The sequence below is a fragment of the Panicum virgatum genome, chromosome 8K (assembly GCF_016808335.1).
Source record: "Panicum virgatum strain AP13 chromosome 8K, P.virgatum_v5, whole genome shotgun sequence".
In the NCBI taxonomy this organism is placed as follows: Eukaryota; Viridiplantae; Streptophyta; class Magnoliopsida; order Poales; family Poaceae; genus Panicum; species Panicum virgatum.
This window is the reverse complement of record NC_053143.1, coordinates 51,437,690-51,580,618: the sequence shown is the minus strand read 5'-3', so window position 1 is coordinate 51,580,618 and position 142,929 is coordinate 51,437,690. Positions and strand designations below refer to the sequence as shown.

Here is a 142,929-nt window from a genome sequence, read left to right as displayed (position 1 = left end):
TTTTATATGTACCCATTTTATTATAGTTCATATCCTAAAAATAGAAGAAAATTTTAAATGTTTGTATATATAAAGAGTTCAGACCATATATAAATAGATTTAATTTCCAACTCCATATCAAACAAAGGCATGCCTCAGCGGTAGGGTGCCACGGCCTTTAATCCATGTGACCCTGGTTCGAATCCTCTTTGCTCCGTGGATTCCTTTTTTTCTCCGAATTAACACTGTGTACATGTGTATAAAAATATAAATACCAGATACCAACAGATTTGTTGGAGCGTTGCATTGGTAAGGACATAAATTATTAACTTGAGGACCAGGGTTCAAACCCCTCTCCTCTTCTATTTTTCCACGTTTTGGCTCTGGAGTTTGGAGCTATCACGCAATAAAAAATATTTTGGGTGCTCTATAACTTAAGCAAACGGCTGGTGCAGGTTGGACTGCTATGGCCCTAGACTGAGGTAATTGGTTCGATTCCTGCCTGCGTTAAATATGCGTACCTCAAATCAGATACGAGATTTTTCTATAAAATCATATTTAGCTTCACGTGTTCCGTCATAACCCACCACCTTATGTTGACCATAACATTGGAAAATGTCAAGTTATATTAGCGATTATTATTCAAAAATATATTTTTTCTATCCTCTATTAAGTTGGAAGAAAACATGTTATACGGAAAAAATCAAGACATATCAATTAACATCCAAACAAACGCTACTAAATTAAATATCATGATTTTAGAAAAATTTGGAAAAAAGAACCATCAAATTTGGAGTTATTATGAGGGAGTAATACCAATTACAAAATTTACTTCCGGATTGAAAAGAAAAAGATGGATTGCATATATGTTTGTTATTGTAGAACCATGTTACAAAGTATAATTTATTGTGTTACCGAACAGCAACACAAATGAAGCGCAGCCCGGTGGTAATGCGATTAAGTTTTGTCTCTAAGGTCTGGGTTCGAATCCCCATTGCTATCTCCGTGTGTCTTTTATTTTTGAATTAAAACTTGAAAATGTTAATATATAAATACTAGTACCAAACCAGAACACAAGTTTGGGCGCAGCGTGGTGGACGGGCATCAGCTTCTGTTTGTTGAAATCTGGGTTCGATTCTCCTCCTGCCTCTCTCCCCTTTGAGATTGTTTTTTCCCCTCCGCTGGCGCATTTCCCCCCTGCGTCTGGGCTTTTGGCGCAAGACAACAAGGGGAGAGAGGGATCGGCCCACACACAATTGGCGCATGACAACAAGAGGAATTGCCACTTGTTCTACAAAAAAGTTTAGTTTTCTATTTTTTAAATAACTAATTAAGGCACGCCATGAAAGTAGCTTGCAAAATATAGCATCAATATTACACATTAATATTAAAACATAAATAACTATGACGATTTCTATGACATTAATGTAAAAACGTCATATTTTGTGGGCTCAATTGTGACGAATTCAATAAAACGTCATAAAGTTCTGGGCCTAGGGTCCATACCTTCAAATTCGTCATAGATTGTGTGCAATTAGGGGTGGTAATGGGCCATGGCCCTAATGGCCTCTTCACAGCCCAATAAAGCCCTTAAAATTTTTAGTTCAAAAATACATATGTTAAGAGCCCGGCCCTTTTAGGGCCCGATCCTTAGATTTTCTAGTTCAAAATGTTGGGCCCTTTACCACCCCTATGTGCAATTGTGACGCTCCATTTAAATATCATAAAATTTTCGTCATAGATCACCACATTTCTTGTAGTGGGACTAAAACGAGATTAAACCTAAGATACAGGGGCTAGCTTGCAAAACAACGCACTAAGGATGGCGGGTTCTATTTTGGAAAAGCTCAGGGTGTTTTCCGTAAAGATTTGGACTAAAACAGAAATAGTTTTGAACTGCGATGGACGGAGGGTTGATTTTGGAAAAACGGAGGGGTTTATTTGCAAAAATGACCACAGTTGACCGGTATTTGGTTTAGTTGTCTCGGGTCATATTAGATCCGGGCCGCTGGATCTAAATCGGACGGCGGGAGTGGATTGGGGTGGGCTAGCGGCGGCGCAGAGGCGGTGGGCGCGGGCGTGTGCGTAGGAGCGAGAAGGGAGGGGAAAAAAAGGTCGGAGAGCTCCCTTGCTACCTTGAGAATCTTCTGGGGCGGTGAACTTCTCAAGGAGAAGGCACGGGGTCGACGGCGAAATGGCGACGACTCGCGATAAGGAAGACACCGCGACGAAGAGGACGACGAGTTGAGCACTAGGGTGGTGTCGGATTTCGCCGGAGATGCACGGATGCGAAGGATGGTGGGATTCTGGGGAAAGATTATTTTAGAGATTCCCAAATAAGAAGCCTCCCTATGGGTAGTCTATATATTTGTGTGGAGTTGCCATGAGAGGTTGGTTTAATATATAGGGAGAAAAGCCTCAACATCCCACATCAACTAGCAATGTGGTACAAAACCTCCATCCCATGCTAATGGGCTTTACGTGCCTTTAGCCCATTAGGGAACACATGAATGGGCCCTTGAGGTCCATTAGATATTTATGTACTTTTGATAGACTTAGCCCATTTAAAATTCGGAATTAATTATTTTCGAAATTAAAATAATTCTAGAAAAATCTAGAATTCATATTTAAAGTCTGAAAAATATTTCAAATGGCTCGAAAATTCTAGGAAAAATCCTAGAAATATATTGGGACCTAATAAACTCAAATAAAATATTTGGAGCTCATGAGAAGATTTGGAAGAGCTTCTAAAAATTAGATTTCACTCTAGGGAAAATGGGAAAAGAATCCAGAAAAATCCGGAAAATTCCCGGGAGGAACTTTTGATGATAGAACACATTTTGAAAAATTTAAATACCCAACAACATTGTGCATGTGACATGAATGCATCACCAGAAGAACAACATCATTTAATTTGAAAAACAACCAATATTTATTTTCTTTTACACTAAATTCTCTGTGAAGAAAAATAATTGTTGAGAAAATTTTAAAATTTTGAGAAAATTGTTGTTTTATTTTTAATTTTAATCACATCCTGAAATTCAAAAATTTCAGGGTGTGACATGGGTCGAATGGGAAAACTGTCTGAGAGAAAAGAGCTATAGGGAGAGGCCAATGTGCCGAGGAACAAGAGCACGACGCGGCGAACTCAACTACGGCTCTAGGAGGCTATTTGGAGGCCGGGATGGGACGTGCGACAGCGAGAAGCAGCTCGGTTCATCGGAGCTTGCTCCGACGAGTAATGCCGCGCGGAACAGAGAGGGAAAAAGAGGGAAAAGAAAAGGTTTCAAACATTCGAATAAAATCAAACAAACTCAATTTAAACTCAAATTCAAAGAAACCACTCAATCAAACAGACTCGTATGCTACATGGTCTTGACAGTAGTAAAAAAAGGATATGATTATTTTCCGTATACTCAATCAATGTAATCTTCTTGCCTCACTATAGAGTTGATAACATATAGACCGAGACCATGCATGCTTGTTTTTTGTCAGATGGACTTCCACATGATATCGAACAATTAGCCACCTGTTAACTAGTTGATTAGCATGCTAAACTCTATCCCGTGGGGTTAAACTTCGAGCTGCCTAGCTTTTTCCACCAAATACAAATACAATATATATAGATTTTCCGAATGTAATCTAGCTTTTATTTCTAATTACTTAAAAGAGTTCATTCTGTGGTTCCTGATGCAGGCACGGAGTGAAGCAGGTTCGGAACTGTTGGGCTGATGGGGTGCCGATGGTCACCCAATGCCCTATCATGCCGAACAAAAATTTCACCTACTGGTTCAATGTTGTCGGGCAGGAAGGCACGCTATGGTGGCATTCTCACGTCCCTGGCCTACGGGCAACTCTCCATGGCGCATTCATCATCCGGCCAAGGCATGGCGCCGCGTCGTATCCATTTCCTAAGCCTCATAGGGAGATCCCAGTCATTATAGGTTTGTGTGCCATTCACAAATTGATTGCCTGCCATATATATGAGAACATAAACTTTCTTGTGGAGCAACTTTTACTCTGCCCAATTCGGGCAAAATAAAATATATATGTTATATTCTATGTGAATTGAATTGTTTTTTTTTCAGTTTTTCCATGGTTGTGCAACTTTCTAGTAGATAGATGTGAAATGATCCTGATGATTACAGGGGACTGGTGGGAGAAAGACCCTGCTGAGGTGGCCAGGAACATGACCAAGAGCATCTTTTCGTCATATGCCAGTGCCTCCACAGTCAATGGCTTGGTAGGAGATCTGTTCAATTGCTCCGGTAAGCAAGTATTCTGTTGGTCTAATAAACAGCCATTTAGCCTGTTCAAACACCATTTAGACACTGCACAATAGCAAACAGGCTCTGTTTAAATGCTCGTGTAGCCCATTTAAATGGCAGTTTAGCATGATTTATTAAACAGCTGTTCTGTCTGATAATTTGATAAAAAGACGGGAGATATCGACTGTTTACAACTGTGTTAAGTGAATACTGTATCGGATACATGTCCAGTGGAAACCGATTGCCAATATTTGTATTCTTTTTAATTGAACCAAGTGCTTCAATGCAACTCTGATCAGGTGTCGCTAAAGAAGGCTACGTTCTGGACGTGGAGCCTGGCAAGACCTACCTGCTGCGAATCATCAATGCTGGGCTCTTCTCTGAGTTCTATCTAAAGATCGCTGGGCACAAGTTCACTGTGGTTGCTGCCGATGCTAACTATGTCAGGCCCTTCACCACAGAGGTCATCGCAATCGCACCTGGCGAGACAGTGGATGCTCTGTTGATTGCTGATGCACACCCTGGAAGGTACTACATGGTCGGCCTGCCAAATCAGGCACCATTGCCTGACACCCAGACTCCGGAGTATGCCACAAGGGGGATGGTGCAGTATATGGTGAGCCAAGGCCCCTGCAGTGGCACAGAAGTAGGATGTCGGGGTCCTTCAGCTGATGTGCCGATAGTGCCTAAGATGCCTGATATACATGACACAGTTACATCCTTCTACTTCCATAGCAACCTGACCAGCCTGCAGCACCATGCGCACCTTCTGGTCCAACAAAGAGTCGATCAGCGCATGTTCGTTGTGCTTGGCCTTGGCACCATCTGCAAGCAAGGCCACAAGTTCTGTAAGAGAGGCGACAGTGACGAGGACATCCTAGTGGCTACCATGAACAATGTCTCCTTCCTGCCCCCGACGTCGAAATCACTACTAGAAGCACACTACTATCACACCGGCCGCCATGGCATGACGCAAGACCTTCCAAAGATGCCACCAAAATTATACAATTTCACTGATGAAGCCTTAATCCCATTTGGACCCAAGGAGATGCGACTAGAGCCGACCTACAAGGCGACGTTGGTCCGGCGGTTCCAACAAGGTGCCGTGGTGGAGATAGTCTTCCAGAGCACTGCAATGCTACAGGGTGACTCCAATCCAATGCACCTACACGGGCACGACATGGTTGTGCTTGCGCAAGGGCTTGGCAGTTATGATCCGGTGAAGGATGGGGCCAGGTACAACTACGTGAATCCACCAGTGAAGAACACTGTGCTCGTTCCAAATCTTGGGTGGATTGCCATACGATTCGTTGCCAATAATCCAGGTGCGTATAAGATTTAAATCCTTGTTTCATGTGCCTAGAAGGAAAATATTATGTGGAATTGCTTACCATATTTTGAAAACAAAAATGTTCAAATAGAGGAAATAAAAATTAAAAGCATCCCGCGCGTAAAGGGGTTAGATTGTAGAAAAAATGCTGCCAGATGGAAAGCTTCAGAGCCACCCAAAAACACTTATGCTCCTATATATATATATATATATATATATATGAAGTTTGACAAAATCCTACTAACAAAAAGGAGAAATATTGGCCTCACCGGCTGCAAAACATTCCATATAGAAAAGCTTCGTATAGGTTCTCCATAGATCAAAAGAGTGTAGTGAACTCTTTTGTACGAAGTTTAGTGAGAATCTTGGTAAAACTAGAAGTTTGAGCCTCATTGACAGTATAACATTATGTTAGTTCCTTTTGTTTTATTAACCATGAATGTCGTCATGACATTCAAAGTTCCTCTTGTTACTAGTTACTAGACTATCAACCCATGCTCCCACACGGACTAATTAAAATTAATATCTCTATTGCAATATATTTCATTTTGCATCGCACGTCAATATGTGTTTGAATATGTTAATTGAAGCATTTGTTTATGAATTGGTATTCTTATCTCTTCCATCATATATCAATATATGGTGACATATATCGTGGGTAGTATTTTTATATAAACAATAACATAAATAATAAATTGATAATGATAGAAATAGTAATTTAGAATTTTATATTGGTGCACTCTAATATTTTGTTGAACTTATATAATTTAGATTCAGATTTAGGGGTTGCTTTAATGATTTACTATGACATAATTTGATAATTTTTATGCAAATTTATGGGATTATTTATATTATTTTTATATTGGCATAGGTGGGTAATTTATACGAATATTAGGGGTTTACTTCAGATTTTTTTATAATGACAGAGGTGGGTAATTTAGATACATGTTTAAGGTGTTAATTTATTCTATTTTCATGATGACAGAGGTAGGTAATTTGTTAGGAAGGATAACAGATCCAATGGCTATTATGATTATAGTTGTCGGATTGAGGGCTAGATGTTTCTGATTTTTATATGAATTTCTAGAATTTCTCTATTTTTCTATAGTGTCCACCTAGGATCCTAGGTGGTTTCATGTGGAGTCTTCAAAGGAACCTCCAATTAGTAATAGTAAGATTATGCCATACAATATCACGCCTGAACTAGGTCTGGTAGGGCATGAAATCCTGAAACAAAAACAATGTGTGAATAGCTACATACATTTACACTCGGGATCTGAAGTCAACCTGATAACTTCATATAGGGATAAGATAGGAAATTTAATCAAAAAATATATCTCCAAGTTTGGACTTCTATTTGGTGCACTGTGAGAATAGCCACAAAAATTTATACTCGGGGTCTATTTGAAGTTAATTTCTAAGGAGTCAATTTCTAAGGATTCTATGACACTTCAATCAAACTAATTCTAGATTAATGATATTTTGATGTTGTCTACTTTAGATTGCCGCCCATATTTATTTATATTAGTTGGCTACCCGTGTACGAACCCAACGACTCATTATTTGTATTTATGGTATACAGGTGTATGGTTCATGCATTGTCATTACGAATTTCATTTGTCAATGGGCATGGCGGCTGTGTTCATTGTAGAGGATGGGCCAACAATGGATACATCTCTGCCTCCGCCACCCGTGAATTTTCCTACTTGTGGCCATGACATTGATCTCATGCCAAAGGATTTCTACCTCCATACTAAGAAAAGTGAAACCTAGCTCAGATCATAAACGGAGTATGTACAAAAACATCTGATCACATGTTTTCAAATAGATGAGTGTGAATAACGAACGTATGGTATGTGATAAAATATGTAGCATCTACTACTGAGAACCACTTAACCTTGTCGTCCTACATGATAGGCCAAGATACACTGGTACCAAACTTCCATATGTGGCTCGAAAACAATGATTGCACGGATGCACAATATCCATGCTGGATCTTGAAAAAGCCCGGCACAAATATTGGTGCAATTGAAGACGATTGAGTCATGGAATTATGTGTTTTTTTGTCATGATAATATATGACAATTGTAGTGTTAATAAGTTATTTGATGACAATATGTTAAGTACCATGTTATTAAAATATTTCTGGCTAACTGTGTCATTGACTGTAATGTTTAAGTTGTATTACTGTTTTCTTTCCATATCTGTGCCAAGTATTCGTGCAGTGTCGTGTGTGTGGTACAAGGACCGGTATCCGTGCCGGCGTAGTATATGGGTCGTCATTCAATAAGTAGTTATCGGTGCCGGCCAATATACGATCAGTTGCATGGATATCAATCTATGCTGTTAAGCTTCCGTGTTGGCGAAGTATAAGGCAGCTATATCATGTTACATGTCAGAACGAAACAACTGAGGGTCTGCTGTTGGATATCGACCATGACATGCGTATACCGTGTAAGGAAGTAGTAAAGCCCATTCATGAGCATGCAAGGACACTGACCTTGTTCCCACCATGGGTGGAGGACCCAGTGTATTACGAGAGGGGAGCAAGTTGGATTGATCTCTTTCCTAATAGACCCAACGGTCTATTAGGACCTTGATTTGCGCCCTGATCGGGGGCGCCCAACCTTAATGGTTGGTGGGCCCCCGCTGCACAGCGCTAAATAAAGAGGGGTGAAGGGGCCGGGGCACGGTGACCGAAGTTCATCGTGCCGCCAGTACCCTCTCCCACATTCGAAACCCTAGCCGATCTAGAGGTTGCGCTGGAGCAGCGGGAAGCTACACCACCGCCTCCATCGACGTTGATCAGCGACTCCACTGCCCCGCTCGTCGCTGCCTTAGAGCAGATCGTCATCAGCGAACCGGAGATGGCCGCCGGATCGAGCTCAAACGCTGGTGGTGATGGTCTCTCTCTCTACTCTCTCACTGCGTTCCTTCGTATATCGCTTATGCAATAGATCTAGAGTCTTTTGCTCTTGATGTAAAGAAAAGGAAAGAAATCCTACTCGGTTTATGTACTGTGTCGATCCTAGAGGTCTATCAATGGTATCAGTCGCCTACACACGTGTAGATCGAGGTCGGGATAGAAAGATTCGAGTGTGAATCGAAAGCAAATCAAAAGAAAAGATCGATTTCGAATCAAATCGAACAGCAAATCCTAACCCTAGAGCAAAGGGCGGTGGGTACTGACCTGCACCGTCCCACAGCCGGCCGCTCTCGTGCGGGACAGACCCGCGCAGCCCGCTTCGTCAGGGCGCGGGACAGGACGCTCCGCCGCTCGCCGCCGGGACGCCGGGGCGCACGCGCGCGGGCTCGAAAGCAAGGCGCCATCCATGGCGAGCTCGACGGCGGCGCGCTCACCCACTGGCGAGCGCGCACACCGGCGAGCAAGCCACGACGGTGCCGCTTCGTTCTCTCCTCCGCGGCCGCCATGGCCATCGCCTCCGCTCCGTGGCTGCCGCTGCGTCGCGTGGAGAGAGAAGGGGGAGGGAGAAAGAGTCGCTAGGGTTTCGGGAAACACCGGCGTCGTCGGTTTTGATCCGGCGAACCGCGCGGGCGACCGTCCGATCAAGATCGACGGTCGAGATCGCGCCTCGCCTCCTGGGCTGGCAGGCGGCCCATGCGGGCGGGGGAGGGGACGCCGCGGCGGGCCGATTCGGCGGCCCGGCCGTTGGCTGTCGGGCCTCGGGCCCAAAGAAAGGTGGCCGAGCAGGCCGCGGGCTGGTTTGCTTCTGGGCCGCTGAACAATGTCTAGTTTTATTGTTTTTTCTATTTTTCCAGAAGCAATTTCAATGTTTTTTGGGAAAATTCGATTCATGCCACCACAACTCCGTGAAATTGGGTGTCATGTTGAAAATCATGCCACTCAATGGCATGATTTTCAACATGAGATCCAATTTCAAGAAATTGGAGTGGCATGGATCCAACTGACCCGTAGTTTTTTGAATGGTTTTGATTATAATTTGATCTCTATTCAATTTTGCACCAACGTGTTTATTGTTTAGAGATAAAAGTTTATAGTTTTGCTTCTGGAAATAGAAATTCCTACATGTTTCCGCTGCTAAGATTACATAGTTGCTTTTATACTTTAATTCGAACCAACGAGACAATTAAAGTTTAAGAGCATGGTTAAAAGGTTATTTTTTTTAGGATTATGGTATTGTTAATTTTCTGACCAACGTTGTTAATTACAATACTGTAATTTTATAGTTCTTGTGCATTTATTTCTATTTCTGCCCAACGGTGATATATATTTAATTGCATAAACAGTTGTATGTTCTATTTTGACCAATGTTGGAATTTTACATACAATTATTATTATTATGTTCTCACTATTTTTTGAAATTTTCAGCGGGGATGAACTTGATGGGATTCATCAGTCACATCCCGACTCTAAAAGGAGACAACTATGGCGAATGGATCAAGAAGGTTGATCTTGCTTTCGTCTGTGGAGAAGTGGATGAGATTATCACCACTCCAAAACCCACTGAGCCACCGACTCCAGTGAGAGGAGATTCTGACACTGATGCTGAGTGGCAGAAAAAACAAAGGGACTATGCTCCCTTACAGATGGCTTATGATCTCGAAAAGACAAAGTGGAATAACGCCAACAAGAAATGTGTGGCAGTTATAAAGAACACAATTGATCCTAACATTTTGGGTTCAATTGGAGAGTGTGATTCAGCTGCTGAGTATCTTGCAAAGATAAAGAATCAGTTTACTGGTTCTTCAAAGACTTATGCTACACAGATCATAGAGCAGTTGATCACAAAGAGATACTATGGTAATGCCGGTACAATAAGAGATCATATCATGGGGATGTGCGCTTTGAACTCCAAGCTCAAACCAATGGACTTGGATCTTAAAGAAGAGTTTATGGTGCACTTGGTATTCGCTTCTCTGCCAAAAGAGTTTGCAACATTCATTGTAAACTATAACTCACAGCCAGAGAAGTGGAACATGGAAAAGGCAATTGCCATGTGTGCACAAGAGGAAGATAGACTCAAGAAACAGAATGGTGGGTTTGTCAATTTTGTGCATAATAACAAGAAAAGGCCTTTCCATACTGCTTCTTCCTCTAAAGCTAAAGACAAAGCCCCTATGCCACAAAAGTATCAGCAACAGCGTCAGCAACAGCGCACTCCAGCTCAAGATGAGTGCTTCCACTGCTTTGACAAGGGGCATCGTAAAGCAGATTGTCCCGCCTATTTAAAGATGATAATGGCAAAGAATGGTGAGAATGTAATTTCATTTGTTAATGAATCCCTGTATTTAAAGTTTTCTAAATCTACTTGGTGGATTGATTCTGGTGCAACTGTGCATGTTGCAAATTCTTTACAGGGATTCCGTTCGACAAGGACTACGCTAAGAAGCGAAAGACAAATTAAAGTCGCGAACGGAGTACAAGCAGATGTGGAAGCTTTTGGCGATGTCTCCCTCGAGCTAGTTAATGGTTTCATGCTTGTATTAAAAGATGTTTTATTTGTTCCTTCGCTTCAAAGAAACTTGATCAGTGTATCACGCTTAGACACAGATGGTTTTGGTTGTCATTTTGCGAATGGCAAATGTAAACTATGGTTTGATAATAATTGTATTGGTGATGCTGTTCTTTACAATGATCTTTATTTATTATCTATGCGTGATAAAGTGCATTCTGTATGTAATGTGAATGTGAATGAATCCTTGTCAGAGAAAGAAACAAAGAAAAGAAAGAGAACTCAAGATACTTCATCGAAATTATGGCACTGTCGTTTAGGCCATATTTCGAGGGGGAGAATTGAAAGATTAGTGAAAAGTGAAATTCTTCCACAGCTAGAGTTCTCTGATTTTGAACAATGCGTTGAATGCATTAAAGGAAAATTTGTAAAGCAAATTAAAAAGGGTGCCAAACGAAGTGCAGGAACGTTAGAAATAATTCACACTGATATATGTGGACCGTTTCCTGTGAAAAGTGTGGATGGCTATAATTCGTTCATAACATTCACAGACGATTACTCCCGCTATGGTTACATTTATCCAATTAAAGAAAAATCTGAAGCATTGGATAAATTTAAAATATTCAAAGCTCAGGTTGAAAATCAGCTTGACAAAAGAATTAAAATAGTAAGATCAGACCGTGGAGGGGAGTACTACGGTCGACATACCCCTTATGGACAAGTTCCTGGACCTTTTGCGAGGTTTTTACAGGAAAATGGTATAGTTGCCCAATACTCTACACCGGGGGAGCCTCAGCAAAATGGAGTAGCTGAAAGGCACAACCGTACACTAATGGATATGGTGCGCAGTATGATGAGTTATTCCTCATTGTCATTGAGTCTGTGGATGGAGGCGTTGAAAACCGCCATCCATATTCTCAACAGAGTGCCAAGCAAATCGGTGCCCAAAACGCCGTATGAGCTATGGACAGGAAGAGAACCCTCACTGACTCACCTACGGGTCTGGGGGAGCCCAGCTGAGGCTAAAGTGTTTAATCCAAATATTGGAAAACTGGATCCCAAAACTGTAAGCTGCCATTTTATAGGCTATCCTGAAAAGTCGAAAGGTTTTCGTTTCTACTGCCCAGACAGACATACAAAGTTTGTAGAAACGAGACATGCTGTCTTTCTAGAAAGTGAAATGATCAGGGGGAGCATGGTACCTAGAGAAATTGACCTTGAGGAGAAGCGGGTGTATGTGCCTACTCCTATGATTCAAGAGCCATTTTTCTCACTACCTGTTGATGCTGCACCAAAAGTTCCTGAAATAGTGACGTCAGTACCTTCTTCGGTTGTTGCTGCGCCAACTATTCCAGTTATTACGGTGTCAACACCTGTCGCGACTCCACCCATACCAACAGTGAGCGAAGGTTTGGAACCTGTCATCCAGGAACCTCCTGAACCCGCGGTTGGACATGAGGAGGAGGTGCTACAGCCCCCTATGGAAAATGTGCCAGAAGTTGAGGCACAAAATGTGCCACAAGCAGTGGCCCTTAGAAGGTCACAAAGAGAAAGAAGGCCGGCTATTTCTAGCGACTATGAAGTTTATAATACAGAAGAGGTTCATATGGAGGGTGATCCTGCTTAATATGAAGAAGCCATGAGAAGTATTCACTCATCCAAATGGCTGGAAGCTATGAAAGATGAGATGAAATCAATGAGTTCCAATGGTGTTTGGGACTTAGAGGAAATTCCTAAAGGAGCCAAAACAGTAGGTTGTAAATGGGTTTACAAGATAAAACATGACTCCAAAGGGAATGTAGAAAGGTTCAAAGCACGACTCGTGGCAAAAGGCTTTACGCAAAGAGAAGGGATAGACTATAACGAAACTTTTTCTCCGGTTTCGTGTAAAGATTCCTTCAGAATTATAATGGCATTGGTGGCACATTATGACTTAGAGTTACATCAGATGGATGTAAAGACGGCATTCCTTAACGGGGATTTGTATGAAAATGTTTACATGGTACAACCAAAAGGTTTTGTCGTGAAAGGAAAAGAACATATGGGGTGTCGCTTAAAGAAATCTATTTATGGATTAAAGCAAGCCTCTAGGCAGTGGTATTTAAAGTTTGATGAAACCATAAGAAAATTTGGTTTTAAAGAAAATGAGGAGGACAATTGCATTTATGCAAAGTTCAGAAGTGGAAAATTTATTTTCCTGATCCTATATGTGGATGACATTCTACTTGCTAGTAGTGATGTTGGTCTGCTACTGGAGACAAAGAAATTCTTGTCCTCAAATTTTGATATGAAAGATCTCGGTGAAGCTTCATTTGTTTTAGGAATTGAAATTCACCGAGATAGAACAAAGGGGGTATTAAGACTGTCACAAAAGACATACTTAGAAAAAATTCTAAAGAAATACAATATGCATATGTGCAAGCCTTCACCTGCTCCAATAGTCAAGGGCGATAGATTTGGGAAATTTCAATGTCCCAGGAACCAGTATGAGATCGATCAAATGAAAGCGGTTCCATATTCTTCAGCTGTAGGAAGCATACAGTATGCTCAAGTTTGTACACGTCCTGACTTAGCTTTTGTTACCGGGATACTTGGCAGATATCAAAGTAATCCAGGACAGGCACACTGGATTATGGTAAAGAAAGCATTACGTTATGTGCAAGGCACAAAAGGCCTCATGCTAACATACAGAAAATCCGATTCCCTAGAGATAGAAGGGTACTCAGATGCGGATTTTGCGGGGGACATCGATGACCGAAAGTCCACGTCCGGTTATGTGTTCACACTCGCAGGGGGAGCTATATCGTGGAAAAGCTCCAAACAAAGCGTCACTGCGTCATCGACGATGTACGCTGAATTTGTAGCATGTTATGAGGCCTCAGGGCAGGTTGAATGGTTAAAGAAATTTATACCCGGTTTAAGAGTGGTAGACAGCATTCAAAGACCACTCAGAATGTACTGCGACAATGAACCAGTAGTGTTTTATGCTCACAACAATAAGTCAAGTGGTGCTGCCAAACACATTGACATAAAGTTTTATGTTGTGAAGGAGAAAATCCAGAATCACTCTATTACACTCGAGCATATAAGTACAAAGAAAATGCTTGCGGATCCGCTCACTAAAGGCTTACCAACCAATGTGTTCATGGAACACATAGCCGGCATGGGTTTAAGGGAAAGCCTGTGATTTCTGGAAAACAAAAGGGCCCAAGAGATAAAGAATTTTGTTTCAAAACAGTGATGTGTATGGTAGCTGTTGAGTCCATCGGTCTTGGACCGTGACGATAAAGCATGCTCTATTCATTAATCTGTGATGGAACAACTAAAGGAAAAAGTTTCAAGTTAAAGTATAAAGTTAAAAGAACAAAGTGAGATCAAGGGGGAGAATGTTGGATTGATCTCTTTCCTAATAGACCCAATGGTCTATTAGGACCTTGATTTGCGCCCTGATCGGGGGCGCCCAACCTTAATGGTTGGTGGGCCCCCGCTGCACAGCGCTAAATAAAGAGGGGTGAAGGGGCCGGGGCACGGTGACCGAAGTTCATCGTGCCGCCAGTACCCTCTTCCACATTCGAAACCCTAGCCGATCTAGAGGTTGCGCTGGAGCAGCGGGAAGCTACACCACCGCCTCCATCGACGTTGATCAGCGACTCCACTGCCCCCGCTCGTCGCTGCCTTAGAGCAGATCGTCATCAGCGAACCGGAGATGGCCGCCGGATCGAGTTCAAACGCTGGTGGTGATGGTCTCTCTCTCTACTCTCTCACTGCGTTCCTTCATATATCGCTTATGCAATAGATCTAGAGTCTTTTGCTCTTGATGTAAAGAAAAGGAAAGAAATCCTACTCGGTTTATGTACTGTGTCGATCCTAGAGGTCTATCAGAGCATAGGTAGCTCTCCCAGTTCCACTTCAATTTGTTTTTCCTCTCTCCTCTCCTTTTTTTGGATTATGGATATATTTCCTTCATCAGACAAGGTTTTACAAGAAGTACGTAGGAGCATAATCCAAGAATATATATATATATATATATATATATATATATATATATATATATATATATATATATATATATATATATATATATATATATATATAGCCAAGACAAAAAAACCATTGATGTACACTTGAAAGAAAGAAATAAAAAGAAAAAGGAGGCAAACCAAAATTCTCAATTTGGAGCTTCGCAGCTTGTTGTGTAAGGTAAACTCCAAGTGAACCTGTTATCACAACTTGGATGAAAAGTACCCATAGATCCCCCAGGCGGCGTAGCATAGAGATCTGGCCTACACCATACCAGGGCTAGCTTCCCTTGGGTGGATCATCAGGGCTACACGGCCTTGGATCCGCAGCTGCTGCCATCGCCATCGCCATCGCCATCGCCATCACATCTCTAGGAGAAAGAAGGAGACCCGAGAGATGAGGAGAAGCACTGCTGCTGTCATCCTTGCAGACGTGGGCTTCCAGCAGCCCACTCCGGCAGCAGCGGCAGAGGGGCTGGGGTCGCCTGGGGTTGGATCCGCCTAGGAAGCTGAGCCTGGAAGGAGGTTCAGGAACAGCTGATAGAGAGGCTATGGCGTTGGGTTGATCTATACTTGCCGCTCTCTCCTCTCCTGTCTGAGAAAAAACCTAAAACCCCAACACATAACATATATTGGTTAATTATCAAATTTGTTTCTGTTCATATGCAGCTCGGCACTATTACTATACACATACTTCATGACGTACTCTTCGATCGATTGGCAATTTGGCATCCATCAGATATCATGTGGGTCCCATGTTACGAAGCAGTCTTGTTTACTTGAAGTCTATGGCCAAATAGAAAAATATATACCATGTTGAGTTAAGCAAAACACATCATTTTTTTAGATTACGCAATACAACTCAGACACTCACAACGGACGCACACTCACTCCTATGAATACACGTACGCAAACCTTACCTTTATGGGCATCTTCGAAGATTGAGCCGGCAAATCCGCCGTTAAATCGTAGAATATTCGTTCCCACAGTGAGTCGAACCCAGGACCTGAGATGCTACCGAGGCTCCTGTAACCACTAGGCTATAGTCCCTTTCGCAGCAAAACACAACGTTGGCCAAATGAAATTAAAATAAAGACAGCAGAATTGGTGGTTGGTGGACAGACACACAATTGAAGAGCTGTGATTTGCGTAGAGATGCACGCATGACTTCTTTGTCAAGGCAGCAACTTACCTACCATGATGCTAATATATATTTATTATATATTATTTATCACTGCCGCAAAAGTTAACAGCAAATGGAATAGTATACGGTTTGATAGATGTTGCTGACGAATTTTAGGGTACAATTTTCCAAATTAAACTGAATATGGGAAAATTCATTTGTGGTAATCTAACACGACACCACAAAAAAATTTCCAGGGCCGGTCCTGAAAATCAGGGGGCTCATCACCTTCAGAGCCGGTCATAAAGTGCGACCTGTACCTGTTAAAAACCATGCATAGACAAACCGTTTCCGGCATTCTTTTCTCGTAAGAATACTCTACATTGCAACAATATGGTTTTTTTCAAAATACATTTTGAATTTGTTCAATACATAAATTATGACATTTGTGGATAACATGGTCATAAAGCTATCGTACACGTTGCAAGGATCACGTGAGCGCGAGAATTGATGAAAACGGAGCTAAAACGAAGAAGTTATGGCTAAAACAAGGTTTCAAGGACTTGTTTGCGATAGCTCTAAACTTCCAGGGGCTGGCTCTAAAGAAACCAGGGACTAAAATGAGATTAAATATAAACTACGGGGGCTAGCAAGCAAAAACTAAAGCTTTGGATGGCGGGCTCGATTTTAGAAAACCTCGGGGTGTTTTCTGTAAAGATTTGGACTAAAATAGAAATAGTTTTGAACTGCGATGGACGGCGGGTTGATTTCCTCAAAACGTAGGGTCTCTTTTGCAAAAGTGTCATGGTTGATCGGTATTTGGGTTGGTTGACTTGGATTAGATTGATTCTGGGCCGATGGATCGCGATCGGACGGCTAGAACAGGTTGGGGCGGAAAGAGCGGCGGCGCGCGGCTGCGGGTCACCGGAGTTGCCGATTCGGCGCTCCGGGGCTCGGGTACAGGCACGGGTTGGCCGGGAAGCAAGAGCACGGCGTGGCGAACGCGATGACAAGGCTTGCGCGCGCTGCAGAGGCTGTGGACGGCGAGTGCGGCGGCGCAGCTGCGAGGCAGAGCTCTGGGGTGCTAAACCCGATGAAGGAGATCGAGAGGGAGGGGAAAAACGGACGGCGAACTTCCTTACCACAAAGCGAAACTCCTGAGCAGCTCGAAGTCCACCTGGAAGCGGTGGAGCGGCGGCGCGGCGGTGAGCTCCGAGAGCTCGAGCAAGGCGGCGGCTAGGGCTAGGGTTTCACGAAGCGAGGGCGACAACTGCGGTTTGGGGCTCAAGGAGGTCCAGGGGCGCTATTTATAGGGGCTGAGGAGGACGTCTTGGCGTGCGGGCCAAGAGAGGCCGCGGCGGCGCAGCGCGTGGCCGGGTCGGACTGCACCGAGAGTCTGGCTCCGTCACGAGGTCGGGGGCGACCCCGACAGGCGGGCCCCGTCTGTCGGTGGGCTGCGGGAGGGGGAGGCCGGGACGGGCTGGGCCAGAGGGAGAAGGTGGGCCGGCGGGAGAGGGGGTCTTGGGCCGCGGGAGGAAAAAGGAGAAAGGAGAAGGAAACGAAAGGAGATGGGCGGGGCTGAAAGCAAGGAAAAAGAGAAAGAGAGAGAGGAAAAGGGAAAAAAGGTTTTGAACATTTGAAATAGAATCAAACCAATTCAATTCAAATTCAAATTCAGAGAATTCAAATTCAAATTGAACAACAAGCAATAAAATAATGCAGTTCAGCATGAATGCAACACAAACAAAACAACCTCAATTATTTTAGAAGACAACCAATTATTTTGTTTTTTATTAAATTCCCTGTAAAGAAAAATAAATGTTGAGAAAATTTTAAAACTATGAGAAAATTGTTTATTTTATTTTAATTCTAATCACATCCTGAAATCCAAAAATTTCATGGTGTGACAGAACTACCCCCTTAAAAGAAATCTCGTCCCGAGATTCACAAAGCTAGCAAGAGACAAAGGTTTAGGTGGGTAGCATCCGACACACATTAACTTTCTTCTCAGTTATTCCTTCTTGCAATGTATTCTTCTTAATTCCTGATAACTCACACAAAACACTTCGCGGATACTCAATCTAATTCCTCCTTTAAGTTCCATTCTTTCCACAGCTTTGTGGACACATCTTTCAAAGAACATCCTTCGTACCTTGATAAAGTGATTTGAATAGAGCTTAGTTGCTTCTTCTGGCTTGAGTATATGGTATCACTTCTCAAGTCCACAAACACATCTCATAACCTTCGAAGATAAGCCAACCAAAAAGTTCAGATCTTTTCATACATCCTCAGGCAGCCACTGCGTTGTAGAAACATGATTTTCTTGGTTTAGTATCTTGGCGACTCGTGGTGGCATGAGAATTGGAGATTGACGGCATTCTCATTTGGCAGAGGTATCCTGATCATCCGTCTTGGCAAGGGGATCAACTGATGACGTCTGACCGAGCTTATGGCTATTGGAGCTTTGGTTCTTGGGTTGATCATCATCCTCCTTATCACCAACTCTTGGTGGTTCAAGGTGGAGAGGGGAAAGACATGGGGGTAACAGAAAGGGAAAAGAGTGCATTCTTGTCTGCAGCTTCTTTCATTTGTCGATCATTGTAGACGCTTGAAGGCTTCTACTATTGTTGTCAGTGTTGCCATGAACTTCCTTCTTGACATCCTTTAAAGGATTAGGTAGAAAGATAGAAGATAACAAGGAGGTGGGAGGTACATAAGAACCCAGCTAGACAATTGATGTCATTGTAGGTAGAAGACCCACAATACACCAACAATCATTACAAAGAAATGAATCAGACAAGATCATAAAGACAAACATCACCACGCAACCACAAAACTCCACCAGACAACAGATAGTCAAGGAGCGATGCTACACGTTGTTAATAGAGTTAGAAGGGGTCATCCTAAGCTTGATTATATCTTCCAGTTTCGTCATGGACGACACGTGCCTCCTTCAGCGTGTCCAGCGTTGACTCCACCTTCGTGATTGTAGTGGCAGTGAGAGTGTCATAACCTCGCTCAGGCCTGATTCTTTGGTGGTGCTCTGAATTCTTCGTCCAACATGAGCAGAAATGTTAGCAGGTGGTACAGTTTCCAACTGCTTCGACTTGACTCCTCATGATGAACTAGTAGCTCCATTCTTCGGGCGACTTGGACTGGCATTAGGATACGTGGTATGGATCTATCTAAATATTTTTGAGTCAGAGAGATACTTTGGAATCAAAAATCAAGGGATGAATCCAAAGCGGCATTTTCTTGGAAAGAAAGGAGAGAACTGAGAACATTGTGAATAAAGCAAAGGGGAGATAGGTCCAAAAAGCTAAGTTAAAAGAAATTCAAGGGGCAATTTCACCAGAATATCAAAAGAAGGTGAACTGGATGAAATTGGAAAATCATACATCAAGTGGGCGGTATGATCAAAATTAAGAAGTGATCAGGAAAATAAATAAATAGACAAGGATTGAGGTTACAACATTTGCACATCAATAAAGTGTAGATGAGAAGGGATCAAGCAAGAAAAAGTAAGTTATCAAGAAAGACTTAGAAAACAAAATGGTCAAGTAGGAGGAATTTCAATGGGGGGGGGTAAGGAATAAGCCGAAATAGATTCACGGAATAAGCAGGAATATATTTTATATCAATGAAACCTTAGAAAACGACCATTGCTAAATAGGCTTACGTCCTACAGTCGATACAACTCTGATACCACTTCTGTCACACCCGGTTTTAAGGACCAAACCGAATGCATAACTATGTGTATGACAGGATCAAGTTTTATACATATAGAGATATTATAAGTGAATAATCAGCAACAGTATCACGAAAAAGAGAAAATAAAACAATTAAAAGACTATCAGAGTTTTACAGCTTATCCTGGAAACGAAGGCTTCAAACTTCACCGGCAATCGACTGGGGGTTGCGTACGCCTAGAACTCAGCAACATCTTCAACAAACTTCATACATCTTTCCTTCTGAGCAGCAGTAAACAAGGGTGAGTACACTTATGGTTGGTACTCAGCAAGGCCACAAGAAATAACCAAAATGTGATTTAAATCCATCTTTAAGTTTATTAATCATGTGAGGGTCCAAGCCACTCTTGACCGTGAGCAAGGCTGATATATCAGTTTTACACTCTGCAGAGATTGTACACTTTCACCACAATTCGCGTAAAAGTTCCGAAGAACTTTGAACCCAACCACGCATATGTGCTGATCAGGCACAATACCACACTTCCGAGGTGTGATTGCATAGGGACGCTACGAGACCTTTACAAAGAATCACTATATGTACGCACTGGTCCCTTGCTTTCTGCGGTACCTCAGAAGACGAAGCTTCCTTCACCCGCTCCTCAAATATCGATAACCCAAAATCCACCAATCAAACGCCCCAGACACGACATATAGATCATCTAATTACTTAGCCAAGACCAGAGCCATGTAGTAATGTTGTTGTACGGTTTTCATGGGTGGTTCTCCATGTTCCAATTAAATCATATCATCTTGTAAATATAGCATAGATAGAAGTATGGTTAGGGTCACTTACCTTTCTCCAACGAAAAGCTACTCTTTCTGCTCTTCAGCTTTTGCTCACTTGGAACTCTTGATCTTCAATCTTCAAACAACGATCTTTCTTCTCGAAGCAATCAACGAGCAACCATACAAAGCAAACAAAAAGATACATCTAAGAACAATACACCAAAACAAAAGAAAGGCTTTAAAAGAGCGTACTAAAGGATAGGGGTCGCTGCTACGGTTACGAGAGCGCAAGAAACGCGAAAAACGGAACTAAAACGGCGATTCTATAGACTAAAAGGTGCTTCAGCGATCTAGTCGCGATTAACTATAGAGTTGAAGACTAGCGGGAACGATTTTCAAGACACAGCAAACTGTGCTCATAGAGGATAACAAGGTCATAAAGCTATCGCACACATTGCAAGGATCACGTGAGCGCGAGAATTGATGAAAACGGAGCTAAAACAAAAAAGTTATGGCTAAAACAAGGTTCCAAGGACTTGTTTGCGATAGATCTAAACTTCCAGGGGCTGGCTCTAAAGAAACAAGGGACTAAAACGAGATTAAACCTAAACTACGGGGGCTAGCAAGCAAAAACTAAAGCTTTGGATGGCGGGCTCGATTTTAGAAAACCTCAGGTTGTTTTCTGTAAAGATTTGGACTAAGATAGAAATAGTTTTGAACTGCGATGGACGGCGGGTTGATTTCCTCAAAACCTAGGGTCACTTTTGCAAAAGTGTCATGGTTGACCGGTATTTGGGTTGGTTGACTTGGATTAGATTGATTCTGGGCCGACGGATTGCATTCGGACGGCCAGAACAGGTTGGGGCAGAAAGAGCGGCGGCACACAGCGCCGGTGAGCGGCGGCACGCGGCTGCGGGTCACCGGAGTTGCCGATTCGGCGCTCCGGGGCTCGGCTACGGGAACGGGTTGGCCGGGAAGCAAGAGCACGGCGTGGCGAACGCGATGACAGGGCTCGCGCGTGCTGCAGAGGCGGCGGACGACAAGTGCGGCGGCGCAGCTGCGAGGCGGAGCTATGGGGTGCTAAACCCGGTGAAGAAGATCGATAGGGAGGGGGAAAACGGTCGGCGAGCTTCCTTACCACAAGGCGAAACTCCTGAGCAGCTCAAAGTCCATGCGGAAGCGGTGGAGCGGCGGCGCGGCGGTGAGCTCCGAGAGCTCGAGCAAGGCGGCGGCTAGGGCTAGGGTTTCGTGAAGCGAGGGCGACTGCTGCGGTTTGGGGCTCAAGGAGGTCTAGGGGACGCTATTTATAGGGGCTGAGGAGGACGTCTTGGCGTGCGGGCCAAGAGAGGCCGCGGCGGCGCAGCACGTGGCCGGGTCGGACTCCACCGAGAGTCCGGCTCCGTCACGAGGTCGGGGCGACCCTGACAAGCAGGCCCCGTCTGTCAGTGGGCTGCGGGAGGGGGAGGCCGGGACGGGCTGGGCCGGAGGGAGAAGGTGGGCCGGCGGGAGAGGGGGGTCTTGGGCCGCGGGAGGAAAAAGGAGAAAGGAGAAGGAAAACAAAGGAGATGGGCTGGGCTGAAAGCAAGGAAAAAGAGAAAGAGAGAGAGGAAAAGGGAAAAAAAAAGGCTTTGAACATTTGAAATAGAATCAAACCAATTCAATTCAAATTCAAATTCAGAGAATTCAAATTCAAATTGAACAACAAGCAATAAAACAATGCAGTTCAACATGAATGCAACACAAACAAAACAACCTCAATTATTTTAGAAGACAACCAATTATTTTGTTTTTTTACTAAATTCCCTGTAAAGAAAAATAAATGTTGAGAAAATTTTAAAACTATGAGAAAATTGTTTATTTATTTTTAATTCTAATCACATTCTGAAATACAAAAAATTCAGGGTGTGACAGGGGGCGGCACGGGCGTGGGGGTTCCCTTCGTGAAGGGTAAGTGAGGTAGGAGTAGTTTGGTCCAAATAAAATTGTTACTAAATAGTTGACACCGGGAACCCTAACGGGAGCAGACTAACAGATGTAACGGCAGGGCTATAAAAGGGACTAAAAATAAAAAAAGATAGTCATAGAAGGGAGTGTCGTTTGTTTCAGGGCCATTGGAGGAATTTTCTCTAAATTTTGGCCTGCACGGCTCTCTGGGTTTGGCAATTCGGCCCATCAAGCTTATTATAATCAGCTGAGTGACATGACCCACTTTGTTTGCCCTCCCGTTCGGGGATTATCTGAATTAGTGCTGATATATAGTTTGTGTTTAGTAGAGCTTCATAGTGGTGACAATGTTAAAAACGCAAAGTGGTGACAATGTTAAACTTCCACTTGGAACAGAGAAAAGTGTACTACTGTTCCTATGGGAATGATATTGAATGTGCAACTAGCTGCCACAGATATGAAATGGTTGGCACCAGTTTCTAATCGAGCCGAACTTTTTTTAAATTTTTTGAATGGTCCTGATGTATAATGGCAGCGGATTGGTGTGCGCTGTGTATACCTTGCATATATTGGTGGCCAGGAACACGACGGATGGTTTCTTTAATCTTTCTTCACAAGTGCATCCACAGTTGACAATGGCAACCTCGGAGATTTCTTTAATTGCTCTAGTACAAAATTACGGCATGAACGTCTATGCTGCCAACAATCCTATGAAGTTGTAATAAATGGCACGTGCCTTGGCAACTAACGGGCAGAAAAACCATAAAGATACATTGTAAAAAAAAAAAGTAAGCCTATGGATTTGCATGAACAAAAATATAAGAAACACTTGGCATGCACCTTGTCCTAAGCTAAGTCAATGCAGACGTACACATGCCACATGCAACGGCACCTTCTTCGAGGTCAGTGCAGACAAATCCCAATGTTAAGATAATTAAGATACCTACCAAGATTCAAGATCCTGATCAATGTACTACTACACAGAGGCATGTCGATCGCAGAGCAAATCAAGCCAAGCAAGCTGCCAATAATGAAGAAGCGCCGCAGCTAGCATCTCTGATGCAGCCGCAACAATTGCCGCCGCTGTCATCTTCTTCCTCACTGAAATGGTTGTACCCATGGCAAATTGCAGGCGTCGTCGAGAGCGAGAATGTATCACGCGTGAATGTATCTCCACAAGCCAGATGAATGCTGCCAATAATGAGGAGGCCCTGTTTAGTTCCCAAAAATTTTCCTACAGTGTCCATCACATCGAATCTTCGAACATATGTATAGAGCATTAAATGTAGTTAAAAAATAATTTATTACACAGTTTAACTGTAAATGACGAGACGAATCTTTTAAGTTTAATTTGTTCATGATTGGATATTAATTGTCAAATAACAATGAAAGTGCTACAGTTTCAAAACCCAAAAATTTTCACGAACTAAACAAGCCCTAAGAAAAGTGAATCCTCACACGTGAATGTATTCTAAAAGTTATGTTTGGACCACTGGCACTAGTTATTAGTGCTTATTGCTAATATAATGAATGAATGCACTTCGAGATGAAATGTACACAACTTAATTTTCACGTATCAACAATGCTTGACCCTCGGGCCGGGATTTCGCTTGGCTGTCTGGAGAGGCAGTAACTACGGAGGGTGCTTACGAGAAATTTTATTCCTCCTGCCTACGTACGCTTACTCATCAATGCACCTAGCGTTGATTCCATTTCCTTGACATGGCTTTTTCACCTTTACCTGTCCACCTTTCCTTGAAATACTCTATAAATACATGCTAGCAACAACTTGCAAGTACTCTCATGGGAGATCTAGTATTCCGTTGATGCCATGTGATCAGATCTGACTAGGTGAGACCAATTATTACATTAAAGATTTGATAACAATAGATGTATATGGATTACATTTTAATACATCAGCCTTATTTCAAGTAAGCTGTTCCCTGTCATAATCATTAATTATATTACGCCGGAGATACAACCTTATTGTCCATCAGGTACAATTCATTCGACTTGAGGCTGTGGACATGACCGCACTTTGGATGGTTAAGAGGCGGTGGAGGGAGAACAGAGTCTACTGTCGGGCCATCCTCTACAATGAACACTGCAGCCATACCCATCATCATATGAAATTCAAAGTGGCAATGCATGAACCACACCCCTGTACATAAAACAAGATGAACAATCATATCCCAAGGTGTTACATCAATAAATTTAAAGAAAACCATTAAAATTACTATAGGTACGTATGTCTAAACGAAGCCACCGAAATTATGCAAGGACTAAAAATATCTATATATATCGGCTTTTATATTGTTATGGAAAGAGGATTGGGAGCATTGGACAATTTAGGTTTAACATTCAATTAGCACAAGTATATATTGGTACTTTGTAAACAGGTAAAGTGAACCAAGATTCCTCATCCTGTAGTTTTCATTCTCAATGGTGGATTGGTGCCTAACTCTAAGAGTTTCAAATTTTGCATGCACTTTTGACACTACTGAAAAATATCATAGTCCACCTGTTCTTTTCTATCTTTTATCTAGAAAAAAAAATGAAATCTTAGCTGAAGTGTACCTAGCCTGCACGTACCTGGATTGTCCGCGACAAATCGGATGGCCACCCACCCAATCCTAGGGACGAGCACGGTGTTTTTCAATGGTGGATCCACCAAGTTGTACCTCGCCACATCCCTCGACGCATTGTAGTTCCCTCGCCCTTGCGCGAGCACGAACATGTCATGCCCATGTAGATGCATTGGGTTGGAGTCGGTCTGCAACAGCGACGTGCTTTGGAACACAATGTCCACCACGGTGCCATACCGGAACCGCCGTATCGCCGCCGCCCTTATCGTCCGCTGCAGCAGCGCCGTCGCAGCGGCATCCGGGGTCAAGGCCGGGTTGGTGAAATCATATAGTTCCGGTGGATTGTCCGGCAGCGTGTAGAACTTGATGCCATCATCACTGCTGCTTGTCGTGCTGTTGCAATGGTAGTATTCGGCTTCAAGCAGTGGCACGGCCAAATGTGTGGGAAGCTGGAAAGAGACATTGTTCATGGTCGCCGCTCCCATGGAATTCCATATCCAGCGCTCCTTGCAGGACCGGCCATGGGGGCAGAAGGAGCCCAAGCCAAGCGTGATGAACATGTGCTCATCGGCTTGCGCCGGCACCTTTGTCCGCCGATGAGGTCGATGCAGGCTGGTCAGGTTGCCGTGGAAGTAGAAGGAGGTTATAGTGTCGTGCTGGTCAGGCATCTCAGGCACCATGGGGGCATCGTTGGATGGATCACCTTCTTCTTCGCCATGGTTGTTGTCATACTTGTACCGCACGATCCCTCTGGTGACGAACACCGGGATCTGCGGGTCAGGCAATGGCGCTTGGTTTGGCAGAGCGACCATGTAGTATCTACCATGGGGCGCATCAGCTACCATGAGCGCGTCCACCGTCTCGCCTGGCGCGACGGCGATGACATCCGTGGTGTAGGGGTTGACGTAGTGGGCGTCGGCGGCAACTACAGTGAACTTGTGCCCGGCGACCTTGAGGTAGTATTCGGAGAAAAGAACAGCGTTGATTATTCTTAGAAGGTATGTCTTTCCAGGCTCCACGTCGAGCACATAGCCATCTTCCACTACCCCTACAAAGTTGAAGTAACACTAGTTAATAAGGGTACCAAAAGGAATTATATATCACCCAAACTTCCCAAAGAAAAAATCTGTACATAGAGAGATTATTATTATATACTCCCTCTGCTCAAAATTATAATTCGTTTGACTTTTTTTTTACTCCAAGTTTGACCTCTCGTCTTATTCAAAAGTTTGCGCAAAAATATCACTTCTTTTGTTGTGGCTTGCTTTATTAATACAAGTCTTTAAGAACGACTTAAATTTAACTGTTCGCATGAATTTTTTAAATAAGACGAATGGTCAAACTTAGGGTCAAAAGAAAATCGAATGAATTATAATTTGAAACAGAGAGAGTAGAAGTGGTTGAGGTTCATCATACAGAGTTACCTATGGAAAGTGAACTCTGTTTTTAGATTTAGTCATATAGCTTCCATGGACTATTGCGTTATTAGATCAATGGGATAATGCAACGTTAATTACCCGAACAATTGTAGAGATCTCCTAACTTGCCGTTTATTGTGGCTGCAACAGGAAGATCATCAACAAGTTCTTTCTCAAAGTGCTTCTCCAACAGTGCAAGATCCATGTTCCACCAATCCCCTGCCATTACCAAAACCACAACAACCACAGTTCAGGCCCAACCTTCCGCCAAATTACTCGCTAGTTGTTCAAACATGAAAAATTGAAAATAGCTCAATTCATAACATATCTTATTTCTTTCCACATTCCGATATCGATTATCAATATAATGCCAAAGAATCCACAAACCTATGATGACGGGAATCTCCTTATCGGGCTTTGGAAATGGATACGAACTAGCTCCATGTCTTGGCCGAATGATGAAGGCACCATGCACAGTTGCTCGGAAGCCGGGAACATGAGCATGCCACCACAAGGTGCCTTCTTGCCCAGTGATGTTGAGCCGGTAGGTGAAGTTGTGGTTTGGTTGGATAGGGTATTGGGTAATCATCGGCACCCCATCCGCCCAACAGTTCAGCCACTGCTTCACTCCATGCCTTCATGAGATGTCACCAAATAAGTAATTCCCAACACATGTATGTATGAAATCAAATTTACTATTTCCAAGATCTGGAAAATAAGTTTTTTTTTCAATCATGATCATTGGTTCTTGCATGAATCAACAATAGGTAAACACATAACAAACCAATTGGATCCAAAAAAATTCCCTTAAAATCATAATGTAATTGATTAGGTACGTAATCGATTATTACCAATGGATCGTTATGTTGTAGGGTGACTTGTTGACGACATGAACGACCACTGAATCCCCTTCAGTAACATCTATCACCGGCCCCGGGAGCTGCCCGTTCACAACAGTGACCGGTGTCTCCTTGCACAGGTGTGTCATCTTCATCTGGCTTACCTGCGTGCATATACATGTTCCAACAAAATCAAGCACGGTTATTGGCCCTTGATCAGATTCACTATGGATGATGATTATATACGAATTGTAAAAAAGGTCAAATAAATTAAAGCAATAGAAGGGTGTCATTCTTACAACAAAGGTATGCTCTATGACCGATGCAGCCACCGCCGGTAGTGCGGTGGCGGAGAAGAAGAAGAAGAAGACGGCCATGGTAATGGCCGTGAGAACTCTCCGAGTCTTCATTGTTTGCACCTTTGTCTGAACTACGACTTCAGTGGCATGTATATGGTTTGGGATGCCGGTCATATATGCAAGTGTTTGTTTCTTGCGTTGTCAAGGTCCGTGATATGAATGTTGCAAAGCTGCGTTGACAAACGTGCGTGATCTGATCTCAGACTGACAATTCCATTATCTTTCTTCTTGCATTGAGTATGAACGTGCATTGTCACATGTGTCTGAATGTGCCATGGATGTAACCATCCAAGGGAATCCGCTCAAGTGGAAGTAACCGTTGACTTTGAGGGCGGGGGAGAAAAATTCAGAATCGGTATCATCTTTTAGAGCTATAGAGACAGTAAAATCTCCTCAATCGACTTGACTGCAGTGTTTACTAGTACGCAGGACATAAACACTTCCTAGACATTTTGCAGTGCACGGAAATACAAAAATATACTGCAAACATGAACACAGGACAATATCAGATAGGCGCACATTCTTCAGATAACGAAAACTTAATTCATTATTAATTGGAACTGCACTGAGCTGTTAAAGATCACTATTGGAACTTAAAGAAAACTTAAACTTTGCCAAAAGCAATAATGAGAAACAATACAAGTTTAAGATTTTGATTCATAATGGACCATTGCAGAGCATATGCTCTTAATCATCTAACCATAAGCAGCAAATATCTCCATCGTACTGACGTTCAAATTATGGCACAACCAAGAAATTTATTTGTTTTTTCGAGGCCTAAACGTAAACGCAGAACAAGAAAATAATAATGATCTGAGTCATGACTACCGGAATCGAGTAGTTTGCCGTGTGCCTGGGCACACGGCAAAGCCCATATTGCACACGGCAAAAGCTTTGCCGTGTGCAACACACGGCAACGCGCACACGGCATACATGTGTCGGTAAAGTGCTCATGGCACACGGTGAAGCTTCCGGCAAAATAAATGAATAGTAAATAAAAAATTGGACCCGGCCACACCCCCGCCGCCACTCGCACCCCCGCCGCTGCTGCCCTGCCGGCCGCCGCATGCTGCTGCCACCAACAGACCGCCACCACCGCTACCACTAGAAGCCGCCGCCGCAGGAGCCATATCCCCCTCCACTGTCGACGTCGAGCACCGGAGGAAGAGTTCGTCGCCGTTGCCGTCCCCTAGTGCGCCCTCCCGGCAGAGAAGAAGGGAAGGGCCGGCACGTGGTGGCTCCAGCGGCGGGATCCTCCGGGGAAGGAGGGTCCGGGCCCACAGATCCGACAGCAGGAGAGGAGAGGAAAGGGGACGCGCGGCGGAGGAGGAGCAGGGGCCGCAGATCCGGTGGCTGGAGAGGAGAGGGAGAGGGCCGCGCGCCAGAGGAGGAGCAGGGGCCGCCGCACCGTGAGAGGGCCGCGCCGGGAGGGGGCTGCCGGACCTTGCGCCGTCCGCCGCTGCTACCGGAGCTCGTGTCATTTGCCGTCGCTGCCGGAGCTCGCGCCGCGCAGTCCGCCACCGCTGCCGAAGCTCGCGCCGCGCCTGGAGCTCGCTGCTGGCAGGGGGCGCTCCCAGTACGCCGTCGCCGCTCCTCGCCCCGCCGCTGCTCCTCACTACCGGTGAGGGGCGAGCAGAGGGGGGAGGGGAGGGGAGGGGAGGCAGAGGAGGGGCCGCCCGGCCTAGCAGGAGAGGGGAGGGGAGGGGAGGAGAAGAGAGTAGGGGAGGGGAGGCGACCAGGCAGGAGTGGAGGGCAGGAGGGGTAGCGGTGGATCTGAGGGAGGAGAGGTAGGGAGGTGGTGCCGGTTAAGTGTGTGGGTATGAAATAACTGAGATTTAAATTTTTTATACATTTATATAATAGTTTGCACACAAAACACAATTGAAACACATATAAAAAATATTTGGACTCAATATGATAAATTAAGTGCATACACATTAAATATATCAAACATAGTGGCCTAAAATACAGAAATATAATTTTGCATGGTGAAAACAACATATATTTGTATTTATAATTAATTTATTATGAATAAACAACATGTAAAACACTCACAAAGAAAAAAGAAAAGCTATTTAATTAGCTGTTTAGTACCGGGCTGAATCTTAGCCCGGTACTAAACAACTACATGAAAATTTCCCGCCAGATAGGGCAGGTTAGTACCGAGTGTATGGCCATTTAGTACCAGGCCGTGGCTACGCCCGGTACTAACCTCCTCGCCGAGCACGCGCGCGCGGGCCCTCATCTCGCCTATGCCACGCCACCGCGCCGGCCTCGTCCACGAGCGCCGCCGTCCTCGCGTCATCCGGCCCCGACCGCCGCCGTCCTCGAGCACCGCCGCCGCGTCCCTGCAGCTGTGAGCCGTGGCGTCCCCTCGCCCCCGATTCCCCCCCACCCCCCCTCTTCACACATTGCACCCGACGCCGGTAGGCAGAGGCAGGCGGCCGACCCCGGGTTTTAGGTTTTTTTATTATTTTTGTTTGTGATTGAACCTTGTTAATTTAATGAATTATAGGTTCAAATTCGAATTTAGTTTAGGGTTTAGGGTTGAAATTTAGTTTATTTGACTAGTAGGTTCAAATTCAAATTTAGTTTAAAGCAGTATTCTATTTTGTAAAAATTTGAAGAAAAGTTGTAGAAATTTTAGAAAAATTGTAGAAATTATAGATATTTTTTAAAATTATAGTAAATTTGTTGAAAATTTGTAAGAAATTGGTAGATATATACGTAGAAATAATGAAAATAGTAGGAAAATGTTAGGAATTGATACACACTAGTGAAAATTATAGAAATTTGTAGAAAATTATAGATATTTGTTCAAAATGTAGTAAATTTGTTGAATTTTGTAGAAAATGTATGGAAAATTATGGAAAATGTATGTAAAATTATGAAAAATATATGGAAAATTATGGAAAATGTAGAGAAATTATGAGAAATTAAGGAAAATGTATGGAAAATTATTGCTTAGTTATATTGTACAGAAGTATGTCTTTATATCTTGTAGTAATTGTGGAAAATGTTATGAAATGTATATGATGTAAATTTTGTCTTGTACAGCTTTATCTATTGAACTTCTAATTTTCTTTGTAAATTTTAGTTTGCTATACTATAAACAAGTGTAATTAGTAGAAAATCTTAGAAAATTCAGGGCACATTTTATAAAATTCCAGGGCACGTATATAAGATGTATATGATGTAAATTTTAGAAATTTTGTCCATGTATGCGTTGTGCGGCTTTATTGAAGGTGCACTTGTAATTTTTTTTATACATTATTAATTAGTACAAAATTGCATATCAAACATATGTGATTCACATAGGAAACAAATTGGAACCCTTTCACCGTGATGACGACGAGGCCTTTCTTGAGGACATAATTGGTACGGGCACGCACCACAACGAAGAGGATACTGCTGAGGACGATGGCAGCCAATACCTTAACGATACTGGAGATGGCGATGATAACCAGACAGAACAAACGACTGTGCAAAATGATAGCGCAGAGGTATATACAATTCGTGCTTATATATATAAACATACGCATTAATTCTGTATGTAAGTACAATGCGTACTAAATACATATTTTTAGGCATCCGGATCGACTAGGAAACCAAAACGGAAACGAGGGTCGAAGAAAATCATGGAGGGGCACACTATTATCACTTCATTGCATCCTGACGGTGAACCAAAGTCTCCGAAGGGTGTGAAGACGACGGTGGTGAATCAATGTGGATGTTATGTCAGGGACCACATTCCCATTAGCTTCAAGCTATGGAAGAAAAGTAAAGCCACAGATATCGATGTTGACGTCGTTCCCAAGACCGAGAAAGAAATGTTATGGGAAGATGTCAAATGGCACTTCACCTTTCTGGAGGACAAAGAACAGCTGTTTAAGGATTGGGTCATGAAGAAGATGGCTATTGTTTTTCAGAAGTTCAAGAAAAATTTGAACAAAGATTATGTTAAAAAGGGACTCACGCCGGACTTCGAGAAAATCTTCAAGAATCAACATCCTTATTGGGAGGCATTCGTGCAGTACAAGTCGTCCGAGGATAGCGAGAAGAAGACAGCCCAAGCCAAGGAGAATGCGAGAAAAAAGAAGCACTTCCATTATCTTGGGCAAGGAGGATATGCGTCGGTGATTCCGAAATTGCAGAAGATGGAAGATGATCTCGTTGCCAGAGGAATCGTACCGGCGACTTTCAACTGGCCGTTGCGAGCAAAACATTACTTCTACGCTCATGGAGGCTCATTGAATATGGAAGATGGGTCGTTCGTCACTAGCGATGCCATAAGGGAAGCGGCCGACAGGCTCGATGTGGCACTAAAGGCCGTGTCCGAAGGTAGCTTCAAGTCAGACAGAGAGAAAGACGAGCTGACATACGCTCTTGGCACACCGGAACACACAGGACGTGTGCGAGGCATGGGCGTAGTTCCATGGAAGCATGGCTTCAGTGGCGACATAGAGACGTATCGAAGCCGACAGAGAAGAAAGGCTGAAGTAGCAGAGAAGGTGCGTGCCCTAGAAGAACGGGTTGCTTCGATCGAAGGTGCACTTACAGCTAGCCAACAGCAGCCACCAGAAGCCAGATCAATGGCTCAGCTGGAGACTAGCCCCGTCGGCTCGCAGCGTCATAGCAGCGTCGCTTCAACGGAACACCCAGCCGCAGATCGAGAGGAAACGGTTGCGGAACATTACCCCATGGACGACATCGCCGTGAGGACCGCCTGTGAGCTTCTATTTCTGCTAAGGAAAAAATTGAAAGTAGTCGCTCACGGGGTTGCTGAAGTCCCTGTTCAAGGCGGGACAATCCATGGCATGACGATTCCAGAAGGATATGCTAGAGTCATGGTTGACCGTGTCGAGAAAGGATGGGAAGACCTCAACCTCGAGATCCCTTGAGGCGATGGAGAAGAGGAACTAGGACAGGCCCTCCACACTTGGATCTGTTGGGAAAAAACAGTACATAAAAATTGCAGCAAGGGATCCTAGCCCGTCTTCGAGGTCACCGCCAGCTGCTCAAGGGTCTCCGAGGCCTAGTGTGGATCCACCATCAACGCCCGCAGCCCAGGACCCCAGCGTTAGTCCATCGCCGTCACCGGCCGCTTCCGGGGAGCCTAGTGTTAGTCCGCCTCCGCCATCTCCTCGCCCCGCAAAGAAGAAGAAATCTACTAGTTGCCGCTCTCTCTCCTGTCTGGGAAAAACCTAAAACTCTAACACATAATATATTGGTTAATTATCAAACTTTGTTTCTGTTCATATGTAGCTAGGCACTCTTACTATACACATATTTTCATGACTATCGATTGGCAATTTGGCATCCAGCAGATATCATGTCGATCCCATGTTATGAATCGTTCTTGTTTATTTGAAGTCTATGGCCAAACAGAAAAATATATACCATGTTGAGTTAAGCAAAACACAATGTTGGCCAAATGGAATTAAAAGACAGCAGCATTGGAGGTTAGTGGACAGACACACAATGCATGAGCTGTGATTTGTGTAGAGATGCACATGATTTCTTTGTCAACGCGCGCAACAACTTACCTACCATGATGCTAATTAATATATATAATATTCAATTATCACGCCGCGCCACAAAAATTAACATTAAATGGAATAGTATACGGTTTGTTAGATGTTGCTGACGAATTTCAGGGGACAAATTTAAAAAATAAACTGAATATGGCAGAATTTGTTTGTGGTAATCTAACACAACACCACAAAAAAATTCCAGGGCCGGTCCTGAAAAGGCATTGAAGAGGGGGCTCATCACCTTCAGAGCCAGTCATAAAGTGCGACTTGTTCCTGTTAAAAACCATGCATACACAAACCGTTTCCGGCATTTTTTTTCTCGTAAGAATAGTCTACATTGCAACACTATGATTTTTTTTTCAAAAATACATTTTGAATTTGTTCAATACATAATTTGCCCACATCTGTTTATTGAAGTTGAATTGTTCAGTGCAGTTTAGGCGAGGAATAGATCTATATGTATCCCCAGCTCTAGTAAAGTTAATAAATTTATTTCCAATCATTTTTGGCAAGGTGAAATATAGAATATACAGCATTGCGATATTTGTCGGTGAATAATCAGTGGTGAAGGTACCACAATAGTATAGATTCTATTTTGATGGACTTCAGAAAGATTAGAAATGTTTTATATATGCCTTCAATAAATGTTGGTTGAAAACTAACTTAACTAAAAATAAAAAATAGTGTGTGAATTACTTATCAATTTTTAAAAAACATCTGCGACGAAAAATTGCAAATATATATACTAGATCGAAGAACCATCTAGTGTCTACACACACACATGTCTCACATAAAAATGTGGTATCCTTTTTCCTTATGTTGCCAACGTAGTACAGAGTTCAAATCTTTCCCAATCTCTCCTTTCATCACTTGGCAGCCACCAAATCTCTTCATGGACGCTAATAGCTCTCTCCAAAGTGCATTTAATGGTGGCTTGCACGTTCTCCTCCCTTACTCCAACTTGTTCTCATCTGCACCTCAAAACTCCTACATTCAATGTCCGTATATCCAGGAGATGTGGCAGCAGCCACATGATCAAGAACAGACACATGATCAAGAAGAAAGATGAGCTCAAAGCCTAGTAGAGCTCACCATGGCGCGCACGGTCCACCTGCTGGTCACCCACATCTAGTGATCTTGGCCAGCTGGATAGATCTAAAGAAGCATATATAGTGAAGATTGGCTAGCCTATCCTGCATCCTCATCTTGATCTGCACTACTTAATATTACATGTCCGAGACTAGAACTGAGGATGAGTTTTGTCTGTGTTGCACCTTTTTGATTTTGCAAATAAAACTTGTTCTCTGGTGGTCCTTGCAGATGGGTGTTGAAAGTGTCTAAATTCTACATTACATTTAATGTTTGAACAGAAAAAGATGGAGTACAAATACCAAACCTTACAAAAAAAGAATTTTGTGGTAAAGTGGTACTGCAATAATTGGTTATCAAACAAACATTAGGGGTTCTAAGTTTCCCATGGAGATTGAACAGAACAATGATGATGTGCGCTGTTTAATCGGTAGGTGCAAATTAAATCTGTCAGATAATTTAGATTATCGTAATTCTGTATGAGAACAACTATAAAATTATTTGCACATGGCAAACAGTTTGTTATAGTGAAATGGAGAGATAGCTAACAGGTTTTTTAATACTAGCTTGGTAGGTGAAGACTTTTGACTTCGGAATGCTTCTGCGAGTCAACGGGCGAGGGTTTGTATTATGTCTAGGTGCAAGAATGAAATAAAATAAGCAGTTTTGCTATTTTTCATTGCTCCATTTCAACTCTATTCTGAATCACCATCATTTATGCATTTATTAGAAAAGAGAATTTTTTGTACCTATATTAAAAGCTAATATGTGTTTTATAACCTTTACACTTGCAGTTATATCTACTTTCAGCATCCGAGCATCATTTGTAATCTCGTTCCATCATGGCCAATGATCTTAAGTTTCTTTAGGTACACCAGGTGTACGTACAAATCGGTCTTCATGTCCAATACTAAGAACATATGGACATTCGTTGTTGGGTAGGTACAGTATAATACATGTAACAATTAATTGCCTTGGAAACCCTAAAAATAAAAACTAAGATATTTTGCAGTAGGTGTGGTGAGTTAGCTTACTCGTATTTATATGACCCATATGGTGAGTGACATGCATGATGCAGTACAATAGAAATAGCCTTAGTGGGAAATGAGGATCTTGATTTGCATGGGACAGTTAACTCTTTTTGACAACCATATATATGTATAAATGGAATTTATCGTCACGAATCAAGATCTCAATTCGCTCTCATATTGGAGTTTATTTAATTATGATTCGATCAGTTACTCTATGCGTCTTGACATTCCAGATCTCTCTCTCTCTCTCTCTCTAATATATACTTAGCTTTTCCAAGACCAACTAATGCACATCTCAATAAAAGAAAGAAAAAAAGCACAACTAGCTAGGGATCTCCATCACTGTATGCTAAACAAACATGCATGTTATTGGTCCACCATAAAGTTCGTTGAGGGGAGAGTAATCTGGTCGACGCACTTTGTTTCACATGCACTTAGGTTGGACCGGGATACGTGCTTCAGTTGACTTAAGAAAACAAAACAGATGGACAAAATAAGCTTTCTGCTCGTGGCAAATAAAACTCATCTGTGCTCACGGTCTCTCCCTAAGTGCGTCAGGTAGTGTGGTGTGTGCCTGCTCTGACACCCTGTGATTCTCACAGAACCAAAAACTGTATAAAACTATATAATGCATGTGCGACTGAAGGACGAGGGAAACAGAAAACGAACTCTTGTTTAATAACAAGCTGTAAGTACAAACCTTTGTTTCTTTATATACATGTGATAATTATTCTTTCTACATGTTGTATGCTGTTGGCAAGTTGCATTGTTCTATATCTAACTCCAACTTGTTTGTGGGGTCAATGCTTCCTACACATTCTTACATGAGGCAGCACGTGCAAACCGTAGTTCCAGTTTGTAACCAGTAAATGCTTGTAGTATGAAAAGCATCCTGCAAATACTATGCTAACTAATAAGCCCCTTAAAAATCCTCAAGTGGAAGACTACAAATTTTACGAGCGACCAATAGTACCTCTAATTAAGAATATGATCGAGCCATTAAGGGCATCGTCATCAGGATGGTCTACTGTGTTACACATTGATTAGCACTTCCTATGAAGCTATACATAATATAAACAAAATTAAACATGAAAATACTCTTCAGTTAAATCCATCAACGTAGCACTAACCATATCTTTCATTGATCTATCGATTGTCAAATCCATAAGTTTGACAAGAGGGAATAATTCTTAAACGACGACCTATATTCGTCATTCATGCTATGCCACAGATCTACTTGATTATCACTAATAACTATAGACACATATCTTTCTTTACTGAAACCTGGTCGCGCTCGCGGCCAGGGAAAGGGGCCACGTCGGCTCTGAAAACATCGGCCGTCGGATCGCGATCCGACGGTCAGAAATAGATAGGGACGTAAATTTTGCAAAAAAAAATCCCGAGTTTTGTTAAAATGAACATGGAGTCCATCAATTTAACGGAAAACCCCTCGGACTTCGTGGAGCTTTACTTTAAAAAAACCCTGAACTTTTAGTAATCGTGCCGTACTCCGTGAATTTTATTAAAAAACCCTGGACTTTGTTAAAATGATTCTGAAGTCCATCAATTTTATGAAAAATCCTTTGAACTTTTCAGTAATCGACCGGTACTCCGTCGACACCAAATTTACCAAATAACCCCGCAGTCTACCAATTTTACGAAAATCCCCCGGATTTTTTGCAGTTCAATTTTTAAAAATAAACCTGAACTGGAGGGCATATTTCTGCGCGGCAACGCCGCACAATGTTCTAGTGATATACCGTACCAGTTGCGGGCTGGGGTTACCACGCCACAGCCGTTGAGAACCTATTACTGCACATAGTGTTGGCAGATCTCTGATCTGATCAATGTGCAATCGCTGAGATTATCATATATACATATCAAGTTGTACCTGTATAATATATAGTAGATATTAGGAGTTTAATTACAAGTGTTTCTGAGCTCCAGTTTATGAACGTGAATGGTAGTTGACTCAGATCCCGTGCACATCTCGACTAAAGTGTAGACGTCTTACTTCATTTAAATTAATATAGAGGTCTTAATTATTAGTTCTTATTTTCTTAATTTCATTCTCCCCGTTCATTTCTTTTCTCCTACTGGAAATTTGTTGGCAACCTCCAAGGCTGGTGCCACAATGTTTCCTAATCTTTGATGCCACAATGGTTCAGGGTGAATCCAGCCACATCAAAGCTTAAGACGCGCTTGCACCAAATAATACTAGATATCTAGAGAACAACTCATCTATCCAAAGTGCCATCTATGTGCTTGCCTAGCTCTCAATAATGACAGGCAATGATGCACAGTATCTATCCATGCCAGCTCTCAAAGAAAGCCCAGCACGGCCGCGCCCTCCATGCCGACATGGAGATACACTCTAAACGTACGTATATCTGTTTAATTTGTCGAAGCCCTAGTAGGGGTAAATACACACAGTTTTCAGGCTGTACCGTGTTGGTTTGACACATACACGGCTGCGCCCGGTGGCAGCGCACTTATTTGTTTAAGGAAGAAGGCGAAGCGCACAAAGTTATATTTTCAAAAAATATGTGTACACTTGCCTATATGTGTGTGTACTGACCGTGTTTGTCATTTGCTCAACCTTTGGACCACTTCCTCAAATTATTTTCAAACTTGTCGTAGCAAACGTTGCTCCTCTTGCGTTGCATCCTTGAGACTTATCAGATACTGCTAATAAGTTATGGTATTGACGAACACGTTAGTCCCAGTTCTTTTGTTTTCACTCACAAAGGGAACCAACTTTTTTTTATTGTTGCTATTTTCTCTGAGACGCATCGGTAGTAGTATTCGATCGCCTATACCACGGCCGTGTACATGGCGCGTAAGTGTACTCGATGAGTTGGCGTACGTGCAGTTTAAACCATAAATGGTATATTACACATTAACATTGGTACAAGGGCCAAACGGGCTACACAGCATGGGAAAAAACATTGTAAACGGGCAAGTAGCATGCTGTTTAGGATAAGTAGCATACGGTTTAGGAGAAAGAACACATCGTTCAAATGTCATGTTTAAGGATTCAATTTTAATTCATGCAAAGTGGATGCAAAACTCTCCAATAGTCACTTGAAATTATTTTTAACTTTTCATTATTATTGTTATCATTAAGCATATTACATGTTTACACGCTACATGGTCCCACACCGACTGTTTAGTGTTTGGCGTTTAGGTGAACATTGATCGGTAGTCGTATCCGGGAGTACATATGATGCCATGGTGTCCCTCTCTAGTGTGGTTCCTTCTGCTATGGCGGCGTTCTTCTAGAGTTCCATTCCGTGCTCTTCTCTAATCAAACCGGCCAGATCGAGTGCGTTAACTATGCGCTTCTGCAGAGATAAACTTCTGTATCTTTAACTCAGATCGATGACACATGCAGCAATTGCAACTTGTTGATATACTATAAGCACTAATTGACACACTACTATATGCTCCAAGCATGGTGGGATATTGAAAACAGCCAAAGGATGCTAGCCCAGTTGGTTAGTCACTCCGGCGGCACCCCTCAGGTCCTGAGTTCGACTCCCCGTGGGAGCGAATTTCAGGCTGAGGGTAAAAAAATCACCTCGTTGGCCCCGTGTGCCAAAGCACTGGTTGTGAGACAACCCAGGTCGGCCTGAGGACCCTTACATGGCCCAGGCAGGTAGTTCCCAGGGGTTACGTCTCCCAGTGTCAGGGCGGGGCCAGGGTTCGGGGATTTTCTCGGTCGGGGAAGCCGAGGCTTCTTCTTAAGCTAATACCGGTGGGGCGGTCTTTCCCCACCCGGCCGAGTTTTTTTTTTGATATTGAAAACAAAAGGGCCACATTAATGACAGATCATGCTTGCTTGCTGCATCATGATCTCAGTCAACCTATCGATCGGTTCCACTACTTGTGCAAAAACTAGGGATCCATGCCAAGCAAGCATCTATGGCAGCCGGATCCGCTTCTCAATGCAATAATCCCCACGTCTTGCTTGGCTCCATCCTACCAGCAGCTACTCCGATCGATCCTATATAAACCCCCCAACCAGTCCCCATCACACCAACACCTTCGAGCTTCCGATTCTCAGCTCATCACTCGAGAGCTTGCTGCTAGGCAACAGCTTCCTGTTGCTAGCTTGCACAGCAGCTCGATCGACATGGGAAGCCTTGACAGCAACCCTGCCTCCATCGACGCGTTCGCCGGCGACGCCGAGGGCTTCCAGCCGCTCAACGCCGACGACGTCCGCTCCTACCTCCACAAGTCCGTCGACTTCATCTACGACTACTACAAGTCGGTCGAGTCCATGCCCGTGCTCCCGGGCGTCGAGCCGGGCTACCTCAGCCGGCTGCTGCAGTCGGCGCCGCCCAGCGCCGCCGCGCCGTTCGACATCGCCATGAAGGAGCTCCGCGAGGCCGTGGTGCCGGGGATGACCCACTGGGCCAGCCCCAACTTCTTCGCCTTCTTCCCGGCCACCAACAGCGCCGCCGCCATCGCCGGGGAGCTCATCGCCTCCGCCATGAACACCGTCGGGTTCACCTGGCAGGCCAACCCCGCCGCCACCGAGATGGAGGTCCTCGCGCTCGACTGGCTCGCGCAGCTCCTGCGCCTGCCCGACAGCTTCATCATGAACCGCACCGGCGGCGGCCGGGGCACCGGCGGCGGCGTCATCCTCGGCACCACCAGCGAGGCCATGATCGTCACGCTCGTCGCCGCCCGCGACGCCGCCCTGCGCCGGATCGGCTCCGACGGCGTGGCCGGGATCACCAGGCTCACCGTGTACGCCGCCGACCAGACCCACTCCACCTTCTTCAAGGCGTGCCGCCTCGCCGGCTTCGACCCGGCCAACATCCGGTCGGTCCCCACCGGCCCGGAGACGGACTTCGCCGTCGACCCAGCCAAGCTGCTCGAGGTCATGCAGGCTGACGTGGACACCGGCCTCGTGCCGACCTACATCTGCGCCACGGTCGGCACCACCTCCTCCAATGCCGTCGACCCGGTCGGCGCCGTCGCCGACGTCGCTGCCGCGTTCAACGCGTGGGTGCACGTCGACGCCGCCTACGCCGGCAGCGCGTGCATCTGCCCGGAGTTCCGGCACCACCTCGCCGGCGTCGAGCGCGTGGACTCCATCAGCATGAGCCCGCACAAGTGGCTCATGACGTGCCTGGACTGCACCTGCTTGTGGGTGCGGGACGCGCACCGGCTCACCGGGTCCCTGGAGACCAACCCGGAGTACCTCAAGAACGACGCCAGCGACTCCGGCACCGTCACCGACCTCAAGGACATGCAGGTCGGCGTCGGCCGCCGCTTCCGGGGGCTCAAGCTCTGGATGGTCATGCGCACCTACGGCGCCGCCAGGCTCCAGGAGCACATCCGCAGCGATGTCGCCATGGCCAAGATGTTCGAGGACGCTGTTCGCACCGATGGCCGGTTCGAGGTGGTCGTGCCGAGGAACTTCGCGCTCGTGTGCTTCAGGATCAAGCCGCACGGCGGCATGACGGAGGAGGACGCGGAGAGGGCCAACCGTGAGCTCATGGAGGGGTTGAACAGGACCGGGAAGGCGTACATTGCGCACACGGTGATCGGCGGCAAGTTTGTGCTGCGGTTCGCGGTGGGGTCGTCGCTGCAGGAGGAGAGGCACGTGCGAAGCGCGTGGGAGCTCATCAGGAAGAAAACCGCTGAGATCATGAGTGGAGATAAGGTGTCTGTGTAGTGATTATTATTGCTTGTGAAGTTCTTACATATATGTTCGATTAATTCTTGCTGTCGTAGTCCCGGGAGTTGGTACTAAATAAAGAATTTTGCGGGTGTTTGCATGTATGAATAAGGGAGGTGTATTACCATGTAATAAGGAATATATATGGTGTTCAATTTTTTTTTGTTTTTTGTATGGTCTTATTGATTTCTTCTATTATTTCCATGCATGTTAGTGGTGGCGCCAGAAAAAAAAATAGGAGGGGGATTGGACTCGAGTGATAAAGTATGAACATAGAGCAAGCATATGGATCTCATTTTTATTGCAAACGCGCAAAATTAAAGTGCAACGCTAAATTGACGCCATGGAAGAATTGACATGAAACCTCTCATTTGGATGACAACTCTGCACCGTATAGCAAAGTACATTTGAAAGATAATGGATCACCCTGCTAGTAGTTTAACAAAGGGATCGATCAATTTGACTGGTAATTTGGGGTTCCAAATCGCAGGAAAGCCGAGCAGATGAACAGCCAGCCCAACCATGAATTCAGCATGGAAATAAACCAGTGAGAGCAACAAATGGAATGCTGTTAAATTTTCGAGAAAATTCCTTCTATAGGCCTGAAGCAAATGGTAGTCCTGTCTATGGCTCTGGAAAGTTGAAACTCCCTTCTATGACCATCTTTTTGTTTTCAGTCCCCTCTAGATCTCAAGTTAACTCCTAGTTAAGTGACCCCTGAAAAGATGAAAATGCCCCTGGCACAAACAACGGGTTGGGAAGGTTTTCAAATCTGCATCATAATAATGAACATATGCTACTTCAAGATAACCAGGAGGATACTATCCGTGATCTCATCGACCAAGTCCTTCAAATTTGTCGTATCACTGTCAACAACCTTCTCAAAGCAAAGACAACGGACATCCTTTCTAACTTTTTTTATATTGTCGCCGCGGGAGCAGGATCGAGCGATGGGGGCTGGCTCGAGCGTGGGGAGTGGTGTGCGGGATCGCTATGGGGGTGTCACACCCGGTTTTAAGGACAAAACCGAATGCATAACTATATGTATGCCAGGATCAAGTTTCATACATATAGAGACATTATAAGTGAATAATCGGCAACAGTATCATGAAAAAGAGAAAATAAAACAATTAAAAGACTATCAGAGTTATACAGCTTATCCTTGAAACGAAGACTTCAAACTTCACAGGCAATCGACTGGGGGTTGCGTACACCTAGAACTCAGCAACATCTTCAACAGACTTCATACATCTTTCCTTCTGAGCAGCAGTAAACAAGGGTGGGTACACTTATGGTTGGTACTCAGCAAGGCCACAAGAAATAACCAGAAAGTGATTTAAATCCATCTTTAATTTTATTAATCATGTGAGGGTCCAAGCCGCTCTTGATCGTGAGCAAGGCTGATATATCAGTTTTACACTCTGCAGAGGTTGTACACTTTCACCAAAATTAGCATAAAAGTTCCGAAGAACTTTGAACCCAACTACGCATATGTGATGATCAGGCACAATACCACACTTCCGAGGTGTGATTGCATAGGGACGCTACGAGGCCTTTACAAAGAATCACTATATGTACGCACTGGTCCCTTTGCTTTCTAAGGTACCTCAGAAGACGAAGCTTCCTTCACCCGCTCCTCAAATATCGATAACCCAAAATCCACCAATCAAACGCCCCAGGCACGACATATAGATCATCTAATTACTTAGCCAAGACCAGAGCCATGTAGTATTGTGGTTGTACGGTTTTCTTGGGTGGTTCTCCATGTTCCAATTAAATCATATCATCTTGTAAATAAAGCATAGATAGAAGTATGGTTAGGGTCACTTGCCTTTCTCCAACGAAAAGCTACTCTTACTGCTCTTCAGCTTTTGCTCACTTGGAACTCTTGATCTTCAATCTTCAAACAACGATCTTTCTTCTCGAAGCAATCAACGAGCAACCATACAAAGCAAACAAAAAGATACATCTAAGAACAATACACCAAAACAAAAGAAAGGCTTTAAAAGAGCGTGCTAAAGGATAGGGGTCGCTGCTACGGTTACGAGAGCGCAAGAAACGCGAAAAACGGAACTAAAACAGCGATTCTATAGACTAAACGGTGCTTCAGCGATCTAGTCGCGATTAACTATAGAGTTGAAGACTAGCGGGAAAGATTTGCAAGACATAGCAAACTGTGCTCATAGAGGATAACAAGATCATAAGGCTATCGCACACATTGCAAGAATCACGTGAGCGCGAGAATTGATGAAAACAGAGCTAAAACGAAGAAGTTATGGCTAAAACAAGGTTCCAAGGACTTGTTTGTGATAGATCTAAACTTCCAGGGGCTAGCTCTAAAGAAATCAGGGACTAAAACGAGATTAAACCTAAACTACGGGGGCTAGCAAGCAAAAACTAAAGCTTTGGATGGCGGGCTCGATTTTAGAAAACCTCGGGGTGTTTTCTATAAAGATTTGGACTAAAACAGAAATAGTTTTGAACTGCGATGGACGGCGGGCTGATTTCCTCAAAACCTAGGGTCTCTTTTGCAAAAGTGTCATGGTTGACCGGTATTTGGGTTGGTTGACTTGGATTAGATTGATTCTGGGCCGACGGATCGCGATCGGACGGCCAGAACAGGTTGGGGCAGAAAGAGCGGCGGCGCACAGCGCCGGTGAGCGGCGGCGCGCGGCTGCGGGTCACCGGAGTTGCCGATCCGACGCTCCAGGGCTTGGGTACGGGCACGGGTTGGCCGGGAAGCAAGAGCACGATGTGGCGAACGCGATGACAGGGCTCGCGCGCGCTGCAGAGGCGGCGGACGACGAGTGCGGCGGCGCAGCTGCGAGGCGGAGCTCTGGGGTGCTAAACCCGGTGAAGGAGATCGAGAGGGAGGGGGAAAAACGGACGGCGAGCTTCCTTACCACAAGGCGAAATTCCTGAGAAGCTCGAAGTCCCCGCGGAAGCGGTGGAGCAGCGGCGCGGCGTAGAGCTCCGAGAGCTCGAGCAAGGCGGCGGCTAGGGCTAGGGTTTCGCGAAGTGAGGGCGACAACTGCGGTTTGGGGCTCAAGGAGGTCTAGGGGACGCTATTTATAGGGGCTGAGGAGGACGTCTTGGCGTGCGGGCCAAGAGAGGCCGCAGCGGCGCAGCGCGTGGCCAGGTCGGACTCCACCGAGAGTCCGGCTCCGTCATGAGGTCGGGGGCGACCCCGACAGGCGGGCCCCATCTGTCGGTGGGCTGCGGGAGGGGGAGGCCGGGACGGGCTGGGCCGAAGGGAGAAGGTGGGCCGTTGGGAGAGGGGGTCTTGGGCCGCGGGAGGAAAAGGGAGAAAGGAGAAGGAAAAGAAAGGAGATGGGCTGGGCTGAAAGCAAGGAAAAAGAGAAAGAGAGAGAGAAAAAGGGAAAAAAGGCTTTGAATATTTGAAATAGAATCAAACCAATTCAATTCAAATGCAAATTTAGAGAATTCAATTTCAAATTGAACAACAAGCAATAAAACAATGCAGTTCAGCATGAATGCAACACAAACAAAACAACCTCAATTATTTTAGAAGACAACCAATTATTTTGTTTTTTACTAAATTCCCTGTAAAGAAAAATAAATGTTGAGAAAATTTTAAAACTATGAGAAAATTGTTTATTTATTTTTAATTCTAATCACATCCTGAATCCAAAAAATTCAGGGTGTGACAGAACTACCCCCTTAAAAGGAATCTCGTCCCGAGATTCACAAAGCTAGCAAGAGACAAAGGTTTAGGTGGGTAGCATCCGACACACATTAACTTTCTTCTCAGTTATTCCTTCTTGCAATGTATTCTTCTTAATTCCTGATAACTCACACAAAACACATCGCGGATACTCAATCTAATTCCTCCTTTAACTTCCATTCTTTCCACAGCTTTGTGGACACATCTTTCGAAGAACATCCTTCGTACCTTGATAAAGTTATTTGAATAGAGCTTAGTTGCTTCTTCTGGCTTTAGTATATGGTATCACTTCTCAAGTCCACAAACACATCTCATAACCTTCGAAGATAAGCCAACCATAAAGTTCAGATCTTTTCATACATCCTCAGGCAGCCACTGCGTTGTAGAAACATGATTTTCTTGGTTTAGTATCTTGGCGACTCATGGTGACATGAGAATTGGAGATTGATGGCATTCTCATTTGGCAAAGGTATCCTGATCATCCGTCTTGGCAAGGGGATCAACTGATGACATCTGACCGAGCGTATGGCTATTGGAGCTTTGGTTCTTGGGTTGATCATCATCCTCCTTTTCACCAACTCTTGGTGGTTCAAGGTGGAGGGGGCAAAGACATGGGGGTAACAGAAAGGGAAAAGAGTGCATTCTTGTCTGCAGCTTCTTTCATTTGTCGATCATTGTAGACGCTTGAAGGCTTCTACTATTGTTGTCAGTGTTGCCATGAACTTCCTTCTTGATATCCTTTAAAGGATTAGGTAGAAAGATAGAAGATAACAAGGAGGTGGGAGGTACATAAGAACCCAGCTAGACAACTGATGCCATTGTAGGTAGAAGACCCACAATACACCAATAATCATTACAAAGAAATGAATCAGACAAGATCATAAAGACAAACATCACCACGCAACCACAAAACTCCACCAGACAACACATAGTCAAGGAGCGATGCTACACGTTGTTAATAGAGTTAGAAGGGGTCATCCTAAGCTTGATTATATCTTCCAGTTTCGTCATGGATGACACGTGCCTCCTTCAGCGTATCAGCGTTGACTCCACCTTCGTGATTGTAGTGGTAGTGAGAGTGTCATAACCTCGCTCAGGCCTGATTCTTTGGTGGTGCTCTGAATTCTTCGTCCAACATGAGCAGAAATGTTAGCAGGTGGTACAGTTTCCAACTGCTTCGACTTGACTCCTCATGATGAACTAGTAGCTCCATTCTTCGGGCGACTTGGACTGGCATTAGGATACGTGGTATGGATCTATCTAAATATTTTTGAGTCAGAAAGATACTTTGGAATCAAAAATCAAGGGATGAATCCAAAGCGGCATTTTCTTGGAAAGAAAGGAGAGAACTGAGCACATTGTGAATAAAGCAAAGGGGAGATAGGTCCAAAAAGGTAAGTTAAAAGAAATTCAAGGGGCAATTTCACCAGCATATCAAAAGAAGGTGAACTGGATGAAATTGGAAAATCATACATCAAGTGGGCGGTATGATCAAAATTAAGAAGTGATCAGGAAAATAAATAAATAGACAAGGATTGAGGATCCAACATTTGCACAACAATAAAGTGTAGATGAGAAGGGATCAAGCAAGAAAAAGTAAGTTATCAAGAAAGACTTAGAAAACAAAATGGTCAAGTAGGACGAATTTCAATGGAGGGGGTAAGGAATAAGCCGGAATAGATTCACAGAATAAGCAGGAATATATTTTATATCAATGAAACCTTAGAAAACGACCATTGCTAACTAGACTTACGTCCTATAGTCGATACAGTTCTGATACCACTTCTGTCACACCCGGTTTTAAGGACAAAACCGAATCCATAACTATATGTATGTCAGGATCAAGTTTCATACATATAGAGACATTATAAGTGAATAATCAACAACAGTATCACGAAAAAGAAAAAAGAAAACAATTAAAAGACTATCAGAGTTATACAGCTTATCCTGGAAATGAAGGCTTCAAACTTCACAGGCAATCGACTGGGGGTTGCGTACGCCTAGAACTCAGCAACATTTTCAACAGACTTCATACATCTTTCCTTCTGAGCAGCAGTAAATAAGGGTGGGTACACTTATGGTTGGTACTCAGCAAGGCCACAAGAAATAACCAGAAAGTGATTTAAATCCATCTTTAATTTTATTAATCATGTGAGGGTCCAAGCTGCTCTTGATCGTGAGCAAGGCTGATATATCAGTTTTACACTCTGCAGAGGTTGTACACTTTCACCAAAATTAGCATAAAAGTTCCGAAGAACTTTGAACCCAACTACGCATATGTGCTGATCAGGCACAATACCACACTTCCGAGGTGTGATTGCATAGGGACGCTACGAGGCCTTTACAAAGAATCACTATATGTACGCACTGGTCCCTTTCTTTCTGCAGTACCTCAGAAGACGAAGCTTCCTTCACCCGCTCCTCAAATATCGATAACCCAAAATCCACCAATCAAACGCCCCAGGCACGACATATAGATCATCTAATTACTTAGCCAAGACCAGAGCCATGTAGTATTGTGGTTGTACGGTTTTCTTGGGTGGTTCTCCATGTTCCAATTAAATCATATCATCTTGTAAATAAAGCATAGATAGAAGTATGGTTAGGGTCACTTGCCTTTCTCCAACGAAAAGCTACTCTTACTGCTCTTCAGCTTTTGCTCACTTGGAACTCTTGATCTTCAATCTTCAAACAACGATCTTTCTTCTCGAAGCAATAAACGAGCAACCATACAAAGCAAACAAAAAGATACATCTAAGAACAATACACCAAAACAAAAGAAAGGCTTTAAAAGAGCGTGCTAAAGGATAGGGGTCACTGCTACGGTTACGAGAGCCCAAGAAACGCGAAAAATGGAACTAAAACGGCGATTCTATAGACTAAACGGTGCTTCAGCGATCTAGTCGCGATTAACTATAGAGTTGAAGACTAGCGGGAAAGATTTGCAAGACACAGCAAACTGTGTTCACAGAGGATAACAAGGTCATAAAGCTATCGCACACGTTGCAAGGATCACGTGAGCGCGAGAATTGATGAAAACGGAGCTAAAACGAAGAAGTTATGGCTAAAACAAGGTTCCAAGGACTTGTTTGTGATAGTTCTAAACTTCCAGGGGCTAGCTCTAAAGAAACCAGGGACTAAAATGATATTAAACATAAACTACGGGGGCTAGCAAGGAAAAACTAAAGCTTTGGATGGCGGGCTCGATTTTAGAAAACCTCGGGTGTTTTCTGTAAAGATTTGGACTAAAACAGAAATAGTTTTGAACTGCGATGGACGGCAGGTTGATTTCCTCAAAACCTAGGGTCTCTTTTGCAAAAGTGTCATGGTTGACCGGTATTTGGGTTGGTTGACTTGGATTAGATTGATTCTGGGCCGACGGATCGCAATCGGACGGCCAGAACAGGTTGGGGCAGAAAGAGCGGCGGCGCACAGCGCCGGTGAGCGGCGGCGCGTGGCTGCGGGTCACCGGAGTTGCCGATTCGGCGCTCCGGGGCTCGGGTACGGGCACGGGTTGGCCGGGGAGCAAGAGCACGGCGTGGCGAACGCGATGACAGGGCTCGCGCGTGCTGCAGAGGCGGCGGACGACAAGTGCGGCGGCGCAGCTGCGAGGCGGAGCTCTGGGGTGCTAAACCCGGTGAAGGAGATCGATAGGGAGGGGGAAAACGGACGGCGAGCTTCCTTACCACAAGGCGAAACTCCTGAGCAGCTCGAAGTCCACGCGGAAGCGGTGGAGCGGCGGCGCGGCGGTGAGCTCCGAGAGCTCGAGCAAGGCGGCGGCTAGGGCTAGGGTTTCGTGAAGCGAGGGCGACAGCTGCGGTTTGGGGCTCAAGGAGGTCTAGCGGACGCTATTTATAGGAGCTGAGGAGGACGTCTTGGCGTGCGGGCCAAGAGAGGCCGCGGCGGCGCAGCACGTGGCCGGGTCGGACTCCACCGAGAGTCCGGCTCCGTCACGAGGTCGGGGGCGACCCCGACAAGCAGGCCCCGTCTGTCAGTGGGCTGCGGGAGGGGGAGGCTGGGACGGGCTGGGCCGGAGGGAGAAGGTGGGCCGACGGGAGAGGGGGTCTTGGGCCGCGTGAGGAAAAAGTAGAAAGGAGAATGAAAAGAAAGGAGATGGGCTGGGCTGAAAGCAAGGAAAAAGAGAAAGAGAGAGAGGAAAAGGGAAAAAAGGCTTTGAACTTTTGAAATAGAATCAAACCAATTCAATTCAAATTCAAATTCAGAGAATTGAAATTCAAATTGAACAACAAGCAATAAAACAATGTAGTTCAGCATGAATGCAACACAAACAAAACAACCTCAATTATTTTAGAAGACAACCAATTATTTTGTTTTTTTACTAAATTCCCTGTAAAAATAATAAATGTTGAGAAAATTTTAAAACTATGAGAAAATTGTTTATTTGTTTTTAATTCTAATCACATCCTGAAATCCAAAAAATTCAGGGTGTGACAGGGGGCGGCTCGGGCGTGGGGGTTCCCTTCAGTAACATCTATCACCGGCCCCGGGAGCTGCCCGTTCACAACAGTGACCGGTGTCTCCTTGCACAGGTGTGTCATCTTCATCTGGCTTACCTGCGTGCATATACATGTTCCAACAAAATCAAGCACGGTTATTGGCCCTTGATCAGATTCACTATGGATGATGATTATATACGAATTGTAAAAAAGGTCAAATAAATTAAAGCAATAGAAGGGTGTCATTCTTACAACAAAGGTATGCTCTATGACCGATGCAGCCACCGCCGGTAGTGCGGTGGCGGAGAAGAAGAAGAAGACGGCCATGGTAATGGCCGTGAGAACTCTCCGAGTCTTCATTGTTTGCACCTTTGTCTGAACTACGACTTCAGTGGCATGTATATGGTTTGGGATGCCGGTCATATATGCAAGTGTTTGTTTCTTGCGTTGTCAAGGTCTGTGATATGAAGGTTGCAAAGCTGCGTTGACAAACGTGCGTGATCTGATCTCAGACTGACAATTCCATTATCTTTCTTCTTGCATTGAGTATGAACGTGCATTGTCACATGTGTCTGAATGTGCCATGGATGTAACCATCCAAGGGAATCCGCTCAAGTGGAAGTAACCGTTGACTTTGAGGGCGGGGGAGAAAAATTCAGAATCGGTATCATCTTTTAGAGCTATAGAGACAGTAAAATCTCCTCAATCGACTTGACTGCAGTGTTTACTAGTACCGCAGGACATAAACACTTCCTAGACATTTTGCAGTGCACGGAAATACAAAAATATACTGCAAACATGAACACAGGACAATATCAGATAGGCGCACATTCTTCAGATAACGAAAACTTAATTCGTTATTAATTGGAACTGCACTGAGCTGTTAAAGATCACTATTGGAACTTAAAGAAAACTTAAACTTTGCCAAAAGCAATAATGACAAACAATACAAGTTTAAGATTTTGATTCATAATGGACCATTGCAGAGCATATGCTCTTAATCATGTAACCATAAGAAGCAAATATCTCCATCGTACTGACGTTCAAATTATGGCACAACCAAGAAATTTATTTGTTTTTTCGAGGCCTAAACGTAAACGCAGAACAAGAAAATAATAATGATCTGAGTCATGTGCGTCTATTCTTGGTAGCATTGACCGATATCGCGCAATTAATTGTGTGTCACCCTAAACCCTACCAACCCACAATTCTTAATTTTATTTCTCATCTCGTCTATTCTTTGTTTTCTATTGTGTGTCATCTATTGGCATATCTCGGATCCAGCCAGCAGCACATGATGTTTATTTTTCCAACTCTTTACATAAATCAACAAAGTGCTCCGTCTCATGGCCAGGGACACATGACTAAGAAATGATGTGGTTAGCATTACTAATCAGATCAGATATGATCTTACTATTGCTTGATGAGTTAATCATAAACTATTATTTAAATTAAACCTGCATTAGAATGTGCACTATATGCTCGCACTTACACATGTATCTTTTTTAATACAAGCAGGTCAGACACACGCACGCGGATCTGCCCTATTACACATCTATAAACCAAAGAAATGTAATTTTTGCAAACTATAAAGGCATTCTAAATTAGCTGCATTGCCAGCCACCACAGTATATATTTTTCTGATTTAGGGTAGTGATGATGACGATTATCTAGGGCTTTCTGGCTGTTACTTTGGTAGGTACGGTATTTGAACGTTTATTCTTGTATGTGACTGTTGAAGAGAGAACAAGATCGGACCTGACTGATGAGTAACTCTGAGTGCTGAGTAACAAGATCGGATCTGAACGTCACAAGACCACAATGCTTTTTGCATGATGCCAAGTGGTCCATTTATTTCCCTGTGCAACTCCCAAGGGGAATATGTTGAAGTATAATTAAGTAACAAACTTTGAGGGCAACCAAAGATTTCAGAATATAATGCATGTGTCTCGAGGACCCAGTGACACAAAATGAAGGCAGGGGGGAAGCTATAACATCAATTCATTATCTTTTTCTTGAAAACTCACAGCATGATTTATTCTACCCGCTTGTTGTTCTTTTATTTCACCATCTAACAAGCATTGTCACACCCCAAAATTTTCAATTTGCGATAGATGTGAGTATCTTCTAGAAGTCCTTTACTCATCGTTTAGGGTTCTTCAAGAATTATCCAGTTGTTTCCTGAAATTTGTCCTCAATTTATAGAGATTAATTATATGGGCGCAGCTAATTTACGGCCGCCATATTATAAACCATGGGCATGACCGAATTTTTCATTTCTTTTTCTATTGCAGATGATGCTTTGAATGCATGTGAGGGGCAGTGTCATACCCCGTCTGCACTCCCAGCCATTCTATTGGACGGGCTCATATACACATATCACTCTGCTTACACTTTCATCCTCCACTAGTACATAAAAAAGTTTTTAGGGCGGTAAAAATGTATTTTTAGTGAAGGGTGCAATACCCGATTCTGGTACTCACAGTTAAAAATGTTATTTTTAGGCGCGGGTAATATGCCCGCTGCAGCAGAAGTCAACTGTGGCCACCATCTTCGCAGCCCATCGATGGAACAGAGGGCGAGTTGCACTAGCGCCACCGCTTCGCGCCAAGAATCCCAGAGGAGATCCCCTCCATGCCATTTGGAGTGGGAGAAGAGAGACCGAGAGAGATAGTAGAGGTGAAAAGAAAACAAGGAGACAGGAGATGCGAGCCCCGCCCATGTGCTGCTGAGAGTACAAGCACGATGGGAATTGACGGAAGAAGGATGGGAAGTCACGGTCGACTGCAGAATTAGTATCGGGCAAAAATAGCCTTCTGTGTTGGCTGAATGCCTGGTGTGTGCCTGACCAAATCATGGGTCGTTTAACTTGATGAACCTAGCCAATCTGACCCACCTGAAAAAAATTACGACCCAACCAACATGCTAGGTGGGCTTGGTCCCTAATTTTCAGGTGAACCAAATCTCAGGTCAGGCGTGGGCCAAAATTTTAACCTGTGGACCGGCCCGATAACCTGACTAGAAAATGAAAAAAAAACACAAGCGAATTAAGATGCAACCCAACAGCAGGGAGCAGCAACGTACACATATCCTTGTCGTTTTTGCAGCAGGGGAGATAGTTGCAAACTTGGGCTGGTAAGGCCGTGAGCTTGCAGATTTCCTATATATCTTCTGGTAGAACTTAATTAGCTCTCTAGCTAATGTGTGTTGTGTGTGGAGGACTGGACTCGTAGAAGCACTCCTTAATTGAGTGCCATCAGGCGAGGTGTGTATGGGCGCTGCAGAGTGAAGAGATAGTTGATTTCATTAGCTCTACACAGCAACAAGATGCTTGAGGATGGCTTCATAAAGCGATGAATTCACTGAGCCATGATGTGCTAGTGAAGATGGTGGTTATAATGTGGGCGATCTGGTATGCTAAGCGGAAGATCATCCATGAGAATAATTATCAGAGCCCATTATCGACACATTGTTTTGTGAAAAGATTCTTGGCTGATCTGGCCATGAACAAACCGGTGTAGAAAGAGTGGAAACCGGCCCAAGCCAAGCAACTTGGTTGGATTCCACCACCGCCCGGGTTCGGGAAGATCAATGTTGATGCGGCTCTCGCGAAGAACACAACCAAGTTCACGATGCCGGCTGTGGCTCGTGACGAGGCTGGCAATTTTCTGGGAGCCTTGGCACTGGTGATGGAAGGTATAACTAACCCGGAGATGGCAGAGGCGATGGCATGCTGTGAAGGGATGGCGCTAGCTAGCGATCTGGTGCTCCATAAATTCAAGCTGACGTCGGATTGTCTGAACGTGGTTCGGAATTTGCAAGGAACCGCAATGGGAGCTTATGGACATATTATTCGCGAAATCAAGACAAGAGCGGAGAACTTCACTGAGGTCAGGTTTACTCATGAAGATAGGAAAGCTAATAGAGAAGCTCATAGACTAGCTAAAGAGTCGGTGCATGAGAGTTTTGGTAGATGTGTGGTTTATCACTCCACCAGATGGAATTTGTACTGCTGTAAACGCTCTTTAATATAAGCAGTACGCCTTTCCCTAAAAAAAATCAACTCTCCAGCGTTTGAAATTCGTGCAAACAACTATATCCGTTGGATCTATATCTAAACCCTTTGCTTCTCTCTCCTTGTAGTGTGCACCGCTTGAGCCGCTGCCGCCGCCGCCTCCTGCACCCGCCGCCGCCACGCGCCCAGCTCACCGGAGAAGAAACGCACATCTCGCCAGAGAAGAAGCACCTATTCAACATTTCGATTTTTGTATTTTCAACATTTAATGCTTTCAATTTCAACATCTCGTCTTTCCAGTTTCAACATTTTGAAAGTCAAATGTTGAATATGTTTAAAAATATTGAGTTAATTTTATCGTAATGTTGAATATGTTTGCGACAGCTAATTGTGTCAAAATAGGGCTTTAAAAATGAATGACTTATCTATTTTTCACGAGATAGAGTCCCCGTGAGCTTGTTATTTGTAATTTTTGAACCCACGGTTGATTTTAGAACGAGTGTTGTAACTTGTCACCGGAGCATAGATTCCATCACCATAATCCAAAAACCCTCTCACCACGGTTTGAGGAGGCGTTGGATTTGGATCATGGTGATAGCATCGATTATCACCGCCGGTTCGAAAAATTTATAATGATAGTAGCTGAAAATTTTATATACCCAATGAAAACAATCACTGCCATAGGATCATTTGTTGATCCATCCAAATCTGACGATAGATACTTCGTTACATCTATTCACAGTTTTGATTAGGATATCGAAGTCCTTCCATTGGACACATCGTCCAAACACACACAAACATAATGATCATCGTTGACACGCACACACTCGATGAGAGATCGAGCATTACGGGCATTGCATCGCCGATCGGTGCTCCGGCCAGATCGTTCACTTGTCCAGCGCCGGCTTGCTGCCGCGGCCGCCGAAGCTCCTCCTGCGCTCCTCGATGAAGGTGGAGGAGCGCTCGTTGATGTTGGACGGCACCCGCAGCACCGGCGGCATCCGCGGCCGGAGCCCGCTCCGCCTCGGCGGCGCCCGCTGCTCGTCTCCTCCTACCGCGCCCGCCGACGACACCTGCCGCTTCTTGAACAGCGACGACCTCTTCCGCTCCAGCGTCGCCGCCTCCTGCTCGGGCCGGTCCTCCTTGATCGTCACCGTCTTCCTCACCTTCGTGGCCTCCTCCTCCACCGCCACCGCCGGCGGTGCTGCCACCGGACCACCGTCGTCGGCCGCGGCTCCCGCCCTCTGCTCAGCAGGAACGTCCCTTGCCGTCGTCGTCGTTGCCACGGCGGTCTCTTCCAGGACGGTCGCGGCGCTGCCGTCGCCATGGCCGCCGAACTCGCAGTCGAACTCGGCCCTCTCGATCGGGATGGCGAACTCGTCTTCCTCCTCACCTTCCTCTTCTCCCCCCTCCGTCTGACGGTGGCCGCTGCCGCCGTCGCCGTTCTTAGGGCCGTCGGCGATGCTCTTCGCCCTGCTCATCGTCAGGTTCTTGGCCAGGAACGTCAGGAACCGGTCACACATGCCACCGGCCGCGCTCGTCGCCGGCTCGCTGCCGCCGCCGCCTTTCTCCATTGCTGCTGCTTGTGGTCTACCACCTGATGATTCTTGATGCCAAGATGGAGGACGCACACGTACACTTTATAGATATCTCGACATGGATGCATTCGGATAAGGAGCAACAAAGTAGCCGACAGCGTGGGGACGAAGCAGGCAGCGAGCACCAAAGAATCCATGCGTTCCTTGCAGCTGCAAGAGACGCCTGATGTTACCTGACGAACAAGTCTTTGGGAGACGAAAGACAGCAGGCGATTCCAGATTCTGCAGACGGCAATCCGTTTGGAATAATCACATGCCGAAGCGATGCAAAGCAGGAAGGTATCTCGTCGGCCACTGGAATAAGGAAAGTTGGCAAGTAGCCCCTCTGGTGAAAAGCACTTGGCATTGTAAAAAAAATCACATCAACGCTTCAAAACTTCCATTTAACTATCAGTGTACAATGGAGGCTATACCAGTTTGTTTATTCATCTGATTTTATCATCTGAGTAATCACTTTTGGGTAAATAGTCGGTACAACATTTTATTCTGTGCAACACTTGGAAGTAAATAGGTCATAAATAGTTCATACAACAACACTTTTTGAGCAACACAACACAATTAAAACTTTTTTGGGTAGGGTGTTGATACTGCACACAGATTTATTTGATTATTACCATTCTGAACTTAAAGCCCGGTAGAGAGGAAGGATAAGACGGGTCCTGCTCTCCGCCGGGACCTCTCGCTCACCTTCCACTCCTCGACAAGGAGCTTCTTCAGCCTGGAGCAGCACGAGATGATGGTCGCCACACCGGCGCTGGTGATATGCCGGCAGTAGACCATCTGGCATGACTCCACCTGCTGGCACCCTCTGACTAGATGGCCCAGACCGACGTCAGTCACCTCAGGGCAGTGGGAGAGCGCGATTTCTTTGAGCTTGGGGCAGCCTTCGCCTATCTCGGCAAGTGCTATGTCACCTATGACCTGCATGTTGAAGCAAGACAACGAGTCTATCAGACAAGAGGATGGAATAAGGATGCTCATGTTGCTAAATGTATGAACATAGAACTGTTTATGAACACGTTGCTATATCAGGGCAAACAAAGTATGTATCCTATTTCGCTAACTGTGGTTGGTTAACAAAGAACTGTCTATCAAAGAAACTTAAGAATTGAGATAATTCAAGAAAAATTTAAGGGGAATGTATCATGAGGTAAACATGTTCTTTCAAAATGAATGGGTTCAGTTAGAAGCTACAAGTTTTAAACACCTAGACACTGATGACACTGCTGATCCTTTGCATGAAAGCAACTAGTCCAAGGCAAGATGTGCTTGTTGGGTGATGCAGTGTTGGCACTCCCTCACACACACACAACACCCTCTTGCTTGCAGGTGGAGGAAGAAGATGAGAGGAAGGACTCAGGAAGAGCACACAAAGTGGAGCTGCTTTATCTCGTGAGCTGCAGCTGCTCTCCTCTTTATAGACAAACGGTCAAGGTGAGAATTTACAAGGTATGGCTCTATAGTACATTGTAGCCCCTACCTCCTCTTGCTACAGCTATCTACTATTACTAGTCACTGCTGCCATATAGTAACTTGCAGCCACTAGGAAGGACTCAGGAAGAGCACACAAAGTGGAGCTGCTTTATCTCGTGAGCTGCAGCTGCTCTCCTCTTTATAGACAAACGGTCAAGGTGAGAATTTACAAGGTATGGCTCTATAGTACATTGTAGCCCCTACCTCCTCTTGCTACAGCTATCTACTATTACTAGTCACTGCTGCCATATAGTAACTTGCAGCCACTATTATTTGCTACAGCCATCTGCCGCCCAAGTCAAAGGACCAGGCATGGCAAAACACAGGAGCAGGAGCTCCCACTACTGTACAAACATTGATGACAAGCAAGAGCAAGGGTAATTATCTAACATGCAGAAGAAATCATTTCTTGACAAACTTTTTATTGGCATAGCTGCTATATTTCTTGTATTTTACAGGGACAAAAATCCTTTTGTGTTTCCGTAATCTTTATATTCATTATGGATCCCTTATAGATATAAAGGTAACTATTCAAATTCTATATTTGTGGTTTACTGTATACCAGAGCAAACTTGTGGGTTGTGCCAGGTCTAGTACAGTGAAATGTGCTTCAAGTATTCTTTGGGGCAAAATGGAGGTAGCTTTCTAATTTGAAATCCAAAGAGCTTATTTGGTTGCGCATAGACAGCTTACTCAGAGTAAGGTGAAGGAGCATTATTTCTTTTTACACAAAGTTTGGATAATTTTCAAATAAGGAACGCAGTGACATAGATAAAACACATACCCGGAGAACACTTATATCCAGGAAGACTAAATCAGGGCATCCTCTGGCAATTGCAGTCAGCCCACTATCAGTAATTAGCGCGCACCCACACAAGTTTAACTTGTGCAGAGAGCAGTTTTCCGCGATTGCAGACAGCCCTGCATCAGATACCCTGAAAAGGGAGTTGAATATTCAAAACTAAAATAAAGTGGACAACATGGGAATGCCTAATAAATGTGACATGATATGGCACATCATAAATTCATGATTATATTTACCTCTCACAAAATTGGAGTGTTAACTCTCTAAGAGATTTACAATTCTCGGCAACAGATATCAATGTTTTGTCTCCTATCTGCATACCAAATGCATAAACTATAAGAATACGAACACAAAATCATTTATAATTCCAAACTGAACAGAACCAAACATAGAATGTAGTGAAAATATTGATATTTATCACCATGTTTTCTGAGCTTGCATCATTCATTGCAAGCTTGGAAAAGTACCTCATAACCACGCCGAATAGAAAGTTCTGTTAAGTTCTTACAGCCTTGAGCTATGTGGCACAAGGCATTGTCACTTATTCTTGAACAGTCAACCAAATAAAGACTCCTGAGAAGGGAGCAGCCTCTACCAATCTCCAGAAATGCAGTATCTTGGATTCTTGGGCAAAAAATTAGAGAGAGCTCCAAAAGGCCCCTGTTTGCGTTGGACTTTGAATCAATCATATATCATTATTGCAACAAAAAATTTCAACATTGATGAAAAAAATGAAGCTAAACAAATGAAAGAACTGTAGAAGCACAACAATTACATTTTCACTCACATTCAAAAATGTATGATAGCTTGTGTAGTTTTAAACTTGATAGGAAGCCAAACTGTGGGGATTCATTCTTTTAACATATTTGTTTAGTCCGTCCCTTCTTCCCAAAATACAGTTCCACTTACTTTAACTACAGCACATCCTGTTAATATAGGAGGAACTGTTCCAGAATAGGAGAATCAGAGAATGAATGCCTATTGAGTGTTAAGTAAAGTAAGGAAATTCCAATATATCAAGTTATCACCAAGGCAATTGCAGACCACCTACTTCAACTAAAGCAAATATATTAATATAGAATAACTGTTCCAGAAAACTGAAGTAAGGAAATTTCATTATTTCAATATATCGAATTATCACCAAGGAACTTACGGACACCATCGCCCAATGTGCTCCAGTGCAGCAGTTTCCATGTTCTGGCAACCATTGATCTTCAACCGTGCTAACTTTTTGCAGCTACGAGCTACATATTCAAGGCTGCTGTCAGTTAGTAACTGGCAGTCATTGAGAACAAGATCTGTTAGATTCTTGCACCCTTTCGCAATGGAAGAAAGACTCCTACAATTGAAAAAGTTGGTCAGCAAATCATTCAGAGAACCCAGAAATTAGTTGAAGCACAAGGTACAAGAAAGAAGTTTTAATGCATCATCAACACCTCCAGCTGCAGAGTACTTGATTAAATGAGAAGCATTAACTAGGGATACCTAACATCCTAGTTGCTTTAGATCAGTTCTACTACCATGGTTCACATTGTCTTGGTCTCACTCATCTTGTAATTCTGGTGTGTGTGTGTTTTGTAGCCTTGTTGGCTCTTGTGTAGTTATCCTTGAGGTTTGCTACTAGCCCTAGTAAAACTGGTTTTGCATACTTTCAAATATTAAGTAAACCTATTAATTCATTTAGTAGGATAAGCCAAGCTTAAATGTGATATACATCAAGATGAGAAACTATATATACGAATTTCTGTACCATAGCATATAGAGCTCAGTAAAAGTTGATACAGAAAAAACGAAAAAAGGACTTCAGGCATCTATAAATCATAACATTAGATTTGAGAGTGCAACTAAAATTGACTACCTGTCTGTAAATCGTTCAAAGTTGTTGAGTGACAAGCTTTCTAAAAGCGAACAAAATAAGCCAACAGCATCTAGGGCCTCATCCCCAGCACCAATACATTGTAGCTTTAACGTTTTTAACTGTCGGCAACCTTTAGCAACAGATATTACTCCATCATCTTGAATACGATCTGAGTCCACTGACAGGATTTTTAGGTTAGGGCAATGGGATCCAACAGCACGCAACGATGCATCAGTCAACCAAATACAAGTTGCAACAGAAAGAGAGACCAACGATTGCCCACAGCTCTTTACTAATCCAATCAAGCCTTCATCTGTGGTGCCTTCAACAAATCGCATGTTTAAATTCTTAAGTAGCTTGCATCCTTCCCCAATAGCAATGAGTCCTGGATCTCCAATATAGCAAGCCTGCAGTTAAAGTTTTCCTCAAGTTTCATCTAAAATATATTATAGGTCTACTTAAGAAGAATTATACGGATTAAGATTTGAGATGAATAGCAAATTGTGGATGGAACTAGACAAAAGGACCTTTCATAGCAGACTGCAAATGCTGTCATGCAAATAACTCTTTTGATTTAAATAATAAATAAAGAAAAACAATAATCGCCATGTCACCAGGAACAAAGTCTCCAATCAAATGTTTCAAGATAATGGTCCATCATATACCATATTACATGGACACACTACAATAGATATTGTAGATATTAATCCTTCATTCATAGTAATTACTTTTGTTGTCCCTAGAATAAACAAAAAAAAAAGGACCTGAACTTCCTGACACAGCAGAAGCTGTAGAATAGATAATACTGAATTACCTGAAGATCCAAAGAAGTCAAATTCTTGCAGTTCTCCGCTATGCTCACCAATCCTGTTGAGGATATGGCAGAACACCATATTAAACTTAATTTCTCAAGCCCTCTGCAACCCCTTGCGAGATGCGTCAAACCAACATCAGTCAAACAGCTGCGCTCTGATCCATCATCAACGGCTGGCTGGTCCAAAGGGAATCGGGCTATATGAATAGCATTTGATGCGAGGGGCAGTCTCCTCCGGCGCCGAAATGGGCTTGTACTATGCACCTGCATTCAAGACAAGTACTGAACGTATCATAACAAGGAACTTGAATAGCTTTGACAAAGACTATTAAAATTCTAAAAATTGGACACCTTTCGAAGAAGAAAAAATAATTGTACTAAAAACAAGGCCAGTAAATTAAGGTAGTATGTCCCTATCTTCAGCAGCAAAGTCGTTTTTACTGTAGAATTATTGGCAATTTTTCCAACACCCAAGGTGCATTCAAGCTAGTTAGTGAACAGAGACCGACAAAGTGCATTACTCTTACACTAGAAAATTCCCCTGCCGAATCATTGAAGATCCGAAGTCATCGAAAGAAATACTACGATATTTGGGGAAATGGTGCCAATTTCTGGCAAAATCCACTACACTCGCCAAGTTTCTCTCAAATATGACGCAGCAACAGCTCAAAATTCAGAGGTTCCTAAGGATCCCGATCCATATCACTACGTCATCGCCGGAAAGACGCGACATTTCTCACGCCCCGCGCGCGGCAGCACCAGCGGCGAGCCGGCAGCCAGGAGGATCCAGTGGGGGGAGGGAGGAACTGACCGGGCGTGCCCGGCGCGGCCGGGGCGCGGCGCCGCCGGCGCCCGCGGCGGTGAGGCGCTCGTCCACCGACACGTCGGCGAGCGCCGGGAAGCGCTCGGCGACGAGGCGGAGCACCTCGTCGGCGCGCTCTCCGGACGCCGCGAGGCGCGCGGTGCGGCGGGAGGCGCGCTCGAGGCGGCGCCAGCGGCGGCAGACGAGGGCGCAGGCGTCGAGGTCGCGCTTGCCGCCGCCGGGCCCCGCGCCGACGCGGCGGATCACGTCGTCGAGGAGCTCGTCGGGGAGCGCCGCGTTGATGAGGTCGGCGCCCCGCATCGTCGGCGGCCGGAGACGAGGGGTGGTGGCCGTGGTGGATCAGGGGGGGGGGGAGGAATGGGAAGCGGTGGGCGCGGGCGTGGAGTGAGATTTCGAGGAGTTGGAGGGGGCGGAGTGGAAGAGTCGCGCGGGAGGCGTGCGCGCGCGGTAACGTACTTTGTGGTTTCGTCCTCAAGGTATGCGGAAAACCCCCATCTGGGCTGGTCGGAAGACTCGGTGAGGGCACGAATGGAATATAGGTAAACATGTGCGGCTGGAATGCAACGTAGTAATAACTTGCGTACGGGGAATTATTCAGTTGTTAATTTTGTTTGGAGATCCAAATTCAACGCTGCTGGTTTGCCCGAGTGGTTAAGGGGGAAGACTTAAGATCTTCTGCACAATAAGTGCGCGTGGGTTCGAACCCCACAGCCAGCATTTCATTCTTTTTTTATAAACCTTTTTTTTTGCGAGGAATATAAACCTGTTTTTTTTGCGAGGAATATAAACCTGTTTTTATGCGTGCCATTTTAAAAATCTGAATGAATTTTAATCCTTTTTTCATAACATTTTTTCACCAAGTCTTTTGGTTTTCCAAAACTTTTTTAAACTCCTTATGACTTTATAAAACTTGCAACGTTTAAAAAATATTTAAAAATACACATTGACGCCTCCAGGTCGCCATGCCGATCGAGCAGACACAAGGCAAGTACAGGCCTCCATGCTATATCCTCAATGTCCTTTCATTCGAAATTATTTTCTGCTAATCTTTTTTTTAACGATCAAAATTGGCAATGACATGGAGAGACCGGTCTGATCGGTGCCTCGAAGCGGTCTGACCGGTTGAGACATCTGTAGCGGGTCTGACACGACCGACCGGTCTGATAGGTTGGTCTGACCGGTCTGCATAAGTTCGAGTATAACTAGAGTTTGTCATAGATTTAGATCTGTAAAATGATTCTTTGCGGGGCAAGACCTCCCCACCTTATAAATATAAAGGGCCACGGCCGATTGAGGGTATCTACTCGACCAAAAAATACAGATTTTATCTTTTCGCTTTTGTCCTATCTTTTTCAATATATTATTTGTTGTTCCTCCTTTGTTTCTACATCGATTGAGGGTGTTCTGGATGGCATGCCGACTCTAGAATAACCCTGCGTGCGCCGTCCCGACGGATCCTTCCGGGCAACGTTCGTTGGTTCATCACCGGTATGTCCGGTGACAACCAGTCTGACCGGTCTGCACAGGAGGCGCTGCAGCGAGCTTCTCCACGCGCCGCACGTTTGAGAGAGTTCGTGTGTTGGCTCTAGATTTGCATCAACACTTTTCATAGGACAGTTTGGTCATGCTGCGGTCACCCTACGCCCCTGCTTTTCATGGGACAACTTGGTCACGCTGCGGTCACCCTACGTCCCTGCTGGCTCACGTTTAAGTGTGTTCGTGTGTTGATTTTAGATTTGTGTCAACACTTTTCATGGGACAGCTTGGTCATGCTGCGGTCACCCTACGACCCCTGCTGGCTTCTTGTAAACAAAAATGCAGTGTCCCGAATGCTGAGGAGCACTGCAGCTCTGCCAATAACACTCATTGGGCCCTCACGCATGTTTTGCGTTTTAATTTCCATATAGCACTAAGCATTTGCGAGCCTCATGATTTTACCTGAGAGAGAGGCATAAGAAGAATTAGGCAGTAGTATATGACTGGGTTTAGCACACTGTGACGATACTTATTCAGTTAGACCGATGTGTGATACACTGTGACTGGCAACTCGCACGATGAGAAAGGGGAACTAAAATTAGGCCCAGAAAAGCTTACAACTTGGAGTTGGGCTTTGTCGTCCCCATGGGGCCAAACCTCCCTCTTTAGTCACCGGCTTACATTGCAAACTACTCTCTCCGTCTCAAAATAGGCTTACATTGCAAACTACTCTCTCCGTCTCAAAATAAATATAACTATAGAGTTCAAAATTTATTCCAAAAAAAATACTAACTTTGACTCACCACAAAAGACAATGCAATTTTTGGAATATTTTTGCAAAAGACAATGCAGCGGCTAATAACCCCTGGTTAGTCCAAACGAGATTTCCTGTGATGTATCCGAAGCGTTGATCGGCCGCCACCGTCCGATCCCTTTCGTCTCCAATATAATTTTGTCGTCGATCGGGTCAACCATTGCAGACGCCCGCGCAGTTCAGGTGTACTGTATCCCCGGCCGCCCAGCTAGCATCATCAGATCAACTAACTTATTACCGCAGGTCTGATCGTATATATAGGCGGCTGCGGCGACATGAGGAACAAGATCCAAGCTCATCTCCGATCCATGGCGGCCTCCATCCTCTGCGCGGCGGCCCTTGTCGCCATGGCTGCGGTGGCTGCCGGCGCCGTCGTCGAGCACACCTTTGTTGTAAGCCTACATGCATGCATGTTTGGTAGTAATTTTTCAGAAAGATTGTCATCAGAGAATTGGCCGCAGCCGTGAACTGAATCGTATTCATACATGTAGGTGAGCGAGGTGAAGATGGCGCACCTGTGCAGCGAGACGCTGGTCACCGTGGCCAACGGCCAGCTCCCTGGGCCGGCGGTCGAGGTCACCGAGGGAGACGCCGTCGCCGTCCATGTCGTCAACAAGTCGCCCCACAACATCACCATCCATTGGCACGGACTGAAGCAGCGGCTCAACTGCTGGGCGGATGGGGTGCCGTCGGTGACGCAGTGCCCCATCCGGCCGGGCCGCAGCTTCACCTACCACCTCAACGTCAGCGGGCAGGAAGGCACCCTGTGGTGGCACGCTCACGTCTCCTGCCTCCGGGCGAGCCTGCACGGCGCCTTGGTCATCCGGCCGCGGCACGCCTACCCGTTCCCCAAGCCTGACAAGGAGATCCCCATCGTTATAGGTTCTCTTGTTTTCTTTTTTTTTTACGAAACTGGTTCTTGTCTGCAAATTTGGAATCCGGCCAAGAGCACAAGTGTGAGTGATCACCTTGATGATGCCATGGCAGGTGAGTGGTGGAACCTGAACCTCGCGCAGTTGGCCAAGAACATGGAGGATGGGTACTACGACGACAGCTCCAACGCGACCACGATCAATGGCAAGCTCGGAGATCTCTACAACTGCTCCGGTAATCATCTCGATCTTCCTAATTAGTGATAACATTATTCTCTAGAGAAAAAAGTTACCTTTTCTCTTTATTTACTTCCTTCACCATGAAATTAAAGGTGTCGTGGAAGATGGCTTGGTGCTGGACGTGGAGCCCGGCAAGACCTACCTGCTGCGGCTAGTCAACGCCGCGCTCTACTCCGAGTACTACGTCAAGATCGCTGGGCACAGGTTCACGGTGGTCGGCGCCGACGCCAACTACGTCCGCCCCTTCACCACGGACGTCGTGGCCATCGGGCCCGGTGAGACGGTGGACGCGCTGGTGGTCGCCGACGCGGCGCCCGGCCGGTACTACATGGTCGCCGTCGGCGGCCAGGCGCCCAAGCCTGACATCCAGATCCCCGAGACCCGCTCCAGAGCGACGGTGCGGTACACGAGCAGCGGCGGCGAAGCACCGCCGGTGGAGCCGGAGATGCCTGACCAGCACGACTACATGGTCTCCTTCAACTTCCACGGCAACATGCGCAGCCTGCGCCACCCGCGTCTCCCGCCGGTGCCGGCGCGCCCCGACGAGAGCCTCTTCGTCGCGCTTCGCATGGGCTCCATCTGCCGGCGAGGCCGGTCGTCGTGCAAGAGGAGCGGGAGCAAGGAGTCCGTCATCGTGGAGACCATGAACAACGTCTCCTTCCAGCTCCCCGCCGCGTCGGCCGCTACGCCGCTGCTGGAGGCGCACTACCACCACCACCACCGCAATAACGGGACGACGGCGACGGCCGGCGGTCTGGACCAGCTGTACACGCTGCCAGACCGGCCGGCGAGGCCGTTCAACTTCACCGACCGCGCCCTGATCCCGTGGGGGCCCAACGAGGCGTGGCTGGAGCCAACGGAGAAGGCGGCGGTGGCGCGGCGGTTCCGGCACGGCGCGGTGGTGGACATCGTGTTCCAGAACTCGGCGGTGATGGACACCGACAACCACCCGATGCACCTGCACGGGCACGACATGTTTGCGCTCGCGCAGGGGCACGACAACTTCGACGCCGGGAGAGACGCGGCGAAGTACAACCTGGTGGATCCGCCGCTCAAGAACACGGTGCTCGTCCCCAGGCTTGGGTGGGCAGCCGTCCGGTTCGTCGCCGACAATCCAGGTGGGTAGGCAGGGCACATTGCATGGTTTCTTCACCCAACCACTCTAGTAGTACGTGTCAAACTTGAAACTCTTTTGGTTTAGAATTCAGAGCAACATTAGAAAACTGGAAAGATAGAACCAAAAAAGTCCATCTTACAATCCCAACAATTCAATTTGAGCGTCAAAAAGTTTGACTTGTATGGTTTTCTTTTAGTATATGTGCATACTCATTGTTTTAGAGGCGAAGTCTTATGCTTGTTCTCTTCTTTTTTTTAGGGGTGTGGTACATGCATTGCCACTACGAGCTGCATGTGTCTATTGGCATGGCTGCCGTGTTCATCATAGAGGATGGGCCCACGGTGGACTCAGCGCTTCCACCACCGCCTGTGGATTTTCCAAAGTGCGATCAATAGTCTAGGGTAATATCAGGGGCGAAGCTAGAGCTAAATCGGGGGAAGCTCTTTGATTTATAAGGTGAAAATTTGATAGTTAACACTGAGTTTTCGTTTCGGCGTGGGTGCCCGGGCACCCACCCGCCCCTGGGTAATATGGATATTGTGATGTCTCAGCATGTGCACTTATATTATTATGTTGAAAAGAGGTTAGTCCTTTTTTCATATCGTTGATAACTTGTACCAGAGGTGCGTGATGTGGTCAGGCACACTGCAGGGCTGCAACTGTTTCAAACATGCATGTAACCAGCAGTTCAAGTACTTTTTGGCCCATGATCGTGTTGAATCCCGTTACAGTTACATGTCAGCCGACTACCCAGAAAGTGATGCGAAAATGAAACAGCACATAATTACAGACAGCGCGCCTACATTGACTTGTAGTCAAAGCGTATCAAGGGTTGGATTTGCAAAGACTCGATACTCCATTACTAATGGCTTTGTTGCAAGATCCGTGTTTTTTTTTCCTTCCAAAGAGCATGGAAGAGCCTTTTTTTTCTAGTCACTAAAGATGATCAGATCATGGGAACATGCCTTCGAGGAACTCCTCGAAACCTTCATCGTTGTTTCCTGAACTCCTTGAAGAAGCTCCCGTCCGATCTGCAGAATTTTGGCAAGAGTTAGTTTCACGACACTGGAATTTATGGCATCCCTAAATCAATAGAAACAGACAATATACATTCAGGAGCACAGAATAATCGACAAAGCCCAAGGCTATCACAGGTTCTGGTGAGCCCACCTCCAGGCATATGTTCTACCGAGCCCAACACCAAACATTTGACTACATGAACAACCACAAAGATCTGATGTTCCCATTAGACCCTGTTAGCAAGGCTTGGGATCAACCATGATCTGGGCCCATTCCAAGGTGGAAACCACACACAAAGTTACTCTGAATCAAGTGAACTCAATATTTCGGCCAAAAATCGAAAAGGTGCTGTTTGGATTTCAGGAAAAGGATGGAGGGAATGGGATATGGCTGCTAGTCCTATGTTTGGATTTGGGGCATGTTATCAGAGGAAGGTTTGCGAATGGGATATGAAGTGCTCCTATCCCATTAACTGAAACCCAGTGGGAGGGGTGTGTTTCAATTGGGATAGGGAGAATAATAGAATATTAAGATCAGGTTAGTCCTTAATTCTAGAGATTATTTTCTTAATTGTCAAGTCTCCTCATCTATATAAGGACAGCATTTTATCTCCTTTCAAGCAATCAAAGAAGAACTAATACCAAGTCCCTCAACTCAATAGTCTGGTCTCCCTCTAAGCTGAATTCGCCCGGCTATCTTTCCGTCGAGGTCTGCAGTCTACCCCTTTGGCATGTGACCCTTTCTCTTAACCAAACCTAACAAATCCTAACTTGACAAGGTGTCTAACAGTGCATGTTAGTTTGTACACTCCAGATATATGGCACCTTTGCTACCACGATTGGGCACCAGACACCACAGCCATGCCATTTTTTATAATTTTAACTTTTCTATTTTTTTCTTGACCAACATTGTATATTGTTTTGTTTTCAGTGTAGTGATTTTCGGTCAACAGTGTAGTGATTTTTGGTCAAGGGCATCTGCGCCCAAGACGGCAGGGCCCCGGCTACGAAGTTCGTAGCCTTGATCGGTAGCAGCGCTAGGGATTTCACCTGAGCGCTCAATGGTGAAGGGGATGACATTAAGAGGAGAAGAGGGAGACTAGGAATGGGTTTTCTTTCTTGATTCCAAACAGTACTGATTACATCAAGATATAGGCACTTGGCCTGCTAAACGAAGGTAACAAACCCCTTGATTCTAGCTTTCCTTGCATGCCGATCTGCATGGCTTCTTTCCTAAACTCCCACCTAGCCACTCGGCGCTGGCGGCTTGCGTCAAGATCGCCGTTGTTGGCCACTAGAACACAGGTCCGGCGCCGGTAGTGTCGGCCTCACATGACATTTTCACACCCACAACTCCAAAATGATCAAAAGGAACATTCTCCCATGTGGTTGATTAGGCCACAAGGATGTTAATAAAACCCCGTTTTGAGGTTTATATGCCTGAGGAATTTTTACTCTGGTAGCCAAACAAGCACCACTGCCCCCCAAACCCAGCAATGTGCTTGACCACACAAAAAGGTGACTGCAATCATATGTACCTTTTTTCTTTCTTCTATCTTTCTCAGCCTCATCATCTGAGGTATCGTCACTTTCCTCATGTTCTCTGCAGTTTGAACAACCAACTCAAAGAATGTAGGTAGGGTAAAAAATAGTGCGGTAGTGAGGGTGGACAAAAACTAGAGGTACCTCTTTCTCTTGTCCCTGTCTTTTAATTCGATTTCCTTTTCACCAGAAAATTCTTTTTCCTTCTCTTTCTCTTTATCCCTTTGCCTTTTATAAGCAAGCTTTTCTGCACATCTTTCATAATGTACTATAATCAGGCTAAATAACCAATTTGGCACTTGCTTGAACAAAAAGAAAGCATAATAGACACAGCAAGATTCAGTGATCCAAGGAATAGTTCAAGAAATACAAATATCATGATAAGCACAGAAGTGCCAATGAAAAACTGGTTCAAAGAAATGTTATAATGGAACAGTGGATTGACTAACCTTTTGCAAGCTACCAACTTCACTAGTGCTTGTTTCTGCTCCCCTGCTTCAACATAAGAAAAATTCACCTGAAGAAGAGAGAAGGAAAAAAAAAGGTAAGGGCTATCGCTACAGTTGAAACTGCTAATAAAATGTATTTTACACATTATAGGATCAGCAGCTAGATACTAGCAAAGAACATGCCTCATAACTACCTAGCCCTTGTTTTTCATCACAATGCCTATTGCCACAGACAAATTGCCCTGCAAAAGAGCATATTCTGGTCATCCCTGAAGATTTTTATATTGATTCAGATCAAAGGAATAACTGATCTTGTTTAACAGATTACACAATTTCAAGAAAATACCTGCATTCTCTGATATCTTACTATAATATGAGGAGAGAACTATAATAATGACTTTCAAAAACAGGAAATTCAGTTCTGATCTGTTTTGGAGTTTGGTGGTTGTTTGGTGCAAGCACCCCACCTTGCACTGAAAGATATACAGCTAAATAAAAAAAGACAAGTATGCCTAATAATGTAAACAAATGAAGCTTTAAGCTCTGTAACCTCTAATTGCATTTTCTCTAAATACCTTTTTATGTTCTAGATTTCCAATTGAAAGGCCTGTTGCTAGCAAAACAATATACTTTTCAGGGAAATCATTTTAGATGGAATTTAACAGACAGGGTTACTGGAGAATACCTTTGCCAGATATCACTTCGTTTTCTGTTCTCCACCTCAATCCAATCTGTACAGAAGATACCCTTATTAGATGCAATTCAAATCCAGTACTACAACTGATGACTGCCATATCCAGTACTACCCTTATTAGATGAAATCAGTTGTAATACTGGATTTGAATTGCATCTAATAAGGTTCGGGGGGGGGGGGGGGGGGGGGTGGGGGGGGGGGGGGGGGGGGGGTAGTTGGACATCCACTCATCGTCCTATCAAGAGTACGCATGACTGCCATATCATTAATACTTGTTCACTTCTGAACTACAAGGATAATCAGCATTTGTGCATGCCTGCCAGAACTTAATAAGTTGATATAAAAAATGGGTGTGTGGGCAAGCATGGTTCTTGCATATGCACGTTGACGCAAATCCCCAACCAAGAAGAACAATCATCTTGTTATTCCTTCCCAAGCATTAATTTATGAAATGTAAAATCAAGGTCACAAAAGAATCAATTGGCAGGATACCATTATTGCCTTTAGATGAATGTCCCTCTAAAAGTCCTGCTACAAGCACTCTTCCTTTTCTATAGCATTCAAGTGCAAAGGAGAAACCACATGTTTCCATCACGAAATCATATTCATTGACGCAGGGTTCAAGTACCATACCTTTCCTTTTTTGTACTGGGTCATGTCAGCTATGCAATACCTGCCTCAAGTTAAGGGCCCTAAGCACAGTTGTGTTAAGTCTTAAAAAAATTACAAAGTATAATAGTACAGAGCCCATGACATACAGCTCCCTTTTATACGGGCACTGATCAATCCTGGTTGACACTTGACAGAAAGCATGAAGTGCTCAAGTCTTAACACAGGCGAGCGTACTAATGCAGAGGACACCAACAGATATATGCCCTTTATAGTCGTAAGATCACATTCACATGCCCAATGCCTATTTATATTACCAAACTATTAAAAAACTTCATGTAATATTAGCTTCAGCATAAATGAACCTTTTACTTCACAAAATTTTCTGAAACAAATGTCATGTACTGACATATCATCATAGAAAGAACAGTGCAATAAAAAATTTACCAAAACAGGATACTCTTTAAAAAGCTTGTCATAGTAACGTTTGACCAGCCTCTTCTCCCAAGTTGAATCCATGTCATCCTCCTCAGAAAGAATGAATCTTTCGCATAATAGAAGAAGAAGATAGGTGAGGCTTTTGTGAGTTTCACAAAAAAACACAGGCACATGTTAACAGCACATGGTTCTGACCTGTATCCTTCTCTCAGTGTATCTTTATCAGTTTTGATGGGTAAACTGTTATCCCTATTTTTCTCATGGCCATAAAACTGAACTGTTGAAAGGCAGGACATGTATCAGTGGCAACATACAGATACACTATACAGAAAAGGAAGAATGGATACCATCTATGTAAAGGTTAAAAAAACCATAAGGTACAGTGTCTGATCTCCAATATTCTGGGAGACTAAGAATAGGAGACAAATTGCCTGGTTGGAAGGCTAATATGATGAATATGTCGGGTCGTGCAACTTGGGTGCGCTTCGTTCTCTCAGCTCTTCCGATACATGTATTGATTGCGCTTAATGTTCCCAAATGGTTCATTAAGGCAATTAATAAGATTCGAAGAGCTTTCTTGTGGAAAAGAAGAAAAGAGGCACAAGGGGACTGCTGCTTGGTGGCTTGGGAGAAGGTGCAAAGACCTCTAGAACTTGGTGGTTTGGGAATTCCTAACTTGGAAATCATGGGCTGGGCTTTACAAGTGCGGTGGCTGTGGCTGCGGAAAACAGATTCTGGCAAGCCATGGCTGTCCCTTGATATCCCCATCCACGCCAATGTGTTGGCACTTTTCCAGGTTGGAATGCAGACATCTATTGGGAATGGAACTTCAACTAAATTTTGGAAGGATAAATGGATTAATGGCAGCTCAGTCAGAGACATTGCACCATTAGTGGTGGCTGCAGTCCCGACACGTATCAGAAACATGAGTCTGGTTGCAGAGGCCATGGTTGATAACAGATGGGCGCAAGACATACAAGGAGGTTTATCTATGATTGGGATATATGAGCTGTTCCAACTATCCAACATTCTTTCTGAGTTTGTTCTCACTCAGGAAGAAGATGTTCACACTTGGCGGTTTGAGGCCTCGGGACAATACACAGCTAAATCAGCTTATTTGGCCTTCTTCAATGGTGCAATTAACTTTGAGCCCTGGCGAAGAATTTGGAAATCCTGGGCACCAGCTAAGTGCAAAATATTTCTATGGTTGGCAGTAAGGAACAGGTGTTGGACAGCAGATCGTTTGGAAGGGAGGAATCTTCCACATCCCGAACATTGTTTGCTGTGTGATCAAGAACCTGAAAATATACAACACATACTCACCACATGTGTCTTTGCAAGAGAGTTTTGGTTTCGAATTCTAGCAAAGTTTGACTGGCAGGTCTGCACTCCATTAAGGGATGAACTCTCCTTCTCAGAATGGTGGAGGACGAGTGTTAAAAAGATTCAGAAAGATAAACGGAAAGGTTTTAATACTTTGGTTATTTTGGGTGCTTGGCTTCTTTGGAAACACCGAAACGCTTGTGTGTTTGAAGGAGACCGCCCAAATTTGGACAGGTTACTGCAGGCGTTCAAGGATGAACACCACTTGTGGTGTCTGGCAGGGGCTCGATGCCTCAGCTCCTTGAGTGCTGGTCAAGTGTTCGGACTAGGCTAATTCCTAGTCCTTGTTAGTGGTCTCGGGTCAAGCTTTTGTTTTTCTTAGGCTACAACAACATCATAGTGTATCACAGCCCCTCACAGCTCGGCTCGGAGTGAGGTGTGCTAGTTTGCAAGGGGCCGGTTTATTCTCTCTATTAATACAAAGATACGCAGCTCTCCTGCGTATTCGAGAAAAAGTATACCAGCCAAACCGGTGCTAAATAAAACCAACAAAATCCAAGCAACCCGAATTAAGACTCTACTTTTTAGGCCTTTCCCAAAAGATTTATACTTCAACTAAAAAAATGAACTTTTAGTCAACTCTGATCAATGTATGGATGAAGGTAGCCCCCAATTCTTTCTACAGTAGAGGGGACTGTTCATCATCCCCTTGCTTTTGGAAACAAAGAGTAAGCAAATAAATAGCTCATTATATGCCACTATCTCAGTTTCCTTTTCAGAATGAAAGGATCATTCTGTGCTCTATTAATGTGTTGACATTGGGCAAAAGAAGTACCATTGCACCAGGATTGGGTATCAATATACTAAAACTGGAGACCAGGACATAAACTATATGTTAAAAAATCCATATTAGAATGTTATCTATATTAAGCTAGGTGACAAGTTGCACAAGGAACTCCGCCTATGTTGACTGGAAGACTCTCTCTCCTGAGTCGTCTCATCATAGCCGGTCCCAAGCCCAGGTAAAGGAGGAGGGTTGCGTTAGTTTTTGGCAAACCAGCATCAAAAATAGCCACTCTAATGGATTTGAAACCCATAAAAAACTCGTTGGGGCGTAACCCTCTTAGCGACGCGCTACATCGGAACCCGGGTGTGGTGATAAATGGGCAAGGGCCGGGTCACCATCCCCCCAATGGCGCGTCGTATCGTGACCTGGGTACGATGATAAGTGAGCAAGGGTCGGGTCGTCACAACCTGAGTGGCGCGCTACATCTACGCCCAGGTGTAGTGAAAAATGAGCAAGGGTCTTCGCACTTCCCTTGACGGTGCGAAGGGTAAGGAAGTTAGCCGAGCCAATTATAATTCGTATAGGTAGCTGGAACGTAGGGTCCCTAACGGGTAAGTTGCGAGAGCTAGTTGATGCAGCAATTAGGAGGCGTGTAAATATTCTATGCGTTCAGGAGACTAAATGGAAGGACCAGAAGGCGAAGGAGGTTGAAGATACTGGTTTCAAGCTTTGATACACGGGGGCAACACCGGGTAGGAATGGTGTAGGTATCTTGATTGATAGGAGCCTTAAGGATGGAGTCGTAGAGGTTAGAAGGCAAGGCAACCGGATTATCCTAATCCGGATGGTAGTTGGAGATTCGGCTTTGAATGTGATCAGTGCCTATGCCCCTCAGGTAGGCTTTAGTGAGAGCACCAAGATGCAGTTCTAGGAAGATCTAGATAGCATGGTTAGTACCGTGCCTACCAGCGAGAAACTCTTCATAGGAGGAGAACTCAACGGCCATGTGGGTGCGACTAATGTAGGGTTCGAGCGAGTGCACGGGGGTTTTGGGTATGGTAGCAGGAGTCAAGAGGGGGAGGATGTGTTGAACTTCGTGTTGGCCTACGACTTGTTGATAGCGAATACCGTTTTCAAGAAGAGGGAATCCCATCTTGTGACGTTTCGTAGTGAACAACACTTGTCGTGGCTCTAAAAAGGGGGGCCACAGCCGGGTGGCGTAGAGCACCCGCCTAATCCCAGAGGGTGGTTACTCGGGGATACGCAAGTAATTCGTCAGATCTACTCACGAAGCAAGAACACATGAACACTCGGGGATTTTAGAGTGGTTCGGGCCGGCGGAGCGTAATACCCTACGTCCACTGAGAGTAGTATTGCTCTAGTGTCTGTGGATGAGTCTATCCTCTGGCTCTCAGTCCTCTTTTTGGGACCTGAGTTCTTTTCTAACGGGCATCTCTCTTTTATAGAGCAAGGGGAACGCGTACACAGGTGTTGGGCCCCGACAGGTGGGCCAAACGAGGATGCATAGGATACCATGAAAAAGACATTAATTGTGCTTTGCAAATCTCTTCCCGGATATGCTTCATCGCCCTGTAGACTCTCTGACCGAGGGGGGTCTTCACTTGTCCCATCGGCGAGGCGCCCGTTGAGGCAGTGTAGGTTGCGGCGTAGACTGTTGGATCTACCGCGTAGGCGTTATGATACTCCGTCGCCGAGCTGTCGTGTCTAGCTGGTGTAGCAGACTGACGCACGTGGCGTGTGCAGCGCCAACGGCTGCATCGGTGCGCCTTGGTAATGCGCGATCAACAGTACAGCCATGGCAAAAGCACGCCTCGGGCTCTGCCGTGGCAGAGCGCACTTAACGTCTCCCGCATTGAACGCGGTAGGTGGGCAAGCCTTCCCGAGGAAGCTTGGTGGCCGCGCGCGTGCCTGTGCCTGCGGACACGTGGCGGCTCCGGACCCCCTTAGGCGGGGTGTCTGTTTCCTCCCCGCTGAGGGGTCCGGATAGTATGTGGGGGTCCGGGACCTCGCCGGAGGTCCAGGGTCCCCGGCTGTTGAGCTGAGCGGTCCTTCTCCGGGACACGTGGTGACACCGGACCCGTCCCGAGTGGGAAGCGGGTCCGGGACTGTTGGCCCGGGGTGATGGAGTCGGACCCCAGGGGTCCGGCTGCTCAGCTCCTTAGGGCGTAGTTACGGATAACTACGCGAGTCTTGACATAGCAAGAGGGGGTACCCTAGTCCAGAGGTACCGACAACACTCGAGCCAGATCGACTTTATCCTTGCTAGGAAGGAGGATAGACGTGATTGCTTAGATTGTAAGGTGATACCTGGGGAGTATGTTGTCCCTCAACACAAGCTTGTGGTGGCGGACTTTCGTCTTCGGGTAACCGGGACAAACGTGCCAAGATTGTGAGAACAAAGTGCTGGAAGCTTAGAGGGGAAGCGGCACAAGCGTTTAAGGAGAGGATGCTAGGTGAGGGGCCTTGGGAAGAAGGAGAAGATGCAGATGACATGTGGCTAAAGATGGTAATATGTATTCGGAAGGTGGCCTCAGAGGTGTTTGGCGTGAGTAGGGGAGGCAAACAAGAGGGGAAAGACACCTGATGGTGGAACGACGAGGTGCAAAGGGCTATTAAGGAGGAGTGTTTCAAGTGCCTCCACCTTGACAAGAGTGCAGCCAACATCGAGAGCTATAAATTAGCGAAGAGGGTTGCAAAGCGAGCTGTGAGTGTAGCAAAGGGTAAGGCATATGACGACCTGTATCAGCGGCTAGGCACGAAAGAAGGGGAGAAGAACATTTATAGGATGGCTAGGATCCGCGAGCGGAAGACAAGGGACATCAACCAAATCAAATGCATCAAGGATGGGACAGATCGACTGCTAGTGAAGGATGAGGAGATCAGGGATAGATGGAGAGAGTACTTCGACAAGTTGTTTAATGGGGAGAGTGAGGGCCCTACCCTTGAGTTAGATGACTCTTTTGACGAAACCAACAGACGCTTTGTGAGGAGAATTCAAGAGGTAGAGATCGGGGAGGCTTTGAAGAGGATGAAGGAAGGTAAAGTGATGGGCCCTGATGGTATCCCCATTGAGGTGTGGAGATGACTAGGTGACAGAGCAATAGTATGGTTAACTAAGCTTTTTAACCTCATTTTTCGGTCAAACAAGATGCCGGAAGAATGAAGGAGAAGTATATTAGTACCTATATTCAATAACAAGGGCGATGTTCAAAGTTGTACTAACTACCGTGGGATTAATCTGATGAGCCATACGATGAAGCTCTGGGAGAGGGTTATCGAGCATCGCCTAAGAAGAGTGACAAGTGTGACCCAAAACCAGTTTGAATTCATGCCTGGAAGGTCAACCATGGAGGCGATTTTCTTAATACGACAATTGATGGAGAGATATAGGGAGCAAAAGAAGGACTTGCACATGGTCTTTATTGCCCTCAAAAAGGCGTATGCAAAGTACCGAGAAATATCATGTGGTGGCCCTTGGAGAAGCACAAAGTCCCAACTAAGTACATTACCCTCATCAAGGATATGTACAAGGATGCGACGACGTTTGTCCGGACATGTGATGGTAACACCACTGACTTTTCTATTAACATAGGCCTACACCAGGGGTCAGCATTGAGCCCTTATTTATTTGCTTTAGTGATGGATGAGGTCACAAGGGATATACAAGGTGAGATCTCTTGGTGTATGCTCTTTGCTGATGATGTGGTGCTAGTTGACGAGAGTAGGGCAAGGGTTAATAGGAAGTTAGAGCTGTGGAGACGCACGTTAGAGTCGAAAGGGTTCAGACTTAGTAGGACCAAGACCGAGTACATGATGTGTGATTTCAGCGTGACTAGGCATGAGGGGGGAGACGTTACTCTAGATGGGCAAGTGGTGGTCCAGAAGGATACTTTTCGGTATTTAGAATCGGTGCGATAAAAGGATGGCGACATTGATGAAGATGTTAGGCATAGAATTTCAGCTGGCTGGTTGAAATGACATCAAGCTTCTAGCATCCTTTGTGACAAAAGGGTGCCACAAAAGCTAAAAGGCAAGTTCTATAGGACAGCAATTCGCCCGGCGATGTTATACGGTGCTGAATGTTGGCCTACAAAAAGGCGACATGTCCAGCAACTGAATGTAGCAGAGATGCGGATGTTGCGGTAGTTTTGCGGGCACACAAGGAGGGATAGAGTCCGAAACGAAACTATTCGGAATAGGGTCGGGGTGGCACCAATTGAGAAGAAACTTACTCAACATCGGCTGAGATGGTTTGGACATGTCCAACGGAGGCCTCCTGAGGCGCCGGTGCGTAGTGGGGTTCTTGAGCGGGTCGATAATATAAAGAGGGGTAGAGGTAGACCTAAACTGACTTGGGATGAGTCAGTTAAGAGAGACCTTAAGGATTGGAATATCTCTAAAGAAATAGCTTTGGATAGGAGCGCTTGGAGACTAGCTATCAATGTGCCTGAATCATGACCTTTATTTCTTTTGGGTTTCATCTCTAGCCTACCCCAACTTGCTTGGGAAAAAAAGCTATGTTGTTGTTGTTGTTGTTGACAAGTTGCACAAGGAAAAATATATAATCCATGTATGGATGAAGGTAGCCCCCAATTATTTCTTAAGTAGAGGGGACTGTTCATCATTCCATTTCTTTTGGAAACCAAGGCCAAGCAAATAAATGATTCATCATGTGCCAGTGCTCCAGTTTCCTTTTAAGGATGAAAGGGAAACTCAATCATCTATCCACATGTTTGCATTGGGACACGGTACCAATATATCAGACTTAAAGCTATTATTAAAGCAGGCTAACCAGCACACTGTATGAATTGTGATCCACTACAAAGACAGAGGAGTACACAGGTAACCAGATCTTGGTGTGTTTATTGCTCAACTCCATACAGAATTCAGCACTTGAACTAATTAGTAATAACAGAAGTGTAAGAAAGTTCGCAAGATCATTTTGGAGCATCATACTTAGTATGTTTGTCTGTGTGTGGCTATAGCAGAGTTGCAAGTCTTTTAGTGGACATGCAATTGCAAGCTACAAGACTACAAGTATCCCCTGTTCTTTGAACCCCATTAGTGCGACCAAGTATAATTTGGTTTGCCTAACTCAAGATTTCATTACCATGATATTTCATTCCACAACCATTATGGTCAACCATAAATAATACCTTAACCAACACAATCCTGAATCAATCAGGAAAAAAGTGGGGGCAAAGGTAAATAATTGCATGCTTTTTCAAGAAACAAAGGCAGCAACAGATCATACCATAGTCCTTCATGAACTTCTTATGGCGATCGTACGCATTGAGCCCCCGGATATGCGACTGGTACTGCCTGCATCCATCAATCAACTATTCAGAGTTGTGAGGCGACAATTCAGCCTAAGAACCGCAACCAAACTAACAAAAGGCAGCCCGCAAGGCCGCAACTCATTGCCTTCAATTAGTATACTAGCCAACTCTAGCTACTTTTACGAGGCACTCATGGGCCGAGAGGTAAATCAGGGTTCACAGGTATGATAATTTTCATATCCCAAAGAACTAAAAAGTAGTAAAACCATGCGGAACATTGTAGAACCCAGCATACTTCGACCAGGCAGGGCAATTAATTTGCATATCCCCAGTCAATCAAGAACAAAAAGGTGCTAGCTAAACCATGTGAAACATTTTGTTACCCCCGCTCTCAATATAAGCAGGACCGAAGAGGTCTCTAGTCTAGAACCATGTGAAGCACTGGTCGTTAACAGTTATCCCAGCAAGGGATTTGGAGATAAAAAGCTAGGGTTTTTACAGCCGATTCGATCCGCAGAAATCCAAAAATATAAGACACCAAAACGACGGGTATTAAATAAATCGAAGAAAGAGGAGAGAGACGCGAAGGAACGGGGGCGATTCCCCCGCGAGAGAGGCTTACATCTTCCTCTCCTCCCTATCGAAGATGGCGGACTTGAGCCGTCCCAGCGACGCCATCGCGCTCCCTCGCCCCCGCTCCGCCCTCGCCTCGCCTCGTCTGAAACCCTCGGCAGCCGCGGCGGGCGCTCGAGCACCAGCTCGCCGTTAGGATCCGCACCAGGTTTCGGGGCCGGCAGGGTTGCGGCGGCGGCGGTCACCGCAGAGCGCTGGAGCCTTGGTTCCTCGATCGAGAGGTGGGAGAACGGAGAAGGGAACCATGATGAGGTGGGCCGCGCGTGGACCACCTTGCCGGTTGCCGAGTCCGCTATGGCCTCAGTACGTGGGCTGAACCCAAATCGATAGATGCAGGGGAAAGTGAAGAGTGTCTCAAGGGCCGGCCGGCAAAGACGGGCCTCCTCTCGAAGCGTCCCGTTCCTCCACACAGTTGAGAAAGGGCGACTCCGGGGCGATTCTCGTTACCTCCGCCGGATCCGCCGGCTTCCACCGTGTTTGGCTGGTGCACCAGCCTCCAGCTCTAGCCTGCCGAACGCGTGCTTCCTCATCTCCGGTTGCCTCTTTTGACGCCGGTAGGCTTGGGGAGTTGTGGATTCGGTGGAGGGTGTATATATTCTCTACTACTATACTAGTTTCAGGGTTAGGGTTGGAGTCTTTTTCGAGCTTCTCCGGCGTCATCCATGTCGACGACGAATGGGTTCTTCATGTGGTCCGTGGGCAGGAGGTTCACAGCGACAATTTCTTATGCAGGAAGTTTGGCTTCGGCGATTTAGTCTTTGTTTCCATCTTCTGCGTCGAGTCTCGAACTTTCTGTGTGCTTATTTGCGTTGTCTGTGAATTTTTCGTCAATGGCATCGCCGAATCCGTGCTCCACGACTTGGCTGTTGTTCGAAGGAGACTTGATGCTTGTACTGGTGGTGTGTTCACTGGGATTTTGTCCCTCCTAGGAGTTTTTCCTTAGACGTTAAGGTTCCACTTGCCCCTGTACGCGGGTAGATGTTCTTGGATCCCCTTTGTGGGATTGTCGCTTGGTGACCGGAGCTTGCCGGTGTTGCGACTAGCATCTGTTTCCGGTAAAAATGGGATTTGCCCGGGGTGTTCAACGGTCGAACAGTACTTTGTGCTGCTGATGGGCTTCAATTTTGACTCTTTGTCGAATCGGGAATCAGCTGGAAGCTTCATTCTAGATCTTCTTCATTGCCGGAGATGGAGGACCAGGCTGCGGCAACGAAGGTCGGTGACGGCGAAGGACACTGGATGCTCCTGTAATGGATGTATATGTAATTTTATTTTCTTTCAGAGATACCCGGTTAGGAGCTTGGTTGTAAGAATTCTGTATCAATAAAAAACAACACTTTCTCAAAAAAATGAAGAGTATCTCAAAAAAGAGAGAGGAGAAAGTGAAGAAAACAAGTTTTTATGTGTGATAGCAAAATAAAAAGCTGCTGGGCCTATGTAACTTTTCTGCCTCACCTACTAGAAAGGGATAGCAAAATAAAATACTTTATCTCTTTTATCTAGAGGAACATGGTTCGTTTGATCTTCACTTATTAACACCTATGTAACTGTACTTCTTAAAATGGTTAATGGCATATAGAGGATAGAGTTGAATTTACAGTGGCACTAAAATGATGATATAAATTTTGATGGCATATCATCAGGGATGAGTTAAATTTCCAGTGATATACAGAGAATTTTCTCCACCGAAAGTCTCCCTAGCACTTCCTCGGGGAAGCCTAGTGCTCAGTTGCTTGAGAATGAACCAAACCCCTCTAGGGATCGCTGCATGGTCCCCGCCGACTACATGCTCCCGATCATATGACTGAACCGAGAACATCTCTTATATATTACTGGTCTCTTAGGTGTCACAGTGTTACTAAACACGTAGCACCTAAGTCGGTACATATAAAATTATACAAAAATATGGATAAATAGAGAAAGCAATTATCCATGTTCATGTATAATTTGAGGTCAAAAAGAATTCTTGTTCTATGAGGAAAAAAGAAAGAGAGAATTCAGCATCTTAATAGTTACAGGAGGAACTGTTCATGTCTAATCCACAACCTGCAACTATTAAGGTGCTGGTGAATTGTTCATGTCTAATCCAGGACCCACAACTATTCAAATGCTGGTTTCTTTTTTTTTTCTCCTTGCACAAATTTTTATTTAGGATCAATTCTACGCGCAAATAGATGATGTATGCTCTATTAATCCATATTTTTTACAATTTTATATGCACCGATTTAGAAACTATCATGTTTGATACTAATATGATATCATCCAACTCGCGCTTAACATATGAGAGAGTTTTGTGACGGAACCCCGTCGTACGGATAGGACCCATGATGCGCTCCCACTGATAGTCAGCATGTTCGGCTGCTTGCTGGGGCGCTGGGCTGGTTGGCTCGCTGAAACAGACAGCCAATCTTGGAGATTGCTTGATCAGCTCATCTAGACTCCACCCCATAAACTCCATAAACACAAAAAAATCGTCACATCGAATATTTTGACACATACAAGAAGTATTAAATGAAGTCTATTTCCAAAACTTTTTACATAGATAGGTTGTAAATCGCGAGACGAATCTAATGAGCTTACTTAATCCATGATTTGCAATAGTAATGCTACAGTAATCATCCGCTAATTATTGATTAATCATGGATTAATTAGCATCATTAGATTCGTCTCGCGATTTACAACCCATCTACATAAAAAATTTTGTAAATAAACTTCATCTAATAATTTAAATTAATAAAATTCCAATGCAAAAAATTTTTACGCTCGAACCAGCCCTAGCCAGCCACCCATCCGAACGGTGGACGCGCTATCTGCCATCCAGTCACGTCCCATCACGGTCGGCGCCATGTATGCAACCACTGAATAATTGTGTTAGGGGTGTTTAGTTCGAGCGTAAAGTTTTTAAAGTATACGGATACATATTTGAAATATTAAATATAAATTAATAATAAAACAAATTACAAATTCATTCCGAATTTATTAAACTTAATTAATTTGTTATTAGTAAATATTTATTGTAACACCATATTGTTAAATCATGGCGCATGTTCAAAAAAATCATCTCGCAATTTACATGCGAAATGTGCAATTGATTTCTTTGTCAACATTTAGTTTTCCATGTATGTGACCGAACATTCGATATGACTTTTTTGGCCAAAATTTTTTAAGAACTAAACACACCCTTAATAAAGCAGAAACAGAGACCATCTCTTATATCTGATCCACAACCCATGACTATTCACTATTCAGGTGCTAGTAGAATTGTTCATGTCTAATCCCCCATCCACAACTATTTTTTAGATTACACAGTACAACGCAGACACAATACAATGCAGACACTCACAACGCACGCACACTCACACTCCCCTATGAACACACGTACGCAAACTCTACTCTTATGAGCATCTTCAAAGACTGAACCGGCAAATTCTCGAAATTGACGAAGTCACCACAGACGCCTTCGCTGTCGACGAAAACGCCGCCTACCACTAAATGCATAATGCCATTAAATTTCAAAATATTCGCTCTCACGAGGAGTCGACCCAGGGTCTCAAGTACTACGGAGGTTCTTGTAACCACTGGACTACAGGCCTTTTCGCATCCACAACTATTCAGGTGTTGATTTCTCTTTTTTGTTTCTCATTGCACAAATTTTACATAGGATCAAATTCTACGTGCTAGTAGATGATTGTATTCTCTATCGATCCATATTTGATGCTACTACGATACCATCTAACTCGCTTAACATAGGCCGTGTTTGGTTTGGCCCGAAAAAAAATTCGCGAAAATTTTTTACATCTTTGACAAAAAATTTAGAGTAGTAAACGAAGTCTAATTACAAAACCACCTCCACAACCCCCCATGTAAATCGCGAGACGAATCTAATGAGGCCTTTAACAGTATGATTAGAGGATGATTACTGTAGCATCAATGTAGCAAATCATCAATTAATTATCATCATTAGATTCGTCTCGAAAAGTTACACTCATCCCTAAAAAAGTTTTGCAAATAGACTTCATTTAGTACTCTATGCATATGAGATTCTTTTTTCGGAAAATGTTTTTTCGGAAAACGTGCGCGAAAAAATCCCTGTAGAAACCAAACAATGCCATACGTGAGTCTTCTAATTCAACCCTGTCGTACGGACGGGGCCGTGATGTACTCGCACGGTTGCCCGATCGGTGACCGTGGAGGTCAAGCGTACCTGCCAACCTGTCACGTCCCATCAAGGTCGGTGCCGCGCATGCAGCCGCTGGAATAATTGTGCGCTGTTTAGTTTAAAATATTTCCTACCGTATCCGTCACATCGAATTTTTAGATATATATTTAGAGCATTAAATATAATTAAAAATAATAATTAATTACACAATCTAATTAATTAGTACGCGATGAATCTTTTAAACCTAATTAGTCTATAATTAAATATTATTTATCAAGTAATAACGAAATATATTATAGTACCAAAATCTAAATTTTTTCGCGAACTAAATACAGCCATGTGTTAAAGTGGGAAGAGACGACCGTGCAGGAGGTAGGTGCGGTGGCCGGGGACGACCTTGACTACTTTTACCCCGTCGCCAGTTCTGTTAGCCGCATCCACATGCCATGCCCGCTGAGCAGTTTCAGGAGTTGTGTACCGAAATTAAAAGGTAAAAAAACTGTGTTTAGTTTTTTGACGTAAATTTTTTGAAAGAAAATTTTACTATTTCGAAGTATTAAATAAATTTTTTTTATAAAGTTTTTTGTACGGAAAAGTTGTAAATCGCGAGATGAATCGAGTAAATCTAATTAATTTATAATTAGCGAATGATTACTGTAGTATCACTGTTGTAAATTATAGAGTAAGTAGGATCATTAGATTCATCTCGTGATTTACAACTTATTTGTGTAAAAAATTTTATAGATATATTTTATTTAATATTTCATACATGTATTTAAATATTTGATATGATGGATTTTAGATAAATTTTTTGAATCTAAATACGGCCAAAGTAGAGAGAATGCACGTACAAAACAAGGAGGGGTAGAGAAGAAGGACTGCACATGAAACAAGAAGCGCAGAGAAAGCGAGAAATATAATTATTTTAAGATAAATTTTAAATTCTTAAATTATATTTATTTTGGAACGGAGACCGCCCATATTATCTTTGATGTGGATGGGACAAGCGCACTTGCTGTGTACGTCCATCCATCGCCAGGGTTTAACTTACAGACCGGTCCAGCCAAACCGGCGAGGTTCGGTTCTGGTATACCGGTCCGGTTTGACCGGAAACCGGTCGGAACCGGTTGAATTCAAATTTGAATTCAAAAGCCGCCGTGCAATCGGTTCGGACCGGTTTACCGGCTGGTTTGGCCGGTATACCGGTAGTTTAAAGTAATTTTCCGGCGATTAAAAAATAGATTCCCGGTGTGAAATAAAAGGAAATTTTGGCATGAGCTATGCACATATATTAATTTAAATGATTACACCAAAACAAGAATTTATAATCATGCATACAAATACAATAGTAATAAGCGTGCATACAAATACCGAGTCATACACTTATACACATCAAATAAGAGTTCAACGTAGGAATGGGAAAACCCCCATTTAGGACGCGGTTTGGTATTCGGTGGTGGACATCAAAGCGATACCTCGCACTCTAAGCAGCTCAGCCTTGTAGTATTGCCAAGTTTGGCCCGTCCACGCCGATGTTGTCTGCCATTCCTGAACTAACATAGTTGCATCGCCATCCGAGATAAAAATTTTTACCGTGTTCTCATACAACATCTCTGCCTGTCATTGTCTATCTGCATACATGGACAACAAAAACATATCAATCACATAAATAAAATCCTAAATCCTACACCTAAATCTTACCTAAATCCTAATTCCTACACCTAAATCTTATCTAAAACTTAAAACATATCAGCCATACACCTAACTCTAATCTAAATCCTAAAACAAATCATCTACTATTCTAAATTATACACCTAACCAATCATTCTATTAAAAAAATTCACTTCTTACCTTCTCTCCCGGTCGCACCGGCTTACCGGCGATACCGGCCGGCTAGCCGCTCGTACCGGCCGGCTAGCCGCTCGTACCGGCCGGCCGGCTAACCGCCCCTGTGCGTCGGTTGGAGAGCAGATCCGAGACTGGGCCGGCTTACTGGACTAACCGCTGGCTAGCCTGGCTCGACGGGCGGCTTCCCGACTGCGGGCGCCGGTCGCCTTCTGGGAGCGGCGGGTAGGGGGCGGAAGGGTTCTAAGGGTCAGGCGACCATCGCACGCACTGTCATGCATGTGTGTACTGATGTTCGCTCTGCCACTGTCTTGCGGCCACCCACCCCCATTTGCCACTCAAAAAGCCACGGTGTTACTTTTCAAAAAAAAAAGCCACGGTGTTCGAGTAGCTGTCATCGATCTGCCACACTGCAAAACGCATGACTGTGGCCGTGTTTCAGTGTTTGGTTCTTTCTTTGGAAGTAGATGACACACAAGTCCAGAAACTTTGACTGTTAATTACAATGTTGAATAAAGTCAGTTTGCAAAACTAACTCCAAAACCCATGCATTAGGAATCTGAAAAATCTAATGAGGTCTTTAACCGCGTGATTAGAAGATGGTTACTGTAGCATCACTGTAGCCAATCATCGATTAATTACCGTCATTAGATTCATCGCGGAAAGTTATACCTATTTCTGAAATTTTTTTACAAATAGATTTCATTTAGTACTTCATGCATGCGAGATTTTTTTTCTCGGCTTGTGTGCACGGGAAAACCAAACAAAGCCTGTATGCCATACACAAACACACACGCTCCACTCCAAAAGGCACAAGCCAACGTTCTCGGATCCTCTGGTGTCCCGTCTTATTGCATACTGTCACGACGACCACCAAGCTCGGTAACCCCCTCTTGAGTTAGTTAAACATTAGGACTTTGTTTAGTTGTGTCAGTAAAATTTTTAAAATGGAATATTTTTAAAACTAATTACAGAGCTCGTCTATAAACTACGAGACGAATCTATTAAGACTAGTTAATCCGGCATTAGCACATGGTTACTGTATCAATCACTGTAGCAATTTAGTACCTAATCATGATCTAATTAGGCTCATTAGATTCGTCTCGTAATTTACAAACAAACTATGCAATTAGTTTTTTATTTTGTTAGATTTAATACTTCATGCATGTAAGATTCCTATTCGATGTGATAGTTTTGGAATTTTAAATTTTGCAACTAAACAAGACCTAGATCTTGTTCGGTTGGGTTAAAGCTAATTTTTAGCTAGGGCCAAACATTAGCTTGCTAAAAATTAGTTGGCTAAAATTAGCTAGGAGCTAAATCACCCAAGCGGCTGAAACACACCATAGAGTTTATGTAAAATGGAACAGGTGCATTGAGGACTGCTGTTATCGCCAACTTGTAGTCAGTGGTAGATGACGTGCCTATTGACAGCGAGACTCTCAAGAATCTGCCAGCTCAGTCTCTCGATGATGCTCAGAAGTGTAGGATTCTGTGTGTATATTTATAGGGCCATATATTATTCTACACTCTAAATGTAGGTACACCCAACTAATTACTGAATAAATTTTCAGTAATAACAGCTGCGCAATTACTGAATACCGTTTTATTGAACGTGATTCAGTAATTTGCCAATTTAGTTCAGTAATTTCTAGTCATTCCGGTCAGTATTTGGCAGCTGGGTGCAGAATAAACACTACACCTAAGAATCGACTCAATTTTTTTGTGGTGGGTTTTGCTAGTGAAAAAAGCGTTTCTATTAGCCGTGGATAACAAATTCTGCCATTAGAATAGAACCACTTAGTTCCCGAAAAATAATTTGGGCACTATTGCACTGCAATTAGAAATAGAACCCTAGTTCCCGGACACTGATTTGTGTATCATTGCGGGAAGGATTATTTAATTTGGCATCAATTTATATATATAGGATATGTCAATGTTCACAAGGATATTCTATGAGTGGAAGACTTCATAAATATCCAAACAAAACCGTAGCGTTCGGTTAGCATCTTTTGCACAATTAAAGCCTTGTTTAGTTCGCGAAATTTTTTGGAGAAATGCACTGTAGCAATTTCCAACCGAAGATTAGGACTAAATATTATCTAATTATAAAACTAATTACACGGATGGACGGGAAATCACGAGCCGAATCTATTAAGTCTAATTAATCTGTCATTAGAGATTGTTTACTGTAGCATAATTTTGTCTAATTATGGTCCGAGTAGGCTTAAAAGATTCATCTCGCAATTTCACCTAGGGTTATGAAATGAGTTTTGTCAGTTATCCACATTTAATACTCCTAATTAGTCGAAGTTACTGTAGTGCTGAAATATTTTTGGGAACTAAAAGCCTAATAGTACTGATCTACTATGTTAGTCAACGGAATACTATATGAAACTAAATGCCAAATTGATCAAATCCAACCCACTGTTCTATGAGTTGGATTTGATTAAGGTATGATTGGAAGGACGATTAAAGTTGAGTGCTAAATTTTAGCACCTATTAGCAATCATATATTTACTAAAATTTTAAATCTTAACTAAATTTTAGTCCACTTTATTAGCACTTTCATATATTAGCACACTTGGATCCAATAAAGAGGATCTAAATTGGCATCCATGCATGCGGATCAACACGAACTGGCACATTCATGCTAGCTAGCTAGCTGGACAGATCGAGGCAGTCGCAAGCACGTGTTCGGTCATCAGCTACCTACCTCGTGGTTCTGTCGGCTTATAATTTCCAAAGAAGAACGAAGATTCAAAGGCACAATGACACGACCTGGATTCAGATCGAAGTGATGACTATTTCATTCATGTTGTAGCTAATGTACTGCCAAGCTGAACCGGGGACAGTTATGGTTAGGCTGGCGGCTGTATGCTGGGCGCTCTGGAAAACTAGAAATAACCTGTGCTTTGAGAAGAAAATGATAAAATCTAAAAAAAAGAGGTCTTTGATCCGCGGTGTGCCACACCATTTCAATATAATTCAGGTGGTGGGTATGCTCTGGTACGGTGACAATCATCCCCAAAAAAAAAAGTTTGCATGGCTATTTCTTTTCTTTAATTCTTTCTGGGGCAGGACTACAAAAGGATAGCGACCGGGAGACGCTGCGAGCAGGAGCAGATAAGCTTTGAAGAACACGGCGCTGTTTTTCCACCCAGGTGTGGCACTGCTCCAACGAACAACAGCATTGTTCTGCTACACTGAAGACTGATGCAGATACCCCCCTACCGAGTCGTGCTTCTCATGCCCATGGCGTCTTTTGGGTTTTTGTTCTACCAGACTTTTTTCCATGTCAGGCAACATCCTGTGTTAGCCTTGTAATAAGAGTGTGTTTAGATCTCAATTTTTTAGTGCTACAGTAACTTCAAACGTTTGATTACTAATTAGGAGTATTAAACATGGATAACTGACAAAACTCATTCCATAACCCCCGAGTGTAATTGCGAGACGGATTTTTTAGACTTAATTGGATCATGATTAGACAATGGCGTGCTACAGTAAACAATCTATAATGATTGATTAATTAGTCTTAATAGATTTATCTCATGATTTTCCGTCCATCCGTGTAATTAGTTTTATAATTAGATCATATTTAATCCTTCTAATATTCGTTTGAAAATTGCTACAATAAATTTCGTGCAAATTTTTACGGGATCTAAACACACCCTAAGAGCAGTGCTTGGTGCCTACGGGCGAGGCCTGTCTTCCCCCCGACGTCATAAACTGTTTCCTGGATGGCTCTGCTGCCCTTTGTGCAGAGAGCACACGCATTCAGAGTAATTGCGGTCTTTCTTTTTCAAAAACATGGGAGTCGAACCTTGCTGAACTTTTGTAATTTTGTTGCTCTAAGTAATGATATTCGGGCTCGCCAGCGTTGAAAAAGAAATATTTGATCCACTCATCAATTTTTTATGCGTGCAATGTGGCATTAGAATTCTGATACATTTTATTTACCACCTTTGAAAAATTGAATTCAAATATAATGGACATTGTCAAAGAAGAAAGTTGTAATCCAATTTGTCTTCACCACGTTCATGGCTCATGTGCGATCCTGTCATTGTTGGGAGTGTGGAAAAACATAAAGCCAACCGAAGATCTAGATGAACCCAATTGAATAGTAGCTTTTGAAAACCACAATAGTTGCCCATTCCAAAATATGGATCCGTAGAAATGATTGAGAACAAACCACTACTATAGAATAGGCTTTTGTTACAGGTCATTTATCCCGGTTACATTTGGGCCCGGGACAAAAGGTGGCTTTTGTCCCGGGTCCAAAGGCTAGCCGGGCCAGCGGGGGGACAGGGGCCTTTTGTCCCGGGTGGAGCCACCAACCCGGACAAAAGGCCTCTTTTGTCCCGGTTGGTGGCTCCACCCGGGACAAAAGGTCCAACCCCTTTTATCCCGGTTGGTAACACCAACCCGGACAAAAGGGTGACCCTTTTATCCCGGTTGGTTGTACCAACCCGGACAAAAGGACCCTTTTGTCCCGGTTGGTGTTACCAACCCGGACAAAAGGCCCCTCCATGTGATAGTTCAAAAGAGAGTTATTCTTTACTGAGTCACATGTACTACTTAGTTGAGTTGACAAGAAAGCCATGCGCTAGGTAATAGGTCTTGGGTTCCAATCCGGCAGGGCGCAAATATTTTTTAGCGCGAGGGACATTTTGTCCCGGCGGCCGAATCCCGGTTCCAAAACCGGGACAAATAGCCCTTTAGAACCGGGACAAATGGCCCGATCTGTATTAGTGAACCGCAGTGGCCAAGTCCCAAGCCTGATCCAAATTACTCAACCATATCCCTCACATGTCCTTCACAAATGCCTGATGGACGTTGTTGAGATGGAGAGAGATCCTTAAGATAGTTATTACCCCATCACTTGAATAAGATAGCAGCAAATAATCATACACGTTCGGATTGGAGTTGACTTGAATACTGTAGCAGCTGGGCTTAGCTCAGCTCCGGTAAATTTTGTTGTGGTGGAACTTGCCAACCCAGGTCTGAGTCATCGACTCGGCACAGGCAGTGGCGGAGCTTCTGATATGGCAAGGTGTGGCTCTTGCCATACCTTTTTTGGCGTGCAGTGTCTCATCCTCTTATACATGCATGCGCTTTCTTCAGTATTTTTCTCTACAATGCCATCATGAACCAAGGCTCGAAGCTCTGTCTAGCTTACCTGTGCCATACCTCAGCTTTAATCTATTCTCCCCCACTGGGCACAGGTGCTCGTATTTTTTTTAGATCTATTCTAGAATTTAACCGGCGCTATTCATTCAGTGGTAGGTGACGTGGTCGTCGACTGTGAGGTACCTATGATGACTTCATCAATATCAAGGATCCACTAACTCAGTCTTTTGAAGATGCTTGGGTTGCGTGGGTGTATTCATAAGGGTGGGTTTGCGTGCATATAATTGAGTGTCTGTTTTGAAAAATAAAGATGGCTGTAGTAATTCAACTTGCAATTTCGAAGCTCAATAATCATCATCTAAGGGGTTGTTTGATAGTCCCTGTCACATCAAAGATAATCTTATTATTTAAGAGTATTAAATAAAATTTAATTATAATTATTTTTTCATAAATGAGTGATAATTTTTGAGACGAATCTAATGAGTCTAATTAATTCATGATTTGCAACAGTAATGCTACCACTACCGGAAAGCCAATTGTTGCCGAGTGCCGACTTCTTTGCCGAGTGCCAAAAATCACGCACTCGGCAAAAAGGCCATATACTGAGTGTTATATAAAAGGCACTCGGCAAAGTTTAGACACTCGGCAACTATGACGTTTGCCGAGTGCTGGACTACGAACACACGGTAAACGTCGGTATTGCCGTGTGCTTAACTCGAGGCACACGGCAAACGTCGGTTTTGCCGAGTGCTGGAGATCTTGCACTCGGCAATGAGAGCACGTGCCCGCCATGTGACCGGGCACCGTGCTGATTCCGTTACGGAGCCAATGTTTGCTGAGTGTCAGCGTAATGGCACACGGCAAAGTAGGGATGTGCCGAGTGTTGTGTTCGTGGCACTCGACAAAGTACTTTTTTGCCGAGTGCCAGTACGCTGACACTCGGCAAACTAAAAAAAACTTCTTTTTTACCTTCGAAATTTTTTGTTCTGTTATTGTACTAGTTGAGGTACAACATATCAAATTTTGGTATATTTCTCTATAAGTTACGTATATGTTATTAATTTGTTTCATTAAAATGCTTTTTTGGATAATTCAAACTGGAGCCGCAAGTGATTCGAATAATATAGTATAATTAATGGAAATATTATATTCATGTTATTTAGTCAAATTTGAGACATTGTCAATCAATTGAATGGAAAATTCGAACATCTTCATCACGAAACGGGACAGAATGAGATGTTGACAAATAGATTTTCAATTCTACAAAAATCAAAAGTAGTCGGATATCCATGAAATTTGTTATGATATCATGATAACATGCAGGGAGTCTATAGAAAAAAATTGAGAAGGTTTTGCAAAAGTTGACACGTATATCTCTTACGAAATGAAGTATCTCCGAAGAAGTTTCATAGCAGTGAGAAGTATTCTTTGAGATTATGAGTCAGAGTGACGTTCAAATTGGGGTTTCACTTCATAAACTTTTTTATAGCTAATAGACATGATAGATTGTGTAATGTTTAATTTTGGTAATTTTCTGAATCAATTTGATAATTTTGAGAATTTTTTCCATCTTTAGTATTTATATAGTTGTAATTTGAATTTAAACTAATAGTGCATGAAATAATGTAGTTTCTTTTGTTGTAGCCTGTGAAATTTTTTGTATAGGCAATATACATCATAAATTGGTTCCCGTTAAAGTTTGGTTATTTTTCTGATTTGGATAATATTTTTTCAATTTTTTTGGCAAATGTAGAGAATTAGTTCCTATATTTTGACATTTACTTATTAGTGATTGAAATAATGGAATATTTTTATGGACGCATGAAATAAGATTTGTTGAGTTCATTTGGTAATTATATTTCGAATTATATTCAAAGGAACTCGTGAAAACAAAGTTTTGAATTGAAAGTAACCTAACTGAAATAGGAAAACAAAAAAAAATTGCCGAGTGATGGATCGGGCACTCGGCAAACCACGCCAATGCCGAGTGCCGCATCACTGGCACTCGGCAAACACGGAAGATGCCAAGTGCCCGCTCCACGCCAAGCCGCGCCACCTCCTCGCCGCGGCCGCTCCACGCCAAGCTCGCGGCACCTCCACACGCCGGCCGCCGCGGCGCCACCCCACCTCCATGCCGCCGCCGGCCGTGCGCGCTCTATGCCGACCCCGACCTCGACGCCGGATTGACGCTGCCCCGACGTCGCGCCGCCGCGGGCCCTCCACCTCGACGCCGCCTCGATGCCGGCCCCGCTCGCGGCACCTCCACGCCGGCCCCGCCTCCACGAGCCGCCTGCAGGCCGTTCCTGCCTCCACGAGCCGCCTCCACGCCGCCTGCAGGCCGTCCCCGCCTCCACGAGCTGGCTGTAGGCCGTCCCCGCCTCCATGAGCCGGTCATGGCCGCCGGTTGAGGAAGAAGGTAAGGAGAGTGAGATAATGCTAGGACTTTGGTAATGTATATGCTTTGTATATGCTAATGTATATGCTAGGAATATGCTAGGACTTTGGTAATGTATATGCTAAGATTTTAGTGAGATAATGTACTGTTATCTTCAAATATATATTGCCCTGCACCACATGATTGACAAATTAGTCATAAAATAATGTACTGTAATGTGTAGTGAGATTCTAGTCCCCTCCATATATATGCTATGTTTATTTTAGAGATCTTGAAATAAATTATTTTATGAACTATACTAGCTTGTATCATGCTTATGAAATTGTGCCGCCTCCCTATTTGAGCCTTCATTTACACTGAGCTAGACCTGCTATTTGACTAATATATGTTATGCTCGTTTACAGTTGCATCGCCGGCCTCCAGCCCTTTGATTGGCAGCCACGAGGCACAGTACTGCGAGCCGTAGCTTGATCTCGACGAACCGCGAGTCCACACCACGCCAGCCACGCCTACACTGGTGACCCACGGTAAGCACCGCCTCATGTTCGTAGTTCACGTAACCCGGTTTAGGCGTCTCCCGTTCGAAACAGATTCGGTTCGAAATATGCAGATCTTTGCATATCTATGGCCATATCTATTTCAAATTGTCCATGTTATTTGGACAGCCCGAGGATGCGTAGATGGGGTTAGTTTCCATGGTCCGCTCCCGTCCGAGACAGAGTCTTGGCTCCATCTCTCCGTTGTTCTCCGGATACACAATCTCCCTTGCGGGACGTGTATATCGAGAATAGCGGGGAGGTGCTGCCGAAATTCTGTCTCGGATAGGAGGGGATCATGGAAACTGACCACATCTACGCATCCTCGGGTGGGATTAGGACATATCTTCACCTATTAGAATGTAGGGACAACGTGTAGTTACATTTAATTTTGTTAGTACTTGCTGCCATTATAGAGGATGGATAACCGTCAGTGGATGTACACGGGACGGCAAAGTAAGAGTGCCGTCACCATGGAATGGATTGAAAAGACCAACGATTTCTTGGAAACCGCATGGGGTCGGCTGAAGGAGTGAGTGTCATGTGGTGTCCCTGCAGCCGTTGTGCAAACAACAAACGGAAAACAAAGACGGTTATGGGCCAACATCTTTTCAATTATGGATTTATGCCAGACTATACTCGGTGGAACTTGCATGGTGAAGGCCATCGTATGAGGGACGAGATTGTGAGGCAACCAATCGATGATTGTGATGCCGATGGTGGGGTTGGAGACATGTTAGATGACTATCATGAGGCACATTTCGGTGAAGGACCATAGTAGGAGGAGCCAGAGCCAACCGCGAAGGCGTATTATGAGATGTTGGAGGCGGCACAGAAACCACTTCACGGCCAAACAAAGGTGTCTCAGCTGGACGGCATTGGACGCCTAATGGCCTTGAAGTCTCAGTTCAGCCTGAGTCGAGACGCCTTCGACAGTATGTTGACCGTTTTTGGAAGCATGCTTCTGGAACATCACATTCTGCCAAAGACAATGTATCAGGCACAGAAAATCCTTGGTGCACTTAAGATACCATATGAGCAGATACATTCTTGTCCGAATGGGTGTGTTGAGACAGGTTGCCGATGGATTTGGCTATAGGATCAAGTCATTTAACGGTTATGATGTGAATGGATACCGCTTCCACACAATGGGGTACGAGCAGAGTCGGCCCAATCGAAGAACCACTAATACAGGAGTTTTTACGCCGGGCCAAGATAGGATCGACTATTACGGAATATTATTAGAAATATACAAACTCCAGTTTCATGGTTCCGTACCACTGACTCCTGTCATATTCAAATGCCACTGGTTCGATCCTAAATTAACGAGGCATACACCCAAACTTGGCATAGTCGAAATTCAACAGGATTCAAAGTTACCAGGCGACGATGTCTACATTGCGGCACAACAGGCCATACAAGTTTATTATCTCTCATACCCATGCCAAACCGACAAATGACTTAAGGGTTGGGGTGTTGTGTACAAGATATCGCCACACGGCAAACTACCTGTCCCAAGCAATGAAGACTACAACAATGACAGAGAGTTCTTTCAAGAAGAGGGGCTTGAAGGGAGTTTCGAGATAGACTTAACAGACGTGATCGAAATGGAAGTAGACAATGAAAGGGTTGTCCACGAGGCAGAGATCGGAGATGAGGTCGAAAATGTTCATGACTTAGAATTACTTGAGCGACTACGTTTAGGCAGAGACAGTGAAGATGACATTCCTCCTTCGGATACTACTGGTTATGTGGATGATAGTGATGATGAGGATTATGATCCAGCGGCTCCCGATCATGACGACTATTTCTAAATCATGTATGATCCGTATTATTTAATACTATGTTAATTTGTACTAATATTCTATTCATTTGCATCTTTTTCCAATTTTGTTTGTTTATTTTGTACCATTTATTACTATGTTTATCTTTGATGATTCGTTCACTCATCTTGATTGCAGGTGATTGAATCAAGATGCCAGGCGGTGGCAAGATATCTTTCCTCAGCTCCTTGTATCGGAGGAAAGGTGGAGAGGGTCCTGAGGGGTCCAATGTAGCAGAGGCGTCTGGGAGCCGTGGTGGAGGAGGGATAGGTACTGGAGGAGGGGGAGGGAGAAGGAGAGGTACTGGAGGAGGTGGTAGAGGAGGAAAGGGGGGAGGAGGAGGAGGAGGGAGAGTACACCTTCTCCTGTACAGGCGGAGGAGGAGGAGGAGGAGGAGGAGGAGGAGGAGGAGGAGCAGGGGGAGGAGGAGGACGACGATGAGGAGGGGGTGAGGAGGAGGGGGCAGCAGGGGAACCGCGGGTGTGGTTACGAGGACCGTTGACACTCCCGCCTCGGCCGATACCTCTAGAGAGAAGGCCGATTATTCGACCCGCAGGGCCTCGATAAGTAACTTTAGATGTTATCGATTCTTTTTCATTTGATATGTTCAAAATCACAATACAAACTAATACTTTATCTTGAACACTTTTGTAGGAACTGGGTGATTCTATCTGGAGGTGCCCACAACCGGAAGCCCAATGGCATCCTCGGTGCTCTGTACAGGGAGCACTTTCCTGGGCTCGTGGAGCATGCCGGGGTCAGGGAGCTGGCCTACACATGGGACCACTACATGGCCGTCGCAGATACAGATGATCGGGAAGGGAGGAACTTCGGCACCAAGGCGAGGCGGGTGGTCGGGGAATTGTGGGTAAGTAACCGTGGCACTACATTGGTCAATATATCGGATGCACTATAAATTCTTGGAATACTTACTGCAAGTATCGGTCCTATATGCAGGATTTCTACAGGTGCGCTCCAGGTTATGAGGCCAGGGCAAATCAAGTGGCTAACAAAGCCTGCTACAAACTGGTGAAGGACATGCACTACGAGGCGCGCGTTCAGGCCAATGTCCGATACATTGCCGATTACGAGAAAAGGTCGATCAAGAAAGGACCCGCAAGGGAAATCTATCTCAGGCCGGTTCAATACGCGAGGGTAAATCAGGAACATCTCCACTCATTTTTTGTGAATTTGAGATTCCAATATGACATACACTTGATTACGTGTAGGTGATCCCGAACTGGTGCGCCGGGAAGGCTGAGTGCTGGGCTATGATGGTCGATAAGTGGATGAGCGAGGAGTGGGCCCAGCAGCACGCCTTATGCCGGGAGTGCCGCTTGATGATGCCCGGTGCAGCGCACCATCAAGGCAGCCGTAGCCTTCCCGAGTTTCAGGAGGTTTTGGTACGTGAATTCACTTTTTCATTATTTCGAACGCTAAATTCTGCATGCTTACTAATCATCTTGTTTTTTCTTTGCAGTCGGCACGACGTGAAGGGCATCCTTGCAACGAGTTCACGGCATACGTTATGGCTCACATGGGCAAGGCGACGTCTAACGTCGCATTCGACCCGGCGGCTCCGCCCGAGGCCTACAGCAACCCGAACATCCACACCCGTGTGACTCGGTACACGGAGATAGGAAAGGCGCTCCACGGGGACACATGGGATCTGGCCACCGCACCCCTTTCTGGAGAAGCCACCATGAGGACGGGAGGAGGAAAGAAGCACGGCCGGTACTGGCTCGGCGACAGCATAGTCGACACGGCCAGTACGCCCACTCTCTCCCAGCTTCGGGTAAGGACCACTGACTCGACCCCGCCCATACTTCCACGGCCCGAGATTTCAGTGGCCAGCATGCATGCATTCCAGGTTATTTCTGTTTCATTCGTCGGTTGTTTACGTACCTTTGTTTCGCATTTTGACTTTGGGGTGAAATCTTGTAGGCCCGGCTTGACAAAGAGAAGAGACTGCGGCAGGAGTTGGAAGAGAGGTTGGAGCAGGAGCGGAAGCTGAGGGAGGAGCAAGACCAAAGGTACGCCACCATGTTCGCCTACATGCAAGGTCTAGGTGCATCGATAAACTATCAACCGCCGCCAACAATGCCGTGGCCTCCGCCAACTGCACCTCCACCACAGTTGCTCGGCACACCGATGGTATTTCCTAGTGCAGTCACCCCCGTGAGTATGAATGTATTTGCTTGCAACCACCGCCTAAATTAAATACTGACTTGGAATGTAATCTTGTATGTCATCATTTTTGCAGAATCTATCGGGGGTGGCATCGAATGAGCCTCCGGATCAGCACTCCCCGGCGTCGCAGTGGCCAGGTTCAAGATCTGAGCAGAGATGATTAAGGTATCGTTCAGTTGTCAAGTGTGCGTTGTACTATGGTTGTTAGACTGCCGGATGTTGGACTTGTAGCTGTTGGACTTGTCGATGTTGGAATAATGCTTGTACTATGGATTATGAATGCTTTGTGGACTAAATTTGAACATTATGTGATATTTGTGATATAAATGCGATGTTTGTGATGGATGTCACATGAGAATGTGATATTAATTGCCTGGGATATATATATATATAATGTTTGATTTATGAAAGAGGGAGCTCATATATGCAAGAAAACAGACAAAAACAAAAAAATACCTTTGCCAAGTGTTTTTACCTTGGCACTCGGCAATGCGTGCATTTCCAGGTTCCTAGAAAATGTCTTTGCCGAGTGCCAAGGTCAAAACACTCGGCAAAGGCACTGGCTTTGCCGAGTGCCAGATCTTAGACACTCGGCAAAGCTTGGGCTTTTGCCGAGTGCCTGTGATCTAGCACTCGGCAAAGCTGACACAAAAAGTCTGTGGACCAGCTGTTTCACTTTATGTTGCCGAGTGCCCGAGAAAAGTCACTCGGCAAAGCTGGCTTCGCCGTCAGATTGGTTGCCGAGTGTCTTTTGCCGAGTGTTACACTCGGCAAACTCTTGGCCGAGTGCATAACGGCCTTTGCCGAGTGTTTCTGACACTCGGCAAAGCGCCTGTCTCCCGTAGTGTACAGTAACCATCTGCTAATCATGAATTAATATACCTCGTTAGATTCGTCTCGCAGTTTAGTCTTAGAGTTCTGTAAATAATTTTATTTAATACTTCTAAATAATAAAATTCTCTTTAAAGTGACAGGGACGAAAGTGTCTGAATCCAAACACCGCCAAAAGGGACCGCAACCAATCCCCCTGGTTGTTGACTTTACTCCCATGATAGATATTTTTATTTGGGATCCAACTGCAAGCGTAGCAACCACATACAACTATACAAGAGTCGAGCCCGTCCTCTCTTCTTCCCCGTCTCATCTCCAGAATCCATTGGATCCACCACGACGATAGATGTTCGACGCAATCGTTCTTGCTTCTGCTGCGGCGACATGGGTGATCAACAAACTGCTGAACAGCCTCTCCAAAGCTGCCATCAAAGCGCTGCTGAAGAAGGAAGATCTCGATCAGGAGGTCGAGAAACTCAAGAACGCGCTGCAGCGCGCAAATCTCGTCCTCGGCGCCGTGCCCGTTGGAGTCGCCGCTGGGGTCAAAATTGAGAACACGAATTTGGAGGAGCCGATCCAAGAGGTGCAGCAGCTGGCCACCGAACTCACCAAGTACCTCGACGAACTGGAGTACTACGACATCAAGGACAAGGTAACCTGCAGAACTTTTATTTGGCGAGTAACTTTTTCTAAGAAAACAAAAAGGAGTGCAAATCTGGATCTTGTGGGTGGACTCATGAATAGATGTGGGACTTTTCAATATTTTTTTTTGGAAATGTTCTTATAACTGTTTATTTATGCTTATGTATTGCTAAGAAAACAGCACAATAATGATGGCAAATTCTTGGCACTACATGCCATTGATTCTTGAGTTCTTGAAGGAGTTACCGAGCAGTACTGGGATTTTTGTTCGGTTCGCAGTGCATGATTTCTGTGGATGAGCTGTAGCACGCAAGAGGAATGGCAATGATACGGTGAAGTGCTGCTCGGGGGCCCAAGGTTGCTATGGATTGGTGAAGTGTTGCTCGGGGGCCCAAGGTTGCTATGGATTTGACTGCGGATAGAAATTCATCTTGATATTAACTAGTTATTAATTGTTTTGTGAGTTTTTAATCTGCTAAACACAAAAAAATTATATGTAAACCTACGGCGACTCTCAGTTATTTTTAAAAGAAACCCAACGAAAACTTATTTTCCAATATTGACTTTTAATTTGTGAGATTCAAACAATAATCATCTACCTATTTTCTGAGGGTCCCCGAGCTTTGCACGCCATACTCCAAGGCCAGTTTTAAAGGCGACGGCCCCTGATTGAAAAAGAACACAAAATCCTCACTGCGTATTAGTGTCGTACATATGAAATCCTACATGCACCAGCACACGAAGACTTAATAGAGCATGTACACAATAGGATACTCCGTGGTGCTTATACGATCGAGGAACTAGTTTTTTTGCCCCACGTCAGATGCGCCAATCTTTGTAAAGAAGATGGGATGCTTAAGTTGGCACTAGTGTTTAAAGTGTGATAATAAGTCGGTTAAAGTTATTTAAACAGCCATTTACAAGGTAAAAACAACTTTTGTAGAGGTGCTTAAACAAGTAGACACATTTCTCTTTATAAACACTCATAGGTAAGCATGTGGCCACGGAGTACATGTGCAAAGAATGTGGTAGGATTAAGTGATTAATCACCTACAAATTGAGCACAACGGAAACAGGTGCTTTGCCGAATGCCTCAGGCACTCAGCAAAGCCATACAAATACTCGGCAATCTTTGCCGAGTGCCACCCTCGGCATACCTCACTCGGCCTCGATTTAGACAGCAAACAGCTATTTGTCGGACACTCGGCAAAGACTTTATCGAGTGTTGAATCGACTCTCGGCAAAAAAAAAAAGATACGACGTCGGCACAGAAACGATTGTTTGCAGAGTCCAATGTATCCTCCACTTGGCAAATTTGACATTATGCCGAGTGCATTTAGTGTTTTCTTGCACTCGGCAAAGGTGGGGTTTCCTGAGATTGAAAGTGCCAAAGGAGTTCCACAATTAATATGTTTCATATTTACATAAATCTGGATATGAAACATGCAGACACGCATTGCAACAGCATGTATCCATAAAAACTGTGTCATTACGAAGTACTTAAATAGACAAAAACATATCTCTCTTATATATTAAATAAGTGGCATGTTCGTGGTCAGTTCGTGTTTGTGTATTCCTTGGAATTTAGATATATCTACTCCAAATAAGAAATGTGTCTATATATTGCGAACTTGTAATTCAATCTGCTTCATGCCATAGATCATAGGATTGGACAAGTGTCTCTAAAAATACCAACCAGATGCCCTACTAGTTCATCCGTTTGAACAAATGTTATTAAAAGCACCTACATGCCCTAGTTCATCGGATTGAACAAATATCATCCAAAAGACACCTACATGCCCTGGGGCCATCATATTGAATTAAACAAAGTTCATGTATCTTTAAAACTGTGGCAGTGTTCATTTGTTCATCATTGCCCAAGGAAGGAGAGTGTGTGTGGGGGGGGGGGGGGGGGGGGTTGTGTGGAGCGGGCAGTTCATTTGTGTCAAATACTGGAGAAGTGTAATCATATAATTGTCTAATTATCTTATTTGTATTTGGCAACTTTAACATTTGCCATGAAGACAGCAGATTTAATTCTTGTTCTTCCATTTGCATTGAATAGGTGAAACAGAATATTCCGAAGAAAAGCTGGATGAAAACTATTACTCATGCCGTCGGACATTCGAATCCGACAAAAACCGATAAGGTTTACATAGCACGTATAAGGGCTATAGTGGAGAAACTGCATAACCTTTGTGGGAATGTTTATGAGGCTCTCTATGCAGAAAAACTTGGTGCAATTATCCGAGCAAGTAAAACAACAAGCACAGACACGCGGGAAGCAGCACAGTACTCCACTCAAACTAAGGTATTCTCAAGGGATAATGTGAAGAACAAGATTCTAGAAGTGATCAGTACCCGGGCATCAAGCGATCAAGTATCTATCATACCAATTGTTGGTGACGGAGGTGTTGGAAAGACAACACTTGCTCAACTTGTGTACAATGACCTAGAAGTAAAATCTAAATTTGACATCATGATCTGGATATACGTATCTGCTAACTTTGATGAAGTCAAGCTTACACAAAAGATTCTAGAACAAATACCTGAATGTGGGCACAAAAATACCAATAGTCTTGCCGGGCTTCAACATGATATGAACAAATTTTTGAGCAAAAGGTTTCTACTTGTGTTGGATGACATGTGGGAAGAGAGTGAGGGTCGTTGGGACAAGCTGTTGGCTCCTATCAGAGCTACACAAGTCAAGGGTAATGTGATTTTGGTGACCACTCGGAGCTTATCGGTTGCCAGGATAACTACCAGAACAGAGGCCGATCACATCAATTTGGATGGATTGGATGAACATGACTTTTTCCCCTTCTTCAAAAGATGCATATTTGGCGATGAGAATTTTCAAGTCCAAAGAAAGCTACTAAAGATTGCAGAAGATATAGCCAGTAAACTGAACAGAAATCCATTAGCTGCAAAAAGTGTTGGCTCCCTTTTGAGAAGAAATGTCAATGTGGAAGACTGGATAAGAATCCGAGACAGCGATGAATGGAGGTTTAATGAAAGGAATGATGACATTATGCCTGCACTAAAGCTCAGTTACAATCACCTTCCCTACCACCTTCAGCTGCTCTTCTCTTACTGTGCTATATTTCCAAAGGGGTACAAGTTTGAAAAAGAGGAATTGATATGTACATGGATTGCTTTGGGCTTTGTTGTGCACGAGAGAAAGAAATTGGAGGATCAAGGAAGTGATTGCTTTGATGATTTGGTAGACTGGAGCTTCTTTCATAAACACGAACAGTACTTTGTTGTGCACGATTTAATGCATGATGTTGCACAAGAAGTCATGGTGAAGAAATGCCTAATTATTGATTGCTTAGATCTTAGAAAAGTTTTCCCCTCCACTTGCCATCTTGGAATCTGGACTGAGCTGGCATACAACGAACAAAGCATTGAACGGAATGAGGACTTCGAAGAGAAATTAGATGCCATCCAGGATAAGGATATCCTGAAACGCTTGGAGAGTTTAATTCTTGTAGGGCTATATGATGAGAATTGCTCTGCCAAGTTGGCTACTATAATTGAGCAACTACATTATGTCCGGGTTCTCCGGTTGCAGTTCAATGATGATATATTGTTGGCCAGTGTAAAAAAGTTCATCCATCTGCGGTATTTGGAACTAAGATATACTTCTGACATGCAGAAACCTTTGCCTAAGCATATATGTGAGCTCTACCACCTACAAATATTAGACGTCAGACATTGGAATGGTCTAAATGATTTACCAGAGGGTATGAATAATCTTGTGAACCTACGTTATCTGCTTGTTCCCGGGTCAGGATCATTGCACTCAAAGATATCAAAAGTTGGAGATCTTGAGTTTTTACAAGAACTGAAAGAATTCCGAGTTCAAAAAAAGGATGGCTTTGATATTTCACAGCTGGGGAACTTAAAAGAGATCAAAGGGTCACTTAGTATCCTTGATCTTGAGAATGTCACGAGCAAGGAGGAGGCGACCCGTGCAGGGATTAAACAGAAGAAACATTTGAGGACACTTTCACTCTCATGGGGGAGCGCAAGCGCAAGTCCAGCTGCTATCCAGGAAAAAGTAATGGAGGGTCTTAAACCGCATGAAAATCTTGCCCATCTTACTGTTGTCAATTATGCTGGTGCTACTCCATTATGGTTCGCTAAAAATCTTTCACTCACCAATTTAGAAAGCCTCCATCTCCAAGACTGTGCAACAATGAAACTCCTTCCACCATTTCAGATTATGCCATTCCTCAGGACTTTGTCCTTGGTTGGTTTGTCCTCTCTGAAGGATTTCCAGATTGATTTCCGATCTTATGAGAAGGACGAGCTCGAGTTAAGTGAAATTGAAATATTAAACTGCTCAGCTCTACCATCGATAGGACTTCATTCCTGCAAGGCATTGACTAAGTTGAGCATTAAAGATTGTGGAGCGTTGACTAAGTTGAGCATTGCTAATTGTGAAGCACTCGCTTCCTTGGAGTTGGAAGGTACCCCATCTTCCGACCAATTGATGCTCAATATCCAAGGATGCTCTCAACTTCCATCTGGCTTCATCTCAAACTGACAATTTTGTTGGCAAACCACTACGGAGACTATCTGTAAGTATGGCTTTGTCGTCAATCTACTACAGCCTGTTTTCTCCAGATTAGATAATCTGTTCTAAATCATAGTCCCTGATGCTTGTCATTATACATCATGGAGACAATTCATTTCCTGAAAGTACACCATATATAGTTGTGCAACAATTGGTGTACTACTTATTTAATAAATGAAATTTATGACCGAAACCTTTTTCTTTTGATGTATATTAAGGTCCCTTAGGGAGTTTGTTTGAACTTTGAAACATAATTCTATGTTTTTTTTGTTTTAATTTTTTACAGTCCTGCTTTTGTGGTCGTGTTTTGGAAAGGTTAGATACTTCAAAACTGATTGATAATTTGACTTTTAATATGAATAAAGAGAATAGTTTATGTAATACTCCAAATGGCAGCTTTAGAACATCATTTCTCCAAAACCACAAAGGGGATTCGAATAGAATAACATTGGATTTTGGGAGTAGTACTTCCCACACTACTCCATACTGAAATACTATTTGTTAACCAACTTCGGATTAGTGGCAAAAAAAAAAACAACTTCGGCTTCTGACAATCCGCCTCAAGAATTAAGCTGGTTGGCTTTTCTTTTGATTCTGGGGCAGAATTTAGAATCAATTGTTTATCATTTAATTAAAAACCGTACAAATCTGTGGAAGCAATTTAGTAATAACTACTTGCTTGTAGCATTTTATTTGTGCCAAAAAAAAGAGGTTGCCTGTAGTTAATATTCTGAAACCAACTAGCAAATAAAGCCTTCAATTCGTTTTTTGGAACTCCTGTTCAGCTACTTGATAAAGCCTGGGGTGGTGGACGTCTTGCATTCCGGTCAAGTTTTTTTTTTGCCATTGTTTTCTTATATACGCTGTGTACAGAAGTAGTCTGAAGGAATCTCATTAGATTTGGTTCGGATGAACACTTTGTGCTAATATTACGTTGTTTTTGTCTAGTGAGACTACTTATAAGAAATGAATGTTGCTAATTTTGCATTAGGCTATAAACCAATTATTTAGGAATATATGATCATGATGCATTTCAATCACATCCTTTATATGTTTTGCTTGTCCCCTTTTTCCTATATACTTACATCCTGCATTTTTTTTGGTCCATCAAACAAGATGTCTTTTGTCCATCATTTCCAATACATTATTTCATTTTATTGATAAGTAAGTTCTTGTCTCACAATACAGAAGCGTGGAGAATAAGTGCGGCATGCATACATGATACTTGGATGTGGACAAGCTTTATTTTTCTCACTATATATTATGTTATTTCTACTCTTCGGAGGTCACTGGGACTCTTTTATTTCGTGGTACTGCAATTTTCTTTTGTGGTTTTGGAAATTCTTGTTTAATATGATTTATTGTCATTTTATTTAAAAGCATAAAAGACAGACAAGTTTGTGTGTAAAATATGGAGTGTGGTTGGCGCACCAATCAAACACTTCCATGTTTGAATAATTTGAACAAAAAGAAGTATGTGAAACATCATATCGCAGAAGATTCCTTGAGAATTCTTGTATGAAAACTATTGTAACTATTACAGATATGTGCATTACCGGTTGAGTGTTCCTTACTGTCGTCTTTGGCTGGGGGCCCTCTTCCTCCACATTTAATTTACTCTCGTTGCGCGCTGATGTTTTTTCTCATTGTTACACCTGTTATTTCCTTCTTACTTTTGTTATAGAGTCTTATTTTTTAAAAGCTGATAGAGGAAATGACCAAAATATCCATTCATGATTTGTATGAGGATACCTTAGACTAAGTAATACTCCATTAACAAGAGAAAATGTAGGATAATAGATGGAATAACAACGGCAATGAAGGGGTGTAACGTCCCGCCTCCCCGAGGTCGGGCCCGCTTATATCTGGCTGCTTTCTAGGATGTAGACTGCCCTCACAGACCAACACCAGTCTTTTCTGCACACTTTGTCATCACTCGTGCGGACCCGGGAAGAACTTCTCGGTCGGTCACCCATCTCTAAATTTCTCTGGGCCAAGCATGCTTAACCTCGGAGTTCTTTGGAGATTGGCTTCCGGAAAAGAAATTGCAACTTGTTGGTATGAGTATCCTATTAATTCTATTAAGTTCTGGGCTGGGGTGTCACAAGGGGGCTAATGATGATTGTGAAATATTAGAACCAAATCTAAACTCAAGATTCCCTGGGACAGGCTTGTGCAACGTGATGATCAGCAGAGCAACAACAATAACAGAACTCCATTCGAGTACCAATGTTTCCAACACCACAAAGATCTACCTAGACTCCTTGACAAGGTTCTTGATGGATCACGTTGTGTGCAAAACCTTGAGGATCGCAAAAGCACAATTCGAGCCAAACTGCGTGAACCAACGAACTAGCAAAATCATAAATAAGCTAAGATTTAGACAACTACTTGTGGATGACAATCGACAAGGCACTTTATATTTATTTCTCATGTTCGTAAGTCCATCCACTTCTAAAAGAGAGAATCACACCACTACTATAAAAACGATTTGTAGAAACGCCCCAGATTTTTTTAGAGGCGGGTCAAAATTTGACCCGGTGCTACAAATAAAGCGGAGTTACTGTAGCAACCGACCCGTCCCCGAAAATGTATTTTTAGGGGCGGATCACCTCCTCACCCGCCCCTGAAAATGTACCATTTTTAGGGGCAGGTGAGGGGGTGACCCGCCCCTCGCCCTGTTCGTCGGTTCCAAAAAACCGTGGACCAGCCCGTACCCAACCCAGATGAGCCCGTAATCTCGGTCCCCACAGCGGTTTGGAGCCGGACCGGCCTAGACACTTGACGGAAGCACTGGTCTGCTGGTTTGCAGTGCCGACCCGTGAAAACCATCGAGACCAGAATACATCGAAAGGGGAAAAAAACAAGGAGGCGGTGGCTGGAGGCTGCCGCGGAATCCGGCGGTGGCGGCCGTTTGCTGCGGAATCCAGCGGCGGCAGCGGCTGCGGCGGACGGTGGTGGCCGCGGTGGCAGGCTGCTGCGGAGGACGGTGGTGGCGGCGGCAGGGGACGGTTGCTGCGGCGGGCGGCGGCGGCTGCAGCGGACGACCGGCGCCTGGGACGAACATGCCGCGCGACGGCCTCGCTCGAGGCCTCGAGGTGGAGGCCGCGCTCACGGCCGAGGCAGCGTGGGAACTGAAGGAGGCTGTTGCGTCCATGGCTGCCGGGTCCTTGGACATTGATGTGGACTCACCACCGCATCTTCCCGTAGAGACCTCTGCTAACAAGGTTTCCCTTCTATCCTTCTTGTGACGCTAATTCGATTACTCTTTTCATATATGTTCCTTGTTTCCTAGATTGTATTCTGCCATGAACCCTAGCTCAGATCGAGATTAGGTTTGGTTGCAAAGAAAGGGATTGTATTATGCTAGTTCTTGTTTCTTCGGATCTGATATACACAGCCTGAATGATTAGATTAATAAGCTTGACTCTTGAACTTACAGACCCCACAATGTCCTTTTGTGAGGAGGTGTGCATCCGTATCTTGAGTTTCCTGTTAAATGTGCCTTATAATGTATAAAAATTCATAGCAATTTTCCTTTTTCTTATTTTCCAACTGTACATTTTGATGCACTCATTTGTGTTTTAGATAAGACAATCTCTGAACCAACTGGCTACCTTTTGTGTTTCGATATCTTTGATTCACATTTGAGACTGACTTCAGTTACCTTACTTTGTCATTTCAAACAGTGACAGTACTCTTTTAGATGCTCCTTAAAACACATTCATGCTTTCAGCTTCCTTAATTCAAGCTAAATGAAATTCTTCTGGAAAATTGGGGTTCTCTGTCAATAGTTGTATAGTGCAAGATTAACACAAGAGAAGAAAAGAGCAAAGTTGGATCGACAATCTAGGGTTTTCAAGGAGTCACAACTCACAATCCCTGAACCAACATTGATTGCTCTGTGAGTAGCTTGGATGTGGCTTGCGTCAGGATCAAGTTGGTATAAAGATCTCAGTAACACTGATCTCTTCTCATAGTAATATGTGCAGAGCACGTTATCGAAATTATATTTATAGATTCACTTTTCTGCAAAACCATGAGTAGCTTGAAGAAATATAATGGTCCCATATTTGGGCGCGGCCTGCAGTTTTAGTTTGCATTCTAACTGTTCTCCAGCTTTATGAAAATATGATAGATGAAGAATGATGAGTGAGCTTAATTAATGAGTGAGCTTAATTAAAAATGTGATCTTTCTCTTCTCTTTGTCTACTCGCATCCCGACAAGGGGAGCTCGCTGCAGGAAGCGTCACAAGGGGGAGGAGCAGGCCACGGCCACGCGCGTCGTGGAAGCACAGCATGGTGGCCCCCGCGCGCCCCCGGCCCCGGCAGCGGCAGGTGCTTGGGCGCCACCACCTGCAGCTGCCGCTATGGTGGCCTTGGGCTGCCGCCAGCAGTCCTCCGCCGTTTGATGGCCTACTGCTGCCGCTGTCCAGTAGTGCAAGCGTCAGGGCCCTCGTGTTTTTCTTTTTTCATATTTTCAGGAAGCAGGCGCTGGAGGCTACGGCGGCGGCGAATTGGCCATCAGTGCGACCAGCTCGCCGGGCAGGCCGCCGCCGGGGTTGTACGGCCTCACCCAACGCCTTGAGGTCCTCCACGGCCAGCTCAACCACCAGCAACTGCTGCTGCAACGGCGGCGGGAGGCGCGGGCCCTCTCCCTCGTCGCTCCTCGCGCCTCCGCCGAGCTCGCCAACGATGAGCTCGAGGACGGTGGTGTTGCACCATCCCATCTTCCCGCACAGAGCTGCTTCCCGTCGACCCCATCTTCGGTGACGAGCTCCAGATGTGGAGGCTGCTCCCCGTCGGCCCCATCCCCATCGGAGCTATTCCCCACGTCCTTCTCCAATTGGCTCGAGACGGGAGCGTACAGGGGACCGCCGAGAAGGAGCCGATGGCGCCAGAGCAGAAGGATCCCGAGCTGGAGAAGGATTCAGCCTGGACCCCGTGGACATGGGCGGGGCCAGAGCCGGGGTTGCCGAGCTTGCGACTATTCAGCGAGAGAAGGGATAGAGGATGGAGTGGAAGAGGTGATGGATGGAGAATCAGTTGGATTTTCCATTCTTTGAATAGCTAAATAACTAGCTAACTAGCTAAATGAGATCTGGCTAGTATAATTTGGAGAAGCTCTTGGAAGAGATGCTTCTGTAATTCATGGTCAATTTGGTAAGTAATTAGTTCATTAACAATAAGCTGTAGTCATTACTGAAAATTTACAATAATTACTGAACAAATTTTCACCGCCGTGCGTGATTCCTGAATATCATTGGAAAAGTCTATTTTACTGCTCTCACCAATCCACTATGTCCGCTTAAACTGAGAAAAATTTAGGCTCAATTGACTCCCCGCCCCACACCCCACAATTTTTCATTTTGGTTGCTCTGTGTACAAATTGAATTTTAAGTTCAACTTTTATGAGTGATTCCCTATGTTAAAAAATACATTAAAATTTTTTAATGGTTATATTTTTCAAATGTTAGAAATATTTAGCGCCAAATCTAGAGTAAACTAAGCAGTTTATTCTGCACCAACAGTTAAATTGAGCCTAATTACTGAATAAATTTTTGGCCTTCGAGCTATTACTAAATAAAACTTGATAAATTTAGTACAATATTTTGACAATCACTACTACATAAAATGATTTGAGAGGTGGATAATAATATATTTTAAGGAGCGGCTAAATCGAATTTGTAGGGACGGATAATGTACATGTCCCTATAAATGCATTTGTAAGGACGGCTCATGACATCATCTATCCCTAAAAATCAAGTTTCAAAAAATAAAAATAAATAAAAAAGCTTGAAAATAGCAAAAGAAAAAATATCCCAGCCACCACCACAAACCCCTCTACTACGAGGTACAATTTTTTTTACGAAATATGCACATTTGCGTAAACAGGGGTTCGAACCGCTTACCTCCTCGTGCGTACCCTCTTCTCCACCACACTACACAACAGTCATTTACGACTCTGTGAAATATGTTATTCTTATATATCAACTCTGAAATTGATTTGTAGGGGCGTGTGATGCCATCACCTGCCCCTAAAAATATTTTTTTATTTTACTTCAAAATTTTATTTAAATTTTAAATATAGTAGAACAAATAAAAAATTGAAACTTCTACATTGGTTATGGTAAAATATAGATATAGAAAAAATACACTAAATATATTTGAGTGCATATAAAGATTAAGATTGTGGAAACTAGAAAATATAACTTGAGTTGTATGAGATAATATGTAGTCATAGTCATATGTAGGGCACAACTAGTAAATGATCTTGTGATACTTAATGGTCTTAAAAGAATAATGTATAAACGATAAAATTTAAGATCTTACCACTACAACTTCGAAATTTTGGTATAAAAATTGTCTTCATCTGAGAGCATATGAAAAATTATGATTTTTTACATGAGACCATTTGTAGGGCGGGTCATGCCATCACCTGCCTCTGAAAATCATTTATTGGGGGCGCGTGACGCCACCATCCGCCCTAGAAATGCAACTTTAGGGGGCAGGTGATGCCATCACCCATCCCTAAAAATTTCTAGGGGCATGGATGCTGGCTACCAGGGACGAGTGACACCATCACCGGACCCTACAAATATATTTTCAGGGGTGGGTCAACTGATATAGTAGCTCTATTTTTTATATCGGGTTACCTTTTGACCCGTACCTGGAAAAAATAGGGCGTTTCTATAAATCACTTTTGTAGTAGTGGATCATTTTTTGCTAATAATAGAAGGTGGGTGTAGAATAATATTCTACACCTGAGACGTAGAATAGCATTACCATATATACTCATTCCTTTCAAAGAGTGTTTTAACAATATTACAAAAAAAATGTTTTACTTGTCTTTTGTAGTAAAACGACTGCCATGATATGAGTGTGAAATATTCATTCCGTTCTAAATTATTAGTAATTTTGACTTTTATAGATACACAGATTTTTCAATACATCTAGACATAATATGTATCTAGATACGTAAAAAAATAGATTAAGAAAAATATCCGATCTTGAACATTCACAAGTGAATGTCTACAACCACAAAAGAACAAATCTAGCCACATAGCTGGACAAGCATCACATAGAGAAACTCCAAACAACAAGCTAAAGACTACGTGAGAAACTCCAAACAACAAGCTAAGCTTCGATTTTCTTCCATGTCCATGTCCTAGCTTCAAACTGGATAAGTCCTCACGCACAAGGCTGGACAAAAAACTCGTGGCTCGTTAGCTCGCTCGGCTCGGCTCATTAGTGGCTCGGATCGGCTTGACTCGTTGAAAAATATTAATGAGCCGAGCCAAGGTTTTAGCTCGGTGTGTTATTGAGCTAGCTCGAGCCGGCTTGCGAGCGAGCCAAAAATGAGCCGCTCATTTGGACTTGAAGTTTAATCTTTTATTCTTTTATGCTCATATATATTGGCTATGCATAATGCATGTTATATGTACGTTGGACACTTAATATTTGGCTACTTTGCTTAGTGGCTGTCGCATAGTACTTAAAATTTATATATCTGCACATATTCATACATGCACTTTGCTAGCTGGTGGCCCACTCTAGTAGCTAACGGTTATATTTCGAGCTGGCTCGCGAGCCAAATGAGCCAGCTCGAGCCAGAAAACAAGCCGAGCCGAGCTTGCCTTTTAGCTCGGCTTAGTAATGAGCCGAGCCGAGCCAGCTCATTATCATAACGAGCCAGCTCGAGCTGAGCCGAGCCGAGCCGAGCCAAGCCAGCTCGATAGCCAGCCTTACTCACGCAGCACCAATTCTTCACCTCCCTTTACTTAGAAACAGTTAATGACAGAATCGTTCTGCATGAGCCGACTGACCATAGCTTGATCCTCCTGTCACATAGTAACCGCACTGAGTTGATCCTAACTGCAACCTCAAGCTTGAACAACATCACAGTAAACACGATCCCAACCACGACACCGCAGGGTTCAATATCTCCATGACCGGCAACGCCCCCAAGGGGGAAGCAACATCAAGATGCAGTCGCCGCCTGAACCAGCCAGGTAGTTCAAAGATTTTCATCTCAAGGAGTCGGCAAGATCCTTCAAACGACGCCTTCAGGAAGGAGAGCGATGCACAAAACCACCGCCGTTGTCGACCATACAGAGACCAAGTAGAGTCTTCGCCCAAGAGACCTGCCAATGATCCCAATCAACGGCCCTCGCCGGATGCCGAAACTGGCCAAGCGGAGCTGCATCCACTGCAGAACCGTCTGGCGGCTGACCGCCCGCATTCACTGCCCTAGAACAAATCGGGCAAGGTCGAAAGGCCCCGCCAGGCACGCATCCTGCAGCGGCGGCCGCCTGCCACCTTCGTCATGAGCCGGGTGTGGCCCGCTAGGAGCTGCCAACGCTAGAAAAAACTATGCACCTAGAAAAATCAAATCATGTGTGAATCCAAAGGGTGGACCGTGGACCGGGTGGTCCACGGCCACAAATTTGCAATTGTTTGCATCTATTTATTACAAATAAATTTGTTTGTATCTATTTCTAGATGGGTAGGAAATAGGAACATGGGATGTTATACTCTTTTTTTGAATGGTCAGGGGGAGCATCCCCACCTGAATTGTATTCAAAAGGTGTGGCAGACCACAGATCAAAGGCCTCGTTTTTGGGAAAATGAGACAAAATCCTTGCTCGGTTAATTTTGGAAAACCAAGCTAAAACCCTGATAACCTGCCTAGCTAAACTAGGTCTCATACAACACACCCTAGCACAAGGGCAAATTGTGGCGTAACCTCAAGTAACAACACCATATCCTAGCACAAAGATGAAAATGCGGCTTAACCACGAATAACACAACCACACTAATCATACCAGCAACCAGAACACCACACCATGTGCAAATTCAAGATGTTCTTCTCCGAGACAATGTCTCCAACAAGGACTTGACGTCAAGACACCACATTGCTCGATTTAGCAGAGCTGGATCATGGTTTTCACCTGGAGAAGCTGCAGATCTACGGGAGGAGTGATATCGGAGGGGGAGCGCAGATTCATGGCCGATCAGTTCCCACACAAGTCTACAAAGAAAGGTCTTGACGCGGCAGCTGCACGAGGCAGCCGCATAGCTACGTCGGCTGCCACCTCTTTCAGATCGAGCTCCATTGCAGCTCGCACATGCGCCGGCGTCGCCGTGTAGCTGCGGGTATAGCGCCCCCGTGGCAGGGGCCGCAGTCGGTGTCGGCGGCGCCCATGTGTGCGGCGACGGCGAGGCGATAGCGTGCACGAGGGGGGTGCAGCTGCAGCCGTCGCACGTTGGATGGTGGTTGAGGCTGTAGAGCTCGTCGAGCGGGTTGCTTGTATGCGGACACCCTGGCGGGGCGGGGCCATGGGGGCGTCCTCCATGCGCGTCGGTTCCTTGATGGGAGCGTCCTCCACGCGGGTGGCGCCGATCTGTGGAGATCCGGCCCCCCAGGATGTCGGATCTGCAGCCCCGGCCCGCCACCACCGCCTCCATGTCGTCGTTGAACTAGGAGCACCCTGCGTGTGGGGGAAGGCCTCCGCCACCGCCGTCCTTGAGCCCGGCGGACCTCCGCACGGAGGCCCTCTGGCGGCGGCGAGGTGTAGGAAGGGAGGCGAGGGGGCTAGGGCTGGCGGCGCCGGTCTGCTCGGGTCGCCCCCCTCGGGAGCAACGCGAGCGGCGCGGGGGGTGCGTGTGCTAGAAACCGGGATGTTTTAATGTAAGAATGTGATATTTAAAAATATTGTCTTGTTGGACCACCATAATTTTCAATTCTAAATTCGCCACTGGTCAAAATAACTAACAATCACTCTGTTCGCTGGACTGGAGCTGGAGCTGGTGGTTGGAGTGGTGTGAGAGAAAAATACTATTGGTTGGCTGGAAGCTGGTGCTGAAGCGGTGTGAGAAGAAAACACTGTTGGACTGGAGGCTGCTGAAGCTGCCGAACAGACTGAATTTGGGATGGTTGCCACTAGCCAAAACAACTAATAATTTGGTGCGGAAGGGGCGAGAGTGCTGTCGGCCGCATTTGACCTGACAATGGGCGGAGTGGATGGGGAGAGAGTAGTTGTTGTCCCCGTCGTCCCTGATCCCAGCGTCGTGAGATGGATAAGGCGATTGTTCCACGCATCGGAGCCGTCGACGACGACTACAAGCTGCCGCTATGGGCCTCCAGCGTCGGTTTACGGGTCGAGGTGGTGGAGCGACTCGTTGCTGCCTACCGAGATCTCCACTCGGTGCTCACGGAGGCTCAGGAGAGGGAGATCCAGAACCCGGAGCTGGTTCGGCACCTCAGGGAAGAAGCCGAGCACAAGGCGGACCGTGCCGAGGACCTCCTCGGCGAGCTGGAGTACTACCGCATCCAGGGCGAGGTGGAGCAAGACGAACACCACGACGACGACGACGACGACAGTAAGGTCAGCTCCTAACACCCTGTCAAAATTCCGGCCGGTGGGATTTTCCTTTTTCACTGCAATTTGGTGCGCGTTTAATTACTTTCGATGAAGTTTATCAAAACGGAATCTCGGACCGATCGCGAAAACGCGTTTTCTGTTCAGTACAGGAAAACCCGGAAATATCATAACTTCGTTGACATTCAACTAGAGGAAAAATCCCTCAACTACACACTAGCTTGGGATGGGACAAGCATGACTGCTAATTTAATATACTCCCTCCGCCCCGAAAGATAGTTATTTTAGAAAATTTCAAATACTCCCTCCAGATCCTTTCAAACTTTACAATTTTTTACCAATAATTTGGTCGACAACTTTAACTATTACTAGAAACTGGGGCGCGCCTTTGGCGCGCCAGCTTGGACTGGTACAGTAGATGACCTGTGAGTAGTATTAGCGTAGGCTATGTCTAGAGGATTATACAATTGACATGGAGGTGGGGATTAAGTGGACAAAGAAAGCGATGATGGAGTCCCGGAGATCTTAGTTGTAGGTTTGGGAATTTTGTAAATAGAATTTATGTTGTAATTGTAAAAAGAAAGATTTGTACATTTTTTCTTAAGCTGGAAGCTTAATATAAATGCGAAAACGGGAGAGTTCAAGCTAGAATCATGAAAGTTAGCAATCTGTAGACACGTGATGGTATTTTTTTTAAAGAAATTAGGGGTAAATATTTATGTGAACGAATTATGAAAATATTTTTTAATTTAAAATTTTGTTGTGTAGCAGGGATTTAGATTTTCAAATTTTGAGTGATTTTTTGTATTCAAAACTTTTTGACATAAAAATATTTCAGTGTCCGAATCATAGGTAGAATGGATTTCATATAAGCATTGGTGTGAATGAATTGTGGAAGTGTTTTGAGTTTAAAAATATGCTCTGTAATAAAGTTGTATATTTTGAAATGTTAAGCAAATTTTATGTTGGACACGTTTTGGTTCGAATGTGTCTTGGTAGTCGAATTGTATGTATAGTGTCGCTAGTGTAGAAGTAATGAATGAAACGGATTGTTACGTAATTTAAGTAATATTTGAGGGTATTTCGAAGAAAATTCTTGAGAGAGGAAAAAGACGGCGGGTTGTATTCCAAGGAAGTTAGGGGATTTTTTTTTTGCAAAATGTCCTAAGTTCGAGGACTTTTTTTCGAAATGACTGGGAAACGCAAGATCTGGTATTCCAAGGAAGTTCGAGGACTTTTTTGCAAAATGGCCTAAGTTCGAGGACTTTTTTGCAAAATGTCGAGGGCTTTTTTGCAAAGTGGCCTAAGTTCGAGGACTTTTTTGCAAAATGACCGGGAACTTTTTTGCAAAATGTCCTAAGTTCGAGGACTTTTTTGCAAAATGTCGAGGTTATTTTTGCAAAATGACCTAAGTTCGAGGACTTTTTTGCAAAATGACTGGGAAACACAAGATCTAGGCCGTCCGCCCGGCCGATCCGACGGCCGGGAATTGCAGGCGACGTGGCGCGATGCCGTGACCGAGCTTGGGCCGCGTTTAGAAGTATAGAGATGGGACAAACTTGATATGGATAGATTTGTAATCAAATGTACTATCCAATAATTCTAAATTTATAATCCTAACAATTATAATATAAAATAAATAAATGGTCAAATTATAATTTAGGAGACTGACATATCAAACTATGCCTAAACCTAATACGACATGTAAATAAAAACAGAGGGAGTAGCAAACATGAAACGATACATCGTGGAGTAAGTTTCATCTACGGTTTCATTTGTATTTTGGTGATGTGGCTTGGAAACAACAAAATGAAACTATCCATTAGGATTAGCCTTACTCCTCATAAGAAATAACCTTGTTGCTCCTTTACTGTAGCAATTATGATTGAAAACCATGTTATTTATTTAGTTTTCTATACATTTTTTCTCATTACTTGACATTTGCTTTAATTAGATGGATTTTACTACAAGCTAAACAAACACTTTTGTGTAACAAATTTTAACGGCTAAAATAACAGACTTTTCGGGACGGAGGGAATAAGAAACAACTTTATTGGTCAGTTCACAATTCATGGTTAAAAATGGAATTAGTGACAGTACATTGTTGACTGTAGCTTATCTATATTGTGACAGAACCGCCAAATTAAAACTCAAATTAAGCTAAATGGCCATCATTTGAACACATCAGGCACATTTGGCTTAACGGTTTAATTTGACAGTCCTTTCGAAACCGACATTCCGATCGAAACAAACACCAGTAGTCCCACGCGAAGGTGAGCGCAGGCAGTACAAACATGACGAGTACATAAAAATACGATTACAATACCGAGTAGCGTACATTAAGTTCTACAACCTGGTTTAATTACATAATTAAAATACAGGAGCAACATTACTTTAAAACAAAGTCCGATATAGTAAACTTGACGTCTATAATACATGATACGCAGTATCGAATCACACACTCAGCCCACGGGTGTGTGATTTGGTAACTAGCAAGGCTAAACATCTGGTCCGGCCACCTCCCAACCATCCGCTCCAAACTGGATAAACTTAGCACAACAAGGACAGAAGTTGATCTCATCCGGACCTGAAATAGTTTGAGCCACAACCCTGAGTATACTAATACTCCGCAAGGCTTACCCGACCAGTGGATATAACTTAGCCCACGTAACTAGACATGCAAGGCTTTTGGCTGTTGGTTACTTTTGCAGAAAAAGTTCTAGAAATGAGTCCTTATTTTCCCTCTTTTAGCTCCAAATTATATATTCATAAATCATTAACTATTATTTGCACCTGCTAAGCAATCATAACAACATGGAGTAATAATTTCTGGTAGACTCTACTAATCATCACTTAAAATCCATATAGCATCACTACGATGTGGTGCCGTGATCAAGGTGCTCATATCCGAGATGCGACGTACGGCGGATCGATCCGATTTAACCTTGCAAGGTGGACCTAACCAACACGGCACGTATTTGCCCCGTCGGACTATACATGCCAACCATTCCCCTCCCCGCCTCGAACTACAGGAACCAGCCCAACGACATATGGTCAGCCGAGCTCAACGTGAGACCACCAAAAGTAAACATCTGCATCCCAATTCTCCGCGACTACTCGACTCGCCCCAGGAGTTGGGTGCGGGTTCCTGTACTTTCGAAGCAAGGCAGTACTCGGCTTACCGGTTTCGACTACCTCCTACTCCCGGCATGCAGTTAGTACAATTCAAACTCGATCACAGGGCCAGGCAACGAACGGTCCTTAACCGACACAGGCGGGCTAGCCTTTTCCCGCCCGGTCTCCATTTTCTTTTCCTTATCCAACCTATTCCAATATTCCATATACTCAAAATAACGAGATATCCTATACCTCGCGAGTGACCCGAAATCACTCGTCTTCTACCGAGTTGTATTAAGCATAGCATTTCTATCGTCCTCTACATATTAGTATAACTCGAGGAGACCTAGGGATCATGCAACTAGGGTTTCAAATAATTCCTGAACCTAATGCACAAGTAATAGAAACATAATATAGGTGTCATAGTTTGAATTAAAAGGATGTGCACCGGGGCTTGCCTGCGGGCTGCTGCTCAGAGTTAGTGTCCACTGGGCCTTGGGCCGGGTCGTCACGAAACTCCTGCGGAACTGGCTCCGTCTGCTCCTGCGGCTCCGCGATCACCTCGTATACGACTTCCTCGGTCGCGGATTCTATATGTATGCATATGAAACAATGAGTAACTGTCATGCATATGATACAACGAGTAAATGCCAACATGACTCTGCCATTAGATGATAAGCATTAAACAATTTAACAATTTTACTCAAAAGGATGCAAGTATGGTGATAACTAACTTTAACCCTAGTGCTAGAAATAATTAAAGGCCAAATTATCAATTAGAACATGATTCACTATAAAATAAAATATGACTAGCAAAGACAATATTATTTGCCTCTTATAATTTGTATAAAAATTTGCATGTGAAATAAATACTATTATACCTATACACATATTTAAGTTTGGTTGCATATTATATTCATATACTAAATTAGGTCCTATGAGTATGAAAATTTTATGGTGGATCACCCATGCTTAAAGTAAGCTACTGCAAAATTTTCATAATTTTTAGATTAACAGATCTATAGAAATTAATTAAGCAAGACTAAACACAATCTAAATTATTGCAGGGGTAAAAAGGTCATTTTGCCACTGTGGATATTTTTCCTCTATAGATCTTACTCTAACAAATCCAACAAAATTTATTTCATATTTTTCGCATTTTTCCTTGAATTTATATGGAATTTACAATTTACAGTCGAAATAAACACAAGATAAATAAAATCCCCCCCTTACCCCACTGACCAGCGGGTCCCACTGGTCAGTGGGAGGGGTTTCTTCCCCACTCAGCCACGCGAACCGCAGCGCGTGGCGGCGCCCAGGCGCAGGGCCAAGCGGCCTGCGGCGGCGGCGACCGGCGGCGGCCCGCGCGGCGGCGCAGCAGCAACGCGGGGTGGGGCCCGCGCGCGCGACCCAGGGCGGCGGGGTGGCCAGCGGCTCCAGTGCCCTAGCGGCGGCGCGAGGCAGAGGAGACGGCGGCGCGGCTCGGGCCGACGGCGGCGAGGCCAGGCGGCGGCGGAGCGGCGCGGTGAGAGCGTTAGCGGGGTTGGGCGGCCTCGGTGCGCGCGCATGCTGGGCGTGGGGCGGCCTGAGCGCAGCCCGCGCCGTGCGGCGGCGGTAGGCGGGTCGGCCGGCGGCGGCATGGCCGCGTTCCGGCGTCGGTGAAGCAAGAAACGAAGGAAAAAGAGGCGCACGAGCAAGAGCACCTCACCTAGGTTCGATTTGAGCTACTGGACGAAGAAAACCACGGCCGGAGGTGGGTGGTCGGCGTTGAGGTGGATCTCGGGCTCACTGGTGACCGACGGCCGCGAAACCAAGGATTCCCGGTGCTCTGGTCGAGGGGGCTCGCGAAGGAGAGGTCGAGGAGGAGGCTAGGAAGATAGACGAGCTTCGGTTCAAGTGGATTTGGGATTCATGGAGGGAAACTCGCGATTCGGGCTGGCGAGCGCGAGGAGCTTCATGCGTCACCCATGGCGAAACTGAGGAAGGAGAAGGTGAGGAGAGCGAGACGCAGGAGGGAGCGGGGCAGGTGGCGAGCTCAGGAGATGAGCGCGGTCGACTTGGAGTCGCTCGACGGCCGGAAAACCGGGATCGGCCTCCACGACGGCAACGACACAGCGACGGGAGGCTTCGGGAGGCGTCGGCGCCATTACTGCGACGTGCAGCACAGGAAGATGGGAGGTGGGTGTATGACAGGTGGGGTCCACGTGTAAGGAAATTTCTTAATTTGAATCCAAATTTTTGGATTGTTACAATCCTTCCCCCTAAAAGAAATCTCGTCCCGAGATTTAGGAGAAAAGTGCCGAATCGAAAGGAAGTCGGAAAATCATATACCTTGGTATAATTGGAGCAATTCAGGACATTTGGACTGAACAAATTCCTCTGTTTCCCAGGTAGCTTCTCGCTCTGAGTGATTACTCCATTGTACCTTATAGAAATTGCTGGTTTGATTTCGAGTGACCCGAGTCTTGTGATCAACAATTTTCACTGGATGCTCTGGATAGACAAGATCAGGCTCCACTTGTAACTTCTCTATGTCCATTATTTTGTTTGGAACACGGAGGCATTTTCTGAGCTGGGAGACATGGAATATGTTATGAACTGCGGATAATTGGGCAGGAAGTTCCAAGCGATATGCTACTGGTCCACATTGTTCGATGATAGGAAAAGGCCCAACATAACGAGGGGCGAGCTTTCCCTTCACACCGAACCGTTGGACTCCTCTCATTGGAGATACCCGTAAATAAACATGATCTCCCACTTGGAACGAAATCGCTTGACGTTTCTTGTCCGCATAGCTTTTCTGCCGGGATTGTGCTATTTTCAGGTTCTCCTGTATAACCCGGACTTGTTCTTCCGCCTCACTGACCATATCAGGGCCGAATACATTTCTTTCACCGGCTTCTGACCAATTCAATGGAGTTCTACACCTTCGTCCATATAATGCCTCAAAAGGAGCCATTTTAATGCTTTCCTGATAGCTGTTGTTATAGGAGAATTCAGCTAAAGGTAGACACTCATCCCATTTATGACTATAGGTGAGTGCACAGGCTCTAAGCATATCTTCAAGAATCTGATTTATTCTCTCTGTCTGACCATCGGTCTGAGGATGATAAGCTGAACTGCGAATGAGTTGAGTACCAAGGGCTGCATGGAAATGCTCCCAAAAACGTGCAACGAATTGGGTACCACGGTCAGAAAGGATAGTCTTGGGTACTCCATGCAAACTCAGGATACGACTGATATAAAGCTCAGCATAATGTTGTACTCTATAGATGGTTTTTACGGGAAGGAAATGAGCTGACTTCGTGAGACGGTCTACAATAACCCAAATAGAATCATATCCTTTAGAAGTCTTGGGAAGTCCAACAATGAAATCCATACTAATATCTTCCCATTTTCCTGATGGAATAGCCAGCGGTTGAAGAAGACCAGCTGATCTCAAGTGGCTCGCTTTAACTCTTTTACAAATGTCACACTCAGATACATATTTTGCAATTTCCCGCTTCATCCTTGTCCACCAAAATCGCTGCTTCAAATCTTGATACATTTTATTGCTGCCCGGGTGGATAGAATACCTAGAGAGATGAGCCTCATCAAGGATTTGTTTTCGGAGCTCTAAATCTTTAGGTACCACCAAACGATCCTTAAACCATAGAATTTCAGCCTCATCTAAATGAAAACACTTCACCCCCGGGTCATTTTCAGCAAGTCTTTGGCGAATCTTTTCCATCCCGACATTATGTTTTTGAGCAGAAATAATCTGATCTCGAAGAGTAGGTGAAAGGATCAAATTATTAAGACTGCCGTGTGTGATGATCCCCAAGTTTAACTTTTCCAGTTCATAACAAAGGGTTTCGTTGAAAGGCACAATAGACAGGCAGTTGCACTGAGCCTTGCGGCTTAAAGCATCTGCAACTACATTGGCCTTACCCGGGTGATAGTGAATCTCCAAATCATAATCCTTAATCAATTCCAACCATCGCCTTTGGCGTAGGTTTAGTTCATTCTGGGTGAAAATATACTTGAGACTTTTATGGTCCGTATATATATGAACAGGATTGCCCAGAAGATAATGACGCCAGATCTTCAAAGCATGAACCACTGCTGCTAGTTCTAAATCATGAGTGGCATAATTTTCCTCATGACGCCGGAGTGCTCTGGAAGCATAAGCAATTACTCGACGGTCTTGCATGAGGACACAACCTAAACCCGTACCTGATGCATCACAATATACATCAAAGGGTCGAGTAATATCAGGTTGGGCTAAGATAGGGGCAGATGTCAAAAGTTTCCTCAGGGTCAGAAAAGCCTGATCACATTTATCGTTCCAATTAAATTTCACCCCTTTCTTGAGCAACTCAGTCATGGGCTTAGCAATTTTTGAAAAATCCGGAACAAACCGCCGGTAATATCCTGCTAGCCCAAGAAAACTCCGAATTTCCGGAACAGATGTAGGTGCTTCCCAATTCAAAACATCTTGGATTTTACTGGGGTCAACAGAAATTCCATCTTCTGATATGACATGACCTAGGAATGGAACCTCCTTTAGCCAAAACTCACACTTGGTGAATTTGGCATACAACTTGTGTTCCCGAAGACGCTGGAGAACAATGCGAAGATGCTCCGCATGTTCTTCTTCATTCTTGGAATATATAAGAATGTCGTCAATGAAAACCACGACAAACTTATCTAACTCGGGCATAAACACCGAGTTCATGAGATACATGAAATGAGCCGGGGCATTTGTTAACCCAAATGACATAACGAGATATTCATAAAGCCCATATCGTGTAGAGAAAGCCGTCTTTGGAATATCTTCGAGCCTAATTTTTATTTGATGATAGCCCGATCGAAGATCAATTTTGGAGAATACCTTGGCCCCGACTAACTGATCAAACAGAATATCAATTCGGGGAAGTGGATATTTGTTTTTGATAGTGACAGCATTCAAAGGCCGATAGTCCACGCACAACCTGAGGCTTTGATCTTTCTTTTTAACAAAGAGCGCTGGACAGCCCCAAGGTGAAGTGCTAGGACGGATATAACCCTTATCAAGCAACTCCTGCAATTGCTTCTTTAGTTCTGCTAACTCATTGGGTGGCATACGATAAGGTCTTCTGGAAATTGGTGCCGTTCCCGGTTGCAATTCAATGGCAAACTCTATCTTACGGTCAGGTGGCATGCCTGGTAAGTCATCCGGAAAAACATCCGGATATTCACACACCACTGGTATTTTAGCCAGACTTTTGGCCTCAACCTGATTCACTGTGGATGCCGAAGGTATATGGTCCACCAGATTCAAAGTCATAAAACCATGAATGGAAGAGTTAATATGCACAGATCGTGAGGTAGTGTCTAGAAGAACTCCTCGACCATCCATCCAGTTCATGCCCAATATAATATCTACACTCTGAGTTGGTAGAATTATAAGGGCCGTAGGAAAAACTTTCCCTTGCAATTGTAGGGGCACTTGCTTAACAAATTGATTGGTGATTAATTTTCCCCCAGGTGAGTGAATATGGTACGGCTTGGACATGCTCTCTATTTTCAGTCCCAGTCTAATGACACACTCCTTGCTAATAAACGTGTGAGATGCACCCGAATCAAATAATACGGTAACAGGTTGATTATGAACTGAAAACATACCCGCCATTACTTGAACTCCCTCAGGTACATCTTCTAGTGTGGTATAATGCACGCGTCCAGGCTTGAAATGAGCCACTTTCGGCTTCTGATTGTGCTGATTAGAACCCTGAACTTGTTTAGGTGGCATAGGGCATTCACGTGCAAAATGACCAACTTGACCACAGTTGAAACAGGGAGGAAGATTAGGGCGTACACCCTGTGGCTGCAACCCCGTCTTCTGCACATTCTGCTGAGGCACCGGAGATCTGGTTACCCCCAGAGGCTGTGGGTACTGAGGTGGTCTATATCCCGACTGATACTGTGTTGGCCGATAACCCGACTGCTGTTGTGGAGGCCGATATGTGGCCTGATACTGTACTGGTCGGTACACCGGCCGATGCTGATAAGGTGCACGAGGGGGTCCGGCCTGAATCAGACGAAACCTCTGATTAGCCTGACTGGAAGACCCACCCATTGGTGCCTTCCTCTTTTTCTCTGCCTGGTGAGCTATACGGGCGTCCTCTTGAGTGATAGCCCCATTGACCAGCTCACTAAAGGTGTTGAATTTGAACATAATCAAGCGTTCCTGGAGCTTGCTGCTAAGCCCCTGCCTGAAGCACGCTTGTTTCTTTTCATCTGTTTCCACATGATACCCAGCATATTGAGACAAGGTGTTAAAAGCTTGAGCATATTGTGTCACATTATTATTGCCTTGTTTCAGCGCTAAGAACTCATTGAGCTTCCTGCGTATCACCCCTGCAGGGATATGATGTGCCCTGAAAGCTTCCTTGAACTCATCCCAAGAAAACCGAGTGCCAGCAGGGAACATAGCTACGTGATTATCCCACCACGTACGTGCAGGACCTCTGAGTTGTTGAGCTGCAAATGATGCCTTGTCATTGTCATTATACTGGTATAGAGTGAACTTGGACTCAATGGTCCGGAGCCAACTGTCAGCTTCCAGTGGCTCATCCGCCTTATGGAAAAGCGGTGGCTGAGTACCCAAGAACTCCTGATACCCAGGGACAGGCGGCTGGTGATGATTATGATTTCCATGCCGCGGTGCAGCACCCTGATGAACGAGCTGACGGAGTAGTTCCGTCTGTTCATCGCGCCCAGTCAACATGGCCGCGATTGCCTCAACCAAATTGGGAGGCGGTGGCAGCGCATTAGCGCTATTGGGCGCAGAGGAGTCATTATCGGTGTTCGGCATTCTGCAATTAATCATGAATTGATTAGTCCCAATATCTGATTAAATTAAATAATCATGATAGCAACTAATATTCAATTCATGAAAAATGCTGAATTTAGAACACTGATTAAATAACTCAATAATTGTATCACCACTTTTATGCCCCATAATTGCAACAAGAATGACTGGATCATGTATGAGGGAGGTAAAACCATTTTTGCATCAACTAGTGAATACAAAATAGGCCCCAACTAAATCTCAATATCACCAATCTTCGCGGTATAGATTTGTCAGTACCTCCCAAACTATACGTCCAAAAATTCATAACTTTTGCTAGTGAGTGGTTATCGAAATACTCTACAACTTTTGTATAACGCGCGTTTGCCGCATGGACTGTCTTCACGAATTGTTACGTACTAAACTTCGATGCTACAAAAACTTTTACCGCATAGATCATACTTCACGAATTTTTACGTACTAAACCTCGGAATTACCATAAGTCGAACACTAAGATGATATTTTACAAAGGGGATTACACACCTACAAACTCAGTCCAAACATATACAAACCACAGTCCTTATCTTACATCAGAGTTATTCTAGTCATACTACCAAATCTAGTTGTCTCTCATACATTTACCAAACTACAACACTATGTTAACCCTAACTACATCCAAAGTCCAACTACTCAACGCGGCGGCTGGTACTCGAAGACACGCTCAACCTCGATCCCACGCGCGCGTAGCTCCTCCTGCAGGCGTCCCACGTTCTGCTCGTTCACTAAGATGGCTGTGGACCCTGCCTGAGGTGGAACGTCGTTCTGACCGACGGAACTCGCTGCATCGGACATCTCCTGAGGCCCAACTCCTGACTCAACACCTGACACCTGAGGTGGTGGCTCAGGTGGGGCTGCGGCCTGCTGCTGCTGAAGCTGCAACTGGTGCACGTTCCCTAGTGCAACCTGAAGCGCGTCCTGCAAGTGGTCAGCTAGAGCCTCCTGGTCGTCCACCTGCTCAGTCAACTCCTCAATCTGCTGAGCCTGCTCCGCTAGCTGCTCTGTCTGCTCCGCTAGCTGCTGTGACTGCTCCTCTAGCTGCTGTGACTGCTCCAAAATCTGCTGAGCCTGCTCAACTATCCTCTGCTCCTGCTCCCAGAACTGCTGGGCCAACCCCACTACCTGCTGACTCTGCTCTGCGAGCTGCTGGCTCTGTCCTAAGATCTGCTGAGTCTGCTCCTGTGCTGTGGCGTGAGCTGTCCGAAGTCCCTGCCGGTAGAGTGTGTTCTCACTCCTAAACTGGTCGCACACACCCAACATACCGGCGGCGTAGCGGGCGATCCTGGCCAAAGCTGGGACGTGGCCTGGAAGAGTAGAGTCCAACAGAAGAGAGAACCGCTGCCTCGAGTACTCAGAAGTCACTCTGACAGGAAAACCCACCGTCGAAGCAGAGTAACTCGCAAAAATGGGCTCCTGCTCACAAAACTGGGTAATAGCCATCGCAGCTGCACGATCCCAGACGCTCAAAATCTCAGCACCCTCAGTGTGCACCTCCCAAGGGTCTGACTGAAAGAGACCGAGGCGTGCTGGAACTCGCAGGCGAGCCTCCCAACCAGAGATGCCCCCCTCGGAGGACACGCGACCGTAGTACTGGGGAGGCTCAGTGTGGCCAAACTCCTGGAGCACCTCCCACAGCAACACGGGAAGGCCCTCACGGTGAAGACAAGTGGAACGCACCCACCCGTCCTCGTCAAAGTGGAAGTCCGACAAGGCCGCCATCTGCGAAAAACGCCGACAGCGGTAAGGAACATTCCCAAAAGAAAATACGAACTCACAACTAATAAAATGGTAAACACTTACAGCACTCTAGAAAAACAATACTCTTTTAATTTCAAACTTCCAACAAAAATTCACAACACAATTCACTCGCTAACCCACTCTTACCATGCAATGAATGGTATTATGCATGATCGTCCTACGTCACCCTTCCAACAAAATTTGCCGACAATAATAGGGCGATATACGTGGTCTTTTGGTGGCACATACGCTCTCAATTATATAATCGATTTCTACACGCCTTAACTTACGCGTTCGTTTGTTAGTGTACCTGCAGAAATCACATGATATACAGATATATGCATATATCCACGACTGGACCCTTCGTGCCAGCACACACGAACGGCCCCCATGTGTCCTACGCCACATAGGTAACGCATATGCAGTTGCCCACATATTCACACATACATCACCATCTACTATAGAGATGGCGCCCATGCGTTTAACGCTGCATGGACAGCGCTGCATACGTTACCGAGGCAACGTATTCACTTCCCGTACAAATCGCCTTACGGGACACCCAAGGGTACACGTGTCCCAAGGTACACGGTCATAACCAATCGCATGACAGATTTACATCTCGTAACATTGCCTTACGAGATGGCCGTGCTCACAATCACACGGTGGGAAGTCCGCGCTCCATATCAGGCGGCAGATAGCGACAGGCTCATTTGAATGGAGCCTTATCACCTCCTCGTATGCTCATCATACGGGACCCGCGCACGTATGAAACACGTGGGCTATTCTAAAGATTACCAAGAATTGCTCACCTTGCTTACCTCAGCGTAGGTGCGTCGTTACAATATTAAGTAAGGGTTGTGCAAGAAATTAAGGTTTAACCGAAAGAAATGTGCTGGAAGTCAGTGAATATAAATATTGCCACCAATTTATAAATAACCAAATACTATGTAGGGCTTAATACGGATTTAATCGTAAAGCGCGACTGAAACGATTTTTCTTTATACCCTAGAAATTCATTTTTAATCTTGAAAATCTAGAAAATAGTCACATCCATACTACCCCTGGTGTATTTCGGCTCTGATACCAGCTGTGACAGAACCGCCAAATTAAAACTCAAATTAAGCTAAATGGCCATCATTTGAACACATCAGGCACATTTGGCTTAACGGTTTAATTTGACAGTCCTTTCGAAACCGACATTCCGATCGAAACAAACACCAGTAGTCCCACGCGAAGGTGAGCGCAGGCAGTACAAACATGACGAGTACATAAAAATACGATTACAATACCGAGTAGCGTACATTAAGTTCTACAACCTGGTTTAATTACATAATTAAAATACAGGAGCAACATTACTTTAAAACAAAGTCCGATATAGTAAACTTGACGTCTATAATACATGATACGCAGTATCGAATCACACACTCAGCCCACGGGTGTGTGATTTGGTAACTAGCAAGGCTAAACATCTGGTCCGGCCACCTCCCAACCATCCGCTCCAAACTGGATAAACTTAGCACAACAAGGACAGAAGTTGATCTCATCCGGACCTGAAATAGTTTGAGCCACAACCCTGAGTATACTAATACTCCGCAAGGCTTACCCGACCAGTGGATATAACTTAGCCCACGTAACTAGACATGCAAGGCTTTTGGCTGTTGGTTACTTTTGCAGAAAAAGTTCTAGAAATGAGTCCTTATTTTCCCTCTTTTAGCTCCAAATTATATATTCATAAATCATTAACTATTATTTGCACCTGCTAAGCAATCATAACAACATGGAGTAATAATTTCTGGTAGACTCTACTAATCATCACTTAAAATCCATATAGCATCACTACGATGTGGTGCCGTGATCAAGGTGCTCATATCCGAGATGCGACGTACGGCGGATCGATCCGATTTAACCTTGCAAGGTGGACCTAACCAACACGGCACGTATTTGCCCCGTCGGACTATACATGCCAACCATTCCCCTCCCCGCCTCGAACTACAGGAACCAGCCCAACGACATATGGTCAGCCGAGCTCAACGTGAGACCACCAAAAGTAAACATCTGCATCCCAATTCTCCGCGACTACTCGACTCGCCCCAGGAGTTGGGTGCGGGTTCCTGTACTTTCGAAGCAAGGCAGTACTCGGCTTACCGGTTTCGACTACCTCCTACTCCCGGCATGCAGTTAGTACAATTCAAACTCGATCACAGGGCCAGGCAACGAACGGTCCTTAACCGACACAGGCGGGCTAGCCTTTTCCCGCCCGGTCTCCATTTTCTTTTCCTTATCCAACCTATTCCAATATTCCATATACTCAAAATAACGAGATATCCTATACCTCGCGAGTGACCCGAAATCACTCGTCTTCTACCGAGTTGTATTAAGCATAGCATTTCTATCGTCCTCTACATATTAGTATAACTCGAGGAGACCTAGGGATCATGCAACTAGGGTTTCAAATAATTCCTGAACCTAATGCACAAGTAATAGAAACATAATATAGGTGTCATAGTTTGAATTAAAAGGATGTGCACCGGGGCTTGCCTGCGGGCTGCTGCTCAGAGTTAGTGTCCACTGGGCCTTGGGCCGGGTCGTCACGAAACTCCTGCGGAACTGGCTCCGTCTGCTCCTGCGGCTCCGCGATCACCTCGTATACGACTTCCTCGGTCGCGGATTCTATATGTATGCATATGAAACAATGAGTAACTGTCATGCATATGATACAACGAGTAAATGCCAACATGACTCTGCCATTAGATGATAAGCATTAAACAATTTAACAATTTTACTCAAAAGGATGCAAGTATGGTGATAACTAACTTTAACCCTAGTGCTAGAAATAATTAAAGGCCAAATTATCAATTAGAACATGATTCACTATAAAATAAAATATGACTAGCAAAGACAATATTATTTGCCTCTTATAATTTGTATAAAAATTTGCATGTGAAATAAATACTATTATACCTATACACATATTTAAGTTTGGTTGCATATTATATTCATATACTAAATTAGGTCCTATGAGTATGAAAATTTTATGGTGGATCACCCATGCTTAAAGTAAGCTACTGCAAAATTTTCATAATTTTTAGATTAACAGATCTATAGAAATTAATTAAGCAAGACTAAACACAATCTAAATTATTGCAGGGGTAAAAAGGTCATTTTGCCACTGTGGATATTTTTCCTCTATAGATCTTACTCTAACAAATCCAACAAAATTTATTTCATATTTTTCGCATTTTTCCTTGAATTTATATGGAATTTACAATTTACAGTCGAAATAAACACAAGATAAATAAAATCCCCCCCTTACCCCACTGACCAGCGGGTCCCACTGGTCAGTGGGAGGGGTTTCTTCCCCACTCAGCCACGCGAACCGCAGCGCGTGGCGGCGCCCAGGCGCAGGGCCAAGCGGCCTGCGGCGGCGGCGACCGGCGGCGGCCCGCGCGGCGGCGCAGCAGCAACGCGGGGTGGGGCCCGCGCGCGCGACCCAGGGCGGCGGGGTGGCCAGCGGCTCCAGTGCCCTAGCGGCGGCGCGAGGCAGAGGAGACGGCGGCGCGGCTCGGGCCGGCGGCGGCGAGGCCAGGCGGCGGCGGAGCGGCGCGGTGAGAGCGTTAGCGGGGTTGGGCGGCCTCGGTGCGCGCGCATGCTGGGCGTGGGGCGGCCTGAGCGCAGCCCGCGCCGTGCGGCGGCGGTAGGCGGGTCGGCCGGCGGCGGCATGGCCGCGTTCCGGCGTCGGTGAAGCAAGAAACGAAGGAAAAAGAGGCGCACGAGCAAGAGCACCTCACCTAGGTTCGATTTGAGCTACTGGACGAAGAAAACCACGGCCGGAGGTGGGTGGTCGGCGTTGAGGTGGATCTCGGGCTCACTGGTGACCGACGGCCGCGAAACCAAGGATTCCCGGTGCTCTGGTCGAGGGGGCTCGCGAAGGAGAGGTCGAGGAGGAGGCTAGGAAGATAGACGAGCTTCGGTTCAAGTGGATTTGGGATTCATGGAGGGAAACTCGCGATTCGGTCTGGCGAGCGCGAGGAGCTTCATGCGTCACCCATGGCGAAACTGAGGAAGGAGAAGGTGAGGAGAGCGAGACGCAGGAGGGAGCGGGGCAGGTGGCGAGCTCAGGAGATGAGCGCGGTCGACTTGGAGTCGCTCGACGGCCGGAAAACCGGGATCGGCCTCCACGACGGCAACGACACAGCGACGGGAGGCTTCGGGAGGCGTCGGCGCCATTACTGCGACGTGCAGCACAGGAAGATGGGAGGTGGGTGTATGACAGGTGGGGTCCACGTGTAAGGAAATTTCTTAATTTGAATCCAAATTTTTGGATTGTTACATATATATAGATTACTAATTTAATAAGTAAAAAGTCTCAATGTTCTTGAACAGATCGATAAGGTATATCCATGTATGTATTGTTTGGCTATATATATACATCTTGCAAGACTTAGAATGTTTGCTCAATTTTTCTGAATACAAGAATCCATTTTGCTTCGTGCAGCTTGTGCATGACATTGGCGACGGAAACCCGCTTCTCTCGAAACCAGCAACGGACATCCAGTTGTTCCACAAAACTGACAGAGAAGTTAGTAACACTTGTCAGTTACCGCATCCTGAAGCAGCTGAGGAAGATATCTCACGTGCGATAGAAGAACAAGTTGCGGAATGTCACAGAATAACAAGTAATGTGCGCGAAGCCCTTAAGCTTGAAGAAGTGGATGAGAAGTGCCTACAGATATACCGGAGCACATCATCATGGACAGATCCTCGGCAGATGTCACCTTTCCCCACGGAACACAAAGTTCATGGGAGGGATCAAGACCGGAAATGTATAATTAGCAAGTTAACAAGCGAGGAATCGGCTGCGCGGAACCTCTCCGTCCTCGCCATTGTTGGCAATGGAGGCGTGGGGAAGACAACCCTAGCCAAAGTGGTGTACAATGATCCAGCAGTGAGGAAGCATTTTGACAAGGCTCTGTGGCTTCATGTTTCGGTCTATTTCAATGAAGCTAAGATTACGCGTGAGCTGTTGGAGCTGTTGCGCCGCGATAGGCACGAAGATATTAGCGACATGAAGGAGCTTCAAAACATTCTTGGATATGAGATAAAGTCAAAACGTGTTCTTCTTGTTCTGGATGACATGTGGGAGGACAATAGAAAGGAGAACTGGGATGTGCTGCTCACACCACTGCGTACCAATGATGCCAAGGGAAACATGGTCATAATCACAACAAGAAAATCATCTGTAGCAAGAATGACAGGAGCAAGATACAACATCAACCTACATGGTTTGAAGGATGAAGAGTTTTGGCCTTTGTTCAAAGAATGCGCCTTTGGGGACGAAAACCATAAAGGGCATGGGAAACTGCAGGAAATAGGGCGAAAGATAGCTGACAAGCTGAAGGGTTATCCTTTGGCGGCAAAAAGTGTAGGCAAACTATTGAGCAGGAAGCTGGACGATGGGCACTGGACTAGAATTTTGGATAACAGTGAATGGAAGGAGCAAAAAGGTCATGATGATGTCATACCAGCGTTGAAGATCAGTTACAACTATCTACCAAGGCACCTCCAGAAATGCTTCTCGTACTGTTCCATATTTCCAAAGAATCAGAGGTACCATGTGCAGTGGTTAGTTAATATTTGGATTGCCCAGGGTTTTATACCTTTGGCCGACCAGCATACACAAGCAGAGGAAACTGGAAGAAGATATCTGGCAGACTTGATCGACTGGGGATTTTTCCTAAGTGAACCTCCAAGACCATCTTTACTCATGCATGATTTAGTCCATGATTTGGCCCAGATAGTTTCATCCCATGAATCCTTCACCGTAGAAGAGTTGACGCCTCATGTAGGTGATTTCAACCTCATTCGTCATGTCACTGTAATCACTGAGTCAGCATATTATGGGCAGTTCAATGGCACCGTCCTACTGAATAACGAGTACTTCATGCAAGAATTCGCCAAGACCTTCTGCGCACTGCCAAAAAAGGACCTAAGAACGTTGATGCTGTTTGGTGCACACGACTCGAGTTTTGCCAGCACATTTCATCAGGAGCTGGGTAATGAGATAAGAGCGGTTCGTGTACTGAACATGGAAGTGGTATATCATGACCTGAACATGTTGATACCCAATATCTCAGCATTTATAAACCTCCGGTATCTCTGGCTACGCTCCTTTTACAGAGGCCTTAACTTGCAGCTGCCAGAAGCTATATGTAAGCTGTACCAGTTACAAGTCCTAGACATTAAGGACTTCAATTCCGAGACAGTTGTGCCGAAAGGCCTGCACAAACTGCGCAACTTGCGACATTTTTTTGCAAGAGAGCAGCTGCACGCACAGATAGCCAATGTTGGAGATCTGGTTTTCCTTCAGGAGCTTATGGCGTTTCATGTCAGAAAGGAGCATGAGTTCAGCATCGCACAGCTGGAAAAGTTGAATGAGATAAGAGGATCAGTTAGCATCTACAATCTTGAGAACATAGAAAGCAAGGAAGATGCCAGCAAGGCTAGGCTCAGTGACAAACAATACCTGACTAGTTTGCGGCTGTCATGGGATGGTATGCCAACATCCTTGCGCAAACTCAAGATCATAGATGGCCTTGAGCCTCCCATGTGCCTTGAGAAACTCCATATAGAAGGATACAATGGTTCTGCTCCGTCATGGCTGGGTAGCACTGCTGTCTCTCTTACTTCCTTGAAGTCACTACATCTTGAAAAATGCCAATTCTGGTCTACCCTTCCATCCGTTGACGAGTTGCCACTCCTCCGAGAACTGCATCTGATTAATATGCGTCGCCTCGACAAGATACCACTAGGCCGTGGTTTGAAGGTGCTAGAACTGAGTAACATACCAAGCCTGAAGCGATTTGTTGAGATGGAAAGTGACCAGCCGTACGAGAACCTTGAAGTCATTGAACTGAAGGATTGCAACTATCTAGAGAAATTGCCGTTCCAGCTGTGCTCTTCTGGGACACGGACTGAGCATCTGTTCCCTAAACTTCGCCGGGTTCAGATACGCGACTGCATCAAAACTAAGTTGCCTCCCTTTCCCATTGCGGATACCACAACCGATATAGATGTATGGAATGCATGTTTGGACTATATGTCATTTCAACTTAGCCCTGCAGCAAATGATGAGAGTAGACTATGCCTCGAATTGGAGGGACATAGAGTAGGCAAAATGGAAATTTTAGACGAAACAATATTGAGATTCAGCAAACTGAAGGACCTGCAAGAACTGGAAATTAGAATGTTTCCAGAGGTGAGATACCTGCCATGGGAGGGACTCCAACAAATGACAGCTTTGAAAAAATTTAAAATAGTCGATTGCCTCAAACTGTTTTCAAGCAGTCCGAAACTTGTTCTGCCAGTGTCAGTTGAAGAGATGGAGTTTGATCGATGTGATATTACAGGGAAACAACTATCCAATCTGATGTCAAGCCTGCCATTCCTTAAAATGGTCAAGGTACAATACTGCAAAGGCATAAAATGCTTATCTGTGGGAATGTTCGTTGATGCACACAGCACAATGGAAGAAGGTTTGTGGGATATCCCTCCAAGCAGTTTGGTCACCCTAGAGAAATTAGATATATCATTGTCAGACATCCAATTTTGTAGCAAGAATGGCCTCGGAGAGTTGGGCTCTCTTAAGGACATTGTCATATGGAAGTGCCCTCTACTTCTCTCTTCCATGGTTTCAGAAGCAGCATCGATGGTACCGGGTCCTAGCCTCCTCCCACCATCACTTTTGAAGTTCGACATTACTGACATGGTAGATGCGCTATTGGCACGCTCGAAGTTAGCCTCTCTCGCTGAATTATGCATTGGCACAAGTCGGCTTTTGATTTCTCTCAATGTGTGTTCGTGTACAGCATTACAAAAGCTTAAAATCGAAGAGTGTGACCAGTTACAATCAATTGAAGGTTTACAGAGCCTCACCTTGCTTGCCAAGCTGGAAATTTCAAGTTGCTCAAAACTAACATCAGTGCAACTGAATCTCTGCACATCGTTGGAGAAACTGAATATTGATGGATGTGATGCATTACGTACACTTGAAGGCTCAGGTTCTCTAATCTCCCTGAAAGAAGTGCTGATATCAACAAATCCAGTTCTATCGTATGTGGAGCTGCATTCCTGCTGGGCGTTGGAGAATCTCTGCATTAGAAAGTGCCCTGCGCTGGCAACATGGCAGGGTTTCAGGTCACTCACTGGTATCAAGTCCTTGCAGGTTTCTGAATCCCCTGGGTTCGTATCGGCCTGGAAATCAGCTGCGGAAGAGATGATGAGCGAGGGTCACTACAGTTTCTGGATGCCACTTGAATGCCTGGACATTGATGACATCGACGTTCTTTCCATGCCGATATGCAGACAGATAACATCTCTGGAGAGCTTAAAAATCCGTGGTGTTCTTTACACTACTGCAGGGTCCGACAAAGTGGACAGCTTGTTGGAGCATCACGAGCAGGCGCTGCAGCTCCTTACATCCTTGAAGGAGCTGACATTGTGGCAATTTGAGCATCTGGAGTCATTACCCTCGAAGATTCATGGCTTGCAGTTACTACAAAGGCTGACTATCTCTGAATGCCCATGTCTGGAGTCGTTACCTTCGAAGATCCATGCCTTGCCGTCGCTTCAAAGACTGACTATCAATGAATGTCCAAGTCTGACTTCACTCCCGGAGGAAGGCCTGCCGCGTTCACTGATGGAGATGGACCTTATTCGTGGCACGGTGGAGTTAGATGCACTTTGCAGGAGTATCTGGAAAGATGCACACTTCCGTCTGTATATCAATAAAGTTGAGCATCTGGGCGCTCCCGCGCCTCACAGCGTAGAGGCGCAGCTAGAATAGACTGATCAAGGCAGGGGCACGACAGAGCTGCGTGCAACAAGCTTGGAACATGTACGAGCGGCATGCCAGGCGCCAAGCACCTGGTACTACATAGTATATATGACGCGGTGAGAGATATCAAGCAGGTTTCATATACAGAAGAAAAGGCACTCAGACTTGTGTTAGTTATGCCACCGGTAAGAAGAACAGTATGTGTATCTAGTAGTTTACATTTCAGTACTCATGTTCATGCAAATTTTTATACTGTCAATCGGTGGTTTATTTACCTCATGCTAATTATTCAAATTATAAGTATGTTTAGTATACTCCACCAAATCAGCCTATGAGGCTTTATTCATTGGATCCACTCAGTTTGTTTCATGGGAAAGAATTTGGAAAAAGCTAGCCTCCAAGGAAATGCAAGTTATTCATGTGGACTGTGGCCCATAATCGGTGTTGGGCAGCAGATAGACTTGCTAAAAGAGGCCTTAACCACCCACTGAAATGCCCACTGTGCGATCAGGTTGGAGAAACAATTGATCACCTGTTGGTCTCTTGTGTTTTCACCCGACAATTTTGGTTCAGCATCCTGCAGCGGTTTGGGCTGCAAACTATTGCACCACAGTTAGATGATCGTTGTTTTATTGATTGGTGGGCAGGAGCCAGCAGTAGATTCTCTGGTCAGGTCAAAAAGGGAGTTAACTCCATCATTACTTAGGGTCTTGGTTAGTTTGGAAGCATCATAACTACTGTGTGTTGATGGGGGAGCCCCTAATTTATCCCGGGTCATGGCAGTCTTTAGCGAAGAGGTCCAGCAGTGGTCTGTAGCAGGGGCTCGAGGAGTTTCATATCTCCTTGCCCTAGCTCCTACCTCCTAGCTGGTCTGTGCAGGTGGTGTGGTCTGGTCCAGTAGTAGTTTTTGTATAAGAGATTTTCTAGTTTTCAAAGTGTGTTACAGATCCTTTATCTCTGTAACTTTTTTTTTGTTTTGGGGCTCTTTTCCCTCCTTTTTTTCTTCTTAATATATTGATGCGCAGCTCTCCTGCGCATTCGAGAAAAAAAAGTGTACAAAATATACTATTAGATTTATATTTCAAAATTCGTTCATGTGACACTGGTTTTGCAATATATGTTCTGTGAGGTGATAATCAAAATTGACTTACAAGCAAGAGCTCAAATCGTATACGTGCTATGCACTTTTTTTTTGAGTCGTTCGTGCTATGCACTAGAACGAACAGGGTATTGTAGTTGGTTAACTATGTTGCAGAATTACTTAATGGTGATTATTTCCCATATGCATGGTAATCGGTGGCATCGACTGCGACTGTAGTGTCGCCTTTCTTTTTTTTTAAAAAAAAGGAAGTGCCGCCTTCTCTTCTCTATATGCTAAGTTGCACTATGTTATTGGCTAATTAGTAGCAGTTGGGATGAATTCAAACGAAGTAGCTAATGCGGGGGCGTCTATTCCTAGCATATGCGAATGGAATTCATCCAATCGCAGATGCAGCGCCCCTCATTCCCGGCTGGCGGCTCTCGCCGCCGCGCCGTCTGCCCACCACCCACAGCTTCGACCTCACCAACCCCGACCTTCTCCTCGCCCCCGCCGCCGGCCACCACCCACCGAGGGTCCAACCCCACCCGGCCGGCGGCACTCCCACACTGCCTCACCTCCGCCGCCGGTCGAACTGCCACCAGCCCACCACCACCAAGCCATTGCCGCCACCGACCTCCACTAGGGCCGCCGGCCATTGGAAGCCTCGGCAACCCGAAACCCTAACCCCGCCGCCTCGTACACCACCCCGACAGCCGGCGACCTCACCAGCGGCCACTCCCCCCACCTCCCACCCCTCGCTGCCGGCCGCTCCACCCCTCCTCCCTCCCCTAGCTCCCACTCCTCCGGCCGGCGCACACGTGAGCGGCGGCGGCGGCCAGCGCTCGCCTTCTGCGATGGAATCGCATGCAGTAGCACTGTGCGAGCAATAGTATTCTCTTTCAGTTTTGATGGGTAAACTATTATCCACATTTTTCTCATGGCCATAAAACTGAACTGTTGAAAGGCAGGACATGTATCATTGGCAACATACAGTCAGATACATTATACAGAAAAGGAAGAATGGATATCATCTATGTAAAGGTTAAAAAAAACTGTAGGTAGAGTGTCTGATCTTCAGTTCTTTCCACAATAAAGGGGTTTATTCTTTCATGCCATTATTCTCAGAGACTGGAAGTATTCAAGTAGTAGTATGCCAGCTAATCTGGTGCTAAATAAACCCAACAAAATCCAATCAACCTGAAATAAGACTCTACTTTTTAGGCTTTTCCAAAGGATTTATAGTTCAACTAAAGAATGTACTTCTAGTCAGGTATCAGTATATCAATAGACTTGAAAACATCAATTCCTATGTGAAGGAAACAAATGCATACTTCAATGTGTCTTGTGATCACCTTGTTAGAGTATAATAGTCAAGGGTAGTTTAGTCTTTTCCTCTATTTTAGGATTTGGGGTGCGTCTCATGTATATGTAGCCCAAAGGGCCTCTCTCCAATACATATAGTTCACTCTCTCTTCCTCTCCTCAATCGTGACATGGTATCAGAGCTAGGTGAAATAGATGATGCATTGATCAGTCCCAAATGGGGATACATATAGTACATGAGAGCACCCAAACCCTAAAATAGGAAAAGACTAAACCACACTTGACTATTATACACTTAACACCCCCTCTCAAATACAACGTGAATGCAATGACGTTGCATTTGGAGAGTAGACACTAAGCACTAGACTCAACAAAAAAAAGAAGAAAATGATACATCCAAAGTCCAAAATCAAAGATGTCATCAAAGCGTGCAACTCTTGACATGTCGATGTAGATGATCTCCTCCACAAGACAGTTGTTTTGGAGATTTTGAACCCGACGAGATTAGTGATGTGCCAAATCAAGCCAAATGGGATGAAGATAAAATCACAGCAGCAGGACGGCAAAGTTGTGATACTATCGCGATGATGACTATGAAGGCCACTTGGTCATGATGTGTAGCAAGAAGGCTACGAAAGGACCAAAATGACAAAGATGCATCAACCATGACGACGAAGAAGGGTTGCCACACATCATGGCAAAACCAAAAAAGAAAATGATGGCTGATTTGACAAGTAGGATGTAGGCACGCACGGCTTTGACGAACCGGAAAAATATATGTGGACTTGGATTGATACTGTTAGAACATAGCAACAGCAACAGATAGATAGCAGCAGCGACAAAAGATGGCTAGCATGAAATGGAATGAGCGGATGGCGGGGACGGCCTGGATCCAGCTGGAGAACAGAGAGCTTGAGTGGAGGAGACGGCAGAGAGCTTGAGAGTGAGAGAGCAGCCGCAGCACCAGCAAAATAGGGCAGAGGCAGAGCAGCAGTAGAACAGAACCAGGCACGGGTTGCTCCCTCTGGCTACTAAAAATAGGGGACATGAGCTCCTCCCCCTCCGTGCAGCAGAAGAGGACTAATGGATGGCAGCTTCAAACAGAGGATGAATGGAGCATCGACGAGTGGACAAGCTAAGCAGACTTGCCGTGGCTGTGCTCCTGCAGGAACTTCTTCTTATGGGCGGAGGGGCAGGTGCGTGCGTGAGGCAAGCGGAGCAGACGGTCTGCAACGGACGGAGCGGACAGTCCATGTCGGCCACGCGGAGCAGATGGCCCAAAAATGGGCGATGAAGAGCCGCCGACGGGCGGGGATGAGCTCCGCGACGGGCAAGCGGACGGCTCCGCAACGGGCGGACGGCCGCGATGGTGGCGCAGAAGGAGGCCGCGACGGCGGCGCAGGAGGCTGCAACGGGCAGCGACGGAGGGCGGACGGGCGGATGGAGGCCCACAGACGGCACGGCGCAAGCGCGGACAACGCGGACAGAGACGGCCGGCGGAGACGGAGATGACGACGAGCTAAGCCGCGACAGCGGCGGATCCATGATGTGCAGGGGCTGCTGCTTCCCTCCCACGAGCAGATCGACGATGGTGAGGCAGAAGATCGGCGGGGCGGCGAATTTTGCTACTGCTGTTGCGACACGAGGGTAAGGGGAAAAAATGGGTTTGGGGCTGGATTAGCCGCCCCCAGGAGTAAGATCGACGCTCCGAGGGGCAGCGCAGCGGAAGATCGAGAAAGACGGCCGGATCAAAAGAACCGAAGCTCTGATACCATGTTAGGAATAATAGAACCTGAAATGGATGATGCATTGACCAACCCCAAATGGGGATACATATAGTACATGAGAGCACCCAAACCCTAGAATAGGAAAAGACTAAACTATCCTTGACTATTATACACTTAACACACCTAAGGGGGGTGGCAAGTTGTACATAATAGTATCTGATCAATGTATGGATGACGGTAGCTCCCAATTCTTTCTACAATAGAGGGAACTGTTCATCATCCCCTTGCTTTTGGAAATAAAGAGTAAGCAAATAAATAACTCATTATATGCCACTATCTCAGTTTCCTTTTCAGAATGAAAGGGTCATTATGTGATTTATCAATGTGTGGACATTGGGCAAAAAAAAGGCCCATTGCACCAGGATTGGGTAGGTGACAAGTTGCCCATAGAAATACATAATCTATGTATTGATGAAGGTAGCCCCCAATTATTTCTTAAGTAGAGGGGACTGTTCATCATTCAGTTTATTTTGGAAACCAAGACCAAGCAAATAAATAACTCGCTATATGCCAGTGCCCCAGTTTCCTTCTCACGATGAAAGGGAAACTCAATCATCTATCCACATGTTTGCAATGGACAAGGTACCAATATTTCAGATTTAAAGCTACTGTTAAAGAAGGCTAACCAGCACACCATATGATTGTGATCCTCTACAAAGGCAGAAGAGTACATAGGTAAAAATGGGGGCAAAGGTTAATAACGGTATGCTTTTGTAGGAAACAATGGAAGCAGCAGATAATACCATAATTTTTTATGAACTTCTTATGGAGATCGTAAGCGTTGAGACCCCGGATATGCGACTGGTACTGCCTGCATCGACCAATCCACTATTTAGAGTTGTGAGCCGATAATTTCAGCCTAGGAACCACAAGCAAACTAACGAAAGGTAGCACACAAGGCCACAGCTCGCTGCCTTCAATTAACATACTAGCCTTCTCTAGGCAATCATGGGCCAAGAAAAGTGAATCAGGGTTCACAGGCATGCTTATTTTCATAGAGAACACATCTGGTGTCCTTTAGGTGTTACCGTGTTATCAAATTTAATTACACCCAAATTTGTGCATAAAAAAATTATCCAAAAATATGAATGGACAGAGCATCTACCATCCTGCAAAGTTCGAGGTTGAACGAAAATTTGTGCAAGAAGAAACAAAAAGAGAAACTTGCAGAAATCAGATAATAGAAGGCACCAAGATGGCGGGTATTAAATCGAAGACGGTGAAGAGAGAGAGAGAGGCGAACAAGGCTTACATCTTCCTTTCCTCCCTATCGAAGATGGCGGACTTGAGCCGCCCCAGCGACGCCATGACGCTCCCCCGCCCGCCCCGCCTCGCCTCGTCTGACCCCCTATGCCGCCGCAGCGGGCGCTCGAGCACCAGCCCACCGATAAGTGTGTATCACTATATGCAGATCATGTGACTTTGTTCATTTGGCCAGTTCAGGAGGAGTTACAGATCACAAAGGAAATTCTAGATTGCTTTGTTACTACTTTTGGCCTGCAAACAAACCTTCAGAAGAGCTTTGTGATTCCAGTCAGATGTGGCGGGGTTGCCTTAGAATTCTCCAGTGTCCATCATTAGAATTCCCTAGCACTTATCTGGGTTAACAATCTCCAATAAAAAATTGTGCAAGTGTGATCTGTTGCCATGTCTTGAGAAGATAGCGGATCGGCTTTCTGGTTGGAAGGCTAATCTTATGAATCTAGCAGGCAGGGCTGCCTGCTGCCATGGTTTGGTTTGTTTTGTCAGACATCCCAGTACATTTTCTGATTGCCATGAATGTGCCTAAATGGGTGATTAAGGTCATTGATAAAATTAGAAGATTTTTTTATGTAAAGGAAGAAAAGAAGTAAAGGGTGGCTGCTGTTTAGTGGCGCGTGAGAAAGTTGCACAGGGCCAATTGATCTGGGTGGCTTTGGTATTCACAATTTACAAATCATGACTTGGGCTTTACAAATGAGATGGATAAGGCTAGAAAAAACCTCAGACGAACGTCATTGGGCAAGTTTGGACTGTCCAGTTCACCCACAAGTTCAGGCAATGTTTGCTATTTCAGTTGTCACTCAAGTTGGCAATGGTAACACCTTTTTCTGATCTAATAGATGGTCGCACAGTTGTTCATTGGCTGACCTGGCTCGAGCCATGGCACGCGTGGGAGCGCGGGGCAGGGCAAAGGAGGAAGAAGACCATAGCTGCATGTATGAAAATTAGAGTGTTGCAGGTGCTTTGAAACTCTTGAACAGCATTTAGATACCGCCAACCATTTTTCTCAACCATAAATAATATCTTCACCAACGCAACTCCCAAATCAATAAGAAAAATAGGAAGGGAAAACGACGGGTATTAAATCGAAGAAGGTGAGGAGGGAGGCGCGAAGAGACGGGAGGGTAGAGGGGATTGTCACGCGAGAGAGGCTTTACATCTTCCTCTCCTCCCTATCGAAGATGGCGGACTTGAGCCGCCCCAGCGACGCCATCGCGCTCCCCCGCCCGCTCCGCCTCGCCTCGCCTCGCCTCGCCTCGTCTGACCCCCTCGGCCACTGCGGCGGGCGCTCGAGCACTAGCCCACCGTTAGGATCCGCACCGGGGTTTCAGCTGCGGCTGGGAAGCGAGCGCCTGTTCGCGGCGACGGCGGTCACCGCAGGCAAGGGGGGCGTCTTTTTTATTTTTGTATTTTTCAAAAAAAAATTACAGAAATATATTTTTGGTTGTAGGTTTTACAGTTGTATACCCCTACCGCCCGGTAGGGGGGCGGCAGGGGGCCTACCGCCCGGCAGGGAGGTGGTATGGACCTATATGTAAATAAAAATAAATTTATTTTGCGCAGAGGTTCTTGGAGGGAGCCTGCCGCCCCCTCCAAATATAAAACTCCGCCCCTTCCCTCTGCGCCCTCATTTTCTGCCCACGAGATCCAGAGAGGGGAGAGGGAGAGAGGAGGGGTGAGGGAGGTAAAAAAACCGGCAAAGCCCTGCAGGATTTTGGATCCGAACCGCAGGTAACCAATATTTCTCAACTATGTCATTCCAGATTTTTTTGTATGTTTAATTTTATGATTAGTATTTTTTATTATTGTAAACACTTAGGATTCAGATTAGTGGTTATAATTGAAGGCATAGTATATTTGTAGATATTAGATTAATTAAAATGAAGTCTTTGCATGGCCAGATATGTCGAGCAAAGTGGCATTTCAAGTTCATTACGGTGACTTCTATAGAATTACTCTTGATTCCTATGAAGTAAATCTATCAGCATTGGAAAGAAGACAGTGCAGTCTAGATAAACCCCTAGAGAGGAGTTTTGAGTCCATACGGAAATGTCTTCACAGGATGTTCAATGTGAATCCAAAGACCCATTTGCTTACGGTTCATACCTTGACTTCCTGCGAAGCTAATGGGGATTTCTGGGAGTTGACGCATATAAGTAGTACGGAAGAATGGCAACATTACATGCACGCAGCTCTTGAAAGTGAGTGGCCTCTCGCAATGGTAATTCAGATTCACCAGAAGACCGGTGATTTAGGTGAAGGGTCAACACACACAACATCTGACTGCAATGAAGAGATGGAAGAGGATAAAGAAGAAGAGAACATGCAAGCTCCAGAACCAGAACCAGAACCACAAGGTTTAGCAGATGAAGGCGAGCGGATACATGGAATTGTGGAGGACATGGAGAAAGAAGACCAGGATGCACAAATAATAGAGCAATGTGGGGACTCATCGGACGATGAGGACGATGAGCGCTTCCCAGTGTTAGGTGAATGGCGTAAAGAGGGTTTTGGTAATCCAGTGGTACAAGATATTAGAAGTCCGGAGTTTGAATACAGAGTTAATGAGGTCATACAAGGGGCAAAGTATCGTACCATTGAGGATGTGAAGGATGCTGTGAAGCTTTGGGCTATATCTCTGAGGAAGGAATTCAGAGTACTGAAATCTAGCAGCAAAGAATACGAGGTGAGGTGTGCAGATAGAGACTGTACATGGCGAGTGCATGCATACAAGGGAAAGTTCAAGACACACTGGGAATGTTCAATTGTTACACCACATACTTGTAGATTGACAGGTGTTGTGGGACATCATCGTAATATCACATCAACTTTAGTGGCTAAGAAGATGTATGGGGTGATTCTTGACAAAATGGATTATGAGCCTGCATTGATAATTAGGGATTATGAGTGCATGCATACAAGGAAAAGTATTTGAGATGAGATTTGGCACTTATGAAGCATCATATGACAACCTACCTCGTATGCTTGAAGCTATTGTGCACAGAAATCCTGAAAGTGCTTTTGATACATACAGTGTACCGAGCTTGTCAGGGGGACCAAGCATTCTGCTGCGAGCTTTCTTCTGCATTGGAGCATATGTGAGGGCATTCATTTACTGCCTTCCTGTTCTGTGTATTGACGGCACTTTCCTGACAGGGAAATATAAGGGAACAATATTGACGGCAATCAGAATTGATTGCAACAAGCAGATAGTTCCCATCGCATTTGCCTTTGTTGAGAATGAGAACACAGAAGGCTGGTACTGGTTTCTTGAACGTCTGAAGATTCACGTTGTTGCTGGAAGGCCTAATGTTTGCCTTATCAGTGATAGGCATGCAGGTCTACTTGCAGCTATAAGGCAGCTCCAAGAAGGTAGTCAATCTTCACCTCCTATATGGCAGATGTTGTCAATAGGTGGTGTGTGAGGCATATGGCTGCTAACTTTTATGAGCGGTTCAAGAATAAGGATCTGATGAATTTGTTCAAGCGATGGTGCACTCAGAATCAGCAGAGGAAGTTTGATGCTTTGTGGGGTATAATTGATGACATGAGCGCTGAATTGCTTAAGAGCCAGGCCTCATCATCCAGCAGGAGACGTTCTACAGATTCATTAGTTGGACATGCTAAGCCATTTTCACAGTGGATTGATGGTGCGCCTAAAGAGAAGTGGTCACTTCTGTATGACACAGATGGGAGACGTTATGTGATCAAGACGACCAACCATGTTGAATGTTATAATATGGTAATGCGTCGTGTTCATGGATTTCCTCTTGTTGGCATTGTTGAGTTCATCATGTACGGATGTATAAGGTATTTTCGGGAGTGATACGCATCAGCCGCTCCCTTACTTAATGATCCAGGAGTGTATTTTTGCAGAAGGGTCAATGAGTACATGGAGAAAAAAATTAAAAAGGCTGAATTTCACTCAGTCATATCGATGGGCACAAAGGAGCAAATATTTGAGGTATCATGCAGGGACAGGACCGGACAGGGTGTCCGCAGACAAAGGGTAATTCAAGAAGTTTTGATAACCATTGACGGGAGGGTGTTCTGCCGATGTCAGAAGCCAAAGGTGCATCACTTACCATGCTCCCATGTCATCGCGGCTTGTTCTGTATCTGGGTTAGATGCTGCGTCCTATGTTTCTCAATATTTCACAAAAGAAGCCGCAGCACAGACTTGGTGTCATGAGATATACGGCATCGGTATTCTAGGCTCATTCACTCAAAAAAATCCCCATCCAATGCTCATCCCTGATGCAGCTACAAAGCGGGGCATAGGCCGACGGCAGACACGTCGGATCCGGAACGGAATGGACGAGTCCGAGGCTGGAAAGAAGAAAAAACGTTGCAACTTGTGTGGAGCTGACGGTCACACTTACAAGAAGTGCTCACAGCTTTCAGTACCCACTGCTGCTGCCGAGGTTGGACCTTCCGGGAATC

General features: G+C 44.8%; 10 protein-coding genes, 1 long non-coding RNA gene and 1 other non-coding gene across 14 annotated transcripts in view; 8 read left to right on the top strand and 4 right to left on the bottom strand.

Annotated features, from left to right (window-relative positions):
• LOC120645134 (laccase-15-like) overlaps positions 1–7,708 on the top strand; it is a 16,264-nt gene extending 8,556 nt beyond the window's left edge. The window contains exons 3-6 of the mRNA XM_039921897.1: positions 3,676–3,923; positions 4,128–4,247; positions 4,547–5,572; positions 7,160–7,708. Coding sequence (XP_039777831.1) covers positions 3,676–3,923; positions 4,128–4,247; positions 4,547–5,572; positions 7,160–7,350 — 1,585 coding nt within the window. The 3' untranslated portion in view covers positions 7,351–7,708. The remainder of the gene's footprint in view (positions 1–3,675; positions 3,924–4,127; positions 4,248–4,546; positions 5,573–7,159) is intronic.
• A 593-nt stretch (positions 7,709–8,301) lies between these two features.
• Positions 8,302–18,822, top strand: LOC120645935. The gene is made up of 3 exons (XM_039922640.1): positions 8,302–8,481; positions 9,929–10,397; positions 18,759–18,822. The coding sequence occupies exons 1-3, from the start codon at positions 8,445–8,447 to the stop codon at positions 18,820–18,822; spliced, it is 570 nt and encodes a 189-aa protein (XP_039778574.1). The 5' UTR covers positions 8,302–8,444.
• Positions 18,823–24,417: 5,595 nt separating this feature from the next.
• LOC120645128 (laccase-15-like) lies at positions 24,418–27,880 on the bottom strand. The gene is made up of 6 exons (XM_039921889.1): positions 27,715–27,880; positions 27,428–27,579; positions 26,964–27,211; positions 26,676–26,795; positions 25,166–26,206; positions 24,418–24,734 (listed from the first exon to the last, which is right to left on the bottom strand). The coding sequence occupies exons 1-6, from the start codon at positions 27,823–27,825 to the stop codon at positions 24,538–24,540; spliced, it is 1,869 nt and encodes a 622-aa protein (XP_039777823.1). The 5' UTR covers positions 27,826–27,880; the 3' UTR covers positions 24,418–24,537.
• Positions 27,881–39,486: 11,606 nt separating this feature from the next.
• LOC120645130 (tryptophan decarboxylase 1-like) lies at positions 39,487–41,291 on the top strand. Its single transcript, XM_039921891.1, has one exon. It carries the CDS (start codon positions 39,564–39,566, stop codon positions 41,115–41,117), a length of 1,554 nt encoding a protein of 517 aa, XP_039777825.1. The 5' UTR covers positions 39,487–39,563; the 3' UTR covers positions 41,118–41,291.
• Positions 41,292–53,949: 12,658 nt separating this feature from the next.
• Positions 53,950–55,107, bottom strand: LOC120645132. Its single transcript, XM_039921896.1, has one exon. It carries the CDS (start codon positions 54,849–54,851, stop codon positions 54,165–54,167), a length of 687 nt encoding a protein of 228 aa, XP_039777830.1. The 5' UTR covers positions 54,852–55,107; the 3' UTR covers positions 53,950–54,164.
• Positions 55,108–55,271: 164 nt separating this feature from the next.
• Positions 55,272–61,076, bottom strand: LOC120645126 (F-box/LRR-repeat protein 4-like). The gene is made up of 8 exons (XM_039921888.1): positions 60,637–61,076; positions 59,826–60,089; positions 59,012–59,418; positions 58,307–58,492; positions 57,621–57,813; positions 57,390–57,466; positions 57,133–57,283; positions 55,272–55,796 (listed from the first exon to the last, which is right to left on the bottom strand). Exons 1-8 carry the CDS (start codon positions 60,946–60,948, stop codon positions 55,500–55,502), a joined length of 1,887 nt encoding a protein of 628 aa, XP_039777822.1. The 5' UTR covers positions 60,949–61,076; the 3' UTR covers positions 55,272–55,499.
• Positions 61,077–61,281: 205 nt separating this feature from the next.
• Positions 61,282–61,365, top strand: TRNAL-UAA. Its single transcript has one exon. It is a non-coding gene; the product is annotated as a tRNA-Leu (tRNA).
• Positions 61,366–63,020: 1,655 nt separating this feature from the next.
• On the top strand, positions 63,021–66,008 carry LOC120645129 (laccase-15-like). Its single transcript, XM_039921890.1, has 5 exons — positions 63,021–63,330; positions 63,430–63,820; positions 63,926–64,045; positions 64,143–65,168; positions 65,426–66,008. The coding sequence occupies exons 1-5, from the start codon at positions 63,214–63,216 to the stop codon at positions 65,560–65,562; spliced, it is 1,791 nt and encodes a 596-aa protein (XP_039777824.1). The 5' UTR covers positions 63,021–63,213; the 3' UTR covers positions 65,563–66,008.
• LOC120645131 (protein FRA10AC1-like) lies at positions 65,845–139,719 on the bottom strand. 3 transcript variants are annotated; one of them, XM_039921894.1, is made up of 11 exons: positions 139,645–139,719; positions 77,304–77,371; positions 70,114–70,195; positions 69,941–70,024; positions 69,505–69,544; positions 68,863–68,908; positions 68,361–68,419; positions 68,178–68,245; positions 67,873–67,983; positions 67,725–67,789; positions 65,845–66,198 (listed from the first exon to the last, which is right to left on the bottom strand). In XM_039921894.1, the coding sequence occupies exons 1-11, from the start codon at positions 139,698–139,700 to the stop codon at positions 66,119–66,121; spliced, it is 759 nt and encodes a 252-aa protein (XP_039777828.1). In that variant the 5' UTR covers positions 139,701–139,719; the 3' UTR covers positions 65,845–66,118. The 3 variants fall into 3 exon arrangements, with proteins under 3 accessions (XP_039777828.1, XP_039777827.1, XP_039777829.1); XM_039921893.1 differs by lacking the exon at positions 139,645–139,719 and adding an exon at positions 77,951–78,230; XM_039921895.1 differs by lacking the exons at positions 69,505–69,544; positions 139,645–139,719 and adding an exon at positions 77,951–78,233 and having other exon boundaries at positions 69,928–70,024.
• Positions 95,576–96,380, top strand: LOC120645133. Its single transcript, XR_005664145.1, has 2 exons — positions 95,576–96,027; positions 96,113–96,380. It is a non-coding gene; the product is annotated as an uncharacterized LOC120645133 (long non-coding RNA).
• Positions 97,089–103,667, top strand: LOC120645125 (putative disease resistance protein RGA3). The gene is made up of 3 exons (XM_039921886.1): positions 97,089–97,522; positions 99,578–102,098; positions 103,283–103,667. The coding sequence occupies exons 1-2, from the start codon at positions 97,217–97,219 to the stop codon at positions 102,062–102,064; spliced, it is 2,793 nt and encodes a 930-aa protein (XP_039777820.1). The 5' UTR covers positions 97,089–97,216; the 3' UTR covers positions 102,065–102,098; positions 103,283–103,667.
• LOC120645124 (putative disease resistance protein At3g14460) lies at positions 112,065–133,358 on the top strand. The gene is made up of 2 exons (XM_039921885.1): positions 112,065–112,482; positions 128,697–133,358. The coding sequence occupies exons 1-2, from the start codon at positions 112,171–112,173 to the stop codon at positions 133,041–133,043; spliced, it is 4,659 nt and encodes a 1,552-aa protein (XP_039777819.1). The 5' UTR covers positions 112,065–112,170; the 3' UTR covers positions 133,044–133,358.
• Positions 139,720–142,929: the final 3,210 nt, after the last annotated feature.

Excerpts from the sequence above, each read along its gene's own strand:
- LOC120645935 (XM_039922640.1), top strand. The coding sequence starts at position 8,445 with ATGGCCGCCGGATCGAGCTCAAACGCTGGTGGTGATG. Across the intron at positions 8,482-9,928 it reads CTCAAACGCTGGTGGTGATG|CGGGGATGAACTTGATGGGA; the intron begins GTCTCTCTCTCT and ends TGAAATTTTCAG. Across the intron at positions 10,398-18,758 it reads AGAGATCATATCATGGGGAT|ACGCTTGAAGGCTTCTACTA; the intron begins GTGCGCTTTGAA and ends CGATCATTGTAG.
- LOC120645128 (XM_039921889.1), bottom strand. The coding sequence starts at position 27,825 with ATGAAGACTCGGAGAGTTCTCACGGCCATTACCATGGCCGTCTTCTTC. Across the intron at positions 26,796-26,963 it reads GGAGATTCCCGTCATCATAG|GGGATTGGTGGAACATGGAT; the intron begins GTTTGTGGATTC and ends TGGTAATGGCAG. Across the intron at positions 24,735-25,165 it reads ATTTGTCGCGGACAATCCAG|GGGTGTGGTTCATGCATTGC; the intron begins GTACGTGCAGGC and ends TTTTATGTACAG.
- LOC120645130 (XM_039921891.1), top strand. The coding sequence starts at position 39,564 with ATGGGAAGCCTTGACAGCAACCCTGCCTCCATCGACGCGTTCGCCGGC.
- LOC120645132 (XM_039921896.1), bottom strand. The coding sequence starts at position 54,851 with ATGGAGAAAGGCGGCGGCGGCAGCGAGCCGGCGACGAGCGCGGCCGGT.
- LOC120645126 (XM_039921888.1), bottom strand. The coding sequence starts at position 60,948 with ATGCGGGGCGCCGACCTCATCAACGCGGCGCTCCCCGACGAGCTCCTC. Across the intron at positions 57,284-57,389 it reads ACACTCCAATTTTGTGAGAG|GGTATCTGATGCAGGGCTGT; the intron begins GTAAATATAATC and ends CTCCCTTTTCAG. Across the intron at positions 55,797-57,132 it reads TGGATATAAGTGTTCTCCGG|GTCATAGGTGACATAGCACT; the intron begins GTATGTGTTTTA and ends TTCAACATGCAG.
- LOC120645129 (XM_039921890.1), top strand. The coding sequence starts at position 63,214 with ATGAGGAACAAGATCCAAGCTCATCTCCGATCCATGGCGGCCTCCATC. Across the intron at positions 63,821-63,925 it reads GGAGATCCCCATCGTTATAG|GTGAGTGGTGGAACCTGAAC; the intron begins GTTCTCTTGTTT and ends ATGCCATGGCAG. Across the intron at positions 65,169-65,425 it reads GTTCGTCGCCGACAATCCAG|GGGTGTGGTACATGCATTGC; the intron begins GTGGGTAGGCAG and ends TCTTTTTTTTAG.
- LOC120645125 (XM_039921886.1), top strand. The coding sequence starts at position 97,217 with ATGTTCGACGCAATCGTTCTTGCTTCTGCTGCGGCGACATGGGTGATC. Across the intron at positions 97,523-99,577 it reads ACTACGACATCAAGGACAAG|GTGAAACAGAATATTCCGAA; the intron begins GTAACCTGCAGA and ends TGCATTGAATAG.
- LOC120645124 (XM_039921885.1), top strand. The coding sequence starts at position 112,171 with ATGGATAAGGCGATTGTTCCACGCATCGGAGCCGTCGACGACGACTAC. Across the intron at positions 112,483-128,696 it reads ACGACGACGACGACAGTAAG|CTTGTGCATGACATTGGCGA; the intron begins GTCAGCTCCTAA and ends TGCTTCGTGCAG.
- LOC120645131 (XM_039921894.1), bottom strand. The coding sequence starts at position 139,700 with ATGGCGTCGCTGGGGCGGCTCAAGTCCGCCATCTTCGATAGGGAGGAG. Across the intron at positions 69,545-69,940 it reads TATGACAAGCTTTTTAAAGA|GTATTGCATAGCTGACATGA; the intron begins GTATCCTGTTTT and ends AACTTGAGGCAG. Across the intron at positions 68,909-69,504 it reads CCCAGTACAAAAAAGGAAAG|ATTGGATTGAGGTGGAGAAC; the intron begins GTATGGTACTTG and ends TCTTCTGTACAG.